Source organism: Hippoglossus hippoglossus, chromosome 10 (assembly GCF_009819705.1).
Source record: "Hippoglossus hippoglossus isolate fHipHip1 chromosome 10, fHipHip1.pri, whole genome shotgun sequence".
Classification (NCBI taxonomy): domain Eukaryota; kingdom Metazoa; phylum Chordata; class Actinopteri; order Pleuronectiformes; family Pleuronectidae; genus Hippoglossus; species Hippoglossus hippoglossus.
In genome coordinates, this window is record NC_047160.1 from 11,383,970 (window position 1) to 11,528,148 (window position 144,179).

The 144,179-nt window shown below is 41.6% G+C and overlaps 1 protein-coding gene across 7 annotated transcripts; it reads right to left on the reverse strand.

Moving 5' to 3' along the window:
- Nucleotides 1-14,820: 14,820 nt before the first annotated feature.
- On the reverse strand, nucleotides 14,821-100,033 carry gria3b (glutamate receptor, ionotropic, AMPA 3b). 7 transcript variants are annotated; one of them, XM_034597641.1, is made up of 16 exons: nucleotides 99,727-100,032; nucleotides 99,129-99,287; nucleotides 75,353-75,592; nucleotides 54,362-54,549; nucleotides 43,702-43,755; nucleotides 42,641-42,802; nucleotides 41,298-41,465; nucleotides 40,811-40,915; nucleotides 38,709-38,813; nucleotides 36,644-36,850; nucleotides 34,042-34,415; nucleotides 32,473-32,671; nucleotides 24,402-24,649; nucleotides 20,523-20,637; nucleotides 18,860-19,107; nucleotides 14,821-16,661 (listed from the first exon to the last, which is right to left on the reverse strand). In XM_034597641.1, the coding sequence occupies exons 1-15, from the start codon at nucleotides 99,803-99,805 to the stop codon at nucleotides 18,862-18,864; spliced, it is 2,649 nt and encodes an 882-aa protein (XP_034453532.1). In that variant the 5' UTR covers nucleotides 99,806-100,032; the 3' UTR covers nucleotides 14,821-16,661; nucleotides 18,860-18,861. The 7 variants fall into 7 exon arrangements, 5 of the variants coding, with proteins under 5 accessions (XP_034453532.1, XP_034453531.1, XP_034453533.1 ...); XM_034597640.1 differs by lacking the exon at nucleotides 20,523-20,637 and adding an exon at nucleotides 23,517-23,631; XR_004615147.1 differs by lacking the exon at nucleotides 14,821-16,661 and adding an exon at nucleotides 23,517-23,631 and having other exon boundaries at nucleotides 18,971-19,107; nucleotides 99,727-100,033.
- Nucleotides 100,034-144,179: the final 44,146 nt, after the last annotated feature.

The following is a 144,179-nucleotide window of genomic DNA, read 5'->3' on the forward strand; positions in this document are numbered from 1 at the left end:
TTTGTAACCTTTACCAAACTATAGACTTCACACACACACATGCTCCCTGTCTGTTTTCACATGTGAAGCTTTGTGCATCAAGTGCACAATAAAGAAGAAATGTATTTACTTCAAAGAATAGCTGTTTAAACAAAACCAGCAGTGGAGTGGGGTGACACTGTTTTAACAGAGGGCGCCATACTGCAGCGACTGATTCCTCAAACGTGTGCTGCAAAGTGCTTCACATTCATTTGATTAACCCCCGTTCATCCAGTGTAAAGGCTCGGCGTGGGGGCAATGTGCAACAATGCAAGTACAGATGTATTCAATTTGAGCTCGCTTGTGATACACATGTACGCCAAATGTATTTCTGCGCTGCCTGGTGACAGTGGCAGGTCCATGCAGACAGATCTTTTTTAGCAGGGACCTGATAGACTGCTACAATGCACAAAATGACCCTCGCATACCTCCATGCAGAGCCACTGGACTATTAATGAAGCGGTTTGCGTTAATAATTTCTGACCCTGCTGCCTCAGACTCATATTTTTTACGACTATCTGTATTACAGAGATCAATCAGTGTTTAAAATACAATCCTCTTCATCCTGTTAGTTCCAAAAAATGTCAGTCTAAAATTGAAACATCCCTTTTTTATGGGGTGGGTCGTCACATTTTTATGCCATAGTAATTTGGCATGTCTGTCCCATGCCTGAATAATCCCTGTCACCTTAAGGTTATCTTACCAAGTCGTACTAGGTTATATTTCCCTTACACTTCCAACACAATATAAACCTGAAGTGAGAGCGGTCCCCTTAACATCATTAAAGTTGTTGATCACAGTCCTAAATTTTTTTTAAGTTGTAACGTAGCATTTATATTGTCAGTGCACAGTGACATTAAGTTCTTCTCTGGTTCTCTGCTTCTCATCCAGTCATTTATTAATGTCTTTTGGAAATCCTAGGAAGTAGTTTAACTCAATAAAAAACAGTCAATTTGAAAAATGTCCTGAACAGCAATAAAATGTCCTCAGAAAGAACGCTCCATCAACTGCAGCTCTTTACACAACAGTCCTGTGTCTGAATGCAGCCACATAAGGAACATTTACGAGTCACTTGTGAGTAAATTACAAATGATTTAACAGAACAAATTTGGAAATATAGCAAAAATATTTTACTATACATATATCAGACCTAATATCTCTGCAGGTGTTACAGACATAAAAAACCAAAGTCCTAAGGCCCAAAGCGGAGTTACAAGGTTATCTATGTGTCTGACGATAGATTTTTTTTTACATGTGTCGGTGAATGAAATTACTAATATCAAATTGAATTATGTTCCTACCCACGGCACAAAATATCGCAATATCCATCTATCCATCAGGTATACTGCTTATCGTCTGAGGGTCGCGGTCTCAACAACTAATTTGTCCAGACATGTTGTGGAGGACACTTGAAGGTCTGAGCTCAAGGTGGAGACAAAAAGTCTTAAGCCAATCTCATTAAGTTGATAGTTGAAATTTCTTTTGAATCAATAAACACACCTATTTGAAGTTTGAATCACACACAATATTAAGTTGATATAATTACCAATATTATTGTATATGTTTTTCTCCTCAGAACAATCTTTGTAACTGAAAAGATTTATCTGAATAAAGATATTGTAAAAATTGCATTTAATTAAGTGGTGATAATAGGTCACTAGAGTTACTTAATGTAAGATAATGCAGTGTCATGCAAGGGCACATGGGAAATGCAGGTCACAATTTTAAGGTAACTAAAGCTAACTTAAATAAAACAGAGAGAGAAGAGAAATGAAAGGGAAGGATCCTTGTGAAATTAGCCTCCAGGTTTTCCAGCTACATTCAACTGTCATGTCTTTGTTTTTACATCTCTCAAAAGATCTCAGTCCATTTCCTGAGACCACAAAACACATCTGTAACAAGACCACTGACGAACCGAGCCAGGACCAGTGCAGGAGAGGACTGCAGACAGCCCCCACCCAGCACTAAGCCTTCCCTTAGGGGTGAACAGGTGCCTTAACTACATAACATTGCTTCTCTGCATGGACCTTGGGGGTCAAAATCATTGTGTATTCCCGGGCTGTTGGTTCTGTGTTGCTTGAGGGGGAGTTCGAAAGCAGCAGCAGCGTGTTAGCAAGCTGTTGGAGCAAGGCTGTAAATGATTCATATTTTGCAGGCAGGCATGTTCATGCTCGTGCTGATTTTAAAGCAGCAGCTGAATGATGTCCTCTAACTCAAGGTCTGGGGTCCCTGAGTGGATATTATGCCTCAGGTTAGTCCTATTAATGAGGAAGAAGTGATTTCTCATCTCTCTGTAATGTTGTTCACATATGTTTCAGGAGACTTTTGATGAAATGTGGCAATGGAGGGTCATTAGTCCAAGCATACCCGAGTCACTGCAAAGCTGATGGTAATCTGCTCGGGGACAGTCTATGCTGGCACCAGTCCCCCAATGGAAATGTGTCTACTCGCAGTGAAATGAACACCTCTCATACCCAACACTCCTCTCTTTCTGTCTTCTCTGGGGTCTCATTCTCTCTCCCACTAATCTCAATCTTCCTATCTCTCCCTTTCCTCCACCTCCTTTCCCTCCACAAGCTCGTATTGCACCTCAGTCAATCCCCAAGAAGATGAAGAGGCAGGATAAGGTCGCGGCATCAGTAAGGGCTCTCATTGGGGCTTAATGAATACCATTAATTCAATCAGGGGACTTGTTGGGATGGCCATGGCATTTGTCCAGTCATGATTAAGCGATGATATCAGTTATCAATCGTAATGAGCTTTTGTGGCAGTGGGAGACAGGTGCCGGCTGGTGGAATAATAACAACTTGGTCTGATGAAAGCAGGTATGAGGCCAGATACCCATCTCATTCAGACCTAATGATATCAAGGCATTTGTGTGGAGGGCAGAGTGCATATGTAAGTCATTGCTTGGTACTAGTCCAAAGGAAACATCAGATGGCCTTTATATTGAGATAGTGAATATTTACTCAGTTGAAATCATCTGTAAGTGAATTTCTTTAAAGGGGCAATACTCAATATTTTCATATGAACAATGGCTCAAATAACTATGAGTGGCTAATTTGACCAATCAAGCTTAACTGCTCTTGCTGAGAGCTAGTAGCAAAGTTTGATACCAGCTAATCAGCTGCAGTTAGCTGGCTTAGCACAAAGACTGGAAACATGGGGAAACAGCTGGCTCTGTTCAAATTCAGCAAATTTCTGTTGCATTTGGAGTAGTAGTATCTGTGTCATGCACATCCACATGGGAAATTCAATAACACAATTGTAAGGTAATTAAAGCTATCTCAAATATGACATGTAATCGTGATAACCCCTCCCTCTCTAGTTGCTTGTTGTTGGGACGTCCTCTCATACATGTCCATCTGGGCGGATATCTAAAAGGGGCATATTACACCCTCCTCCACCTTCTCCATTAATAAGAGGTTGTGTCGCTTTAAATGTTGCTGCCGTAATGAATTGTGTGGCATTTCTTCGTTTCCTTTCATAAAGGATGGTCTGATGTTTTCCTATGCTAAAGAAGATGAGTTAGAAAGCATTGAAGCTCCTTTCCTTATCCTTTCATAGAAGTTGAACAGCTCTTATTATGGCGGCTGCTGAAATACCTCCAGGTAATTTCAATCAGTCAGGAAGGCTCTTAAGCAAAATTGACTATTCGAACGCACCCTTCATTAACAGAGTGAAGAATGCCACAGGAGATTGTCCGGGTCAAACAGGTTCACAACAACAGAAAAATCTCTTCATCCAGGTGAGTGATGGCGTCTGGGTAGAGCATACAGGAGGCAGGACATAATGAATAAAATCATCCTCATTTAATCAATGAAATTACTACTCCATAAAAGTTAAGGCAAAGTGTTTTGATCCCACCTCCTCCATATCATTGGATGGGACATGAAGAAAACTAAAACGCCAAACATGGTTTCTGAGACTGACTTCACAAGATGGCTGTGATCGTAGCTGGGATATTTTGGTTTCATTTCTGGGTCGTGGGAGGAGGTGGAGACACATTTCCATACAGTCTATTGTTTAAACATAGTGTTAGTTATTTCAATGCTGCTTTAACACTAACCCCAATTTTTACAATACTAATTTTGACCAGTTTTAACCCGAATGTCCTAAATTTGTTTTAACCTTTACGTCACCAAATGTTGATCAGGTTTCTGCTCATCATTTCTGTAATTGCTGGTTCCTTGTCATGTCCACGGTGATGTTTATGGCCATACACGCTCATTGAGAATGCAGCAACTGTATGGTCTTGCCCTCCATGCAGATTTAAATAATTCAGCACAAAGCACAGTTTCCATTCCATTTTTATGGGCCCCCAGTGGCAGTTCAAGGCAGTTTCAGCCTGTTTATATCACTGTCTCCCTTATGTGCCCTCAAACCAGCCTTTCTTAATTTTTGCATTTGGTTGCAGCCTGTGAAGCCTAAAACTTTTATGTTCTCCTCTGGTTTTTAATGGCGTGCCCTACAAACTATTATAAGGATTCTGTAGCCTTTACAAAGAACTACTGTCTTTCTAAACATTCAATACCACAATGATTCAAAGCTTGGGTTATTTAAGTGCACACGAGACTTTTAAGATAAACCCAAGGGCAAATTCCTGGATAGCATATTGAGGCCTACCAACAGACATAAACAAACAACCCATCATGCGGAGCTACAGGAAGAGCCCGTTGTACAGCACTGCTGAGCAGAGCCGCGCCAGGCCTGGAGTGATGCACTACTCTCATCTCTCTCATAACGTTATTAAAAGTTTGAGCCCGCAGGCCATGAAGGTTTAGCAGAGGATTATTATTTCAAGCTCCCTGCAAAATAAATCAATCCTTTATCAAAGTCCGCAGTCCCCATGAACTGCGTAATCAAATTGAAGAGTGTTCTAGGCTAGTATCCCGTTACTGTTCTATTAAATTGAGCTATTGCTGAGGGAGATGGCTCAAATATAGCCTTGCACAAAAGACATGGGTGTTATGCGCAGACAATTGAAAAAATCCCATAAATTCATCCCTGTAAAACTGTTTTTCCTCAAGGATTCTTTCTTTGAAGTGTTTTTTCTTCTTTCCATTACAGTACAGAAATATTTTGTATTCAGGAAAAAAATCTGCAGTGTGTAAGGTTAGCTGTAGTGGTTGTATGTATTTTTAATATGAGGCATTTCACTCTATATACCAGCCAAATCCTCATCTCTTCAAAAAAAATAACATACTCTTAACTTTGCATGCGGTGACCAAGAATGCCTCTCTGACATTTAGAGAGAATATACCGGCCAGACCTATTCCTATTGTTGTATCACATATTCCTGTAATGCAATTTCAGAACAACAATCTCTCTCACGCGTTCAGTGGAAAGCCTGTACGCTTCCTGTGATTGGACGAGGCCGTTGCAGGCTCTGCGCTTCTATTCAGCTGCTCCCCTTTGAATAGCAGCCATCAAGTGGCAGAGCAGATGAAGTGTTTTTGCTGTTATGGTCAATGAAGGAAATGACAGTGAATGCGAAAATATGCTGATGACTCCACTTGAAAGAGCAATTTCCGTGAATAAGAAGGAGCAGTGTTTCCATCAGGGCCCCCACTGTTTCCTTCACAGGGTTTCCAATGATCTTGGCAGGGATTTCACCTTAGGAATGATGTGAAATGATATTGTCTAGGGCAATGGATACAATGTGCGTGTGAGAGACCACAGTGATTTTCAAGCAAGACTGAATTTCATTTTTTTTTTTCCCTGGCTTGTTCCAGTCAGTCCTCGAAACAGCATGTGAATACATAAACATTCAGATATAAGCATTTTATAGAACAACAACATAATGTTCTGGTTTCAGCAGCATGAACTGTAAGGATTGAAACAAGTCTGAGGCTGAGAGAAAACCAAGTCATGCATATTTCCTGACAACTGCTAACCCTGACCATGTGTTTGGTTCAGATATGAAGCTGCGAAGCTTAATTTTTTAGTTAAGAGCAATATAAAACAATTTGCTTATAATAAATTTTAACTAGAATAGCACCTCATTAATTTTCCATTGAAATCAAAGCTGTTTTAGCATTAGGCATCATCAAAATTCAAGCAGAGGCTAAAACATCTCATTAAAAGACATTGCCTCACAGCGGCAAAATATTTGTATAACAATGGATTCTTGAAACATATGTAGGAATTCTGTTCATGCGTGTGCTTGCAATGAGACTCATTAGTGACTGCTTCACATGCAGAAATACGCAGCACAAGTGGCGTTTGCACCGTACATCTTATCCACTCTCAACCCAGTGTTTGTCATTAACAGGGAGAGTTGAGAAGCAATTTAAAGTGAGGCTTTGATTGAACTTTTGATGGTTGCTCAAAGGTGTTTTTAGGTACTTCCTCACTACATACCTGGACGACAAGAAAGAGGCGCTCTGCCTTTGGAGCTCTAATTAGGTTCCAGAGGAGCGACTGTGACAGGGACATCACTTCCTGTTCAAAGAGCTGGACGATGTTGCTCATCTACTTCACACAAATGCTTTCTATCCAGCAATAATGAGCCGGGCACATCCTCTCCTTTTGTCTCACGAAGGTTTTTACATTTTCACACTCTGAGAGTGTAGTTCATCTATTTACTGAAGGGCTTGTCACATTTAAAAAGCACTAGTATACCCACATCGTACACCTCCGACTCTGACACACAAACTCACTCTGTTTTTGTGTTCTGGTGCTCCAGAGAATGAATAAAATTGCTTCTCTGACTCCGCTCATCCTTGTTATTCGCGAAATGTCTCAGCCTATATCCTCGAGTTGTGTAAGTCTGAGAGTGGTATTTTGAAACAATGATGGGACTTCATGCACTGTCAGCCACTGACAGAACATTTTGCTTTTGATACACTCAGCTTCTAATGGTCTGGTGCAACTCCCCTAATACTGGGGAGAAGAGTCAATATTAACGAGTGTGAACATGTGCTTTAATCTCCTGTTATGATAATGTGGATAGAGTACATACTAACTAATTATAATTCTGTATCAATATGATCTCCTGCAGCAAGTATAACAAAAATATTTGACACGTTTTTTTTTGCAACTCCTGCATTCCCGCCAGAAGAATACTGTAAATCATGCTAGCTAAAACAATTTATGGAATCTCATTTCAACATTAAACAAAGCAACAGAAAGCCTGTTGTTCCTGTTGGTCAGTCAGAAACAGATATGTCATCAGGATGTGAAACAGCATTTCAAAGTTGGATATGCAAAAGTGTGTCGTATCATTCAAAATGAACTAAATTCCAAATCTTGCAGGGTGAAAGAATTACGTTTTTTCTGGAGATGGGTGATATCTTGAACAAACTCTCTTTACATCTCTGTCTGTGTCTTCTGCATGTGGGTCACTGATTTTTCAACCGGAAATATTTTTTTTCTCTTTTTTGTTTTTGTGTCTGTCACGTGTTAGAAGCGGCATCAACACACAAGAAATGTAGCAGTTTTGAAAATATTCTTGTTTGGTTTGCTGCAGAGACTTAAATGAGAAAGGTTGAAACCATTGCAGACTAAATATGATGCTTGCTTAGCTTAATTAAGAATCAAAGCAACCTGCTTTGTCTGAAGTTTAAAAGCAGCCCCCTAGCAGCTCCCCTAACAAGCCCCCAGGCAACTGAGAAACAAAGTAAAAATCCCTGAGCCTCAGAGATGTGTTGTTGTTTTTGGACTTTGGAGGGAGCCAAACCAGCTGTTTTCAGTCTCCAAGCTTTAGGTAAGGCTAACCACCTCTTAGCCCCTGGACTTAAACTACTAATGGTGGCATTAAACTTCTCAAGACAAAACTACAGAAATTGCCACAGTGATACTTACAACCAAAATGCTAATTGAACACAGGTCTGTTTGTTATCTCAAAAAGATTTTGGAAGCTGAAGTGAAACCTGATGTCTTAAACATTTCAGAAGAGACACAGTTGCATGAGCTGGGCCTTTAGTGGCGAGTAGATGAGCCACTTGACAAAGAGAAGACCCTTGTTAGGGGGGGGGGGGGGCTTTATCCTCAGTCTGCTCTGTTGAATCTAGTCTACAGTCATAATATCCACTGAGGAACCAGCTGTTCAGGTGTTTAGTCATCTACAGGGTCGGATAGTGTAGGGATAGAGTGGGATTAAGTATAGGCTACGTATGTGCTAGTTCCAACACTTGCACACTTTTGGGAAATTCTAAGCAAAAAATATTTGTACTGCTAGCTACGTGTAAAGTGCTAATATTGACTCTATCACCAGCTGCTGCCAGATGTCAACAGCAATGTTATGTTGCCATGTGTAACATCACTAATTACAATTGGCTGAACCTGTCGTTTCAAAGGGAAATACAGGAAGACAAATTACGATTTATATAATGTGAATTATTCATCTGAAAGTTTGTTTAAAAGGGCCTTGACTGTCGGCATGAAAACATTTAAGTGTATCATCCAAAATGTCTAAATATTCCTTCAAGGCCGAGATAATCTCCCTGTGATTACAACTCTATGTGCAACAATCATCGAAGTTTCAATATGCTTTTGGAAACATGTCCTAGATCAGGCTCAGACATTATTCCGTATGACTCATGGATGAGTCAACAAATTATGAAGTGACCTTTCTATTGGGCTCATCTGCTTATTTATGAAATTGTGAGAATGTTATCATTCCCCACAGTTTAGTAAAATCCATTACATAGTGCCCCCTCAGGACAAACAGTGGGACTTTGAAAAGCTGCAGTTGAGCAACAACATGCAGTTGAACTTTCATCAAAAGCCAATCAGTGGTTTCTGGAGGGATCGACCGCAGCTGACTCATATTCCCTTTTGTTATTGTGGGGAGCAATTATAACATCATATAAAAACTGTTATGATGTTTGGATTACGCATTGGACTGTAAAATGCAAAGCTGAAGACCAGCGAGCGACACAACCTTAACACCTACCAAAGCAATTTCCTTTTGTGAGAAATAAAACAACTTGCTGCATGTGGCAGCTGATGACTGATGAGCGCTTCACTTCATAAATGCAGACTGAACTGTGCAATATATGTAGGTCAACATGAATTCAGGGGGGGGATTTCTGCAGTCAGCTGCACGCTGTATCTATTACTGTATAAAAGCCCACATATAGAGAAGTGCAGTGTCCAGATGTGAAATCACACTGAGATACTTGTCACTTCTAATGGGTCCTTTAATGAAGCTCTGCAGGACATCAGCCCTTGCTACTTATTGTTCATTCCAGAGAACTGTCCTCTGTTACTACATACATGAACAACCAAATCTGGTGCAAATCAGTGCAAAACACTGGATAGCTCCTAGTGGTACATGGTCCTTTTTATGAGTTTACCATTATAACGGCCGGATTCCCCAGCAGGGATTCAGCAAATGCTCCACAAGGATGTTGGTCTCTTACTTGCAGCCGTCATGCAGGACCTGCATCTTTCAACCATGTTGGGAGCATCTTGTTCCATTTCATTCCTGAGGTGCTGTAGTTTGGTTGTGTTCAGGGAACCTCTGAAGAGGATTGAAAAAAGAATCCAGCAAATCGTTTTTTAATGTCCTGGCGGATCAGTGTATTGTGTTATAACCAAAAGGAATAATTCAGCATTTTGTGATGTACAGTATATTTATTTTTCATAGCAGAGGCTGGTGAGAAGATTGACACCACTAAGTCCTTTAAAGTGGATTGAATTTTATGCTACCACCAGCAGCTGGTTAGTTTAGCTGAGCATACAGACTGGGAACAGGGGGAACAGTTATCCCAGTTCTATCCAGTGGTTATAAATTTCCCTACAAGCATCTTTAAAGCTCCCTAATTAACCTTTACTGTATCCAATTTATTTAATCCACAGTTATTATAATTAGCTAGCTGGCAGATGTTGTTACCTTCGGACAAAAAGAGGCTGCCTGTATTGTGTTTCCAGTCGAGTTTAGAGCTGCTTTCGGACCTGCACTGATCTCCGGACACATTTTCTGGAGGGAATGTGAGAATGGAAAAGTGTGAGTCAGTTACTCTGAATTTTTTTGTATCTTTTACAGGCAGCCCCCTGATGTCTGAAAAATGTGAGCCCAAGTGAGAACAGCAGGAAAATATCCAGAAAATTCACAGCAGGTGAGTGGATGTTGTTTCATTCTGTTCTGCTTCAACGCTATACAGAATGGACGATTAAAACACTTTCAGCTGCTTACGCTGTTTATTAGGTTTGTCACAACTTTACATACATGGTCTGATGAACATCCTTATCCAGCCACTTCTCAAATGTGTCACACTCTAAGTGGTCCGTGTGGAAACACACACCATATTGCAATACTATTGTGTGATCCCTTGTTCAACATTATAATTTCCTGAACTGTATACCTGTCACTTTCTTTGTATACTCTGTTAACAATTAGCCATATTACCAGCTAACGGGTTGTTACTTCAAACAATTCCTGGAACACATAAAAATTCACCATCCTGCTTCTGACATGTTCTAGGCGGCACCCCTCACCTGTATGTTCCGGACATTGTCCTGTTGTGAACATGTTTGACTCGGACAATCTCCTGCTGCATTCTGCATATGTGATAGGCAAAGTCCAGAACATTTCTGGACTTTGAACCTCTTGTTCATGGTGTTAAGATCACGGTCAAAGCCTCAGTTGTTCTGTTCGGGTTTTCGTTATAAGGTAGAAGGCGTGGTTTCATTTAAACTGGGTTGGATACATGATTGATGCAGACAAACAGGCTAGCTGTTTTCACTTGTTTCCAGTCTTTGTGCTAAGCTAACAAACTGCTGAATGTAGCTTTATATTTAATGGAATATGAGTGGTTTCAGTCTCCTTTGCGATCGTCAAACTCTCTGCCAGAGAACGAGGGAGACTTAAAAGGTATCACTCTAACTCCTCTTAGTCAGCATTAAAAGCACAAATCTTTTATTGACAAATCCATTAGTAAACACGTTTGCATCTATTTGCATTATGTTTACGTATTAAACAATACAGCATGATTGCTGTATATACTATTTAAATGATGAATAGTAAATACAGCATGGTTGCTGTATATACTATTTAAATGATGAATAGGAAGTGATTAAAGGTGGTAAAAAGTTAGAAGGGATTTTTCGGTGTTTTAAGCATAAGACATACATGTAGGGGATATGATCTCTCATTGCAGACACAGCTACAACAATGTTTATTGTGGTAAACAGGTAGTTTAAGGTTTAAGCATCAGGTCTTAATGTCCGTCCCACAGAGCCAGTCTTTTCATCCTCAACATTTACCACTTGCACTGAGAAATATCATCATTTTCGAGGAAGAGATACCAATTTCTCCACAGAGTCTCAACGATCAATAATGCAATGCAGCCGCAAGATATTTTGTGGGCTCTACATCTTCTATAAAACCTCCCTGAGCACGAGATGCACTTTTTTAAAGATGAAAATAGGAGAAGTAGGAAATCATGACCTGAGGTATCACTGAGGCAGGTTAAAGGAAAGTGACAAAAGTCTGGGAGTGAACTTTTTCTTCAAATCACTGGAGTGACTTCGTGCAGGCTTTGTGACATGGCTTCTTATTTTCTCACATAGGCAGAGGTCATGCAGAAGCTCATCTGGTATACCTCAGTTTTAGGGCGTTTTCAGAAAGTCGGATTCAAGGTTCCTGTCTTTGTTACATTGGATACATTTGATCCAGTTAGTTTTGCTGTCACATTGTAATTCAGGGAGTGGACTAAAGACTTTTGCATGACAAACGTATGTTCTGTCATCATCACCTGCGTGGGCTGCATCTACAGGCATGTGTCTGTAAATATGGCATGTAGTAGTCTCTCCATTTGAATGGAGAAAATGAAAGAACCAGTTCATTTCATCAATTTAGTTGCCACTGTAATATCATTGTGGAATCACTACCAGCATCACCAACATCAGCCACAGTACTCGACATGCACCAAATGAATGTCCTTGTCGGAGGCGAAGACCACAAGCAATCCTGTGAGCTGGTTCCACTTCTATTTCTTCTTGGCAACGAAATTAACAAAATTAACCAGTTCATACATTTTCCCCATTTAAATGGCAGGACAACTTTAATTCCAAAAAGGTAATAGCCAAATTGACAATACGTCAAAGTCAGACGTACGCCTGTCTACAAACCAATCAATGTTGAGTATAGGTAGACGGAGCCCAGGTAGGTGATGACGACAGGACTCTGGAAAAGCAAAACTAACCAGATCAAACGTAAACGATATAACAAAGACATGAACCTTGGTTCGGACTTTCAGATGTGAAAACGCCCTCAGCTGAAAACCACCAAAGAGACAGGTGTGAAAAAGCTCTTGGTTGGAGCCAACACATAAAGTACAAAGGTGTTTACCATCTTAATGTTTGATCCAGCCCTGAGCATGTTGCAGCAGAGGGCAGGATTTGTCGAACGTTCTGAGCTGTTATTTGCGCGGCCTGCCTTCTCACCTGACCCCTCTCTCTTTGAGGTTGTCTCGCTGTTGGAACTGCCTTTGACTGTGTGTTTTGTATATCACAGCATTCATTCCCTATTAGCTCTGGGAGAGCACACAGCTCCCACGAGGGCAGCTGTCTCTGCAGATGCTGGAGCTGGCACATCTATCGCCAGTGACTGCTCAAAGTCGTGAGTCGTGCCCGTTCACGTTTAGTCAAAGCGTAACAGGATCTCCTCTCGCCATCTGCGTGGTTTCTGTGAGTCACACACCTGCATAACTCACCATCTGCAGGAGTGAGGATTAGCATACATGGGAGACGAAACATGGCAAACGTAAATCTCATATTTAACTGTTATTATGATGAACCGTGTAAATCATGACCTCTTATTCAGTGGAGTCTGCAAATGATGTTTCTGTTTAGTTTTTTTACCAGATGAATGCTGAAGGCTTCACATATGAACTCCATGTGTAATTTATCTACGCCTTCACAGTCATTAAAATGTGCTTCAAAGAACCCAATCAACAGCTAAACAAACTTGGACTTGTTCTAAAAGAAAGACGATGGAAGAAAGCCAAACAGAAATATTGACAACTGCTCACTGTCAAACGTCTTGTCTATAAAAATGCTTTATTCATAATAAAGCCTTTGAACACTCTTCTTTTAAATAATATGGTATATGTTTTTAAACATGTGGAAGGCTGATCGATGTCAGCTGAATGTGAAAGTCAAGTGCAGGCGCACTTAAGATAGCTGAAGAGCTTAAGTGGAGAAAAGAGGGAAATGGAACAACTGAGTTGGAATGTGATTTATTCATCGTGTCCTCAGAGAGAGACACAGGGTGAAAGACTGCAGCACGCTGCAAAGTGAGGGAGCTAGTGAACCAGAAAGTTCTTTTTCCCTTTCTTTTCTGTGGCGGTAATCAAAGTACCCTCCCCATGACATGTCCTCTTCAGCCTTTTGAGTTTTCTTTCTCTCCCACACACACACACATTCTCGTCTTCTGTCTCTCCCACACACTGACACACATATAACCTTGTTCGCCTTAGTTACAGAGCTCATGTTAGATCTGATTGACTTTCACAGCCACAGGCCCAAAGAGGCAGCCAGCACCAGAAGCCTGTGGTCACTCGATTCAACATGCAAGAAGTGTGCGAGGACAAAGTGGGGATGATTAGTCGTCCTCTGTTGCAAGGAAGTGTGCTCTCCTGCTCCTGTGATTCGACAGATCCGTTCCCCGTGTGGCTCTCTGAATGAAATGGCCTCATCCCAATTGCTTGTTGCCTCTTGTTTTTGTGTTTCTACTCTTGCAGGACAAACACTGCTACCAGGTCGCCCTGTTTAATAGGTGAGTAAACTAATTCCAGACTATTGTCTCATGAACATCATGTGCTGCAGTGCTTCCCTGCGTACAAACTCCCCCACGATGTCTTGTTCCCGTTTGAAAGCAGTCCAGGCGTAACAAAGAAAAAAAAGGCACCAAAGGAGAGGCAGCGGAGCAAAGGAAGAACAAAAAAAAGCAATATCCTTTCATGCTTTGTCAGAAATGGGTTGTTTGGAACGTACAGTAGCATTTCATACAGACAGTCTGTTCCACAGGACTGGTGCAGTAAATAAATCCTGAATCATAGTGTCTGCATCCAAAAATGAAAGAAAAAAAACCCCACACAAACACACACTGGTCCTTTGCCATGTTTGTTGGATTCGTTATTTGAGCTGTGGCAGGCTGGATATCTGGGAGGAGGAATTCATTTTTACCACACAATGCAGACCCCGACACCAGTTAAATGACATATTGTCTGGGCAATCTATTGAGCATTGTGCTGATTTACTCTATATGTGAGAATTTACACTGTGGGAATGAGCAGGGGTTTTACATGATTCACTGCCCGTCCGCTGTGTTTACTTATGATACATGAAATACAATTTTCAGCTATATTTTTACTAATATAAAAAAGATAGGCCTAGCTAGACAGTACAAGCAAGTGCAGCATCCGTGTTGCAGTTTGCTTTGTAAGCAGTTGGGTGGGTATAATAATATATTATTGATTATGTCACAAAGCATCTTATAAAGAGAGAGTGGGAGAAAGATCACATGCCAGATGAAGCTGTCAATGGAGCCTTCAATCAGTGGCTGCACAGCAGGCGCGCCAGAGTGCAGCAGATGGTGCATCATATTGATCCAAAACATGCACATATACGTCCAATGACAAACGGTTCAATATCACACCATTACAGGGAATTCTCCTCCGTTTGTGTGTTTGTCTGCAGGGGGCGGCTACTGATCCTCCATCAGCACCATGCCGGAGTTAAAAAGTAATAAGTGTGTTTAACCTGAAGTGCTCCTGTAATCCCCGCAGGCCGTACAAAAAACCACACGCATAGGCAAAGGGTGAAATGACAAAAACACAGACACACTGACCCTTTCTGTACATTTTATTTACAAAATGTATTAAAATTGTCTGTACAGCGCCTCACTAATGAGGTTCAGCAAATTATGCATGCATCTCTTACTCTTTGTACCCACTACTATGCCTGGCGTCTTTTATTTTTGCAGAAGGTGAGGTGTACGGAAAAGAAAGCAATTAAATAAAGAAGAGGGTGAAACTCATTTACAAAAGAAAAACCAGGGCTGGATTTTCCAACGTCAACCTAAGGTCAGTTGGTGAGTAGCAGAGCTCGTCAAGCATCACTGATTTCACATGCAATTTCTTAGAAAACAAAAAAAACAACAAAAAAACAATCTTTCATCATGTAATATAAATAATTCTCATTTATCTAAATGTACACATTTTTAAACTTATTTTTATTTTTTTCTTCTCATGTCTTTTTCTTCTTTTTGTATAAAACTATCTGCCCATAGTTTCAGGTTGATTACATAAGTAACTTCCTAAACCTCATGGAATCACAGTCTTTTTGAGAGAGATGAAATTATTACAGCAATAGGGAAATGTGCTAAGCTTCAGGACTTTCCCTGGTACAACCTTGTATAAATCTATTTTCCCTTGGATTCATATATTTTTCATTTTACTAAGTGAAGTCACCAAACACTTGTAATGCTCATGAAAGGAAATCAAATTTAAAAGCAAAACCACAGCTTATCGTTAAAATGTGCGATTGTAAAAGAAAAGACGGTAAGGTAATCCAAAAATACTACAGTTTAAAAGCCATTACTGTTATCCTTTCATTGGATTGCAGTTGAATCTACAGTTGAATTACCCTTATTGTTTGGTTTTACTTTCATGTACAGAAGACTTTGAATGACTTCAGGGAAAGACTGTTCCGAGCAGCAAACCCTAGGTGAGTCAGTGCTCCGCTGATATTTTACAAACTGTGGATTAAACTAATTATTAGTATTTTTTTTCTCTATAACCAAGCATGAATACTTTTCTTTGTACACTTTTTCTTGTCATACAAAACACACTCTTGGCAGTATTGGAAGTGTGAATCATGACCTGGTTCTGTAGTGCATCAGAGCCGAACCAGATCATCTTCTCATCTTCCTGAGTCCCGTCAAAACGTTCAGAAGACAGTGGCAGCAGCACCAGAGTTTAGAGTACAAAACCCCCCCCCACTCATCGTTGTTTTGGGCTGAATGGCATTTTCACTCCAATAAGGATCAATCTGTCATTTTAAACACAGGTACGATGTCGTCGTCAGTGACTAATACAGCAGTATAAAAGCTATTGTCTGGTAACCAGTGGCTTACAGTGCACTGAGTAGATCTCAGAAACTTATCGGAACACATATGACCAGTGAAAATCTGGCGGCAGAACAATGAGGAGTAATCTGATCATATTGACTACAAGAAACCAATTAGACACTTGTCGTATAAGATTTGTCGTCTGTCTGGCACTTCGAAATGTGCTTAGGGTTGCAAATGATGGCTTTAGTTCTCTCATTCACTTTAAAATGTCAAATGTATTGTGAATATATATATATATAGAGATATATATATATATATATAGTCTTTATTTTTTCATCACCATTCTTCTTGTTTTGTATGAGTTTCAAGCAAAAAAGCAATATCATCGTGAATGAGTTGCATTGATTGGACTCGGAGTTCCATAAGGCACAGAGAGGAGGGGAACCGCATCGGCTCTTCACGTGACCAGTCCAGTCGTGTCGTCATTGCAGATTATCGTGCCGTTGTATGCGCAGGAGGATTTGGTTGGGAGCTCAAAACCCCTCCGCGATCCAGTTCTTAGTTACTGTAGGTGTTCAGTCACAGTTGTGTGGGACAATGCAAATGTTTCCTAAACCTGTTGTCGACAAATAGAACAGAAGCAAACATGGGGAGAGATGAGGTTTGTGGGATTGTCAGGGAAAGACTCACATCTTCACACTGTGTGACTCATGTCAGGGGAAAATATGTGGTTGTGGAGCTGGATGTTTTTCTTCAATTTTCTTTTTAAAGCCCCTGAAAACATGGTTTCAAATCTTGACTTCCTCTGATTAAAATTACATATTGTTGATTAAATCAACAACAATCAAAATTAATTTAAAGAAAAACATCCTTAGTTATAATTTATTAAGAATTTAACAATCAAAAACCGAAGCTAATCTACGTCATTAGGGCTTTGACTACAGTTTTGACGAGCTTGTTTATTGGTGCACTAATGGTTCTCGGTTATTGTTATAATTTGTATTTAAGGTTTTGCCTTTAGTATAATATAATTTTGTCACTGTGAAACTAATGTGGTGTGGGTCAGTAGAGAACCCATGACGGTTGGTGCAGATCAGGTGGTGGATGCAGGATTCTTTTTCCACTTTCTTTGACATTTTTGTTAATATTTCAGATAAAAATGTGGTGCAGATCCAAATAAAAATGGAGATCTAGTGAATTTAAAAACTTTTCACTTGCTCTTTGATTAGGTTCAAAACTATTTGGTTAAGTGTCCGTGATAAATCTACTTAATTGAAGCACCAAACCTAACAACTTGCTCAGGTTACTGTCAGTGGAAACAGAAATTTGTAACAACCGTCTGTACAACGAATCACGATGTTATCTTTTGCACGCTCTCGGCCTGAAACTCAGCCGCGGCCACATCTCTATTTGATGTATGTGACATGACGTTTTTTCCAACTGAGCCATGCCCACTTCAATACAGTGAGAAGAGCGCAGACAAAAACAATAATACATAAGTCACTCTTGTACAGTAAATAATACAAACTTCATCAGTGTGTCCGACGTTGATGCAGAAAATATGTTTTCAGGGCCTTTAATCTCTGTTGCTATGTTGTACAGCTGCACTTTCTCTAAACAGATGTCACACTTCGTGTTTAACAAGAGGAAACAGCACACGCACACACACACACACACAATCAATCCAATCAAACACAAGACTACCAGTTTATTTAATCATGTTCTTGTCAGGGTATATACTTGTTTCAAAATTGCAGTTTGTAGCTATGTTTTGAATTTTCCCCTGAGCTGAAGTGGTTTTAAGTGGTAAATATTTTTCAGTGGAACTACTTTAAACTTTCTGTATCGTTTGTCTTGTTACACTGTCCCCAAGTGCCCCATCTAAAGGGAGTGAAGCTTTAAAAGTAATTTTTTTTTAATGCTGTGTGTGTGTGTCACTGAATTCTGTTACACTCACTCTAATTCCCACTCCTCATCCTGAACGTCTGTTCTTGCTCTATGTAACTTTGGTGATTGGGTATAATCTCCTGTGAGAAATCTGTAACTGACTGATAGTCGCAGCTTCATTTGTCAGAATCAGGCCCAGCAAGTTCAAGAGTAACGCTGAACGGTTGAAAGAACTTAGTCATTAAAAAACAGCGTTTATCTGTGATATTCAGCGAGGAGACTTTTAAAATATCAAGAATTGTTAGCAGAGTTTGGTGTATTTGACACTGCAGCAGCTCCTCTGGTTAAGGAAGCAAAGGACCGTGGGTAATATCCACGGTTCAGTTGTGTTTCAGTTCAGAGAGTGGGACTACGCAGGAAGAGCTCCAGTCAGCAGATTGATAGTCTTTGTTTTTTCTCGACTTGAAAACCACTTTATCACTCGTACATGGAGCCCAACAGAATTAATCGCCCCAAGTGGCTGCAGAGGGCGCTGTTGCTCAGTAAAAGTTACATAGTGTGGCTTTAATACAAGGTCATAATTTCATATCACCTAAATGTTTACATTACTAAATGTTCGTGTACTGCAGTTTGTTGACACTGCAGAAAACAAGAGGTGCAGGATGATGTGTTCTCGCCCTCATATACTGTACATAGCCTGAGGCTCTCTCCATATATGTTACCAGGCAATAGCATGTCTTGTGTTTGAGAGACACGTGTGTTCTGTTGAGTTCAACATGACAACCATAAACAATTTCACAAGCAGCAGCAACACATACAGATGAATAATTCAGCCTAACTGATATGACTGTGAAGCTAAATGATTCATCTCACACAGATGTGCTCGGTGAAGTCTCTGGACAGTGAGGAGCGGCGGCGGCGGCGTACCTCTAGATCTTAACGCTCTCGGTTCCGTACACGTTGTAGCCTTCTCTGTATGTGGCAAAGTTCTGGGTGTTGGTCGGGGGAGCCGGCTTAAAATTCTGGGCATTCTTGGCCAATTTCAGCCGTTTGGTTTCTTGCCGTGATTTATAACAGAACTCTATCAGAGCCACCATCATGGCCAGCCCCAGCCCTCCGACCAGAATATAGAAGACACCAGCCACATTGCTTAGACTGAGAGCACTTGTCTTGTCCTGGGGGAAAGTGAATGACATAGTTCAGAGTTTTGCAGTGGAGCGAGGGCAGCAGAACAAAGATGCAGCCTGTATCCTTCACACTGAGCCTGACATAGACTTGACTTTCAACAGTAAAATTGCCTTGCTGAATCATGACACCCTATCTCACTGACGCTAGATTATGAAAAGGCTACTAACAGCTACAAGCAACATCAAATTTAAGATGCAATCAGGTGCTAAGGCTATAATTTAGAGTGAACTGATTTTCCTATGGTTGTCACAAAGTTACGAGGAACTTCAGACTGCCATAGTCAAACCATTCTCCACTAAGGAGAAAGAAGCCAACTCTCAATGCTCTGCCTATCTGCTGGTGAATGTAGAGCTCACGCTTCCCTGCGCTATTACTTTGTCAAATGGCTTCTGCTCTTGACCATGTTAGGAAGCTGGTCAGTATCGCACAGGTCGACAGCTCTGAAAATCCCTATCTTAGAGACATGTACGTATAACTCTCATGGCAACATTGTCATACAGTACAGTCAAATTCAAAATAGATGAATGATAGCTCCATTGAAGTTAAAAAAAATACTAAAGATCAAACCATTTTGCTGCTGCTTACCTACCAAACATATTCATTAAAAATTTGTTCATTAGAGTTTTACTATTTGCAGTTTAACCCTATGAGCGTGGAGGTGTCATAAAGCTATCTAGCGACCCTGCCCTGCGATCCGAGGCTTCGACTGTATCTCAGAGGGTTAAATAGTGGGTTTATTACATTCCTCCACTTCCTGTGATGTGCAAACAGAGCCTCTTACTGCAACTCCCAGCAGCCACAAGATTCGGAGGACACCCTATGGAGCTCCCGCCGCTTTAAAGAAGTTTAATCGGGTAACTCATCACAAAGAGAGGCTTCGCTTTCCCGTCGCACCACAGGAGACCAAAGAATCTAATAGACACATCTCAATGCAAACTAGTAACAACACATATAAATCAAATTTTCATTAACAGTTTGGTAAATAGAAACAGCAGCATAATGGTCAGAGTATCATGAATGTCAAGAGTGAAAATGAGCAAAAAATAGCATTTATCAACAACTATTAACTGCTGTGATTTCAGTTGAAATAGTGTATCTGCCAGGCACTTTAGAAAATTCCCCCTGAGCGTTATCATTACAGTTTTAACAAAAAAAGAGCTTCTATATTTTTATATTGCATCAAAAAGAAAAGAAATATATTTGGGGAAGCAGTGCCGAGTGTCAACGCCACGTATAAACCGAGTTACAGTTGGTGGCAGAAAATCTAAAAGAAAAAGAAAAGAAAAAATATGTGTAGCAAATTAAAATGTATTCTATAGATGTTATAGAAGTTTTGTCTTGCATATGAACAGTACGTCAAAATGCAATTTGGAATCAGTACAAAAGACCTGCAGCGACTGACCTTACTTCCAGAGTCCTTGGTTCCACATTCACCCTTATCGTACCACCATTTGTTTTTCAGCTTGTCTAAGATGCCTTGTTCACTGAGTTTCAATACTGCAAGGTTTACAGGAGTTCTTCACGTGGGAAATAACATAAATAACATTATATTATGTTATTTTATGTTATTCAACTTTAAACTACTACATACTTAACAAAGCGATAAAGCAGGATCCCTGGCTGTGTCAACATCACAGAGAGCAGGCATTCTACCTATTACCTCTATAACCCCTAGTCTAAAGCCAGGGCCTGCTCGTATCGCTTTGAGTAATCGGCAGACGCTGTTAGCAGGGGGCGACGAGCAGGTACTGAAAAGTACAATCTGCAGGTCTGTGAATATCCAAAAGCATCAGGTTACACTGGTTTGGGGACAGGTTCTGGATCACAGGTGCCTTCTGAGCAGCATTTAACAGATTCAGTCCAACAGGAGCTTTGACTTAACAAACAGAAAAAAAGATCTGAAAGACACTGCCTTTCTATCTACACTAAATCAGCATAATGCTGCGCTAGTTTATACTTTTGTTGCCACAAAGACTACAATACATTTTTTGGGGACATTACAACCAATTTCATGAATGCCCAAAAGTGAAAGACTACTCAATTCTTATGTGTCCTATTCCAACATATCGCTAAGAAAGTTTTATCTCCAAATTACACCAGATTAGTGTCAGATGAGTGTTTCTCAAGCAAACTGCACAGAGCTGCAGGACTAAGCTCAGAAGTATTTGTGGAATAATTCCTCTCATATTTGCCTGTAGCAGCATAATCTAACATCTGACGCAGCTGTTTCTTGCCGTTTGATTTCTTAAAAAGCTACATCATGACCTCCGAATACAGCATGTCAACATAAATTATCATAATATTCTACAGAATGAGAATTACTTCAGAAAGAAAACAATTGCAAAGCTTGATAAAGATCACACTTTGTAGTCATAATAAATCATCTTTTGTTGTGCGGGTCAATCTCAGTAAGAGTGGAAAGGAAAATTGAATGCAAAGAAAAATAGTGCATCGATAAGTGAGTGACCTGACTCCTCCCTGGAAACAATGTCCCCCAAGGGGATCCATGCAATGCATAATGCACTGAGAGAAGATTACACCACTGTATATCCCTCATAGGCAATCTGGAGAAACGGACTGTGAAGACCAGACCATTGTCTTGGCTCAGAGAGACATTGATTAACAATGCAATTACCCTGTAACATGCTCTGTGTCTGAAACTCAATCTAGGCTACACTCTGTTGTGCCTGGGGGCATGAGAGAGCTGTGTGTGTGTGAGTGTGTGTGTGTGTGATGCCGTGTGCTCGTCTATGTGCATCCCCTGTTGTCTGTTGGAACACGGAGCTGTGAGCGGGACGGGGCCAAGCAATGCACTGTTTGGAACAAAAGCGCTCCAGGCCGCTTTATTCCACCTAATCAGGCCTTTCCACTGAGTCCTGGAGAGCTACAACAAGCCAGGAAACAGAGACAGGACGGTACGTACCTGTGCACGACAAAGATCGATGACAGCACAAGAGACAGACACTTTCAAAAGGCTCCTGAGCATGCTCTCAGTAGCACAGGGAGGCCTCCTGAGCGCTACAGAACATAGCAATGTTAGCAATGAGAACATTGAAAAAAGATGACATTAAATAGTCCTTTTAAAATAGGAACCACTGGCATTTGTTTGACATTATTTGATCCGTGCCTCATGCAGCTTCTTGTAGTGACGCTATCTTTACAGTCACTGCAGCTTAACCGTTCACTGTGGCCCTGACAAATCCATGACAAATGACACTGAGGGTGCAATTATACAATGTTAGGTCTAAGGGATCTTGAAGCTTGTGTGTAATTTAGCCAATTATTTGACCTATATCATGATATGTGGGCTGACTGCGTCAATTGTCAATTGACCTGAATTGTAAAGAATATAATGTCACAGCCTTATATGTAATTTAGCGAAAAATAGTCCAGTGCTAAATGGCACATAACCTATGTATTTTTACACTAACATGTCATGGGTAAGTGTGGGTTTGACACTCAGCTACATTAAGTGCCCATAATGGAGAAATCATTCACAATCTAACCACAGAAGAAGAGGGAGAGATCTGATGGTTGGAAGGGTCACAGCGAGGTTATTAATGGGTTGGGGTAGGAGCAGCATGGAGCGGAGTCAAACCACAGGTGGTGTATCAGATAAACCAATAAAATTGAATTATAAGTCTTTTGTTTAATTAGACTTCTCACGTTTGCCTGCAATGCTTATTCCCCTCAAGACGCCGCTGTTCCCCTTGCTTCCCTGTCGGCCTCGGTTGAGCAGCCATTTGGAGGTTTTTTGCAGTCGAGGAGAATCTGTCATGTTGGCTCTAGCGCTCATGGGCTCTGGGTCAGTGTCACGGATGTGAAGCAGCTGAAGTACTGCAAAGCCCTTTCTTACAGGATTAGCAAACTTTTACCTTCGTGACAGAATGCTGGAGGTTACGGCCTTCTCAATACATTGCTTGGCAAACTATCTTGCGTTACTTGTGTGTGTGACTTTCCTAAGAAATATCTCAAAGTAACTAAGCTACCTTGACAATGTCCTAACAGCTGAGACGAGGTGATCTGCCCTACAGGTGTGGAAGGATGGATGAACAAGGCTCAACCTTTCCAAACTGTAGGGCAGCCATGTTCCCTTTACAATAGTCAAACGGTAAGAAAGCTCCTATATTGGGCCTTATTTGCAATTCATTTGTCTAGGAACATTGTATTCTAAATAACCACAAATAATATTTCCTGTTTGCTAAGCAAGGGCTCCTTAGTTCGATCTGAGCTGTTAAACCATCTGGTCAGACGATCAGTTAATTTGGTAATCTGCCTTTGGGCAGCAGCAGGTCGGTTGGGATGGACAGTTGGCTCGGTTATGGTTGGGTTGTCGTAACAGCCTTGCCGATTACTCTGCACTATGGTACCCGATTGTGGTGACATCGAGGCTGACCTTGGAGTCACCTCCCCCGCTGCCGCACTCTCCCTTGTCGTACCACCATTTGTTTTTCAATTTGTCCAAGAGGCCTTGCTCATTCAGTTTTAAAACTGCCAGGTTAACAGCATTTCTTGAAACGATAAAACATAACTTGTAAGAAAATGCACAGGTCCGTGAGAAATCTAATGCAGAGTATTAATTGTACGAAGCATAATAATCATAGGTAATGGTAGAGAGACTACCATTGCAGGGGCTTAATGCACAGAGTACTGTAAATCAGAATGGTCTGGGAAAGGACAAATTGTTTAAGAATTTCAGGAATATGGAGAGATAAGAGAGGCTCATATAAGGTAAAGACAGTGTTAAATCTTGGAAAAGGTGGCATGAAGGGTTACGTAGTTTAGAACTGAAGTGTGCGGGATGGGGACACTTGTCATTGAGAAGAAAGTAACAACAACAAACATCATGCAATTAACATTCGTCACAAGTGACAGCGCAGCTTTTAAAAGCTAAATTGAAAAACCATTGAACTGTTAAATTAAAAGTGACAACACAACAGTCAGGTAGGACAGCACACAGGACAGAAGGAGAGATCGAAGGAGAGAGAAAAGCAACAGTAAGAGAGACATAAATATGAAGTGACTGTTAGCTTTAGCCTTAACGTCTGGATTGGATTGCTCTAAAAAATAATAACTCTTAATCACATATATAAAAACATTGAAAAAACGTTATTCATCATTATATAACCTCTGTATCCAAGTGCATTTTAAAGGCATTCTATTGTTACCTCTGTGTCCACAAAAAAAAGAAGAGGAAGAGAAGAGAATGACAACAGGGGGACATCAGGGTAGGTGGAATACTATAACAACATTGATGATATTGTTATATTATCCCACCCACCTTAATGCTGAGCCTTTGGGGGTCGCCACACCGTAGCCTTTCGAGTCGAGGTTCCCGCCCACTTTCATGGTGTCACATGGCTTCCGCTGCTCGATGTACTCGTTCATGGTGGACTCGAGGAGAAAGGCGAACTTGCCCTTTGACTTTCGTACCCGGGCTACGCCATCGGGCGTGGTCTTAACAAACACTGAGGGTTCAGCGGATTTCATGTATGACCACATCTTCTCATACACTGCTATTTTGGATCGCTGTGCGGAGAAGAACAGGAGAAGAGAAGTAGTTTAGAAACATGAGCATTTTATTTGTCATAATGGAGTTTGCAGGATTTTTGTGCTTAATGATCACTTCTTTAAAAATGGCATCATGAAGTATTTATAGACATCACGGAAAGCAGTGGTGTGATATCTTTAAATACTTCCACAAAATACAGAAGGCGAACTTTTCCCAAGATCATGAAGTACAAGAATTTACAAAATCCATTTTTCTTCATCAGCATAAATGTACTGTTTGAATATTAGGGCCCTATGTTGCAGCTTGCAGCTCAAACTCACTGAGTGTGAATGAGGATCACACATCACCGCTACTGCAAGTAATGTCATGCAAATTGGGTTTTAGTAGAAATACTGACATTTGTGGGCTTGATTATGCAGAAAAATTCCAATAATTAAAATTGTGTGACTGTGAATTGCAGGTAATGATCATTTACATGGAGACTTGCAGAAGTTTGGATCAGTTTGATGAAATGTCAGTCTCAGTGAATTAGAGCCTTGGTTTATAGTCCTAATTTAGCTTTAGAAGCTATTACAGTCATTCAGCAATGCAGCCATTAATGTACAATCTCAACTGTGACTCAGAGGCGATGTGCAGAAGAAGCAATAGAAGTGTACAAGACAGCGGGTTTCACAGACAGGCAACCCATCACAAAGTGACACCGATGAGCATTTCCCCAGTGCCTGGGGTCAGGCTTAGCGAGCCTGTAACTTCTGGAGGACTCGAGCCCTATCTATAATAAGCATCAATTAAATTATTCAATGCCGCTGGACTTATTTTGGCATAGGCATTTCATACTTTGAACAGATCCTGGTCCAAACAGCAATGAGCCAGTTCCTGAGTGGCACTGTGGCTACTGAGAACTGGATCCTAAATAAAAAAATGACACTCTCTTTTAATAAAGGCCAGAGAAAGACGAAGCGGTTGGATGGGTTTCAAGAACTGGCTGAATCAAAAGATCGACTGCAGCCAAAGGGTTTGGAAATGGAATATGGACGAGCTGTTGATAGACCAACATCTGTCCGAGATGCTTCCCTGTAGTTTTATTTAAATGTCATGTGTAGCACATGTCATGTAGTACAAAAATTATTGTTTGATTCAGCTTTGATGTTCAAATCATTGTCTGAGCCATTTATCAAGCAACAAGACTGGCTAAGAGCCTACTTTAGTCGCGCTAGCAGCTCTGCACAGCAATGATTTGAGCTGTTTGCATGCTAAAATGCTCAAAATGACAATGCTTACATTTTGTTAAGCAGGTCTAATGTGCCATTAATCATCATCATCATATAATACCATTAGCTTGGTATGTATTTGTGCATAAAACAAGAAGCCTATTGGAAATCAAAATAAAAAAGCAAAAAAAATTATAATTTGACCTGCTTTTTAATCAGGCTGGTATTTTAGGCTGAAAGTAGCTGCTTTCAGCAACTTAGACGTTTTTAGATGCTTAGTTCTATCATTTCAGAATCACATCTAATTTTATGTCTTTGGATTTGGGATAAAAACTTCCAATGAGCAGCTGCCGCCTCTGGAAAATTGTAATGGGCAATTTCCACTGCATTCTATGAGTTTATAAGCTAAACACGCCTAAAATATTAATCAGATGGAAAATGAAAAAAACTGTTAGTTGTTGTGCTTGTTAACAGGTCATAGAGTCAATTAGGAAGTCTGGAAAAGAGTATCTGTATTAAAGCTTTACTTAAACTTGAAGATAAAGGATATTTGAGCACACACTGAACTCTGGTTCTTTGGAAATCCAAACACACTTATCAGTAAATTGACTCATCACAGTCCTGAATTGGTAAAAGCCTCCTTAATAAGAGCAGGCAAAAGCATATCTATCCTCTTATGCTTTTCTATTAATAAACAAAAGCATTAACCTTGACCCAACGAAAGTGCCTCACTGGCATGTAATCATATACAATTTGTTTGTAGGCATCTGTCATAGAGCATCAGGTCAAGGGTGAGGATGAGATGTGACAGCAACATAACACAAATTAAAAGGTCTGCATGATGAATGTTCCCCGCTCAGATGAAAAAGGCTTGAATCCGGGGTGATGGACGTTCTATTCTAATGCAAATACAGCAGACTGGGAGTGGGGGGGCCACGATTAGAGATAGATGTGATGTTTTTGTTTACAATCTTGTTCAATGTGTTCATTGTGGAAAGGACATTCGTTTTGGAGGACGATTCCCCCAAAGGCCTGAAGCTCGGCAGCGGGAACGCTGCAGACGCCTCCTCAAATGAAGAGAAAAGAATGGATCTGGGCATTGATTACTGGTGACTGAGTGTGCTGCCTCAGTGCTTTATGAAGTCAATTGATCAATATCAGAGCTGGGACAAAGTGCAACCAAAACCTAAATAGGCCCGAATCTGCCGCAACTAAAGTCACCAGCAAGATGCTTGAAGCAGATTCATACGGAGAGAGGAAGAAATATTTGATTATCGAGTGATGGCCCATAAGTGTGCATACATACACACACACACACACACACACACACACACACACGCACTTTGAGCAGCTATCCTTAATAGGACTTTGCATTGACTTCCATTCATTGTAACCAAAACCTTATCCCTTAATTTTATCCATAACCAATTCATACCTTATTATAGCCTTAACCTAAACACAATTCCAATCTTACCTCTAACCTTAACCAGAAGCTCAATAAAGAAGCTCAAAAGATTTGCCTCATTAGGACTGAGCTTTGGTCCCCATGAGGACAGCTGGTTGGTCCTGACAAGGTCAGTGTTTATGCTGGAAAAGGTCCCAAAGAGGTATAAAAACACACACACACACACACACACACACACACACACACACACACACGAACATGCCATGATGTATTGAAAGTCGACTCTCATCTCCTTTAAAATCGAATCATTCACGTTCCGGTCTACAGTGGTCATTTAAAATTCAATTAGGGAATAATGACTGTAGAAAGTCCATCATCAATGAAAAGACAACTTGCTGAGCAATTATATACTGCCCTAAATACAGCTCCATACATGTGGCTCTCCCTCACACCATATAATGGCCCTGTGAGGACGTACTGCTGTGGTCGAAATGACCTTCCAGACGATTAACAAGGATTTGATGGCTGCTGTATAATGTAAAAAGAAACACCAGTCTATGTTGCAAACTGCGTAACTCTCGTCCTCTAAGTGTCTCCACATTACACTAAAGCAATCATGATGTTGCTGTTTTCATAACAAAGTACCCATGTAGTTGATCTCAGCCAGCCCTCCTACTAAAGTGACACAGTTACATCATCTGTGTAGGTGTTCCTCCTACAAATCTGTCTGAAGCAGTTCCCTGCTGTCTTCTAACAGCCATAAAAACAAACTCAGGTCTCTTGTTCCAGCCTGGTGACCTAAGGTGAGGTATGAAGAGAACAGGACTTGCCTTCAGCAAGACAAGGTTAGGGGAAAGCCAGAGGAAAAGTGGTGGGTGCTCATTATTCTTGTAGGGAGAATGTTGAAAGTCGAATCAGCACAGCACCACATAGAGAATAGACATGCACTCCATGCAGACAGATACAGATGAAGGTTTACTTATAGCGAGGGTCAGGAGTTCATGTTTTTAATTCTTAAACCTGTGACAGCTGCAAACATAACATGGACATATTATCAAGCACACATGCAGCAGAGAGGACACAGCCATAGGTTCAAAAGTCTGATGAATATAAGTCTAATATTCACTTCCTTTTAGCTCTGTTTTAGACTCCACCTACCCCCAAGGGAAACATCTCCTCTTATCTGTAAAATGTTCCATTAGAATATTTACCAACAAGCAGCTAATTTTCTTCTGGCTACAGCAAATGGAAATGATGCTATGCTCGCAAAGTTGATTTTGAATTCACCTTTTTGGTAATATTATAATACAATATAATTATTATTTGTATTTATCTGTTAAGATTGTTTTGTATTCATATATTGTAGCTATCTACACTAAAATAAATTAATATTTTATATCATGTTTAAAGGAAACATTTAGCTGTGTCAGGGGGCTAAGTATTTTGTTGGATGGCTGAATTTGTTCCACAGTCCACTGTTAACTCTCTTCCCAGACAAGCTTTGGGATATATGCAGTCTCTAAGCAATCTAAAGATGAAATGCGTATATATTAAAAATTTAAATCTGCGTCGTATCGGGAGATGGACAAAACGGATTTGGTCTGTGTTTTAGTAAATCTCTCGTTTGGGGATTTTGTTGTTCCAGAAATAAACAGTGTCATTAAAATGTCTGAGAAGGGACAAGTGATTAAAGTCCAAAGTCAAAGAAATTGCCCTCTCCATTCTAAATAACCACTTAATCTGTATTGATTCCGAGTTACGCAGCATTTCCAGACCTCTGCCCACTGCCCTTCGAACCGCAGCCTGTTGTTTATTCTCACTGCGGCGTCTCGGGCTGCTTTCATTATGGCCTCTCGCACACACGCTCCACTGCTTGTATATCTAAATGCCATCTCCAAACACCCACCACTACATTTCCTTCAACCTTACTTCCCTTCCATTTTGTTTGTGGACATCACCACTTTCCCCCAATATCCTGTTTGCCAGGACTACCTGTATCTCAAGTATGCAGAAATGAAAGTTGAAGCTCTGTGGGTGTACTTTGTCATTGAAGTGCCACACGCCATGCCCTGAATACCAATTGCTCGTCTTTGATGCTTGTTGCTGGACTCCAATAGCTGCTGTTGCTGCTCATCTGAAGTTCGACGAGGCCCACTGAGGACAGCACTTTCCCTCAGAGGTTACACGTATCTCACACAAGTCTGTCATCACTTTTGTCAGCTTTCTCTTTTATGCAAACAGGCTCTAATCTTTATAGGAGCCTCCCCTTCACTCAGCACTGTACTGAAACATAAAATGACAAGAGCTCGGGGAGTTGTGCTACACTGTGCTGTATATGATTGCAGGCCGACCTACAAGGATTTCTTGAATAAATATCCTCGCTGGCTCCTCTTCATGCAGCCCTGGCTGAACGCAGGTCTGCTCTGCATAAAAAAGCTACTTATTAAACATTGTGTTGGACCATGCAGGAGCTATAGTGTCGGTGCCGCAATAGCTGAGACGTGAAATTGATTTTCACACATAGTGAAATGCATTGGTGACTGCAACCAAGCTGTTGTTCCCATCTCCACCACACCTGCAGATCAGTAAGATGCATGATGTTTGCTGCTCAGGCTCGGAGTAATGTAGAATCTCTTTGAAGGGAACAGAAAACAATGCCGCAGTCTCATTTCTCTGTGCAATTATCATTCTTTCATTGTTACGCTGTTAAATGAGGTGCATAAAGGGACAGCAGTGTGGTTGTCTTTGATGGTCTCACCCCAGTCTTTACACGTAATTAAACAGCGACATCAGCCCATTTTATCATCTCAGCCATTATTACCATCCGGCTTCTCCTTCAATGTACATTTCAAAACGCAACCGTGCCAAGCCTTTTGATGGAATAAAACCTCATCAAGAGGATAAACATGGCCTTGCTGGTACAACTCATCATTTTCTAATCATCCAAAACACAAATATACAACTGACGGCATAAAAAGATCCGTGACAGGTATTAAAGCGATGAAACAAATCGCAGTGGCGCATGGCAGCTGCTACGTCAGGGGAAGAGCAGCACAAAGCTTGAAGCTATCTCGCATTGTGTCAAGGTAAAGCAACAGACAGGCTGGGGACAGAGGAGGAGAGGGTGCCCAAAACAAGCAGGGTAGTCTGGAGAAGAGGAGCCAAGAGCAGGTAGAGCCGCGGTGCCAAGCGCCTACAGCCATTCAGGCTGCTGCTGGGCTTGTCGACAGGCTCCCAGGCCAGCTGTCCTAGTTGGTTGCGAGCAGCAGAATCTGGGATTTCTGGGCAATCAACACCACTCTCTTTGAAAATTCCTCTACAGCTTCTCCTCATTCCCATCCCAGAAATTAAGACACACGGTGATGTGAAAACAGTCACTGTCAGGTAATAAGCCATATGTCCAAACTGTCAGTTTCTAAGGAGCTATGAAAAACAGCCTCTGAGGGATAACGTCAAACACAGAGGACAATGAGACAATGAATCTGATTTGAAAACGGAAAAACTTGAGTTGAAGGTTTCTTAGCTCATTATAGTCCTTGTTCTTATATTCACATCACAGTATCTTCATGTTATTGCAAATTTTGCAACATATTCCTGAGCTCACTGCTCTCGTCAGGTCGCTTTGCAGAATCAACCAGGTGAGATCATCAAAAATTAAACACCAGCGGTGTCAGAGATGATGACATATGTCTTGTTTGAAACGTTGGACTTGATTTAAAATTTCCAGCTGGCTGATGCCGTATGTGTCTAATTAAGCCTGAATGTATTTCCTCAAAAACAGATCTGCGATAGAACTTGAACCCTTATTAATCAGTGTTTTTTTCCTTGTCAGCCCTCTCCAGCTTTAATTAAAAGTCCCTTGGAATAGCGGTTCACGCATGACATTTCCTATTTGAAGACTTGTAAAAGGGATGTAAGTAGGACACTCATTATAAAAAATACAGGAAATCTGACCACCACCTCTCAGATTGTTTGACCAGCAAACCTTTGCGTAGCTCCATTGTCCGGCTGAAAGCCTAATCTGTAATTGTCGTCCATCATGTCTGCAACACAAAGACATAGTGCAGCCCCTCTGATGAAAGGGAAAGTAATGACAGGGGTTTCTATGGAGAATCACGTGTTGCTGTCACACATGTCAAATGCCATGTTTCATTGGATATATGATCCTGTCAGAGAACCTTTCACAATCAATTCCTAGGAGACTACAGTCTTTAAACAAACGTTTATTTTTAATATAAAGCTTTGAACACGCTATCTTTTTCTTCTTTGTGTGAAAAAACGTGGATTTGATTTTGCATTTTGTTGCGCTGAGCGATTCAACCCAGGGGTAATACAAATGAATTGCTCTTTCTGCCAACAGGCTGCAGCTGTGAAACATATGAATTGTTTCTCTCCTGCTGATGAGTAATGAGGGAGTGTAAGATAAAAGACTGTCATATTGCCTTTTCGTCATCACAGGCAGAGAGCTGTTTCTATTAATTATTTTTCAACTTACTGTTCTGCAAATGAAAAAGGACTGGACTGATGGAGCAGCAGCGCCACAAGCTAAGACATCTATGGATTTCACAGCAGAAGGTTGATCAGTCTTAAAGATATGCAGCTGCTGAACTCCTGCATGTGGTTGCTTTTCAGAGACTAATGCACTTTCTTTTCAGATTTTACTTAATTTATGACTTAATTGTCGGCCTAGTCCCTCGTGCCGACGGACATATTGCTTATTCCATCTGAACCATCTTTCAGACTGCTCTGTTTGACCTGCAGGACTCTTCTTCATCAGGTCCAATTTGCCAGCTCTGGCTGGCTAGCTAATTATATTTCATGAGCTGACCCTTCTGAGTTTGAGTGCTTTGATTAGCCTCCTGTTTTTATCACCTCTGAGTCTTCTACGTTGTTATCACACTTTCTGCTGACAGGCCCAGTGCCTCAAGGTTGCACACTGCAGCACTGCTGCATCAATTTCATATTCATGTCGTAAGAGTTCAAGATCTGCTTCTCTGTCAACATGCCTCATTTGGAGCAATCTTGTGCAGGTCAGGAGTGCTTCACTGAAGGTACAAAATGGAAAAGCTGCAAGGAGGAGTTTATTGAGTATGTTACACAAAAGTAGCTCTTCTGACTGAGTGCAAAATGTTAAGGCCTTTGCATGATTTGGCATTTGAGCTGAAAGCATTTGATTAGTCAGCTGCTGTGTGTGTGTTAAACAGTATGTTTATGCACTACTTACCCTAAAAAACTCTTTTGTGGAGCCTGAGTCTAGAGTGCCATATGCTATCTCTGTCTGCTTGGCCAGATCCTCTGCACTTTCTATGGGAGAGACCATCCTCTCCACTGTCAAGAAAGCAGCCAGGTTGGCTGTGTAAGAAGAGATGATGATGAGGGTGAAGAACCACCACACACCACCAACGATACGGCCAGACAGAGACCTGCAAGAGAAAGGTTGATGACAGGGAAACACAGAATGTAATTACACAGTGACATGTGGTGCCTATAAAACTGCTAAGATCTACCAGTTGTGTTTAATGCACATGCAACGGTCATCAGAATTTCCTGGTAAATCGTTAAAATAACCCCGTACTGTGTCAGCACTCCAAAACAGTGCACTTTCAAGGAAATTAGCGGCAGTTGTTTAAATGTACTCTAATCCAAGTGTCTGTGAAACAATCTGGGTCAAAGATCACCTAATAGCCTGAAGAGAGTATTGATGAAACCATTTTGTTGACGACAATTTCAGCATTCAAAGTGCCAAACTCAATTACACTTACAGTATAATAGCTGCAATAAAACTGAAATAAGTCTAATTTCAAGTAATGAACACCTGAAGGAAGCAGGCAGTAAAATGAATATGCTTGACTAATTCATTCCATGTACTTATTAACAGCTCATCTCATCACTTGCAGGTGAAATGTCTTGTTACCTCCGCCAAGGAGGTTATGTTTTCACTTTATTTGTTTGTCTGTTAGTTTGCAGGATCACGCTAAAATTACTGGAAGGTTGACCAAGAAACTTGGTGGAGGGATGTGGTATGGGTCAGGGAAGAATCTGTTACAATTTTGATGCAGATTTTTAAAAAATGGGCGAATCCAGGGATTTTGTTTCCCTTTCTCTGCAGTGTCTACATCAGAATTGATTCAGTCTGTGGTGGTAGCGGGGGTGCATGTGCACGGGCACGACCGTGGCTCTCACACACAGCAGATTCAGAATGACAAGCACATAGACTAAAGAGTGAAAGTCAAATTATTGTGTGAGAGAGAGAACTGCATTACATGCCACGTGCAGCTGAGACTACTGTCTGCGTGGACAGTAAAAACTTTATGGACGATTGTGGGAGCTCACAATGGCACCCACAAGCATGTGGCAAATAGTGCTGTGAATAGTGCTTCATAGCTATACAATGTGGCAAAGGAGCAACAAACCACATCAGAGATAGATCTCTTATGTCATTATGAGAAAGGTAAAAAAAGTTTTGGATCATTACAAAACTCTGGCTGGGTAAATTAGAATAAGGTGGACCACCACAGTCTGGATAACTAATGGAAAACACTGTTTTGGGAAGACAGGGCATTAACCTTGGTTAAGGAATGCGCTCTCAGAGCGCCCATTTCATCTGCTTTGTATTTTTTTATTTGTTTGTTTGTTAATAGGATAATGCTAAAACTGCTCAACTGATTTCCATGAAATTTATTGGGGACTGTTGTGTCTCTGCGGAGGTTTGTGATCTCTGAGTGTCAAAATAATGCAGTATCACTGTTTCTTTTCTGCTGTCCACTGCTGGTGTCTATTGCAAGTGACCTACCTGGGTGAGATGTCACAGCCCTGCTGCATGAAGGCGCCCAGTGAGAACCAGAGGGAATTGAAGATGCCAAAGTCATTGGGAGGATCAGGGGGAGTCTGGGGGTCTTTGGTCTCGTCCTGTTCCTCCAGGTTCCACTCATAAGGACTGAACCGACTGACCAGGAACAGGACCACGCTCACCCCAATATAGGCAAACACTATACACATCCAGATCTCATAGGCCAGCGGGTCCAGGAAGGAGAAAACACCAGGCTTGGACTTTTGGGGCTTCTTTATCATAATGGAGATGCCCAAGCTCATAAAGGGCTTGGAAAAGTCTATCACCTCCTCTCGAACCAGAGTAATGGTGAGAGGTGCAACAGCTATATCTGCTCTCTGGAAACAGGGACATGCACAGTGAGCATTAGTTATGACCTGCATGAAGAAACAGGTCATTTTACATATGTGTGTGTGTGAATGACTGGAGCTGGAGAGGGAAGTTAAAACAATGTTTTATCACACATATTTTACACTGTGACGACTGAAGGCCAGCTGAAAGGAAAACACACACACAGGAGGAGAAGAGTGGCATTTGCACAGTGTTAGGACTTAGGATTGTTAATACATTTCAGATCCAGACTGTAAAATGAATTATTTTCACGGAAAATGTGTCCACATTGGGAGGTAAGATGGAAGAAAAGCTCCCAAGGGCCCTGCGAGACTTTGAGAGAGACAGCTTGGAAAAAATCCACAGAGGCAGATGGGAGTTTGAGTCATATTTGACCAACTGCTTCCTTAATCAGGACCCGAGGAGAAACAGTCTGGAGAAACTTTTCAGTGGTGCGGCTCCTAAAAACTCACACCACATCTTGTAATGAAACTCTGTATAATAGCTGTATCAATACTCGCGTTGATTACGGTAAAACTGCAAAGTAATACAAATCTGTAACAGCGATTCAATAAACGGCTGTCATTTAAGAAATAAACCGGCAGGCCCTGGCCGTGTGAACTCCATCACATGCCGTTCAGTTCAAGATTTCGCTCACACAGCTTATTCTGGCGTTTGCTTTATTTGTTTTATTTTTTCAAGCTGTTTCTCTTGATCTGCCTCCTTTGCTCTGCTGCTTCATCCGCATTATGCTATCGAAACACATGGACGGAGGTGGCGCTGCCTTTTTAGGACTCACAATGGGTTTCTTTGTAAAAGCGAAAAGAAAATAATTAATCACATAAGACAGTGTTACTGCAGCGCGTGTGTGTGTGTGTGATTAATTAAATAAGTGCTGCTCTTCAAAAGGAGCCGTTCTGTGAAGGGCAGTTCTTTGTATTGCGCTTTATTGTCTTTTTTTCATATTGAAATTGAGAAAACATTGGGCTGTGGCAGCGCGAGGCAGAAAACGTTTCTTACAAGGTCAAACTAGGAGCAACACAAATAGACCCAATAAACACGACTGTTTTCTTTGTGCTGTCAACACAACACTGCGCAGGGCTATAACCATTTAATCCTTGTGCAGGCGTAAGCAGCCCTCAATCAATGGTGAGGGAAACAAAGCAATAAAGAGCAGCCCCGGGCCTAACCTTTAAAAAGACAACTAAAATCAAATTAATTTACTGGTCAAAAGGTCAAAATGTACAAAACTATTAGTCTCGGCCCACCTGCTGTAAAAATTACAGGCACGGAAAGACTTGACAGTGACATGATTGGGACATTTTTTTCTCCTTCCATCAGCGGGGAGTGGACTTTTCCCATTTGAGAAATAATTTGGTGGCGATAGCACATCAAACCATGCAATCTCTCGGGCTGATAGTTGGAAAATTGAACAGATGAGGAAACCTGACCCTCATGCATTTTGCATTTGGCCCCTGTTCAACTATTGTTGCCTCGGAGAAAGGCGAGAGAAACGGGGGGGGGGGGGGGGGGGGGTGCTCGAGGTGTTGCAAGAGCCCGAGAGCTCTGTCAGATGTAAAACACGGCATGACCCTCCGCTAATGTGCGAGGTTCGACCTTTATGGAGCGCAACACATATGGATCTTGTTGTTTCAAACCGCAAGCCACCATTTAGCTGTTGATTCTAAAGCAGATTTTCTCAGCTGTGAATTTACAATGTGGCATATTCATCATACACATCAATCATTGAACATAATTACACAATCACTTCAAAGGCATACAATCTTTCATTCATCAAAGTGGTTTCAGTGTGTTCGCCATATGGACTCATTGTTTTCATGTACCTACCTCTGTTTTGACTGTGCCAGAGAGAGAGAGGGAGAGAGAGAGAGAGAGAGAGAGAGAGAGAGAGAGAGAGAGAGAGAGAGAGAGAGAGAGAGAGAGAGAGAGCTTTCTAGGCTAAGCAAGGAGGATTAATTGCAATGAACAGCACTGAGAAATGATTTCATTTTCTCCGTCTCAAGATGATCACCAACACCCCCCAATGCTTGAGGCTGCATTCAACAAATTCACTCACAGCTGAGCTTCCTGAGACAGCATCAGACTTTGAACTGGGCAAGAGCTGATGAGTTCGGGTTGGTGATAACCTTGAGACAGAAAAATGAGATCTCCTCTCATGTTGAAGTTCCTTGCAAACTGCCATGTAATCAGTGAAATCGAGGCTCCCAGTACTCACCCCATAGACCAGTTCACCCACCATCCCGTTCCACGTCTTGGTCTCGGGGTCTCGGGCTCCGTACTTCCCATCCATTACTATAGACAGTTTGTACTTAATTCCAACATGTTTGGCAATCTCAGATGCTAAATCGACGCAGTAGCCTTCATATCTGTCATTCCCCTCCAGATGATTATAATTTTTCTTGTACATCACATAAGGAGCTTCCTGTTGATTCAAACACACGCTGGTTTATTCACTCCCATGCCATGGCACACATTCAGTTATACAGAAATATGCATACATGCACCCAAATGTGCCCATGCACGCGCGCACACACACACACACACACACACGTTTCCAACATTATAAGCTGCTATAACCACATCCATGCAGGCATGCATACGAAGATGATGCCCTGCGAATGCACAAATATGCACTTATAACAGCAGCGTGAGCGCGTGGTCACCCTGCGGTCAATAAGCCGTGGCGGCCAGCAGACACCAAGCCCAATGCACCCAACCCGGTTTGAGCCCGAGGGCGCAACTCGGTGGCACAATAAAGGTTAGAGGAAGGGAGAGAGAAAGAAAGTTATTTTTCATCTTATGTGGGAGAACACAGGAGGCCAGAATGAGATTTAGCAGGGCTGGGAGTCATTGGTAGGCAAGGTGTGGGTCAGCTCAGAGGTGGGTGGGGATGGGAATGGGGATGGGTTTCATAAGTAAATGCCAGTGACAGGAGAGGGATCAGAGAGTGCCCATAGTATCTCAACATATTCAAGCACATTTGCACCAGTGCGAAGTTAAAGGCTGTTTCATTCCAGAAAGAAAAGTAAATTAAAAACAGAATGAGCCACTATTTGCTATCCAGAAAAAAGTGCAAACAAAATGAAAAATAAAAATAAAAACTTTCAGAAATAAAATAATTATGTCAGGAGAGCGGGAGCGTGCTAGCTTTCCTCTCCTTGTCAAAAACGCTGGTGCAGCTCGTCTTTTCTCTTTACCGAGCACATCATCATTATCAAACAATAGGACCGCTCAGGAGAGCAGGCATTGTCATTACAGCCACACACAATTAGAGTGCAAGTAGGAGCGCAATGGTTTGTTTGTTCTGTGCTGAACGTATCCCCTCACATTGGATCTGCTGAGCGTTTCCCTCGAGTTAACACGTCTTTACCTCCCGACTGTATTCCTCATCTAGAGATGTTAAACGTTTCCTCTCTGGCGATTGAGTGACACCCTCCTGTGCCTTGGAATACAAAGGGAATCTAAGTGTGGACAAACGCCAGAGATCCTTATTATTTCCCAGACATTTTTCTTTATCATCCACTTGCAGAGAGTGAGGTATTGCATCAGGTAATTATAACGCCATTATACAGTCAGTAAATACACTCGCAATGGAAGTGATCCAATAAGCTTGAAACGTTTAGTTGAGTGCAGACAGTTAAAAGCAAATAAATGTAAAATATTTCTCTCTTTATTGTATTTTGGTCTGGGGAAAATGCCCAGAAAATGATTCTCTCCTGAAGCGCTGACTGGAAGTTATACTTCAACACAGAACACATGGAGGAGCAATACAAAATAGATTGGAGAGGCGATAACAAGGGAAGAACACTACGCCGTCTTATCCCTGCTCCAATACTGTTTATTTTGCTTTGCCGGGCTTGAGAAACCATTGCAGTATCGTCCTCTAGTCATTCTTCGGCCAGTCTATCCCAAGTGTCATTGAACATTTACTTGATGAGGACAGACAGGTCTACTTACGTATGCGTTTGTATGCGTTTTTTTTTTTGTAATTGATGGAGTCAACCACTATCATATACAGTATACCATTATTGTGATGTCACTGCTACGACAGGCCACTGAAGTATGGAAAATCAAAATGCTTTGACACCCACACTGATACAGTTGAAACACTCCCCCCGGCTTCGGATCGACTGTTTCAACGTGTAGTGAGTGGATGGAAAGCAACACAAAAAAGATGTGGTTCTACCCGCCCAGGACAGAATGTATCACTCGTTGGAATCAACACCATGACCTTGAGTGGCAGAATATGTGAAACATTTAAAACTGCGTGGAAAGTGTACCATAATAGTAGTGACCACAATGGTTCGGTTTTCCACTGAGGAGTCGTTGGAGACCTGCGGGTCCATAATATTTACAAATCGCGTGAACTCGTTCCAGTACCCGATCTGCAAAGAGAAAACGGTGGTTAGTGGTGCATTCCGAACCACTGACGTCACTGATGTAAAAGCACACATAGCAGGGACATATTTAAATATTACTGGGACCTGGTATGATGCAGGTTTTATTAAGACAACACTGTATTTTCCAAGAGGTCAACCAAAGCATCAGCAAATGAGCAGAATACCAAAATGGCAGACAAGGCCCAGTAATCTAAGCACAAAATAAATAGAGTTGATTCTATATTACGACATTTATCATGTTATTAGTGCCACATTCAGAGATATTATGAAAATACACTATGTTTTTTATTATCTGCACCGGCTCAAATAGCCAAATATGCTGCAATTGCACTGCATGAGCATACGCCAGACGACTTCAATCCCTCCCACCTCCAGCTTCCCAGGTTTTATGGTAAATAATTAATATTCAGGCCTATGTACTGCATACATGTTAAATAATTTAGTATAATATCCCAGTGGCTCTACAGTTTCTCCTGCACAGTCCTGCCATTGCAGTTACTCTGTTCTCTGCTATACAGATGCTTGAGTCAAACCAATGTCAAGTGTTTGTTTGCCCGTCTGAAATAATGGCTGTTCTGGCTCTCGATGAAACATGTTGCATCTGCGGCTGCCAATAGTTTAACTGTTGCTGGCTACGATTTCCCCCTTCACATCTGGTCCGCATTTTTATTTCTTTTGCCTCAGATCTTTAAATGTTTGAGGCCAGACAGGTGTACAGCAGAAACACCGAGTGGAGGCGCTAGAAAGCAGCGAACTTCTCAAACTGGAGCTCCACACTGTGGTTACAGTTGTGGATGTTGATTAGAGCACTTTCTCTCCAGACCCAGAGACAGATGTTTATTCCTGCCTCTTGACCGACAGTGATATTTGAGGAGCGCTGCTCGTGGGAGCAACACTGTGGGAAGCTGTGTCATGGAGCGCTGCTCCAGAGGCAGAGTCCTGATCTCACTCTGAGCAGCTGGGACAGAGATCAGCCCATACATCACTGGTGACAGCCACAGCTAAGATCCCTCATCCTCTAACTGTCACTGAGGTGACTGGGGGCTCCAGGTCCTGACAAACTGCTGCCTGGCTTGTCTCATGTTCCATCCCTTCCTCACTCTCTCCCCCCTGACCTCCTTTCTCCCACTTGCTCCATGCCTCTCCCTGCTCCCTCCCCCTCTGCTTTTTAGTGCGGGGACGGCTGTAAAGGCTGCGTGATGCTAATTGAAGTGTAGGCTTTAGAGGCCTGGGAGGCAGGCGGCATAATCACATGTCATATCAGGCTGAGCCCACACTTACCCAGCTAACGAGAAATTCACAGCTGTCTCTTCGAACCCGGTGAGGTTATGGAATAAAACCAGAGATAGTCATTTGGTACTGGTTAAAACGTGAATGTACCGCTGGGAATTACCGTTTTGAAGCGGAGCCAGAGGAATTCTTGGATCCCCTTTGCAGTAATTGGTTATTTGAATGGTAATTACTGTCAGGAGAGGACCAAATATCATATCTGCACTGTCCCAAGGCACGGAAAAAGCCTTATATCATTCTTTTGATAGGACAGTTTTACAGATCAGATCGCGGGCTGTGTGTGATTTGTGGGGCTTTTAATTCTTGGCATGGCTCGTCTACCGAACAGAGGTGGAGAGATGCAGTTGGCATTATTCTGCAGTGTCCTCTCAGCCCTGCCGGTCCACGTGACTGAAAAAGCCCTTTGATAAACGGAGGTAGAGTCTTGTTGGGAAATTAATTATACTTGAACACAATCGCTGAGCTCACACCATGGGTTTGTCATACCTAAACATGTGGCCACCATCCCTTAGAGTTTTATTTTCAAGTACAGATGATCAATCAATCATTTGAAATTACAATTTGGTCATGAAGTCATGAACCGAAACCTCGAGGTGTGCCAGGTGTTAGCTGTGTTCTGACAAAGACCAGGATTTTTTTCTTATTTGGCACTTGATAAATGGAACCCGACAGGGGTCACCGCTCTGTCTTACCTTCCTCGGCCCACCTGTTTTCATCTCATAAACATCTATAGTGTAGTTGGTCCTGCGGCCGTAGTTGTCGAACTGGATGTTCCCGGTCATACCATGCACTTGGACCTGGCATGAGGGGCAGAGAGACACAGGGAGATGTGTAGCAGTCATCACATTGCACATATTGCTGTTATTAAGGTGCTTGTGTCCATGCAGCTACTGGAGTGGTGCACAGAGTCTGTTAATCAAATGATGAACTGGATACGCTTTAATAAAAGATGTAGTTTTATGGTAATGAGGGCCTGGATTTGAGTGAGCTCCGTGCAGAGATATCTGGAGGCAGAGGGAGGAGAACAGCTCTGCGCTCTCTTTCCTTCTCTCTGTCAATTTCCATCTTTATCACACTCTAACTCGCTATCTCTGCTTCACTTCTTCTGGCCTTTTCTTTGGTTATCAGCTTCCCCCTCTCTCTCTTTCTGCCTCCCTTTCCCCCTCCTGCCCCCCCTACCGTTTTGAGAGCTCTCTCGATGTCGATGCCTTGGCTCCAAGGTACAGCGGGATTGGCAAGACAGTCTCCAGCGCTGCCCCGGCGAGAGACATCCACACGTTGGCGCCGCAGGTACCTGAATGCCTCAGCTATCACCAGGATGGCATCATGGGTCAGTGCTGAAGTGTACTGTACAAAAAAAAAAGCCCAGTGAGACAAGATCACGTGGCAGCAGATAAGATGAAGTCTTAACAGGTTTATATAAAACACTGTGTAGTGACTATAAGACATTTTTTAAGACTAAAAATAAATAGTTTACAGCACAGGGATTATTTAGTTTCAATTGGTAATAACATATCTGAACAGACAAAAATAGCATGTGAGGTTCCTCAGGGCTCCATTTTGGGGCCTCTTCTGTTCAACATCTACATGCTCCCACTCACTCAGATAATGGAAAACAACAAAATATCTCACCACAGTTATGCAAATGACACAAAATTACATAACACCAGGGGACTATATACATTGAATAAAAAAACGATGGGATGTGTCAAAATTGGATTCAGTTCAACAAAGATAAAAACTGAAGTACATGTTTTTGGAGACCGGGAACAACCAATAAAAGTCCGTGCTGATCTTGAATCTGTAAAGTTAAAACCAAGGCAGAAATCTTGGTGAAGTCACAGACTCAGACCATAACTTTAAACTGCTGTGTATTGAGCTTTCATATAAATATGTCATATTTTCAAATAAATCTGTTTGCAGTTACTTTTTGCAGTAAAAGTGTCTGTGTTGCTTCTTGCCGATGCACGTCGCTGCCACCAGGTCAGATCAGCGTGGGCGGATTGATAATTGGGTTGCTCTGACTCTGCCCCTATGATAAAATTAGATTGATTGGACAGATCTGATTTGAAAAGCCAGGGCATGTCTGATGGTCAGGACCTCTTCCAAAACTTTTAGCGCAGAGTTTTGAGAGAGACTTGAGCATTAATGTGTGATTTTATCTCCCACGCACTTCTCCTCCAACTTCGTCTGACCTTTTCACCAGCGAGGGCTGAGCCACTTGTTTGTTGACCACCGCACCATGACAAAATCTAATTAAATGCCATTCAAAATCCATTTCTTTCTCAATCATTGTTTAATTAGATGTAAATTGAAGCTGCGATATAACCTTGCCTCGCACCGCCTATCAATATATCGATCGCCGGGAAAGATGCAAAGCAAAGAGGAGGAAGCAAGGGGTGGGAGGAATGACAGGATGACAAAGGCAAACGGAGGAGGAGAGGAGCCTATAGAGAGCACTTCAGAGAGGGATGATCGTTGTATTCTGCATGTGTAATGAAAGGACCCCGCGAGCACAGTACCTTCAGAGGAGTGTTTCTGGCTTCTGGGAATTCTCTTTCATCGAGCCGCTCCCAGCGCTGCATGAACTGCTGCACGATCGGGTTCTCAGGGTTGACAATCTGAAACCCTGAAATGTTGGCTCCACCAGCAAAGACTTTGTCCAAGCTCACATTAGTAAACCCCTGAGATGAGACAGAAGGAAAAGGAGAAGAGAAAACTCATAGTTCCCGTTTTTTTCTTTGAGGTTTTTCTTTCTTTTAATGTTACTTGGGGCTGAGCACCACAAAATATTAGCAGCTTTTCTGGGAGGGTGCATTTTATTATGAACTGCATTGTGTGAGAAAGAAACATGTGTTTGTCATTACACTGAGGCAAACGTTCCTCTCGACACTTTGTGGTGCAACCTGAGTTCATTTGCAGATAAACAACCTGAAGTTAGATTGAGAGTTTGTTCCAGATCAAGTAGGGGCCAAACTATTTTACTTGAACCAGAGAAAGCTTTAGAAAGCTTTGCCATAGAAAAAAAAAAAACCCTAATGCATTTCCCTAACCTTTGCTACTTGGGCTGCCTTTAAATTTTCCTTCTTCACCCTGCAGCCATGACACAGACTTATTTATTTTTTTATGGTCAAATTGCAGTTTTTAAAAAATGCAGGACGGTGTAATGGTGTGCAAGGACGTGTGTTTGACTGATGCATTAACATTTCTTGTGACATTGCGCAAAAAAGCAGCAGGGGATCAGCCAGTGAGAGCAAGGCAGTCCTCCACTCTCAAACTTCCATGTTAATATCAAGGCTAAATGAACGGTTCCTGTCCCCAGTGTCTGTGTGTGCATGTGCGTGGGGCTCAACTTAAATTTTTACTTTCATATTAATTTACACAAAAATACAATGTCGTCTGGTTGCTACAAACATATATGTGCAAAAAAACATACAGGCATTTTTGGTTAATACAAATTCCAATAAACCTTATATATATATGTGCATGCACATTTGTGACCATGGCTGAGACTAAGGCACATCAAATGCAGGAAAAAGCGGGTTCCGCTCGCTCCCAGGAGAGCGGCAGGGTTATTACTCACAAGATTGGCCAGAATGTAGTGGTAACCACGGCTGTTCTTCCCCAGGGTCACAACCTACGGGAGAAAAACATCAATACAGTAAACCACCCATGAGATGAGAGCTAGGAGCCGTGGCTCGTATAAGCAGGCCACAACAATCTCTGTGAACATGGGGACGTCCGGTAGTCTGGCCCGAAAACAAAGAAAGAGTAACCTGAAGAACAACAAGAGAGAGGGAGAGGTTTGAGGACTTGTTCGTTAAGGAGGGGCGGATAACGGCAGAGAAACGGGAACGAGGAACATCCTTGAATATTCCGCAGACTTTGAAGTCATTCACGGTGCCGAGGATGTGAGTCCTTAGCAAGTGCTGGACAGAAGGTAGAGATACGGGGGAAAATATATTTCAAAGGAGATTACAGCGAGACAGTAAGATGTAGATCTCGCTCTGCTTTGAAAATATCACACCTTTGGAGCATAACAACATGTTTCAACCCACGCAGCCTGAAAATAGTAAGTGGTGTTGTATGTCATCCCGTCACTGTGGTATGAACCATATGTTGCCTTTTATTCTACATTTACTTCCTTTTGTTCTGGGCCTGCAGATACATTCAATAGTTAAACTCTAAATTGTTTTTCTCATTCTCCTTTTTTTTGTGCTTTACTCCTGCTGGACGTGGATTCTCGACCGGGCCTCGTGACGTTTGTTATGGTTATATTTTGGACTTCTGAGCTGCTGCCATGCGGACACTCGTCAACCGTGTTTCGGTTTTCATCTGCGTTCTAACAAACACAGCCACACATGAGTTTACAGCAAAATCAGCATGTTTGCACATGTCCTGGCTCTGGCTCTGTCACAAAAACAAACTGTCAGTTTATCATCTGTTTGTGTGTGCATGTTAGTGCCGGGGACGTGGGATATTTCTTACTGTGGATCGTTTACGACATTCCCGCTGAGCAGGAGAGAGTGATGAAAAACAAACTTGTATCTTCACATCTCCGGCTGCAAAAATAAATACAAAAATCTGGGAAGCACGTTTTCGGTTTCACCCGTTTAGACTTCAATGACAGTATTTCATTTAGCTGGGCTGAACTTTAACTGACCTGAGCGCACAGTAGCACACAGCAATAAAACTATCCCCCTTGCTTGGACTGCATACAAATTAAATAAACCGCTCATCTACACCTCCCATCACCAGCTTCTCTCCCCTTCGTGGACATCTGAAGGTTGTATACGGACGCTGGTGCTGCTTTTCAAAAAGAGCACTCAGGGGAGCACAAGCACACAAAGCCTCCCCGCTCACGCTATCAAGCTGCTTGGGTGGGTCAGCGTTCTCTGACAGCTTCCCCATCATTAAGGCTTTAAACTCCCAACACTGCAGGGCGTCAGGCAGAGAGAACAAACCACGAAAGTGAAATAAAAAACACAGAGGGGAAATGAGCTGATTAGGATGCAGAAATAGCAGGAGCTGGCTTTTAGAATCCATCAATCTGCGTCTAATGAGCAAGTGACAGAAAGTTCCAGGAAAAGAAATCTCTGCAGCATTTCTAATGATAACAATAAATACGCTTTATTTATACGGCACTTATCAAAACCAGAGATTACAAAATGCTTCACGAGGACAAAACAACACAACAAACACAGGCCGACAAATTGTAGACACGAGCCAGACACATCACGGCTACTTCCTCTGTAGCTGCTCACGAGGCGGACTTTCAGCCCTCCAGGCCTGCTGCGTGTTCCTGGACAACCCCCGCCCCTGTTCCCCGTTCCACGTTCCTTCACCGCGCGCTAACCTTGACTCTGACTTCGAGCCGTCCTCCTCACACCTGCCCTGGAGCTGGGGCAGGAAGAGAGCCCCCCCCCCAAAACCACCCTCGTCCCATGGCCCGCAGCTCACAGCCAGCCTGGCACTGGCTACAAGCGGCAACCTTGGGATGGAGCACAGCGAGTCGGTGATGACACGGACATGAACCTCCGGCCAGAACACAACAACCTCTCCCCTCAACCTCTTTAATTAGGCAGACGGCAAGACCCGACTCCAGCTGAGATGGACAGATTTCATTGTTGCGAGTTGTGATGCACCGCTGACCGCCCTGCCTGTAAAATCCTCAGATACTGCTGACACTGATAACTATCTTTTAATGGTGTTAATGAGATTTGATTCTCTTGTATTTCATTCGAAATCCAATATTATTTGAGCAATGACACACTAATATCAGAAAGCATTAATACCCTGATTACATTAAGCAGCAGTTAAAAGTGTGCTCACATTACAGAAATACACTCATTTGCTGTTCTCATGATTAAAATGAAAATCACTTGGTTCTCTCCATAGTCCAAATTGAATTGACTGGAATTACAGCTGTCTATATTAGGTCCCAAAGTTCTCACTGCATGTCACCGCAAAAGTCATGTAATTCAGCTCCCATGACAGAATTGTGGTGAAGCATAGAGGACAAAGGTACAAACTCTTTTTGATATCGTTGAGTGTTTCCTGGAGCACGTGGCCTCAACAAGAGTGCACTTGGAAGTTGGAATAAATGAAAGACAGTTTGCAGTCACCAGGACTCCTCCTAAATTTGGCTCTGAGGCCAAACTGACCAACAACCCAATGGTCATCATATCAGAGCTTCATATCAATCAGGCCTTGTTCAAGAGTGGTGGTTTGACTCTTTGATTTGATGAGACAAAAATCTACCATTTGAACATCACCAGATCTTGCTCATCACCTGACTTTAGCTGTTTTCATGTCCTGCGGAGGATCTCTGGAGAATCGGGTCTGGACTTTCTCTAACGTTTGCCTTTCATATACATGCACAGAGGGGGGTTCTCTGCTCAGACGCGGATTCAGGTGAGGGGTGGTGCCGCAGACAGAGCCAGGATGTAACGTTTCAATTGCGCTGCAGAGATCATGTGTTTTAATCCCCACAAATGCTCTTGACGTCTTGGTCTGTCTTCTAGGTGTGTGACATTGCTTTTTCTCTCAAATATAATTGTTTTATTTTGTTAACCCCAAAACAAGGGAATTAAACGCTACCAAGGGGTCGTCTCAGTAAGACTCAATTAAAGATCTGAATAATTTTGCAAATAGGAGATTTTAGATTTTCACTTTTTAATAAATGTATACAATTTCTTGAAAATATAATGGGGGGAATGCTGAGACCATAATCCAATCTGCAACAAAGTGTTCAAGTGATGTGCTGTACATACAATCAATTGTTCGTTTTCCCGGTGTCGGAATGTGTAGAGCATGTTTACCCCTTCAATAATGTGATTCCTCTTTAAAGCCAACAGTTTCCCCTATTGCACATCGATCCCCTCGCCGGCTCCACCACCTTTTGTTCTGCTGCTACAGGAGAGCCTGTGTTTTTCTTTAAACAACCGATGGGAACAGACAACCAGGATGACCTTGACTTCCCCCTCATCCTGCCTCCGCCGGCCTCGCCCTCACCAGTCAGAGAGCCTTAAAGGTAAAACTGCAGCTACACATATTCAATAAATGCCAGACTGTTTTCCTCCAAGTTTGACCTTTCCACTGTGGAGTTTGCCACAGCACAGGAAGAGGCAGACTTAAAATGACAGGTTCCCCAGAGTTTGTAAATATCATACCATTTACAGAGGCATATAAAAGAGCAAATGATGCAATTATTTTTATCCTCCTCCTGAACCATGGAAACTCTGTCTAAAGCCCGGAGACCACGAACTAAACTGGTGAGGTGTAGTGCTGGCATCAGGGCTGCATGGAACAAACCATTTTGTTTGCTATAATTGCTTTTAATTTATTAACTTTTGGGTTTATAACATATGAAAAGATCTACTTAAAAAGTGAGGTTTAAATTACTTATTTTGTCCAATTTATAATCCATAATCCATAATCCATATAAATTCAGTTTAGTCGAGTGGTGAACGACAGTATTCCTCAGTCACTTAAGTTCTTCTATAAATACTGCATCCAAGCAGGATAAACAAAACTGTAAAAACTGCACAATTACATACTGTTAAATTGATATGATGATATGAGAATGTTAAATTCCAAATACATTAATCAGAATGGCATTTCAGTAAATTTATATATGATTGTAAAATTTAATGTAAATCAATAATCACCAGGCAAATCTATCCATCATTATTAAAGGTAAAATAATCTCAGAAGAAAATAAAAATCCATTTGTTTCTAGAAAATTTACTAAAATATAGGGTTACTTCAAAAAATGACAGAAACATTGTTTTACTCTCCATGTTGAGAAGCATCCTCGGTTTTAGTGACAGTTGTATCACTAGTAAATAAGTCAGATTAGAACTGGGCAGCAGTGAATCAGGATAAGAACTTATATCTGTCCATATCGATAATTATCATGATAAATGTCACATTATTAGTTCTGTTAAATTCAAAGCATGATTTTTGCTCCTGAGTGAAGGTTGTGATTTTAAACTCTTTTTAATGAGCAGAGAGTGAAACATGATAAACACCAGAAAAATATGTTAAGCATTATATACATATAATGCCTAAAGTATATCTATATATTGGACTTTTTCTTTGTTGCTATTGATGAAAATTATATTGCAATGATTATTATTGATTTATTGCCACATACGATTAAAGCTGCAAACCTCAGTTCTCAGTTTCTCTATCAGCTGCTGAACTAACATCAGCTCACATTATAAATCCAAAGACTGGGAAGCTGCTGCTGATTTGCTTTAAAATAGAAACTATAACTGAGGGAGTCTGTGTATTATCTATCAATCATCAATTTATCTTGGCTGTAACTCCACTGCCAAAACAAGACAGTCAATACAACACATCTCTCTCTGTTTATCTCCTCGTACAGAAACAATAAGACACATTAACTAGGTGACAGCCAATCTTTCATTTTGTAGTTTATGTCAAATGTAAAAAAAAAGTGTAGAGAAGACTTCTTTCATCAAAGATCCTACTCTTTATTTTATGGGAGATAAATTGGCACAGAGCAATTTATGTTTGAAGGGGGGGGTCATTGTCATAATGGGGCTCAAAGCCTTTGAGCCAAACATATAAATCATCTTTTCATTATTAACCAGCATGTTAATAACAAGCTACATTAACAGCCACATGTAATTTAATGATGAGAAGGGTTATCATGAGTCGATCAGTCGCAGTGAAGACCTCTCAGGAGGGGACATAAGGGTGAATTTGACCTCTATATGCTTTGATACAGAAGGACTTTCCCCCTTCTTCCGTCTCCAGCTCTGCTCTTGGTAGAAGTGCTCTCGCTCTAGCACTCTCTAATTAACAGCCAGTGGAGGCTGTGGCTGAGATGATTTTCTTGGCAGCGGCCATATCTGAACCCTGAAGAGAGCGCTGGCCTCCCCCCAAAACGCAGAAACATTTCAGAAACACCTGACTCACATTCAGGCGATTATGATATTGCTCGGAGATACCAGAGCAGTTTTGAGACTCGGTACCTCGGGAGGAAGGAATGGCTGTCGCCGCAGCGGAGACGTCCTCCTGCTTGTGCCAGCACTTTGAAACGCTTCGATGTCTTTACTTTGGTTTCACCGAAGACGATCAGGGTCATTTCACTTGATTTGAAGTTCATCGGATTTACCGACTGTTCTCGATACGCGCGTCTCAGCCTCTCATTCAGTCACTGAGTCCACAGGTCACACTCTCGTCAATGATAACACTTTAATCCCATTTAATTCTATAATCACAGTTTTTAAAAAAAGGCCTTAAACAGTCCAGGTTGGATCCGGGGCTTTGAACATCTTAACATCGAGCCGGAACCGGTCCTCTCCACAGCCTTAGATCAACATCACCTTTCATATCAGTAAACTGTAAGAACAGCCTGTCCGGACTTTCCTCCTCTACCTTTTCTGAGACATGTTTCTCCAAGAAGCTTTAAATGACTGGGAGGGCTTAATATGGGAAACTAAATCCTCTTTTTAACTGGTTGAAAAACCAACGAACACCCGCTGACATCTGGCTTTTGTGCTGAATGGGAATGAAAACAATCGTCATTCACTAGCGGGTGAAATTACCCTGCAGCAGACACAGGTTTTTAATTGGCTCTGGCTCCGATCATTAGTGATGGAAACGATATGAATGTGCTCATTTGGCAAGACAGTGCATGAGGTGAGAGAGGGCCTCAGTTTTTAGTGCGTTCGTGACGTCGAACATGATGAGCCGGGGAAGAAAATACAGGCAAACTCCTCTGCATGAATGAAAATCCCTTTTTTTCATTGTGTCATCCACATCACTGACTGAGGACCTTCTTTTCATTGCTGACATTTTTCCAACAGCTTCTAGAAATCTGTCGACCGCTCCCACGACCCCTCATCTCCCATGATCATCTTTCTTCCCCTTTCATGAAATGGATACAACACAAATATCCCATTCAATACAACACCCAACTATGGATTTTCTCCATTCACGATCAGAAAGAGGGAACATGGAGGATCTCCAGTTCTCCGTGGTGAAGCGGTATGGCCACCCTTCACGCCTCTACAGGAGGCAGAATGTTGTCCTAACAAATCCCCAGATGCATCTCTCTTTTTCTCCCTCTTTCTGTGAATCAGTTTTCACTTTTTATTGTTTTTTTTTTCTTCTCCAGCGTTGCGGCTGGCGGAGTGCTCATTGCCTGCCCGTCTTTGAACAGCTTGCGTGCCCTGGGCCTGTCCCAGACGTTCTGCTTTTCCTTTTTTATTTTTTGCCTGCACTCTCTTTACACTAGTGATGAGCAGGTTGTTGCCTCTGAGCAGACTCCAGCACTGGATTCCCAGGAGGGAAGAGGGCCAGGAAGAAGCACAGAGGCACATATAGAGGGATCAGATTAGACATGGGTATATATATCGGTATATATATATATATATACCGATATATAACTCATGCATTTATTCTCTGAAAATAGCATCATTATGACATATGGTCCAATGCAAACACGATTAACTTATATTCAATCATAGTTTTTGTTTAAAGTGTCTTTTCCTTAATGTTGCCCACATCTCTCCCAGCACATACCATCATAAACCTGGATGGTCCAGTGAAACACATTTGTTGGATATGATTCAGAGAGCAGAGCTGGCAGAGGCTCTCCCATTTTTTGTCATAAGGGAAGGATTGCCATTGGTTTAATTTATCTGCAGTGCAGTGTATTGATGGAAAAGTCCTATGGGTGATAAATCCTGAGTGGTTGTTACAGCATAAAATGATAATGGCCCGGGTGTAGTATTCTCCTCAGCATCCCAAAACAAATTTGTTGGGAGAGTCACTCTGCTCTTAGGAGCAAACAAACCGCGCCTGATGCAGCAGTATGCAAATACTTGTCTTATGGTTCCTCTACATCATACAAGTGATAAATGAAGCTAATAAAAGTGACATTCAGCTGAGTGTGTTTATGACTGACGAAGAGGCACATTCAGTGTTTCGTGGCATGTGTGAGGAGACTTTGATCCACTGTTAGGACGAGGATTAGGGCTAAAACAATGGATTAGTGGATCATCTGAAAATGTTTCAGCAGCGACCGTAACAATCATTTAACTTTCCCTACTATTTAAAAAGAATAACAAATAATATTTGCTGGTTTAATCTTGCATTGCTCTGTTTGAGTTTCTATTTCTTTTTTTACATTGTCTGCACTGCACAGTGATGAGTTGCCTTGATTTTAAAAGGTGCTACATGAAACAAGGCATCTGAAAACAAGACTCTAAACACTTTATGGATTTTGAATTTTCACAAGTGACTTATCGAGTGATTGAATATATAATCAATATATTTTATTTAATCATTTTTCAGTACATCTCCAGTGCTGCTCTCTACTGCTCTAACATACTGTATAATATAATGTGTTATTGTTGTTTTTGCTATTATTATTGATGCATTAACATGGAAGTGTTGTCACTGGGCAAAGTGGAGCCAATTTGACCTGTTTCATATATCAAGCGTTGTTTTAAACGTTAATATGTTAGAAAGAAAAAATAATAAATTATTTCTGTAAATGTTGGTGATTGAAAAAAACCTTCACTCTGAAATCCAGTGATATGAAGTGTAAAGTAAGGAAATTGTTGTAAATTGTACATAAATACAGTACTTGGGGAAATACATTACCGCTGGATATACTTTTCCAATTTAGGAAGATTAATCAGAGACTGAAAATGTTCGTTCAGTGAACGAGTAGAGACATAAAGGCCCAAAGAAAAGCAGCATCAACAGGGACCAGATCAGAAGAGCAGTACAGAGCTGTTTTCTTTTTTTTCCATGCAACAAATTGATGAAGCTCAACTGTTTCGTTTTCAAGATAGCTCCCCTTCATCGCCTGGTACACAGACGTTCATTCCGGGGCGGGATTACCTCGACTGGAATCACAAAAGTAAACCACTGAGCTGATTCCCCCCCCCCCCAATCAGCGATCAGCTACCTGGATCTGTCCTGCATCACGACTCCTCTCTCTCGACGGGCAGTGACCTTGACGGATTTAAGCGACACGTCGACATTGCATGACGCGGACGCCGGCCTCAGCACACACAGTGTATTTTGATAGTCTCCCTCTTGTCCTCCAGAGATGACATCCAACATGTATCTGTGTACAATCATTGGTTATTAGAACATCAGCAGCAGGTAGAAGCAGCGGGTTTCCATACAGCTGCCACTAGGCGCTGTGTTTGGTGTGATAGCCCTTATGGGGGACAGTCCATCCCTGTGTCAGTGTATAATGGTACGGCCCGGTAGGGGGCGGCTGCGGAGTGACGTCCAGCAGTTTCCCTGAATGCCTGTGACTCATCTTTATTGGCAGGGCCAGCCAGATTATTTAAATTTACTCCGACAACAAAAAAACTCCCAGACTGGGGTTGTCATTAAAACAAGGAGCTAAACTGAGCACGCTGCTGCTTTGAAGGTTAGCTATTGTGAAGGCTTTATTCCCCTTCTGCACTAAAACAAAGTTTAAACAGAAGAATATATGAGAGGGATAGTTGGAGGTTGAGAAGGGGACAGAGCTCCCTCTAGAAGATGAATCATTGAAGGGGACAGAGACAGAAAGAGGGGGACATCACACAGATTACCGCCCTGCATCCTTGTTGTTTACGGGGGGAAAAACGCACACTTAAATACACAACCATGAATATGCCGCTCATGTGATTTGTAATAAATATTCTAACTTTCTCTTAAAAGCTGATGCATCTCCTTAACACGAGGAATACGTGTCCCTGAATTGTAAAGGGAGCACATTTTCAGCACAAGAATCAAATTAGACGCAGCAAATTAATCCTAAAAGCAATTGTGCTTTAAACTAGGACTCTGGGATCAAATTAGATTCATAAAAAACCACCAAAAAAAAAACAAGTGAAACTAACAGTCGTTGAGGGGATATTGTGAGGCAGAGACAAGCCAATACCTAAATGAATGTTAACGAGCAGAATCCAATTCGGGAGCTGATTGCCTTATAAGCAGGCGGCGGCGAGCGCTGAGGTGCAGGGTGGTGCGGGGCAAGCCAACAGAGGAGATGCACGGCATAATAGCCACTCATCTATTCATGGTAATTGTGTTTCCCACAACTACAAGGACTGGTGGACCTTTCATTTCCTCTTCAGGCAGTGGACGTGATTGAGGAACAGAGGGGGGGTTTTGGAGGGGTTGTTAGAGGAGGATTAAAAAGGATGCATCATCAGTGGCTTCTCCAAATGGCTGCACGCGCTCAGACCTCTCAACCACAGGCTCTCGGGGCAGCGCTGGTTTCAAAATAAGACGGCCTTAGCAACCAGATGACGCCACACTGAGCCCCCCTTCTTATTAGTTACAACTCAATTACCAGAGAGGAATACAACACCAACACACATTGTTGGGCCAACTAACAGTGTCCTACTTTTCAGCATTGTTGTTTCTCATTTGTAGAATTTTCTGTAACTAAGCAACAAACTACTGAGTAGACCATCAGCTTCCTGTTTAGCACACACATGCCCAGTGTATGTTGTTCACGTGAGATGCGTTTTCAGGTGTGTTAGTATGGACTGGTCTTAGGACTGATGCAGAGCTCAAACACTTGTGTAAACGAAGATTGTTTGAAAATGTGATTTTAAGACAAATAAATATTATTATGGGGCCTGGGATCCATTTAAATGTGGTCATTCTAATACCAGGTGTGAACTGACAAATTTAGAGCTAAGCACCTGTGATCAGATCACATGAGACAGATGTTAACTTCAGGTCTCCACAGGTCCATTGTCACCTTCAAAAGTAAAATGATTTACATATAATAACCATTAGTAGTTAATTAATTATTACATTTTTTTTCAGTCAACAAATATTGAAGAATCTGTAAAAGGGAATTGTCAATATTGATGCTACAGAGGCTGAGATATCCCGACCGTAACTTACTATTATGGATCAAACTAAAATGTGTCTCTTCTGATCTTTTTAATAGACCTGTAAATAACTGAAGTGATGTGATTGGATTCATTTTTTTGAACTTGTCAAAAGCTCCTCTAGAGCCACAGCCGATTAAATGTATTCACAGTCTGACTACTGTTCAACGTGACGACCAAATTGACTTTGGCCTGTAAAATTAGCTGGAGTGGCCCTTTAATACATGTTATTTTGCTAATTGTCCTTAGCAATTATGTGACGAGAGCAGGAAGTGAACGGAGAACAGGTGTTTGGTTACATCATCCTACAGGTGTTGCCACATGCACACCGGGTCCGAGGCTCACCTGTTCTAATATGGTGTTGATCCTGGACACCTCGCAGTCGATCACAAAGCGCTTCTCCTGTCTCCTGTCCATCTCCTCAATGATGCGCTTGAACTCGGCCGCGTCCGTTGTGATGCTGACGGAGCGAGCCGTCACCTGCCAGTTGTTGGCCACCGCTGCCTCCATGATGGCCTGCAGTATGGAGAAACCTAAAGAGAGGGAGAGACGCAGAGAAGGGGCCGGGAGGATTAGAAACCAAGGAGAGCGGCGCACGTTTTTGTACAAGAACTGAGTGGCTGCTAATTTACATTATTCTGTGGAGATATTTTGCTTGAATCCAAAGGTTAAAGGGCATCTCATTACAATCTTAAATAAGAGTCCAAAGTCCGCAGGTCAAGGGAATATGTTGTCTAGAGTCTGCACTTAATGTGCCGGTGTGCGTGTATATACATTTACATACTGAGAAGGTAAAATCTTAATGAAGTGAAAGGACATGGAATTGTATCTCCATATTATTAAAAGACGAGTGGGTGACGTTATTGTGCTGGGTATCGATTAAATCAGGGCATTTAGCTCAGCCACATGTTCACTTTGACGGGTCGGTGAGACACACCGCGGCCCCGTGTCCCCTCGGAGGATTGTGCCGACTCATTTAAAGATAAAGACAATGAAAGATTCATCCAGGCCAGTGGTGGGAAGAGACGATTATGCGACCAGAAGAATGAGAACGAGCCCTTCTAATGATTAATTCACACGTGAAATATTTTCATTTAACAAAAGCACTCGGAAACACATACGGTCAAATCACACGCCACGGGATGAATAATGTAGTCCTATATCTGGAGGGATAGATTGCATGTAGCATACGCTGAAATAAAATTTGCTCAACTCTGCTCTAATTTACAGCGGGTGAAAGGGAACACGAAGGTTATTAATGAAAACCAAGCACATATGCTGGTATTTCATTAAGCCTCGGACAATGCAATTGCAAACTCTATGTACAATAAGCTTCTTTTCAATATCTCCATTCATTTTTCATCGTCCGTGGTGTGTTTAACTGATACAGAACAAAAAAAAAGAAACGCCCAGCGACAGCAATTTCAGGCACACATACAGATTTTATATGACGATTAAAATAGTTGCAAGTGATTGGGTATTATGTAAATTGTCTGACACAGTCTGAGCAGCAGCGGGCAAAATAAACATTTGTCATATATTTTTTTACTGTGAGCCATTTTCCTCTACAGCCTTATCTCCATAAACCGGCTGCAGACAACCAACAAAGCCGGCGCAGAGAGCAAAGAAACAAGAACAGCTATAACAAGAAAACCACTTTCTGTTCATTTCTCTGGTTTTGCATTTTCCTTCTTTTCCATTCCATCTGAATGGTCAAGCAGCCTTGTGGGTTTTTTTTGTTTTGTTTTTTCCTTGACTTGTGAATGCTCTGAGACGGCAGCTCCGTGTACGTCTGCACCCCTGCTGTGACGCCACCACTGCAGCTCACAGCCGCATCTTCAACGGATGACCTTTTGGCGAGCCGCACAGCGAGCAGTGGAGGCTGACGCACGGTGTGTCATCTGTCCGGAGGAGCAATGGCGTACCGCCTGGAGACATCAACATGCCAGACCTCAAGGTTATCTGGCAACCCCATTATCAGGTCACATCTCTTAAGGAGTCGAGTCTGTAGTTTACTATAGTTTGTGAATGTAACTTGTAGCATGAAGCAGAGTTCACAAGATGTGTTGAGGGCATGTAGAGGCACACGTCCCTCTGTGGATTCTGGGTCACAGACCGAGTGAAAACTATGGCAACACCTGCTACATCTGAAGTGAAATGAGACTGGACAATAAGAATAATAAGGCAGCAGTAAGGGTTTTTCTAAATTGGGGGCCATGAAGGGGCCACATCCATTCAAAAAAAGCTTAGAAAATCTGAATTCTTAAAGGGTTGTCATATTCATGGTGAGTATTCTTGCTAAGTGACTAGTTTATAAAAAAAAAGACAGGGGCACTTCAGGAGCCAGACAGATTTCCGCTGGGGCCAGTGCCCTCCTGGTCTCGCCCCTGGATCTGCCCCTGGAAGGCAGTGAAGTCTGAAGGCACTACGCTGTCAAATGTAGCTGAATTTTGTACCTGGACAAAAGCCACAGTTTTACTCTGGAGAGAAAAAGAAAAAAACCTGAGGTGAAAACATGAGCAGTATCATCATTTTTAAATGAGCACCGTCTCTCGTGCACTTTATCTTCCCCTTTACCTAAAGGAAAAGTTACAGAATGAAGGTTTGAATAACGCGGATGCATTATTCATTTTCCAGAAGCATATGCTCAGAACCTCGCCGACCACAAGCCAGCTGGATAACATGGCAGTGTTCCCGGCAATAAAAGCTCCTCACTTTGAGAGATGTCATGTCGATTAACTGGGTCGAAAACGCTCTCTGTTGGTTTTGCAGTGTCACAGATTACGGCTGGTGAAGGTAAAAATGCCAATGAGCCTTTTAACTGAGGGACATGCCAGGCTTATGGGTTAAAATGATAGGGTGGATATTTGGTTCAGGGCTGCAGCTATCTTGTTGTTAACCACTTCTTTTCCTGTGCTGCATAAAACACACGTGTTAGATGATTTTTAAATAGCAAAAGAAAATACAAATGCTCACAGGGGAAAGCCCCAGGGACTTGGGCCTCATATGTCAGTATCTACAGTACATGTGCATTTCCTATTTCCATTTCTGAAGTGGAAAAGGAGAAAAAAACATGAATAATGCCAACTCTTATGTGAAAGAGGGAAACAAAGTCCTGTCAATCAGATTAGAATCACAGAGGGCTTTTATTTTGAAATTGCTGATTTGTGCAGTGTTCGTCTCCCTGTGCCTCGGGCGTCCCCTGAACTGTGTGGGAACAATTGGATTCATTTAAGATTCACACAAGATTCCATGGCTGCCTAGTTTTACATTTGTATGGAAATTAAGAGATGGAATCGGGTGGTGGTAAATAGTCTGTCCAGAAATGGATTACTTCTGCTCCTGTTTTTTCTTCTTTTTTTATAATGTCAGCAGAAAAGTTTGTGTTCCCTGATTTAGACTTCAAAATCAAAACGGACTAAATCCTTTGAGCAGAATTGAATCTGACAGCAGCGGCAAAACTGATAGTTTTTTCTTCTTCATCTCCTCCAGCAAGTCAAAACAAAAATATCATTTTGTTATTCCATGCTTCTCTGCATGCTTTGGGGTCTGCCAGTTCACTTCCTCGGACCGGACTCCACTCCGGCTTCAGCCAATCAATGGACTCAACCACCTCAACAGACCCTCATAAATGCTTTAGCAAGTGATCTTTATTTCCAACACCGAGAGAAGCAATAAATCCTGTTCACCTCCTCGCCTCCATGAGCCCCACAGCTGCATCGCATCTAAAATTGTAATACAGTCAACTACATAAATTATGGAAGACAACAACACGATTTCCTTATCATCCCCTATAAATCCCGTTGGTATGAACCAAGTGACACCGTGTAGCAGTTTCTGCTGATCATGCTCCTCAGTGCTAATCATGCCATCGACACAACGTAGAGATGCTCTTATACTCTGCAGCCAGGTACATGAAGACATACATCCATATGTGTAGCAGGGTACAGTGTATGTATTTGTACACATGTGGTATATATAGTGTCCAAGGCATTTATGTGTTGATATTTATATATATTGATGATATATATATATATATACATTGATATTGATATATATTTCTATTTTATACTAAAGCTAAACTTTACCTTGTTTTTAGTACAGCGTATTGTTATATTGTTATACTGTCCATTTATTTAGATAAAATATCCTGGACATGATCGTTGTCATGTAGCACATTTGTAGCTGCACAGTAGCTACAATGGGATAAAACCACGGTGACGTAGTATTATCGAAACACCTGCGAGTTAGTCTCAGCTCTCAATCGTGAAGTTTCAAACCGTTTTCATATCTAATTCAAATTTAATATCTAATTTACCGGAAAAAAAATTACACTTGAACAGACATCAGAGTAATGAGAACAAATTTCAATGACAGATACCATCTTTGAGAAAAAAAATTATTTGATGTGTACTTTGACTTTTTAGTCTGGTCCATGTCCCATCCGCTAACATAGAGGGACGCGGGATCCTCGACATATAATGCAGCCAGCCACCAGGGGGCAATCAAGCTGAATGCTGCAGTTTTTATAGCGCTGGATAGATCAGTCGGATGATATTAGCCTTTCTCAGAAATATCAGTATCGTCAATGTGTTTGCAGATAAAATAACTTTTATTTTGCAGAACAATGCTAAATAAAATGTTTTTTTGTTTAACTATGAAATATAAAAGGTTATTTTCTTCCCTAACCCTAACCCTAACCCAGTTCTATAAATTTGGTTGTATTTGTGTTTTCTTTTTATCGACAGTTATTTATGGTAAAATGTATAGTTAAACATTAGACATAAGATGACGACATCTTAGGAATCATTGCCAATTCTAAAATAATTTCACAATTAATACAATTCTCATATATATGTTGGCCAATAAAGAACGTTTTTTACTCCCTAATATCAGTCATATCAATGGCTCCCAAAATCCATATCAGTCCGGCTCTAGCTTTCCGTCACCTGGTGTAATATTGTACATGAAAATAACATTTGCGGCAGTTGAGTTTTATATGGTTGAGATGCACATAGAGACAAATACAGATTGTTCAGAGATGCCCGTGGTTGTTTGCTTTATACCTTTATGCATATAAATTGTAATAATTAGAATTATTCCTTTTTTCATCTGGAGCCTGTGTGACCTATGGTTACCCATAAATCCCTCCTCTGCGTTGAGCCCCAGGAGACGTGTTTGTCTATCTTCAGAGAAGCATACATTCAGCCTCGGTTTCACAGGCTCCATCTGAAGAGTTAGTATTCGCAGAACACAGTACTCTGGACAAAGGGTGTGAGAGAGCTGTGGAGAGAGTGGGAGCACCAGAGGTAGAAGGAGAACTGAGAGGAGGACAGGTCTGAATCTAGTTTAAAACATGGGGAAACTGTTCCAGCTAAAATGGGAAATCCAGAACACACACTTGAAACAACTGTGTGGTTTGTGAAGCGCTCTATAAACAGCTGAGATGGGTGAACACTCAATTATTTGAGTATTTTCCTTCACATCTATATCATTAAATTGCAGAGTCTGCTATCAAATCCCAGCGGAGCCTGATGACATCCGCGCGCTTATAAATCATTTGCTGTTGCGAATAAGATGTTGTGGCAGCGTAGCGTACAGCGGCTCAGTGAGAGCTGCAGTCTTCTTCCTCGTCTGTGAACCGGATCTTAACAGGATGAGTTTTGAAGCATCACCCGTGGCGGCTCAGCAGTAATTGAATTGAGTTGCATCTAATCTCATTGCCCGGCTCCTTTGGTTCCCTGCCTCTCATTAGGGTTCGGTGCAGAGTGTCACAGGGCTTCATCTCCGCCTCTCACTCACAACCGCTCGCTCATATCTCACGACACATCCAGGCTAACTAGACCAATCACAGGAACCATATTTCTCCAGGAATACAACTCAGCGTTAGTCTCAACTCACTGTCACTCTTAGAGAACCAGCGACACCATTAGCTCATATCACACTGTGTCATTACACTGTGTCCTCACTGGCATTACACTAATCCACATCAATCCAAAATCTAATCTAGCAATCTGATCAAATAATGACACATTAGAAAATAAGTCACCGTTACCCACACTGCAGTGCACGACAAATAAGGGGAACTGCACGACAGGAATGATGGGTATACAACAACAATACCATCTGAACTCATCAGTGAGGGATCAAAATCGAAGGCACGCACACGAGGCAGCGCTTGTTGAGCCGACAGTAAATGTGGCTGCTCTCCTCCCTAACTCGCCAATCCTCTGGTAAATGAGGGTCTTTGGCAGGCCGCAACGCCCTGCTGAGCACTGCCCAGGGTCTCAGAGGGCATCAGAAACAACTGAGCTGAAACCACAAAGATAATGGCCTCCACTCATAATTGTGGGGCTGGCTTGATAAGAAGAGAAAGATGGAAAGTGAACTTTGCAGAGGCAACACTGACAATTTCTCCATGGAGAGTCAGTTCATTCAAATTACAGAGGAGAAAAGAAATTTGCTGTACATTTACTTAATATTGTACTAAATACCGCATATTTTTTACCTCTATTGGTATCAAGCAATACAAATATTTTTGGTTTCATTTGTCCATGTGTTTAGATGTTTGTCTGTAATGGAGGCAGAACTCTGACAGGAGGACATCTCAAAAAGAGGTCAAAAACTATTTGCATGACTATGTCATGGACTGTATCTAAAGATGGAGAACGTAACAGCTCCCAAAAAGTGAAGCCAAAGCCTCTGGATCGCCCCCTGGTGGCTGGCTGATCCTCCATGTTAGCAGATGGGACATGGACCAAAATAAAAATCATCAAAGTACATGCCAAATACATTTTTCTCAAGGATAGTTACTGTCATTTTATGTAGTTGTTATCATAATGATCTGACTTCAAATGTTTTCTTTTCTGGTAAGTTTGGTTTATAGTACAGGACGAAAAGACATTGACACTGACTCGTCATTGGTCAAGAGCGTGTAGCGGTGGGACCTCGATATCAAAGCTCCATCCCCTGATCTCTACTGCACTGACTTTGACTGCAAATGCGCAAGATGGCAGCGTTCTTATCTGATATATTTTAGCTTCATTTCTGGAAATCTGTATATAAGTGTATGGGCTACAGAGATACCGCTAGCGGAAGGGGAAAAGTATTATAAATGGTTTTTTTTGGAATGTGGGTACTTCAACTCTGCATCATGATGCCACTTAATATCTTGAACATAAACAACACTTGCATTTCTGAGGTTTGTTTGCACTTTTATGACAGTTGGCCCAGACATGGCAGCCTCACTGGCACTCAAGAGTTCAAAGTGGGGACATTGAGTTTGTTTATGGACTCAAGGATTCATCTTCCCTCTCTCCCACAATTAAACCATCACGCTGATATGGAACCGAGACGAAACCAGTCCACCCCCAGGAAAGACTGGATTTGGGCACGTAAGAGAGATTTACGACAGAAGCCTGGTGGATCAAAACAGGACCAATTGGACACAAGGCAAATGGGAACAAACAAACAAAATCTCTACAGAATGAAAATGAGTTCAGTGAGACCTCATCTCTGATTAATATTGACTGTTTTGTTTCTCCAGGGAGGAAAACATCAAAAGAACTGTTCTCATCAGCAGAGACACACACACACACTCTCACACACACACACACACACACACACACACACACACACACACACACACACACACACACACACACACAAACTCAGTCTTTCTCCTTTCCTCTTTAGATAACACTCATAAATCACGACTCACATTGCTGAAGCCGTGTAAGAGGAGAGTTCTCCTTTTTAAACACTTGTCTGAATTAAACTGAAATATCTGATCCACCAGGAATAACATCAATACTACTGAGCAAATGTTTTACATTACACCTACATTTACCCTTTTAAATGGCAGAATGAATACAAATTAAAGGTTTAAGGCAACTTCTACCTTGTGACCACCTACTGCCACCATCCTCCAAACAAATAGACAACTGTGTTTTTATTGTATTGTTATTTTAAGAACTGTTGAGTAATATTTGATTGGTCAAATGAATCATTCGTATGATGTTGACAGTTTTAAATGACGCAGATCAATCCACGCTATTTTCATTTCCCATCATCATTAGGGCTGTTGCTTTTATAGTTTGTGTTTATCTAATGTTAATGGCTCGTGGTTGGATGTGGGGCTTCAGCAAATAAACCGTATATTAAGTATAAATAAACTCTTCCTGTCTCTAGTTTAAACATAGAGAGAAGACTGGCAGCATCTTCTGGGGAAACAAAACCACAGGGATCGTTGTGTGCCTCTTTTTAATTTTTTTACTATTTTAACATTGTGCATTTCTTTTTATTTCTATGCTGCTCTTCTGTCATTTTTGCCCATGGCTGTTTTGTTCTTTCTTTGCCATGTTTTCCAAATAATTTCCCCTATATGTGTAATTCATTTAATCAATTCTGCAAACCCAGTTAACAACAAATTCAGTCAGAGGAGCCTTAGAATAATTATGTATTGCCACGGTGTAGCTTTGATGGTTTCTGAAGGTTTTTGTGTTTGTCCAACACCAATGCCTTCTAAGGTGATAAGTACAGTGATTAATCATCAACCCACCAGCTATACAGCGGCTGCACGCCTACTCAGGACCAATGCATCAACTCAACAGTGCTGAAGGAGGGGGGTCTGCTGATTAGACTTCCAAAAGCTGAAACAGATGAGAGACTCTGGCTGAACCAGTTTCTTAAAGAATCCGTGACTGATCCACCGAGAGTCCGCTGGGAGAGCCTGCTTTAGAGTTCTCCTAAATTCAGACAAACCGACTAAGTAAAATGTCTTTTGATTATGAGCGGGTTGATTGATCATTAGTCCAAATTTTCATTCAATGACATCTTAGTGTTCTTTAGTAGTATAGCCTTCCAAGATAAACATTGTCGAATTTATCACATTGCTCGATTTTCCAGCCGCTGATTGTAACTTAACTTGATTATCAGCCATCACATTTATCCTGTGTAAGAGGATAAAACTCAATAAATTGTCCTTGATTAGGACCCAGTTGTTGCCCGCGGGTTGATCCTGGACATCCATTGAATTGGGAAGTCACAGCATCTGGTTTTAGACTGATTGGATACCTGGTACGACATAAATCTTTCCTTGCACATCAGGTGGCGCCACCTAAACAAGCGCTAATTGGAAAAGCATCACATTTACCACAGAGCAGAGTTTAGATGAAGGTTGTAGCCAGTTACACCAGTTTTTGTTTATCCACTGTTGTATGCTCTGATAGCACAGGAAGATAGAAAATGACTTCTGAAGTAAGAAAAGATTAAAGCTAAAGTTATGTTTAAATTTGGTATTATTTCGAAGCATGCTGGGGGTCTGGCCCCACGATAACATCACAGAAATGTTGACCCCTTAAGTGCCTGTTCGCAGCCTCAGCTTCTCAGGTGTTGCAAAGTCGAGGCTGAAAAGTAAAGGTGACCGTGCTTTTGTCATCAGGGCCCCTGAGCTTTGGAATGACCTATACCTGAGGAGATAAGGCTTGCAGAGTCAGTGACTTCTTTTAAATCACTTCTTAAACCCCATTTTTATAGACCTTCTTTCATGTGATGTCGTCTTTTTACCGTTTACTATCACATTTTATTTATTAAATGATTTTTTATCCTCTTTTTACTGCTTTTATGTGATCACGTTTTCAAGTGACATAGTCTTACATTTTTTTATTGAGTCGAGTACTACTTTGTTTTCGACAACATCAATGTTGTTGCCGGACTTTCTTGTCACCTGCAGATTGTTATTTCCCTTTTCTCTGCTTTTTTGCTTTGTTGACAGAGCTCGGTTTTTAAAGGTGCTATATAAACATTATTATTATTATTATTATTATAATGATAATATTATTATTATTATTAATAATAATAACGGCTGAGTGTAATGTGTAACATCGGGATCAGATTCACCTCTTCCGATGTCGTCACTTATAAGTACAATGGATTGATTCACAAAATACTGATACATTTAAGTAAATCCTTGCAGACGACGTGGCCTTGGAGACATCACGTAACAAGAGCTGCCTTCAACATGAGGATTCTGCAAATGCCTATTTATATTCCTCCAGCCGTCAAAGCCTCACTCTTCATTAACTACATCTCTATATGTGTAAAAAACCATAAATATCCTGAGAGATGCTTTGTATCAATGTTACAGTTGAGAAAGACAAACTAAGTACTCACAGTATTAAGGCCTGGCGTGTGTTAGTAGGCTCACCGGGCTCTGAGGATCCCAACAGTGTTGGTGCAGTGGAGATCAAAATACAAAGCTTTATATTTCCTTTCATTAGTCATCTGGCAAAGGCTCACAATTTGTTTTAAAATAAGCTGCGGTTTGCTGGACTTGTGTGACCGAAACTCAAGACTCCTCCTGCCAACGAGATACAGTATCAGCAAACAGGAGTCAAATCAGGCAGCTCTGAGGTCGACCAACCTGATGCTTCTAAATGTCCCACGTCTAGGATCAAATAAAGGTGACCAGGATTTTGCAGAGGCTGCACCTAATCTCCGGGAACAGATTAACTTTTCACATCAGAATCGCTCAGACCCTGGAAACGTTTAGATAAAGACCCACTTCTTCTCACCGGCTTTAAATTCAATGGAGTTTTAAACCTAGAATTAAACTACCATTTTGAGCAATATATTAAATAATTTACGATTTCAATATTTCAATTCTCAAATAATTAGGATGCTTAGTTAACGTTCAGTTACCTCTGCCAAGGAGGTTGTGTTTTCAGCCCTGTCTGTTTGTTGGTTGGTTTGCATGTTCGTACGTAAGCAAGATTACGACAAACATACTGGACGGATTACCACAAAATTTGGTGGAAGATCATAGATTAGATCCAAATAAACATTTGTTTAGTGAATTTAAGTGTGGTTTCAAAAGGTAAAAGATATGTACCCTTACTAACATTATAGTTTGTATGTTTGCCTGTTAGTTTGCAGGATTACACAAAAACTAGTGGACGGAATATCACTAAACTTGGAGGAAGGATGTGGTATAGTTCAGGGAAGAAACCATTACATTTTGATGCGGCTCTGGATCAGGGGGTGGATTTAAGAACATGCTTTCAGTTTCTTTAGCATTGTGAGATAGGATGCTGTTTGAGATTGTTATTGATTTATCAGGAAATAATTCATCGATCTTGATCAAAATATTCAGGTATATTTATGGAACTGCTATCTGTGTTTGAAATTTGGTGCAGCTTGAATGAAATTGAGTGGGCTATTTAGCTTCAGCAGAGGAATGCACTCGTTTTTTCCATTTGTTATTATTATTATTTAATATATATCTTTACACTATTTTATTTTCATATTTTAACCCTGTTCAGCACTTTGGTCAACTGTGGTTGTTCTAAACATGCTATATACATAAACTTTTACTTGAAATTAGAAATAATATATAATTAGAAACCGGGGTATGTGAGAGGAAATAAATGTTGTAGCCGATGTAAAATCAGCTAGAGACACAGTGTGGGCTCCTCCACTTCTCCACGGTAGAAATGCAGCGTTCACCATAAAGCGGATGCCAAAGTAGCCCGAAAAGTGCGGAGCCAATACTTTGAAGTGGGGTTTACAGTACGCCTGTAACCGAAACAGTTTCGCTGCCAAGTGTTGTCCTAATCAAAAATATAGTGCATGACAAATCAAACAGAAGCAGCATGCTGTCTTTATATCTTCAAAAGTGCATACATGCAGGAGGGAGGAGAGTGGCGCTTTTCCACTTTGAAAATCCACCCACAGACTTTTCAGAGCTGCTCCATCTCCCTCGGTCTGTCTTTGTTCTGTTGTCTCTCACTCCCATATATACTGTAACATACACTGATGGACGTGTGTGTGTGTGTGTGTGTGTGTGTGTGTGTGTGTGTGTGTGTGTGTGTGTGTGTGTGTGTGTGTGTCAGAAGGGATTGATCAAGTGCTGCACAAAAATCACTGGGCAGCTTTGGCTAATGAGCTCAAACTGGGAAAGAGAGAGTGTTACCTCTCATGACAAAAGGGCCAGATATAATTCTGCTCATGTTGACACTACAGGACGACATATATAGTTTTTATTTGTTATTTCAAACCAACAAATTGGCCCTGAAAGATCAAAGCATCCAACCTCTACTCTCACTGCTCTAACCAAAGGCCAGGACATTTTGTGGTAATGAAAAAAAAAGAAGAAGCTCCCAGCAGCAATTTCATGGCTGCTGAAGCTACCAGTGGGTAGGTGGTAAAATGGCTTTTTTTCCATGTTGAGTTAAAAGAGGACGCTGAGAGAGCACAGAGGTTTATTGTGTGCTTATTGTGACAGACGATGGCTCTCATCACTGGTTTTTCTCCTTTTTTTTAAAAGGCACAGGTGCTTGACTTTTAGTTTTTCAAGGGGTTTCTGAGTTACAGAGGTTGCCGCTGCAGGTTGGACTATCTGTATATCGGGACGTCACTTTGGCACTGTTACCAGTTTATGTGTGCAAAATAAAAAAGGGAGAGAAAAGGCCAGTGGTGCATGGCTCCATCCACATTGCTTTAATATTATTTTTCGGGTGCGTTTTTTACGGCTTCTCTGATGTGCCCTTTCTTGTCAGCGTGTCCAAGCTGATTTACTCTCCTGATGCATGCATAATTTAGTCGCTATGAAGCCGGTGTGAAGGAGAGGGCCCACTAAAGCACAAGAGGCATGTGTGTGTGTATAAAGTCTCAGCTGGGTGCAGCTGATGTGCCATTATAGCGGCTGTGATGAGACCACAAAGCCAAGGAAACAAGCTGCGGTGTATGATATAGACATGGTTGCAGTCGGGAGCTGGTTTTCACACTTATTATCTCACAAAGCGAGCAGAGAGGATAAATCAACAATTATGGGCGACCATATTGCACTTGACTGGACCCTATTCGTGATGAATGTGGGAGAATGGCATGAATATGGCTCATATAACAAATTGAAAGGAGAACGGCAGCTGATGGTTTGTTGTAAATATAGTTTTTTGGTTTACCACGGTGATTAAAGGGCAAACCGCAGAGCTGCTGCAAACTAAATTAGTGATGCTGGGTAATCATTCCACTTTACTTTATGTGTTTTAGTTACATCCGCCAAGGAGGTTATGTGTTCGCCTGCGTTTGTTTGTTTTAGCAGATCACCAGGAAACTTGGTGGAAGGATGGGGAATCGGTCGGGAAAAGAACCAGTTGCATTTTGGTACATTTTGGCCGATCAGAGTGAAAGAAAATGGATGCAGCTTGAATGGAATTAAATAGTGAAGTATGTGCTCAGCCATTCAAGTTTACATGTGTATTTATGACTTTATTATTTTGTATTTAGTGGTTTTCTTTCTATTGTTTTATTTGCTTGTTTTTAATTGGGTGTGGTGTTTTAATCATGGGTTTGCTGTACAAATGGATGATATGAATAACACTGTTCTGGGAACAAATACATTGTCCATACATATTTATAATAACATATGATAGGTCTTTTTATTTTAGGTTGCCTTTCAAAAACTGGCTTGGGACAACAAGTGAAAATTAGCCTATACACATAATTCATTCACAGTATTTTATTTGTTGATCAGTCAGCACTGTCCCTATCAAATAAAAGTGCACATGAAAACATGTCACTATGCTTTGTTAACAGGTTATACTGAAGCAAAATGAAACAGTCATTTCATGTCTGTCTCTGTGTGTGTAATTACTGGAGTTTGGACAAAAAGCAATGCGTCTGCTGCTGTATCACACGGCTTGATTTGTTTTGTTGTTGTCCACAGTGACGCCAAACCACTAACAATCAAATTAAAGGAGGGACTTGATTTGGTTTGCCATCAAAGACATCGAGTCGAGCAGCGGGAGGCATTTATTGTTTCACTCTTTTAGGGGGGAACAAAGGCAACTGTCTCCCGATGGCCAATTAGAGGGATTGCTGGAAGAATAGGGAGCAAGGTTCGCTGTAGCTGTAGTGTATCTGACTCTGCCTGATTGCCCCCCCCCCACCCTTCATATCTGTCCTTCTATCTACAGTCACTTGGCAGGATTTAGAAGAGATGCGGCTACGTGGGGGTCATCAAATCCTCCCATTCACAAGCCTGGTGGCCATGTTGGCACGTCGCTCTACCAATTGTGCCAGGCTGCTGTTAACGGCTGATCTAACTGTCTGCGGTGAGTTACGAGGGTTTAAAACAAAGCCAAGTAGGCTTTGATTGATGCAGCCATCAGTCTGATACGTTATTTTCTTTTTAATGTTTTGACGTGCGCGCAGATCGTTTTACTACCCAACATTAGCAGCTGTAATCTAATGCTGAGGATTCTCACCTACTTCCTCATTCATATCAAGTGCATGTGCACAAACACAGGATATATGTCCTGTATACATCTGTATTTAATAGAGACTTCAATCCAGTCTGCATTGTTTATTAAATAGAAGTGAACAAGTGTGAGTGTAGAACAAGTGTTAGTACTTTACAACTCTGCCTGGACACATACAAGCAGCTTTAATGGCTGGGATATTATGGTTTAGCCAATAGATTGAAAATGAAAAAACAAACTCTGGAGAGCCCTTCAATCACTCATCGATCACTTATTAGCTGAAAATGAAATACAACAAAATCCTGAATATGAAGACGCTTTATTTCTAATGCCTTGAATGAAGAGAAAATGTTGGGTGGGGATTCACGGTAGCTGCACATTAGCCTGTTAAAAATCATTATGGATTTCACTATCGCTGTCCTTTGTTTCAAATCTGCTGAAAGGCTCAAACCAATTGTGCTGTTTGAGACATTGGTTACCCTGATTCTACACGTGCCTCAAGTTTTACACGTCACACAAACGGCACGTCAGCAAAGCGGGCCTGTCCCCTGTCAACGTCGCACTGGTCCCACTCAGTCATTTGTGCCACACACAGTTAGGATCTTCTAAGCATCACCTAAATACATACAAAAGAAATAAAAAGTGTTCTTCTTTTAAGTTATTGTGGTTTTGTTGAAACTGCATTCTGTAGATTACAGCAAATAAATGAAGTGAAAGGGTGTAAAATCATTTGTGCCTAAAAGGTTATGTCTTTTTAAAATAAGTGTATTGAAATGGCTTGAATGTGCACTAAGTTACAAATAAATAACAAAAAAATAAATTTATATTTGAATAGACTCGTGCGTTTTCATGAGGGACATGTTTTTTAAAATCTTTTTTTGTGTGTTTGCCTACAACAGAATAGCATCATTACTTTCATCATTGGAAACAAAAATTGGCCTGTTTGATTTAGGAAAGTGCAAGAAACTGTTATTGGAAAATTAAAATGTTTCTCTGTGTTAACACGACAGCACTATAAGGGGCTGTATGTGAGATTTTATACATATCTTCGGTAGTTAAGTACATCTGAATTAAATATTGACATTGTTAGACCTTTAACAATATATGTGACAGACAGTTAAACACTGTTTGAAAGCCTGCGAACACATCACAAGTCATAAAGTTTAATACATTTCCCACATTTCTGTGTGTTTAGCAAAGAGCTGTTCCCATCGTGGTGAGAAAAACAACGTCCAGTGATCAATACTGAACATGGACTTTATTGCTCCAGAGATGTTTGCTGAATTGATTCAGCTGCCCTCATTGACAGGCTGAATGAAAGAAGTGCCCCGGAGGTTCTGTTGGACTGACTGCCAGACTACACCTGGCACATCTCTGTTCAAAGTACATTTGACTTCCTGGTGCCATAATGACGGTTTTAATATCGAACCCTATTTCAACTGTTCTTTCAACTGTCTGCAGTTAAATGATAAAAAGCAAATAGCTCAGTGCTTTCCGAGCAGCAGCCGCGCATCGGATCGTTTCCCCCCCTAACTGTATCACATTCAGAATATTGATCTGCAGAGGAGATGATGGAAGGAGACGACAGGAGGCCCAGCATTGTTCTTCATGTGTCATCGACGCCTCGGTGTGACGATGGATACTTTGAGTCCGGGTTGAAATCCTGTGTCTCACAACAACACTGCAGATTTACAGAGGAGGCAGCTCCAGGTCTTACCACAAGATATCACTGATATTTGCTCTCAGCAGGCTGATGTTCACTTAATGTCAATGTGAAATGTAACCCAGTTATACAGGAAATAACATTAACCCCAGTAACTGGATTATATGTGACAGGTTTGTGTTTATCTGTGTCCTATTTTGAAATAGTCCATTTGAAAACCATCAGTGTTGTGATAAAAACAATATTTTGGATCTAATATTACTTTCCATGGATTCATGGCTGAGGAAATAAAAACATAATTTGTCAAAACTGAAAAAATCTGAGTGATGCAGAGAGGTGTGGGGGGGGGGACACGTAAACACTGTTGGAGCAGTGAGGGTGGAATACACATACAACTGACCCTTTGTCAAACCCCTCCCCCTGAACAGTGACGGTTCCATTATAACCTAGCAACTGTGAGGCACAGCAAGAACTGCCAAGCTTTGACTTTAGGGCTACACTCTGCATTTCAAGTGTTTGGATAGTGGAGTCATTTATTCCAGAACCAGAAACAAAAGCAAACTAACAAATGGTAGAGTTGCTGTGTCATACAGGAAGCTCAGGGTGACCAAAGTCTATGTAACCTTTTGAGATCATGGATGCCATACACTCAGCGTTTTCTTTCTGGGCATCCTACGAAGGAATGAGCCTCCTGGAGCTGCTTGTAAAGATAATTTACGTGGGCATGACTGAAGCTGCTTTCAAGACATGCACTGAACTCACTGTACTGACATTTAACAGAGCATTTCCAGAGGGGCTCTAAGTGAGAACGGAGATGTCCGTCTCTGTTGCTCCAGACTTTTTCCAAAACTTTTCCGGCCAGCCACCTAGTAAAATGTCAGGAGAATGTCCGATTCATTTGACTTTATATATTTATATTTGGAGTGAGTGAGTGGGCGCCTTGACAACGTGTCTAACATGGGATTGGCGCAAAACTGAAAGCACAAAGAATACAAATATCTCAGGAAGAAAAAGAGGTGCCACACATAAAGAAGATGGTGACAAAGATGTCCCCTTGGAAAGACAAGTACTGCCTCCTGCATGCTCTAGACAGGCGCCACCCGTCTCATACATGCTCTGTACATTTTCCTGTTGTTGTGAACGCGTCTGACCCACACAATCTCATGCCGTGTCCAATTTTCCAAACATTTACATTCATGTATGAACACAGTACAGCTATATAGTCGCATATTACATCGTATCAAATTTTTAAATCCTTTTCTGTATTACTTGTTCCTCCTAACAAATATATGGATGTATATTTTTAATCAAATCCTAATTTCTGCTCTAGGTTTATTTTTCTAAAGTAAGTTGAGCTAATTCAATGTTTTTACATTTAACCCTCTGCAACTGCAGAGGCTGCAGTTCGTTGGGTACAAGTACCTCAGCGATTTATTTAATTCTCTGTTTGCACTCTGGGATGCATATTTGCTCTTACTGAGGATCAGTGAAACATCAAGGTGTATAGATAAAATAATAAAAGATACCATATATAACAATAGTGCCCTGCATACATGTCGCAGATTTTAGATATTCCACTAGAAAAACATAATATATACCAATGAATATTGACCTTATGCTCATGCAACGCAAAGCACAACATTAAACATCAACGCACTATTTTCCTTAACTCCTATTTGCCTTTTTAATGCATGTTTGATAAAAGCATTGATCATCCACAACACTAGGGGCAACTTCGCAATTATTCTCCAAACTCTCCTATTAGCGATGGAAAACACTGCGCTACTAAAAAACAAGCATTCAGCCGAGCTCCACCATGAGGCTTTATTCAGTCAATTGAAAAGATTAATTGCAGCCTCACTATTCATTTGGCTCCGTTATTGGGGCTGGCTTAAAATGCTTTTAGGCCAGAGTGCAGTGCTTTCAGTCCGAGAGCGACGGTCCATATGCTTCAGGCTCCGATGTATTGGAGGGAAATGGAGGGAAATTTGTGCCCTAAATACCGATATCAGACAGCTGTTTGAAAGCAGACGTTATGATGGAGGAACTGCACTGGAAGCAAATGGAGCCTCCGCGCGCTCTGTGTTATCAGCATAATGAGTGGCCACTCTTCTTTTATCTCAGGTATTATATTGACGGGCTACTTCGCGTGGGTGTGTGAGTGCGAGTGTTAATACACGTGTGGGTTGAGAGAGAGATGAAAGATCCAAGCATATTACTGCTCTTTCTTTTTGATTCATCCCCGAACATCAGAAAACCAGGAAAAAAGCTGACAATCCCTGCATCACTCCTTCAACCTTATACTCTGTTCCCCCCCAAGTCTTATGTCTCCAATAGTGAATATTCTTCTTTCTTTCCTTTCAGTTTGAGTCAGCAGACAAATTTCCCCCTAAAAAAGTGTGTGTGTGTGTGTGTGTGTGTGTGTGTGTGTGGGGGGGGGGGGGGGGGGGGGGGGGGGGGGGGGGGTGCAGGCAGGAGGTAGATGGATCTTGCCCTTTCTGTTCTGGCGGTCAGGTATGGGCAGATAATTGCCAGGTCTGTGCAGCAGAGACAGATGATTACAGGATTTATTGTCTCTCCCAGGCACAATCAACCCTGATTCAGCAATTTCACCTCAACCTGATTTATGAGTTGCTCTCTTTCACTCTCTCTCTCCATACCTTTTCCTTATATGCTTTTAGGTTTCGAGTATTCTTCTCCCTGAGAGTCTGAGTTCACGGTTGTAGTTCAGTCGTCACAACCAACTAGTTTTTCCTTAAATGGAGACAATCTTGGTCCCAAGTTAGTCCCAAAAATGAATTGGGGAAACATATCTCAAAAATGCTTCGTCATTTGTTTTAGAACTGAAAACTAATTTGAATATTCAGTCTGTATTCGAACAGTCGACCTGACAATTTGCTAAGCCTGCCCCCCCCCTGACAGACCTGCTAACGTTAACCTAAACTCTTTTAGCTTCCAGTTCTCAAAGCGTTCTCAAAGATATGCCCTCTGTTAAAATGGGTTAATCTAACCCCAATTTTTTAAACTCCATGTTCGTTGGGACATAAACCAAAGAAAAAAGTAAAAGTACACCACAAATAAATGTTTTCTTAAAAATGTTTTTGGTTGTTTTAGGTAGTTCTTATCACACTGATGTTTTTTCAAGCATATGAATCAGCAAGACCTCGCTAATGCGGCTCGTCCGCTACTGCACAGACTCTGGCTCTGAATGCTCAAGATGGCAGCGTTTGTATCCAGGATATTTTGGCTGCGATTCTGGATCGTGGGAGGATTATACAATCTTGGTGTAGACCAACATACGTGCTAATGCTCAGTTAACCCTGTGGGTAGTAAGCTGGTTAACCAGATATGCTAATGAGAAAGTGCGACGAAGTTAGCACACAATCAAAGAAGTCAAAATCAAGACTAATGAAATATAGTCTGAAGTAACACATAGGCAGTTAAAATCATAAATAACGGTTTTTAAATAGTAATGGTTAAAATGGTTAATTATGAGCAATTTGTAAACACTTGAAATAAACGGGTAAAATAGTCAGATAATGGAGTGAAACAGTTAGATTGACGATCAAATTGTACATGTTGGAGATACAGTATTTGGGCCATGACGGGTGCTATTGATGGGTTGTGGGGGGAATGACAGACAAAAACAAAGCTCAACATAATACAGACAAAAGCGAGTTGTCTTTCCTTTTGCTTCAGAGCCACAGGGTAAAAAACCTGCACCCTTGAAGACTGTTTTCCCTTGTCACTCCTCCTGGTTTAGCCAGCAGTCAGTGTCCATATTGCCAGGGGAGCTGCACTACCTGATAAGCAGAGGTAGAGGCTCCCTGACACATCTGTCTGCTTGATGAGCCAAGTGTCAAAGCCCCCCAAAGTGCTGGATGGAGTGCATCAATAAACGACTTTAATCCCCTCCTGGGGCCAATGTCCTCCTACTAATAAGGGATCGTCTTACACCCCTGGCAGTGGGGAGAGAGGTAGAAGAGGCTTGGCATGGGCCTCGGCACGGGGATGTACAGCACACGGGGAATTGTCTGAATGCAGGTACCGGGCTGTAAATCACACACACACACCTGCCGTTGCTTTAATTGCTGGACTGAATTGGTTTTATTCCCTCCTCCTCCTTCTCCTTTGCCTTCTGTCCTTGTTTTTACTCTTTTAAAGTGTACGTGTACTGGTTGTCATCACTCTCCTCTTGTCTTTTAGAATAACTGGCTCTTACCCCCCACTCCGCCCCAAACCGTCTCACTCTCCAGACATGAGAGGAAAAGCTGAGAGATGGGTGGGTAGTCAGGCGGTACTGGTTGTGCTGTGGGTTGTGAGCATCTGCAGGGAAGATCCAATGAGTGTTCGAGTCAGTGTGACCCTAATTAACCGCATATTATCTGTGGGCTGTGTGGAGGATTAAGGCCCTCAGCTCTGGACCCTACAGGCGCAGAGACCCAAAGAACGAGGACCGCGCACTAAAACACACTTCACATTCGGCCTCAGAGCGAGACAGAGAGAGCCGGGGAGGCGCGAGGCTGGACCATAAAAAGAACCAAACACGGAGCGGCGAGAGCAAACTGCAGAGAAGACAGGCTGCTCGAAGACTATCTGCAGGTCAGGACCTCTCTATAATGAGCAAATAAACACAGCAAATCGGAGCTTCTCTGTCCGTTGCGGTAGGAATATGTAACAACACCGTTTGGCACCTCAACAAAGAAGAAGACGTATCGTTCTATTTGTCTGTAACATGTTGAACATATCTTTCCCTTCAGTCCAGGTGTTGTTTCAGCAAATTGGAGTTTCTGAAGGAGGAGGGGACCATCATTCTATTCAGAGATAATGAGCTCATTTTCTCATTTGACATTAGAAATTCCAGAAATGAGCAATTTGCCGCGTTGACAGGTCGTCATGCACGCGGCGAACGGCTACATTAAACCAGCGTTTATTGTCAACTAGGCAATGCAATCTGAGAAACCTAACAAAACAAAAAACGAAATCCCGCAATAATCAGCCCCCCCAGGCAGAGGGAGACTGTGATTTCTGTAGAAAATGTTTCAGTAGCAGCTGTGACATACCTCATTTCAGATGAAAGATGGGCCAATATCAACAACATGATTTAACACAAGATTAACTGACACCAACCAGCCCACTGTTAGAATAAGATATTCTGTTTCTTAAAGTGTAATGTCTTATTACAAGTATTACGAGCTGCTAGAGAGTGTATTTTACATTTACACCAAACTACTGTATTAAATAGTGCAGCGTTTACAGTTGGAGCATTTACAGGGCTTTCATAAATCATTACAGGGTAAATCTGTCCTTCGCTAACCCCGGTGTGCGGCTGCTATTTTGAGGCGCTGAGACATTTCCTGTGGTTGCATGCTGTAATCTAAGCGCTGACTCGAGGCCCACGCTGTCACCTACCTCGGTCAGTGTCGTAGAGGTAGACAAACTTCTGCCACTTGTAGTGAGAGAGCAGGCTGAGGACGGCGCCCCGGAGGGCGGGGCGCATCTGGATGACAAACTGCACCTCATTATCGGTGGGGTAACTGGGCGTGACGAAGGAGGTGTGCAGGGCGCCGCAGAAGGAGGTCAAGGTGTTCATGGACTTCTTGTCGTAGAATCCGAAGATGGCGTACACCCCGCGGGAGAACTGGGAGCAAACTGCAGGGACAGCAGAGGGCAAGAGGACAGTGTTAAGATTAGTCAGCAGATTATGTGTATGCACATTCACAAATGTGTGCTTCATCACTTTGGGCAGCGATGGATCGATTGGGTCTTTTGACCCAACACTAACAAGCAATTAAGGGTTTATGTGACTCTAAGTATCCACAGTTCAGTTGATGAAGCACTGACAGCATCCTGCAAATAAAACAATAAATATACATGATAATATAAAACTAATGATGTGATCTGCAGAGACAGACTGATATGGATTTTTTGGGGGCCGATACGATATAAGGGAGTAAAGAACTTCCGATATACATGTATACAAAATTGAATTGGCAGTGACTTCTTAGATTTCCTTATGACGAAATAAATGTTATTAATTTTTTACAGATTAACCATAACATTTATTAGAAATAACTATAAATATAAAGAAAACACAAAAACAACCAAATATATAGAAGAGAATATTGAATGAGGAAAATAAACAAATCTTGTAAAAAATATCAACATTTGACGACATTGTTTATTCTGCAATATAAATGTTTTCATATCAAACATAAACACTGATACCAATATGTCTGTGAAAGACTCATATCTGTTGATTTTATCAGCCAGATCATAAATCAGTCGTGGTCTAGTATTCTGTACAATCAGATTGGTAGTTTTTGATTGATTAGTGTTTGACCAGAAAGTGTGATTCTTAATTGAAATGGAAAACAAAGACCAAGCAGCAATTTTACATTTTAGAATGTTTTTTATGAATACATGTTCATAGTCGAGAGTGTAAGGCACAAAGAAAAAACGTTTTCATATCTGTACCAACATTTTAAACTTTTGCATTTTGCAATATCCGACCATTTTCGGTGACACCACATTTAAAATTGACAAGTCAACGGAAGAATCTTCCGCAACAGCTTGTCATCATTTACATCACATTAAAGCAAAAAAACTAAATGCAGAAGAAATAGCAAAACAAGCTTCTTTATTGGAAGGAATTGCTGGTTTTCCTTGTTTTCTGTGACAGAAAACTGTCAGGCTGTCCTGAGGCTGAGAGTCAAACAAGCCCAACCTGGGCTTTACAAAATTGTGATGGGCATTTTTTTTTGTTCGTTAAAGGGACATTCCACATTTTAAACATTAACTTAAGCTGAATTGTAAAAAGAGAGATTTCCAAACCAATAACCCTGATGATGTCATCAGCATTGTTTCAGCTAGAACCCCCTTCAGTACGCCTTGGATTGACTGATCAATTATGAAAATAAATGCTTGTTGCTCTCGTACAGCCTGATCCTGTCCCTACTGAAAAAAACATCTTCATGCACTGCGTCAGAAAGTCAAATAAATATGGTAATACTGCGACAAGATGTCAGGGAGAATCCTGCAGGTTTAAATACAAGTGGGTACAGTGTGTTTGCTTCAGTGGGAAAGTGGCAGCCAAAGCATAGAAACGTCACGTTGTTCACTGAGAGTCTGCAGCTCCAACCAGTTATTGCTCAGTTCCCTCATCCACGGCGAACGACTCACTGCGGCGTTCACCGCAGCTGCTTCGGTTGCTTCCCACGAAAGAGCTGACAAAGACAAGTCTTTCTGCCTTGAAGGAAACGTGAACACAGACTCACTGTCAGTGACCTCATGCGTACAGTAGCCACAGTCTTTGTTGACGCCACAATGGCAGACAACTCATGTGTTGTATCTTTGGAGGAAAAAATTGTGTTAAGGTGTGAAGACATGAGGAAGACACAGAATGTCGACCCCTTTTAAAAGCTGCACAAAAATGAGTCTGACTGAGATGACCAAAGGTGACGGAGAATAAACAGCTACACAATCATTTGAATGTTTTTTACTGTAACAAATCAATAACAACTAGGGGGAATAAACACCTCAGCAATACAAGCTGTTTCTTTTTCTTATCCACTCTTATTTCGTGTGCACTTTGACATTTCTTACGAGGTGTTTCCATTTGTTCGTGTATTCACTGTACGCTCCGGTGCGACAGGGTAAATTGTCAGGTAGGAGCCACTTCAATTCCGTCCGAGGCCATTAATGTGTAAACTAATATTCACGACTACAGGTGTGTTTTGCTTTTATTACCCTATCATGAGTGGCTGTTCACTTATTCTGATTGACTCTCAAGTGTTCCCGCTGGGTAATCAAGCATTGCTAACTTCCCCCAACACTGAGAGCATTCCGGTACAATGGCTCGGCGGCTGACACGGGGGGGGGAGGCGCGATCCAGTCTCATGCAACAAATATTAGTTTCGGACTGGCTGACGGATACATATTCAAGTGTGTATGGTTGCATGAACCCGACATGCTGTAGATCGAGCACGCAGAATTTTTCAAAGCTGAAAAATAAAATTTTCATCCAAATCAAGTCAAGCATAAAATGAAATCACACACGCATATGCACATGCAATAACCATGTTTTTTTTTTTTCTCTTTCTCCCTGTGTGAACGGTGTTACGGCACAAAAACCTCTCTGATGCTCAGAGGACGCGTACATGGCTTTTAGGCACAATTGCTGTGTGAATGAGAGATCTAGTCACTGCTGGGATTCACCTCCTCCTTTTTTTAGTTCTTTCCCCACCCTATCTGTCCTGGCACAGACACCTCTCCAGTCCTCGGCAACACACACACACACACACACACACACACACGCAGGAATAGACACACACACGCAGGTACACAGAGCGCTTTGAAAGGTGAATCAACAGCTGGACAGCAGTATTGTGGGTAAGCGCTGCAGGTTGAATGGTGCAATGTCCTCCTCTGAATGGGAGACAGCAGGAGTTCCAGACCTCGTCGAGGCCCAGTTTTCTCTGCACTCCCTCTTAATTTGGGCTAGCACTGACACAGAACCACTCCTCGGGGACCAGATCTGGCAGCATGTTTCTCTCTGCTCAGCTGCCCTCTGCTTATTAGCTTGAGCCCATTCTACAATAACAGATATGTCCACTATACCACCTCCTTCTTCCCCTCCAAATATCATCTCTTTCCCCCATTAGTGATAACAGTGTCCTTGTGCTGCCACCTTATTGTACTGGAAAAGTTTCCATGTTGCATGGATCCCATGAGCGATGCCACCGAGAGCGATTCGAGGTGTGGGCTCTCCCATGGGCGGCGAGGTTTATAAGGATGTTCTAGACCAGGAGTGACCGGTTTTGTTTGGAGGGCACGCACCAGCCACTCTCACTGCACCAGATCTGCCAGCATCGTGCAACTCTGCCCCCTCAGACACGACTCATCCTGAACTCATCCTGCCTCAAGAAGTGCACACTCCTTTCCCTGCAACTCACCACCCTCTGCAGAGTCTGCACCCATGAGCATCATTTCTGACAGGAGATATGTTTATACTTACAGTGTACCGCCAAATACATGCATGCAGTGCCATAAACAAACACAAGTCGTCTCTATGCATGTGGATGTGAATGCCAGTATATACACTACAGGTAGAATAACACAACATACAATTAATGGAAGCAGTGTTATTGATTTTCAGCAGAGTGCCATGAGCTGTGCTGTGCATAAAGCTCTGGCTCATTTCCATGGTCAGGAGATAACAAGCCACACCACAGGTAGAGGCTTATGGTTTTCAAGGTGTTTACATACTCCAGCCTGGAGTTGAGAGTAAATCTGAGCTGCAGTAGCAGGCGGCTGCAATTACCATTTACACAAACAGCAGAAAACCACTTGCTGTTTGACCCAGTGTTAGTGGAGAAAAACCATAAACTGTGTGTAAAGATGGACGACGTGACAGCTCGGCAAAAGCGAAGCTAAATCATCTAGATCGCCACCTGGTGACTGGCTGCAGTATAGGTAATAAACCCCACCTCCTCAGTGTTAGTGGGCGGGTGATGGTCCAGATTTACAACTTACAAAACATTTAATTTTTTTAAGGTAGGTGATTGAAGGTAGTTCTTCTCGCACTGATGTTTGTTAAAATGTTTTTAATTAGTGAATTGATGGTGATAAAAAGGGTGAGACGGATATTGTGGCTGCATTTTTGGCTGGCTCTTATAACCAACCATAGGGACAAGCAGTGAGAAATGAGAAGGAAAAAAATTGCTTGGAGTGTTTTTCAAAAGTCGAACTCAGAGCCGACACTCATCTGAAAAGTTCCACATATGGAAAGTTGTGGATTAAGAGTCCTACTGTGTGTATGTATGTATTCCCTCACTCACTCTCTGCCTCTCCATGCAGGACTGATCCCCTCCTCCTCCTCTGTCCTCACCACTCTATTTGACCTCTCCTTTTGTTGCCTGTCTTTCGCCTCAGCCATCTGGTCAGCCCCCAAAGCATACATCCTCTTCAAGCGTGGCAGTATCTCTCTCCACCTGAGTGCCCCTCACTCTTACTCTTTCTCCTCTCAGATTGTTTCCCCTGTAATATTGCCCTGCTCCATCAGTGGACCAGAGATTGGTGCTGGACTCGAGTAAAGGAAAAAAAAGAAAAAGAGGTACTGTAGAGTCAGGGGAGCGGGAGCTGCTGTGAAGGAATAGCCCGAGCCTGACTTCATCCCTCTTGGTAATCAAATCAAAATGAAGTCAATGTGCTGTAGGTGGAAATGAGGTGGTCGAAAGCTGCCTCTGAATCTTAAGAAATAACACGTCGGTTAATATAATTCAATGAGTCTGCGAGTGTCACCTTGAATTCCAGCAATGTGAATTTACTCACAAGTCGTCAAACAGCCACATGCACGTGCGCAGTCGTTTGAGGAACTTGGATGAAGAGTGGTAAACCACACAGAGATAATTCTCTCTCATCAGCTCTTTCTCTTTTTGATTCTTCTCTAATCTCATTTTCCTTTATCTTTCTTCCTCCTCTGCAGCTAACCGTGCCTCCTCCTCCTCCTCCTCCTCCTCCTCCTCCCCCATCCTGCTGCAGGGAACCATGCATCCTATCTCCAGTTCACTGGTCAAACACACACAGTGTGCCGCCCTCATTCCCTTCTATAATCAGGACACTCGGCAGTGCTACGGGGATGTTACATTTCCGATGCATCACTTGAGATGGCTGGCCTGGAATGCTAGTTCAGAGGGATGTGTGGTATCCTGCAGACAAGCCGGGATAATTCATGAAAAAAAAAGATCCTTTTACTCAAAGTATTTGGATTTCCATGCTCTTTTGCAGCCCACGAGCCAGAGCCTTGCACAGCCTTGGGTAGGGGGCCTTGAACAGTAAATGTCAACGATGATTGTATCTCTTTAGCTGTTTTTCTCATCTTTTTTTTTTTTTCTTCACAAAACCCACATTCTCGTTTTCTCTCTTTGGCGCCGTTGTTTCTCCCCTCGGCCACACGACCTCCATTTCCTGCCTGTCTCTCTCGGACTCCTTCTCCCTCTGGTCTTCATAGATCCTCCTGCTGGTCCCCACCTCCCTCCCTCACCCCCCTCAGTTTTCACCAGCCTTCATCAGGCCCGGCCTGTCCTGCTCTGAAGAAGGGATGCTGTCACGGGGAGATAGCTCGCTAGCGCCCCGGGGGGGGATTGCGTCAGCTCTTGTCATATAGAAATGTGAAGTGCTTCAAACTGCTAACTCAAATGGCAGAACCAGATTCAAGATCACCTCAATGGCGACGGTGCCATGGCTGAACGTTAGAAAAGGAGGCTGTTAGTCGTCCTCATGCATCAACATTTATCGTCTATTTGAGTTTCATTTTATCTGCTAGGTTAAACGGCACCAGTGACTACACATGAAGAAAAACACACAATTACTGCATACAATAATTTTGAAGCAGAACTATAATTCAATATGAGTGTGTTCTCGTTTTCAGTGGAATCACATCATGACATAATGGTCATGTTATCATTTTATGAAACGTTGTTTAATTTAATGCAAACTGTGATTAAAAGACTAACAAAATGATATATTCAATACGAAGGCTTCTTTCTGATGATATATGTAACAGTGGACATCAGTTCAGTCCACAATGCAATAAGTTTTGTATTAGGTTTTTGCCTGCATCTGTTATTCAATTATACATTATAGTGTTTATTAATAATGAAAAAACAGTTGTCTTACTGTTAAAATAATAATGATAATAATGACACGTTTGTGTATATACCAGCTTTCCAAAGAAAAGACAGAAAACATTTAAATCAGAAACACATCCAAGCCCCCTAATGTGAGCTGTCCCTGTCACAAGCTATACCACAAAACATTATTTAGAATTTAATACAAAGAATTTAATGATAAGCAGAGCAGCGGTTTTAAAAGATGATAAAAAAAATTGTTTTTCACAGAGCAGCTCTGTGTGAGTGACCCCCGAGTTTCTCTTCTGCCTTGTGCTCCCCCTGCCGGGTTGGAAATCCCCGGCGAGTAGTCCCTTATCTGTTGTTTGGGTTTGAACAAAAAAGAACAAACAAAGTACAGGCAACCCACTGGTGAGTTCAGGGGTGAATCTGCCTGTGTGTCTCTATGCATTGTACATGTGTGTTTGACTGCTGCAGTGCATGATGGATGATAGTGGGTCTGGGGATGCTCTGTCACTGAGGCCTGTTTGCCTGCTGCTCACCCAGCAGCACATCAGTGGCAGGTTTCTAACTTCCTCCTGAGGTGGTTGACTGGATAACCCCTCACCTCAATACAAACTTTATATTGTGCATTAACAGAAAATCAACCTGTAAGTTATTTAGAATCTAAGTCGTTTAACTGTGAACACACAATACATTCCCTTATCTGCTTGACAGTTTAGTAAATGTCACATCTAAAAAGGGTCCAGTAACTGTAATGGCTCGAATGACACATCTTTTACACCGAAGTTAACAGGTATACACAGAGTAGACCTGCAAAGAAAGGTGATCGACTCCTTTCCCATTGACAGGCGAGGAAATGATTTTCTGCTCTTTTTTTTACCCCAGTGAAACCACCACGTACATCTGGAAACCACCATGTGCTGGAAACCACCACGTCAGAAAAATCGATGTCTTTCTAGTGTTGCATCTTGCACGATATGAAAAAAATATATATCGCTGTTGTATTTTGTTCCCAAGACGTAAAAATCAAGTACACAAGTGCTCATGTCTATTTGCGTGCCAACGCCAAGGTGCAGCGTCAGCGTCTAGACTGCCAAAATTAAGAAGATGAAGAAGGAATAAGCTAACCCGGGTGCTATGTTTCCATCATTGCCGATCAGAGCCGGAGCCGATGGAGCCGTATGTCAGAGTCATTTGACCCGATAGTGAATGCCGACTGTATCCATTCACATTACAGACAAAAGTCAAATGTAAGTGGGTATTTTCACCAGTGGAATAGGCTCATTAGTGTCTCTATCAAAGACGACACTTGAATTGCTGCCTGTAATGCTACTGGTCCTAGACAAAGAAAATCATATAATACAGCCAACATGTCAAATATTACAAGAAATCTAAAAGTAGTCCAACATGGTAATCTCATGTGCGTGTTTTTGTCAAGTTTCTTATTCACACGTACTTTTGATCCAAATCTAAAGTGAGAAATAACAGGAGGCTTATTTCTGTAAAATGATATGGACATGTTTTGTTAAATTGACGAGTGTAAAGTGCATTTTTGACACCCCTGCTGCTCACATTTTGAGTGTAGCAGATCAAGCCCACCACATGGCACAGCACTTTAAAATATGACAGGAGTCATTTGTGAGAGGGAGCAAACTAAAACATTATGTTGAATATAGACTGTACAGCATTCATACGCTTACTGTATGGCACAGGGTTTAGGTTTGAATTAAAACCCAGTAAGACAATTTACTTTGCTTTGTGTTGAATTTATGTCACTCAGTGTTTTACTTTAAAAATTTAAATAAATTCAAAGATCCCCCAAGTCACAGATCAGATTGATTCAAAAAAGAATACATTATTATTATATGTATGGAATGTGTGTGGAAGTATACGATTTAAACTCTGCTATTCAAGAATTAGACGTAGGCCATACTGCACCTGAGCATTCAGGTGGAAGGCTCATGCAAATGTTCCGTCTTGTTAAAATGTTACTGGACTTCTGCTGATTTATGTGATATTAATCCATTTGTCAAATCAGTTCTAAAGTAAGCAGAGGGGAGGATTCCTTATGCAAATAAAGTTGTCTGCTTTCAACTAATAATTCATATTCAAAAGTTTAATTGAAAACAATATTGAGATGTGAGTCAAATATAATTATTGGCAAGAAATTATATAATTTCCTGTATTTTAAATATAATGAATAAACCTAGGACTCTCTAGAACTGTAGAGAAATGATTAAATGTTCGAAGAAGAGATAGTATGTACTGTCTAAAATGGGTTTTTTAACAGTAGATCAAATGTTATCATACCATAAGGCTTTAATCAGGGGTTCATTTTTGGGAACAGGGATGCAACTAAAACATGAGAATTCACAGGATTTAGTCGCATCCTATAGCATTCAAACTCTCTTAATAAGTAGGTTTGACTGTTGAAATGTATATGGTGCAGTGAAGATGTAAAGAAAAAGACCTGAGGACCAGAGCGAGGTCAGAAGAGACACACATGCACATGCTTCCCCATCACTGGGCTTCATTAACTATTCTCTCTCCTCTCTAGTTTCCTCTGCAGCGTTTCAACCACAGCTTCCTTCTCCTCTTCACCTGCCATCTTGATGGCATAGCCCTGTGCTCGTGAGAGTGGCTGGTAAGCAATCCTCAAGGGAGTCAATGACTCTCAGCTCCATCTCCCTGTGACCGATATTTTCACCTTCAGGGTTCAAGCCATCATGCTTCTCGTTTGACCACAGTGCAGCAGATGTGGCTGAAAGCTCTCCAGGGGTCAAGCAGACCCCTGTGTCGCAGAGGGCTCGTACATGCCGCGGTGTCTTCATCATCATGGTAATGCCCTCTGTTTGACAAACAAAAATCATTATGCAGAGCAAAAGAGCAGGGGGTTTGAACAAGAATGCTGTTCAAATCTTCAACACGCTGGCCATTTCAGAAGTTCAGATAACAGTGTTGTGATGGCAGCTGTGAGAACAGACCGTTGGTTGAATAATTCAGGGACAATCGGTTTGACAGGACTCAACCGATACATGCAGAAATCTTGCTTTGCATGCCCCCCGTCTGCTGAATACCCTTTCCTTGACATCTGCAATTAAGGACTATCTATGCAAGCAGATAGCAGACCTAAACCCTTGGCCCTTGCTTCACTTCGAGAGCCGTGCTCCGAGATCCCAGCCCATCACGCTGAACAAATAACAATCCCCTTCTTCGGGCAGACTCATGCAGTCCACCATTTGCTGCAATGCAGAGGTGAGAGGAGTGCTACAGGACCTGACTTATCCTTTCAAACATCCCCTACCTCCGGGAATATGCCAATACAGTACAAAGCAAGGACAGCAGCTAAACACTGACCCTTTGAGTATGGCTGTGTGCATTTTAAGGAGGATTCAGCGGAGTATGAAACATGTAAGGCTTATGATATTCTGTAATTGGATTTCCCAGAAAGCTGGTGACAAAGTCCCTCACACACCACTAATCCTCCCAATCAGCACTGCAGGCCTAAAGCGTGCTCTTCTCTGCAGATGAATATGGAGGAAGCGAGGAGAACGAGGCAGAGAGGAGAACGCAGGGATCGTGAGATGGGTGTGGATCGCGCCGCGGCTGCATCCGAATGAGCGGCCGCAGAGGGCGGTGCCGCATGTCCCGACGCGCACGGCCCTAATCAACATCTCTGGGCTGGGAGTGTGATGAGGTCGAGGAGGCAGGGCAGGGGGGGAGACATGGGGGAGTTCAACGTGTCCGACCACATCGGCAAACATTCGTACTGTTGCTGTCAGAAGTGGTCATGGGCCTCGGCTTCACAACAAACCGAGCAGATTAGCTTCGCTGAATCGCAAGAAAACAGTTCACTTTCGGACTCCATGACAGATGCTGTTAAGAGAAGAAGACGCGAGGAGAAACCGCTCAGCTCCATCACGGAGATTACACTTGGTCTAAGACAATGCCTCTAAATTATTCGACTTGACTTCAGGAGAGCTGGGTGAAAGATTTGCGGTGATATTTCTGGTATAGCGTTTGGCACCTGACTGACTTGTTTTGAATCCAATTCTACACAGCAGGGGGAATAACCTGGCAGCTGCAAACTTCCCCTGTTCCAGTTCTTATTTGGATGATTGAAAAGAAAAAAAGAAACAGAATAAACTTTTTGCGGGTGTCTGGCAGGACACATATATTTTTCCATCAATGTCAAAAACACCGGATTGTTTTGCCTGCCCTCCTCGATTCTGTGCATCGGTTCTCTCTGTTCTTGTGCGTTGCTTTCTAAAGCAGTTGGTGTTTGTCATTTTCTCTTCCTCTCATCTGCATGACAGGACAGCAAGAAGTCTTGAAATTTCCATATTCCAGTTAGAGTGCAAAACCATCTGAGTTTAATGCTTCCTGACTGGTCGTTTCTGTCCTTCAGGGGGATTTTCAGAACTCTCGGTCTTGTGTGCGGCTTATACACACATGCAAAGCCACGAGTGTGCCACACAGGGGCCACCGAAAGGAGATGACTATCAGTCAGTCTCACGAGGTCCACTTCCTGCACGTGTAAACTAAGCCTTTGCCCCCAGTGTCGCTAATCAAATTACACGTCACAATTGGTATCCTATGGCGATGAAACATACCAAGTCGAGCTATTGAGGGATTTGCATTGTGAAGCCTGATTACTGAGCTGAATTTTAAAACAGCGCTTCTCCAGGAGCAGCTCTTCGCTCTCTCTGTGAAGAATAATGGAATAAGTCAATGAGGACGGGAGATGGGACTAGTTGTTTAACCTTGAAGAGATCACTTAAAGAATTCCCCCTCCTTCTCCGCCTCAATCCAGGCCTGGTTAAGTATGTACAGTCCGGCACCGGTTTTCATCTTATTAGTGCCCTTGCTGAGACGGTGCTCTGTCCCTGAATGATAATGCTCGAGGTAGCAGGAGACAGAGTGAGATGGAAAACAGAGGGCTATGACAGTAAGTCAGCTGTAATCCTATATATTCCACAGCCTGTGATGCGGCCCCTTAAAATATGCCATAGTCACCTTATATATCTAAAGCAAATTTCCCCACATAAAACAATAAAGATTTACCTCACACAACTCCATGTCGTCACTTCGAGAAAAGAGAGAAAAGAGAGAAAAGAGAGAAAAGAGAGAAAAGAGAGAACAAAGTTTGCTGCATTAGATGAAAGATGTGCTCCATTTTATTCTCCGTCGACCTTTTTATTGTCTGGACATATGCTGGTAATGCCAATGAGAAACATTCTGTGTAAAGTGACGGCAGTGTGATACACTGTCTGTCACCAGAGGTTTTAAAATACAAGGATAAACTGACAAAGAGAGTTTATAGTGTCACTGTCAGTTCATCCAAATTCTAAAAATAGCTTTTTTCACTTTCCTCGATTGGTCTCTCGGCCCTGAAGATGGTTCGGTTTTTTATTTGCCAATCTTTTCCAAATGTTGCCCCCTTACACACTCAATAAAAACCAAGATGGATGAATTTTCATATGTGGTCTTCACCGCACTAAATACATCCACACATTTACATCTTTCCTAAAACAATTGATTAAACACTGTAAATTGTTACCGTTGGAAATTTGTTCCACCAAAGAAATAGCCCCTGTAAACGTGGCTGAAGGGAAATAAGATTTATTACAATCACGTTGGCTGTTCCAATGTCACTACTGACACCCAGAACACACCATTATACACCATCTGTAAATGGCTCCACTACGGAAACACACACAGAAGTTACACACTTGTACAGCCCTTGTAATGCTGGAAAATATTTCTGTTCTCTTTTCTGATTAAATTTGATCCAGATTCAGTTGCATTTTCAAACCTCTCTAGTTGACCGACCACTTGTGCTTTTTTTTTTCTCGATTAACTAGGAGAGCTCAGTTCTCAATTTCACGAGTACAATGCTATTACAACAAAATGTTCCAACTGATATTGTAATAAAACACGTTTTTCCTCTAATGACATTCATTCTGTGACGTTCCATTAATCTCCATTAAACTGGTGTGGAGGCAGAAATTACAAAGGACACTTCAATATCTGGGTAAATTAAATCAGTCTGCATTGCTACATTAGACACCACGAGTGGTTAGCGATGGGGCAAGTTGACGCCACAAGCTCTGGATTGTCTAACATTTTGATCCAATCACAGACTTTGATGGATTGTGAAAAAAACATGGCTGCTACATAACGGCCACAGGAAAGTGGTCATGCAACAAAGGTCTTGATTAGTCCCTAATATTTCATTCAGCTTCAGGGTGTCCAAGGACTAAAAAGCTTTACTCTCGAGACGAAACCCCAGAAATTGGGAGTGAAATGTTCACTGACTTTTCACAAACTTCGGCCACTTGAGAGCAATTTCCAAACTTAAGCTTCTTTATGCGTAGAATACCCAAAGTCTATCCCTTTACGGCTTAGGGAGAAGACTTGTACAGGGGTAGCGGTAGCAGTGGCGGCGGTGGTGGCACTACAATTGGCAGGAGAAAAATACAGAGCACAAAGTCTCGGGGAAGAAAGCAAGAGAACATAAAGCAAATCTACTGTGACTTCTCTGTGCCCTTGACATATTAAAGAAAGGTATGTTATTCAGACTAAATGTCCAGATACACCAGAATGATCAAGGTGCCATTTCACCTCACCCACACTTATTGTAAGTTTCTTTATTTTAAGTGTGGTAAGTTAATAATGTCAAAGTGGACATTAGGCTACTTTTGGCTACTTTACATTTCACAGCCGTTGGTCAGGCTATTGAATGAGTCCAGCTCATCACCCGAAGTGAATCAATCCTGACACATCGACCAACAGCGTTTAGCTGGCTTCAGTTCAATTTAGCGAACAGGAGAGATGACGGTAAAGCATCTTTACAATCAGGTTCACACACACGGGCGTACAAAACCACAGCGGTTAGTCACTTCATGTCTCTGTCCTCATACTGTGCCTCTCTCCCCCACCAGTCCCTCCTATCATAAACATAGCTAAGCCACTGAACTCTTCCAAGTCCTTTTTCATCATATCCGAGCAGTTCCAGGGCTGCAAAGGGCACCAGCATCTGAGAGGAGCTTTCTATTGAGGCCTTTGGAATGGAATCACTCCAAACGGCCTTTTCATTCCGCAGCTGCGATGGATTAGCTCTGTCATGGGTCCAGATGAGGTTTGCCTTCCTGATCTGCGCGCCACGCTGCGGAAAATAAAGCCACAACACCGAGATAAAGAAGGCAGGAAAAATAAAATTAAGGGACAGCTATCGCGCCGGCGGCTACCCGATGGTCGATGATAGAACACTTCAATATTTCATCACACAGTCATGCATGGACACACAAACATTAACAGCGGCATGGAAGCAACCGCCCACAGGTTTTACGTAGCCATGTGTGAAATGGCAAGAGCCACACAACAGCACTCTCCGAATTAACCATTGGAGGGAGAAACAGAGGAGGGTCATGGTTGAGTGAGCACATCGTGTTCACTTAATTCTCACTCATGGGGATAGTGAGCACTAAGGACAGGAGAACAGCAGCAAGAAGCATGTAAACTAAGGCCACACCGCTGTGTCACATGTAAATGTTTTTCTCTTTAACGGCCATAAATGCATCTCAATCTACGGATGTATGGACAGCAGTGGCCCCCCGCCTCCTAAATGGCAAAGGAGCAGATGAGTCACAGCCTGTTGGAGGTTTAGAGTCACCTACCACCATCGTCCTCATAGGGAGGTGTCACTGCAGTGCCCCCAGGCAGTTATTTAAGGCTGACAAAACCAGGCGCCTATCTAAAAAGAATGGAAAGAGAGCCAAGACAGTAAACCAGGAGTGAACCCTGAAAATCGCTGATTCAAGTCATCAGAGACTCTACTGAGATTCTTCAGGTCAAGAAGACTTTTTTTTACTGTGAGTGTACGGAGTATTTTTGTTCAAGTCCTCTCTAAGGACTCGCTGTGGTCAAATCATTCCACTACCTGAAGTCATCATGTCCACTTTTTGAAGTTGTCTGCGACAGGTACAGGCACAGACCTGGACATTGGGTTAATCTGAGTCAGTCGGGGTCAAGAGAAACTTTATTTTCTGCCTTGAGCAGAACTTTATTGCTCACTACTATTTCATATATTGTTAGTATAGCTAACATGCATTAGCTCAGAGGGCTAACTTGGCTTTTTTGTTTTATCACATGAATGTCCTGTTACCCTGAGCATTCTACTAAATGTCTTTAAAAAATTTGTCAGCTCAATACAATTTTGCTTGAAATGAAAAAAGAGAGAAATCCTTGAATATTTGTATTTTACCATCAAATCAGATTCAATTGACAAAATGAGTAGTTGTAAACATGGACTTACGACTGAAGTTGACACCTGAACCTCAACTATGCACTTGCATCAGTGCAGCAATATGACTGGCTGGATATGTTTCCCAGTTCAGCTGTTATAAAACAGACAATCGGCCTATTGGGGACAGGGGGTGGAATATGTGTCATACATCTGCCACCTCTGGTGTTACAGACTGTTCTATTCAGCATTCTGTGTGATCTGTCTCCTACCTCGTAAAGTCTCTGCTACAACCGACCAAATAACTCCCAGCATGTTATTTATCATTTTAATCCACGCAGGTTTGATTAAACTTGTGCATTCAATGGGAATAAGTGAATATTCAGAAATACATTGGCGCACATTATGATGACAACGCCACTAAAGTGATTTGAGAGGCTCGGGTTCTGTTCCTCAGGCGTGCCGGAAGAGATTTCCGTGTCAGTTTCATCAGCAGTTCCAGCGCATCAACAGACCCTGCTCTGACATCGCTGGGCTCTTCAATCTTCCCCTGCAATCACAGTTGTAGTAATTGTCTATAAATTCACCCCCCGTCCCCAGAGGTGTTGGTCTGCATTATGTCTTTCATTAGATAAGATGTGTTTAATATTAACCACAGAGGCTATTCATGGCACGACATGTCTTATTTGCATCTCTGTATCACTGCAAGGAATATGCTAATACCTTTTCTCCTCCCCTCCTCTCCTTCAGCCTGTATGCTAGACTGCCCATACACTAGTTTCACAAGGTTATGATGCTTCAGTGGCCCGGCGACTGTGAACTGTCACAAGCAATCAGTTATGATGGAGCCCTTGTTTCTGCACAGACATGCAGCTTTGGCAGGGCTGTGCTAGCGACTGTCTCCTCCGAAACGGGCCAGAAACGTGCGGATCAATCTGCTCAGACGGCAGACGGAGAGATGGAAGCTGGAAGCCCCTTTGCACTGTGATCCAATATTTACTAGTTTGGGCGAGTACATCGCGCCACTGCCTGTTGGTGTTTTGTATTCATAACAACACCGCCCTGATGTCCTCTTCATTTCTGACTGTCTTCAGTGCAAAAAGTACACACCACCGCACACACACACACACACACATAGACGAACAACAACAGCTGATCGTGCAGCCCAAGTGGACTGCCAAGATTAGACAGCATGTAGGTGCCAATTAATGCTCTTCTCTGGGTTCTCGAAGAATAATAAAAAGGCTCAGAAGTGTATTCTTTCCTAAGCCGAGTGACCTTGGCTAGGACAATGCAGTCGGAAGCTCCTTGTGAGGGGGGCTGCCGGAGTTTCTCTTTCTTCTGAACCCAGCGAAAGCAGACCAATGCAGCAACTTCGATGAGGCACGATGTGCTATTCCAGCTCAAGAAGAGGATTACTGATTCAGTGATTACGGGTATTGTAGGGGAGCAAAGTGAATGGCCAATAGCCAGCTGAGTGTGACTGCGATGGCTGCGGGAACATAGCTGTAATGGGCTTTGTGGGAGAGATTAAATATATATAAAGAGAGAGAAAGAGAAATGTGAAAGACAGAAAGGGGGGGGGGGGGGGTGGAGGTAAAGAAATAAAAATGCTGACTGCAATGTCAGAGATCTTTAATTGTGACAAGTTTTGAAAAATGCTCTTCCTCTCTTCTTCTTCTTTACCTACTCCATCCCTGCCGTTTCACAACTACTGCATGAGGATAAATGACATTTTGAAATGAAAAATAATCCCTGCCACAAACGACATAGCCCACTCTCCTTGAGAGATTTTGCTCACTGACAAAACAAAATGGAAAGCAGCCATTACATGAAGCTGGGCTGCTGGCAGACATATCCCTGATGCACCTGAGATGAATAGTTCACAATATAGCAGCCGCTCCTTTTTAGTTAACATGCTCCACATGTATGGGGGTTTTCTTATCATAATCAGTTTCCCTTGCATGCAGCACAACAGCAAATATGTTCAGTGCACCGGTAAGATCCTGTGTGATCCCTCACAGTGTTTACCACTGCTTTATATACGGTCAGCCGGCTCCTCTTGCTCATCACGGCGCAGCACTGATATCATCTTCAATAAGGGAACACAGACTTAGCCTGTCATTGTTGACTTATAGTTCAGAGACCACCCTATTATTTGAACAGTGCTGAACAGATGTGCGGAGCATAGATGGGCTGTCATATTGCATCATGTCTGCTCAAAAAGAGGGCTTGAGCTACTCCTCGCATTCATGGCTTTGCCATAAAGCTCACATATGGGTCAGTGTCCCACAAATTATTCATCCATTTATTCTAGTTAATGGTTACTGGAAACATCAGGGTTTTTACTGCTCAGCTGTGTTTTTACAGATGTGGACATTTTACTGTCAACAAAATCCATCAAAATGTTAAAGCTTTATGAGCAATCCCATATGTCCACGGACACATTCAAAGCACTTCTCACGGTCCAGAATCACTGTGGTATGAATTATTTTAAGAGCATCAGTTGTCATGTTATCACAAGTAACTGTGGGTTGTGGGGTGATGATATCGTCAAGTTGCCATGACAGTCCATCCATACTCATTTCACCGTAATCCCCCCCGCTCGCTAATAATTTATCACATTTGCCACAGAAAATTGGGCTGATAGATAAAGGAAATCAATAGGAAATCCAAAGATCCCAACATGCCCCCACAGTGGGTCACAACAGACTGTCAGGGCTGAGGAGCTCTTTAAAAGTAGCCTGTAAATCCACTGTGTGATTTACTGGTCTTCCGAATGAAAAATCTGTCCCTACACTTTGTGCTTGTTTATATTCCATCGCTGTTGAAATGGCCAAATGCCCAGTGTTTGTGAGAGAGATATGGAGATTTGAAGGAACCACGGCGGCGAGGGAGGAAAGCTGTTGTTTTATCAAACCACATCTGCCAGCATCATTGATTCCAAGACAAATAGCACTCCGACAGCAACACTTCTCCTCAGGTTGGGTTTAAGAGGATCTTTTGAAATTCTGATTAAAAATTCATTGTGTTGAATCTGCCTCGGAGTCTGTTCTGTGTTTTCTATTCTGAATCTCATTACAGCTTCAGCGATATGCCTGACTTAATAAAAAAATAAAATATACATATAAAAATACAGAGGAGGGCATCTCATGGCCAGAAAATTAGGTCAAAACAACATTCCCTTCGGAGGTTTGGCCTTTGGGATCTCGCCAGCTTTTTCTGTATTTGCTGTATGAGAAAGCTTTAACCTTATTCGACCACAACAAACCGTACCCGTCATTGTATTCATGCCAGTGAAACTTCAAGAAAATTGTATAAAGGAAACTATTTCATCAGAACTCAGTAGTCTCAGCATGCTGGGTGTTGCCCTACTATAAGAACTCTGTGGCGTCGAGCCCATTGACGCTGGCTCAGATTGTTTTTTTTAAACATTTGATAAATATCATAGGAGTCAAGTGTATTATTTGAATCACGAAATAAATCACACACTAAAATCAAACACCCTGTCTGACCCTTGCCCTAGGGTAATATTTTCATGTATTTAGTTTGTTTGGTTTGTCTGTTAGCAGGATTACACAAACCATGCTTGACGAATTACCATGAAATTTGGTGAGAGGATGTGGAATTGATCAAGAAAGAACCCATTCCCTTTTGGTGCAGATCTGAACAAATGGGCGGATCGAGGAATTTGGTTTCACTTTCTCTGCAGCATTTCTCCCAGAAGTCGTTCAATCTACGGCGGCAGCTTGGAAGCACATACACGCGCGCAAATGACACTCTCACGTGCAACAGATGGACTTCATGGACGATAGCACGAGCTCACAAGAGAGCATGCAGCGAAAAGGGAAACAAATAACGCATAGCTTTACAATGCAGCAACAGAGCAAAACACCAAGTTAAGGATCTTGTGTTATTATGAGAAGTGAAAACACATTATTTTTCATTACGAAACTGTGGCGGGACAAATTAGAATATGACGGGCCGGCCCAGCTGGATGGTTTTCATGTGGGGAAGAACATGTCAGGAACCCACAGCGCCACGCAATTCCCTCATGCAAATCTGTGGTCAGCTGTGGAACTGCAGCGAGCCGTAATACAAAGTCCTTGGAGCTGCAAAACTGTAAATCTGCCCTTATGCAGTAACATCACATTATTTTTTATTCAGCATTTTATTTTGGCTTGCATGAATCCTTTTAAAGCCCTTATAGTAATAATTAATATTTAGTCTTGGGGTTGCTAAGAATATAATGCCAAAAAGTGCCAGTCAGATCCTAAAATGTGAGAATAGCTGCACCCTTCCTCTGCCCCATCCTCTGCTATCTGAACCGTGCTGTCACTCACCCCCCTCTGCTGTTGGCCCCGCTCCCCTCTCAGGGACCTGCAGTTCCCACAGCATGTAACCTCATCCAGAGCCGTTACTGTCCCACTCATCTGCCTGAGACCCACATGCAGCCACCTCAGCAGGCCTCTGAGACCGCCTGGCCTGCTGGCCTCAAAAAAACACTGTGTTATGTTACCATACATGTTTCTCTCAGAGACTTCTGCACAATCATGGTTCTTAATAACAAGTTCATACACTTTTTTTTTCTTAATCTGCATATCTTTACAGAAAGGACATTTTTAAAGCGTGTTGGCTTTTTTCCACACAGAGAGGGTCAAGGAATATTCTAAACGTGAACTTTACTTTAGGAGCAATGAAGCGTGTCGCGGGAGCGTCAGTACATAGCAGTGAGATTTGCTCAGTAACAAACTTGAAGAGGGAGACAGAACGTGCCCGTCTGTGCATATGTGACCGCACACACGCCTACTGTCTGTGACTGTGTGTGCGGGCTCCGTGCATATGTGCACACACATGCGTACATATGAGCATGTGCATCCATACACAAACCTCCATCTGTGCCTCCAACACAGCTGGAATGTGATGGCATGTCCCAGTACAACCCCCCATAGCCTGGAGAAGTCTCTCGCTCTCTTCCCCTCCCTCTCTCCTTCTCTCTCTCTCTCACACACACACACACACACACACACACACACACACACACACACACACACACACACTCAAACATTCACACATCCTCTCTGAGATAAGCAACCTCTAAAACATTTTCTAATCAAATCCTTTCTCCTCTTGCTTTCTCTTACTGCAGTCTCTATCTCTATCCTCCCACCACTCAGTCGTCAGCCCCTTCTCTCCTTTCCCAGCTTCCCCTGCCATGTTTGCCTGGTCACACCCTTCAAGTTGAGTTACAGGCTGCAAGGACAAGAAGTGTGGTGCTTACTACAATCACCTGAGGAGCTTCTCTCGACCATAGCCTGTCTCTGTCAGGCCATGAGCTGCGGCAACACGTCTCCCTGTCGCTCTGTCCATTCACACACCAACCAACACCAACAACAGCCCCTAAAGCTACATGCAACAATACATGCAAGGATTGGGTAAGGTCTGTTTTTTTCTCATCCGTCCGTGCTTCACAACATATGCCATTTGCCACAAGTGTTCAGTCAAAGTGGAGGCTGCCAGTGGAAAGAGACTGCTGGTGTTTTTTGGCAACATGTGCAGAGCTAGATCTGGGTGGGCGTAAAGGTCGGTGAAGAAGAGGCTTCGAAGAATGTGTTGTGTCTAGACAAATATTTGACTTGAGTGCAGCGCTGGTGAGTGTTTATGATGATCCTCATCATTATGTGCAATGCAACATCCAGTGCAAGAGTGCTGCACATAAATAATGTGTGATGTCATTCATTTTTCTGCACATCTCCTCACACTGACATTGCCAATATTGCACCATTGACCAGTGGAAAAAACTGGCTTAGGCTCAATAAATAACACATTCTACAAGTGTTTGTTTCATCTGTGCAAAATCCTTAATCACAAAACCAAGAATTTGCTCTTGTTCCAACTTTTTATTGTACAGACACGAGAGTGGCAGCCGATCAATCTTCTGATCCGAGCCTTGGCACGAAAGCAAGAAAGCCCATTTCTGCAAAATGTCAGACTATTCCTTCATTATCCCTCCTTTTTCAATAAGACATATTGCCTCTCACGTGCCCTCTGTTTTTCTCTCTTGTCCCTCTCCCGTCTTTTCTTTTGCCTTCTGGAGAGACAAATGTAATTCCATCCTCTTGGTAGCGAGGCGGTTCTGACTACAGTAGCTATAGGCGGTCGGAGAAGGTGGCTGAACGGTTCAGCCAAAGAAGCATCTGCCTGCCAGGGTTTAAGAACCCGAAGGATTTAATAAAACAGGGGTAGGCACATGTAAAAAGGCTGGCAGAGGGGACACAGACCATTAGCTTAATGACAGAATGAGGAATGAGGAACAGAGAGATGAAATTCAAAAGCCAAGCATTGCAAAATTTCCCTTTAACAGGAATCAAGGCCAGTAATCTAATAAATAGCGCAGCACAGAGAGACGGAGGGGCGCTTGGTGCCTTTCTTTTTCTCTGCCTCAGGTAAAGAAGGAAGAAGATGAAGGGTAAACAGGAGAAAAAGGGATGGCAGCGTCATTAAGTTGGCTAGCCGTGACCATCAGGAACATTAATGCTGCCTGCTCTGCTTTCTTCAGTCCGCTACCCTTTGCTTTGAACTACGCCTCTGTGAGCATACCTGACTCCGAGCTTCCACTGCTATTATGGACCCTCCACTGGTAATTACACATTTCACTATTTCTGATGTCACTTCAAAGCAACAACAGTCTTGCCACCAAAGCACACACCATCCCTCTGCAGTACAAAGTCGAGCCTTAAGGATTACTGAAGCCACACATTGTTTTGCTGCCGGTCACTAATTCAATTAATAGCATAAGGCTTAAAACTGACTTGAAAGAAATGGTTCTGACACCAGGACTGCGCCTTAATTATACCTAAGGATTTCCATATTTTGTTTCTAGAAAGCAAAATAAACTCCGGCAAGTTTAATTTGGATTTCCTGTGCTCGCATCCTCTTGCTCCTCTCCCTCTATTATATGACTTTTAAAGGATGTAGAGCAAATGAGGGGGAGTGATCTACATGATGAGTCAGAGTACAGGGCTTTGGCACTCTCTGTCCCAGGGTAAAGAGAGAATACACACTAAAGCACAACCACATCAGCTGCGAGATAAAAAGGTCCGGGCAAAAACAAAATAAAATAAAGGCTGTCATCTCAACGACCCTTCAAGGCCTAAGGCAGCCACATCTCATCTTGATCAAAGCAATGAAGCTCTCCTCGAAATAGATTTACTCCCCAAACCCGCGTAAATGCCACTATTGTAAAACCTTGTTTCACATTGTCCCAATCATAAAGTAGATGTGTGCTATCGCTCACAAAAGGTCTGAGTCATCCACGCGGGCCTATTGATGACAAAGGGAATTCGAAACGTCCACTAAATAATTGTGACAGCTTGCAGAACAAACAACAGCGCTGACAAATGTAAAACACAGAACACGGGAGGTCCTCGCTCGCTCGGGGCGAAGCCTCAAAGGCCTGGAAGTCAGCAGATAAGTGATATTTAATAACCGTCATCTCTATTTTGTTCACGACATCGGTCCAGACAATCTGAGGTGCTTGTGGACTGTTGTGAGCTCAGCATGAGCTGTCTGTCGTTTGCGAGCCGAGCTTGACAAGACTCTGAGGGCACTACCTTGAAAAAACTCTGATATTAAAAGAATGCTACATCTCAGACTGCTTTTAAAACAGTCTTTGCTCACAGGTTTTTGAATTATTTACCTGAATATTTTATAATCAAGCAGATGACCTTTAATGTGTTCAGTAAAAACTTCTTTTTGGTATAATGTAGCAGGCTAAACACACGGGCAGATTTTTAATAAGCAAATCAAAGCTCTCTGCTCGCAGCAAACAGTATAATGACATTTGACAATCACCCTCTTATTTTTGCATCATTAAATGATGCATTTCTTCCATGCATTGCTTATTTTGCGTCATTAAAGGTTCATAGTTTTCTTGTATGTGAAGTTCAAGGCAGTCCTGAGACAGTGCTCTTGATGGAGAGAGATGCTGAGACGTGGCAGCAAGAAACACGAAACGGGGCCACGGCTCCCACAGGAGCCCCTTCCTCTGACTAAAGCTCTGTCTGCCCCTGAATTTAATTAGATTCTGATATCAAGCCTTTTTCCTCCTATGCTTCCCTTCCTCTTCAACATGCGTGAAATTGCAAAGGACTATCTATTATTTATTCCCTCTCATTTGCTTATTGTTTCTTATGGATGCATTCGTTAGGGCACCGGCAGCTCTGCTTCTTGTGATACGACGCTCTGCTTCATCTCCCTCACTGCTCAGACCCACCTCTTCTGCAGGTCTGAGCCTAACTCATTTGCTGGTGTTGGTTAGGGAGCTATGGATTTTTTTTTTTTTTTCATTCACCCAATGACAGCACGGTGAGGTGCTATGAGGGCTGGGTGCTAATGAGCTGACTCTGCAATGCTGGGGGAGATGCTCTGTAACACAGGGGGGGGAGTCAGAGGATGGAGCAGGCAGAGATGCTCTGGCACGTAGGAAGTCAGAGGGGCCATTATGACCGAGCCACACAGGGGTTAGACAGACTGGACATCTCACACCGAGCTGTGTGTCTCCCTGGAGTCGGCCATTCAGCCAAACTGAACCCATCATTTAAAATGACATCACAAAATGGCAATCTCGGGCTCTATCTCTTCCCCCTTTTCATCCACTCTGTTTCTGCTGATTTCGAGAAACGGCTGCCAAGGGGGTGTAGAGAAATGATGTTAGATCAGCTACAAATCAAAAAGGGCTATGTGCACCAGTTGCACCATGAGGTGTCCACATAAAAGCACCCATAAAAAAGCACGGACAAATCAAGATAGTGCACCGTATTCATTTATATCCTTTCTTCTTGAAGAGTGAATTGTGTGTGTGAAGAAAGTTAAAGATATTTGCAGCACATGCTCTAACATCCAATTGTGTTCCACATAAACTCTCCCAGCAGTGTGAGTCCTTGACACAGGGTTTTGTGTAATTGGCTGCATTCTCTCCTCAAGGCTGGCAATGTAAACAGCAACTTATTTTTCATTGTGGGATGTGAGGGTTGGTGAAATATCACCTCTGCTCAACTCCAGACGGACAAAATACTAGACATTTTGTGATAAACCCAAAAAAATGCAGCAAGAACAGTGTGTACGCTATCAAAATTCTGTTTGTGGATGTGTGTGTTATTCCCACTGAGCCTCCAGGAGCCAGAGCGGAGTGGGATGAACTTGACTTGGCGTCCCCCCTATGAGCTCCATATGAGTGTTGACATAAATAATTCTGCTCGGGACAGCTGTGGCGGGGATCTGGACAGGAACCGAATAAAAGCACACTTACACGCGTGGGTGACCGAGAAGCTGTTGGAGGACTCGAGGTTGTCCACATTGTAGTTGAGGTGGAAAGGCTTCTCAGTGGTGTTTTGGTTGGTGTTGTAGAGTTGGACAGCGAACCTGAACGCGCTGTGCTCCTGCACCGTGGAGCGCATGAACAGTCCCCCTTGAAGAGATGGAAAAAACATGAAGATGAGACAAAGCTTCCACATCACACCCGTGCATTTCAATGTGGAGTCAGAGGAGACTAGATTTTATTCAGTGAGGGGAGACTCTATACGTCCCATGGTGATTTTAAATCTGTGCGCATGTTACTATCATGCGTTTTTGGCCATCGCGCCCGTCAGTAACTCTTCAGGTCGAGCTGACCGTCTCCCTCCTTCCTCGTTCCTACTCATCACTTCTCTCCACACAACACAGACGTCGCTTTAATCTAGTTTTCAACAATCAGCGGCTTTGAGCTTGCAGCATAATCAAGTTAGTCTCCGCCACATCACTGCGCACAGCTCCGCGCTCCGTACGGCACAAAACATTAAAAAGCATGCAACGTTGCGTTTGATTCCCCCACACAAACCCGCGGTCCTTATCCATAAAACAGCACTTACCGATATTAATCTGATTGGGGAAGCCTGAGAGCGTTCTGTCACAGAGCCACAGCAGAAACAAAACCACGCGCTGTGCCATCTTTCTTTTTCCTCCGACCTATGATCTGTTCAACTCCTTAAAAGCGTCTGTCTGGGCACATTCACATAGGAGGCTGTGTTCTGGATGGGGAGCCGGGCGCGATGAGGAAAATCCAGTGGATGTGGTGATGATGGTCGCTCACAGCGCACCAATTAGGTTCATTGAGGTGCAGCCCGAGCAGCTGCAGAGCATTGCTTTTTTCCCCTTGCAACTAAGAGATAGAGAGAGAGGGGGGGGGGGGGGGGGGCGAGTGAGAGAGGGAGAGAGGGAGAGAGAGGGAGATGAGGGGAGGGGAGGAAGGAGCTGATCTGAACTCCGATTGGACCAGTGGCGGTGCTGGCCGGTGTTGGTCAAACTTGATCTGACGCTAGAATTAAATAATATAAAAGCCCGATTACGACTGTTTGGCTTAAGTGCGGCACTTGTCAATATTAGCACAGGGCTGCTGGAATCAATATAAAACACCGCAGTCTCATGTGGCCAGCGACGGTGAACGAGCCCGGACACATCCAGCTGCCGCAGCTGCTGCAAGAGCTCGACGCGTCGCCGTGCGCAGCCGCTGCGTTTGCACCATTTAAGCCGAGAGCTGCGGTTATTTCCCCCAAAGTTTGTGTCCACTGTGCATTGGTCTTTCTCTCTCTCTCTCTCTCTCTCCACTCCACTCACTCTGCAGTCGAGTACACTGTCCGTGTTTTTCAGCTCGGCTCAAGAAACAGTGACATTTTTTTTTTTAAGGTTGGAGAGAGGCTCAACAACAGCAGCAGCTGAAGTGATGGAAAGTTGAAAACACGTCATGCCTGGACACACACACACACACACACACACACGCCTACACATGTTGTACTGTGGCAGAGGGAAACACAGGCAGCAGAACTGTCTATGGTCCTGAAAAGAAGTGAACGGCAGTGGAGCACTGTTTTCTCACCCTCTCTGCAACGATTATGATGCACATGCACTTGGACACACTATTATGTTACTGTATGTGATTGTCCTGTCCACATATTGTCTACTGACGTGTCACCGCTGTCTACGTCAATGTCTTTTTTTATTTTCCATGCTGTGATGAAAAGGAATTCCACCAACTCGGTTGTGTGGTCATTCATAAACGACTCTGATTCTCTGATTCTCTGATTCTGCAACCATGAACATATGCAAAAAACATTTAACCTTATTTGAATGTGTAGCAATAATAATAGCAATAATAATAACAACAATACTTCTCATATTTATAATAGTAGTAGTTAGAATTAGGGTGTTAAATCTACCTCTTTTTATTTACTTTAAGTTTGACTCTGTCTCTAATGAAACATCTATCATTCATATGATTCTGCCTAAGAGAGAACAATTAAGGGATTACTGGCCCATTTATCACCCTCAGCAAAGCCTTTGAAAATTGAGTTTTTAATTGCACTGCAAATGGCTGAGGCTCCAGCTATTGATACTGCGATGCACTGAGTTGCTTTTAAACACAGGGAAATACTGTGTGTCCTGTTTAGCATGAGAAGTGCAGTGCAGTGACACTTTGGAAGCTGATTTCAGAGAATTATGAATGAATAGCATCTAATGAGGCTTTGCTACTATGCTGCTGATGAAGCATCACTAAAAACAACGCAAATACATGAATGCAGAGCTGTATCATCCAGTGTTTATGTCTAAGTGAACAGAAAGATGAGGACTTGTCACTCAACATCGACCTGCTGCGTTCAGGTTTATGATGATGATATGGCTCATTTTTCACGTTTATATTCCTTCCTTGAATAATATCAGAGTAACTGGGATCATGTGTTTGAAGGTGTGCTGTGAATCAATTGTGTCAATAAAGTAATGACGTGGCGTGACCTTGTCATCAGGGGGAGAGATTTCCTTTCCAAACAGGGTCAAAGTTGATCTCCGTTCCCACAACTCATCAGAGACTGCTGGGATGAATCCGCGATGACATCACATTGATTCTCTAGACTCCGCAGCGTCCGTGTCAAAGTCACAGGACGTCAGCTGCGTGACCTCAATGGCTAAAGTCATAATGAGCGGAGTCAAACTGCTGACCCGCTGACTGCTCTGGTCCGCCGTCGCCACAGACCCTGCCTCACATCGCCACTGAATCCGAGATGTTGCTGCTTGTTTCGGTGGAAGAGAGAGGCCACCTGTGATGCTGCGTTGCTAAGATGCCGTACAAAATAATTAACTGAAGAATACCAAAGGAGCCATTTAATTGGTCATTTACAGTGCATGCTGGTTCTCAGTGTGAACTGAGCTAATCACGCATTATTTCAAATAATCCCCATAAAGAAAAAAATATTATTCGCTACAAGGGGAGCCAAATATTTGAGATAAGGCCTTGATATAATTGATATTAAATGATGATGATTGTGCTGCATTATTTGCAATTAAGACATTTTGGCCATGCCGCATTATCCTCTGGGCTCAGTCTCTGCTGGAATTCAATTTTTGTCACCAGTGTAAAAATTCACAGATACCATCGGTATGAAAACAAATAATTATCCGATACGCCTTTTTGGATTTGAAAACACTCACAGGAGTGTTACTGGAGCCGGCGAAATGAAAGGACTGAAAAATAGATGAAAAGATGTTCTCTTTTATCTTGTGATGATGATGATGATTCACAGGCTATAGCTCAGAGCAGTGTGAGCCTCACCAGCAAGAATTATTCATTTGCTCTCTGTGTTCTCCTGCAAACACAACAGGAAAAGATCGTCATCTCTGCCTCTTTGAGGATACGTGAGCGTATAAGTTGGAGACGACAACATTTATTTTATAAAATGACATTTTCCGTCTCTCTCTGTATTTCTCTCTCTGTCTCTATCTCGGGACCATGAATTTAGTTTTACATTTGATTTGCTCATGATGACTGGATTCTGTTCTCCAGACATTTCAAGGAATTTTCTCACGATCAAACTCAACGACAAAGTGCCTCGTTACAATCATAAGATAAAAACCTGTAGTGTGCAAAAGTATCTATTTTCAGCTGGTGTAATCCGTTTGTTTCAGTCAGTGTCTGTGTTTGGTTTGTGACTTTAGTGACTGACACTGACGCTGGATTTTTGAAGCCGACACTGATTCCGATACACTTTCACTCATTCAATTATTACGCATAAACATTTTAAATAAAGGTCCATTTGGTTATGAAAGAATTACGACCATATGTTGGACACGTTCCTCTTAAAATATAATCTTGTTGGTGCAAAGGGGCCACATTATACCTATGTACCTAAATAATTAACTTGAATCATGGCCTATTCATTAGCTCCAGTTGTGATCCTTTAAAGTGAAAAATATCACATTGTGACCTAAAAACAAATATGGGAGTTGAACAATGTTGTTTGCACTATAACAATTAGACTGGGGCCGAGTGTTTACTAACAGCTGACAAACAACTCTGAACGTGATGAAGAGAAAATTTGGGCTCAAAGAATTCTCTAAACATATTAAAATGTTCGTTGAGTGATGCAAGTCCTTAGGAAGCAAAAAGCCCTTGTTATCAGGACAGTTAAACTAGTCGTCCAAGCACAGTATGGACTGTGTTCCGGTTTAATTCATCAATATCTCAAGCTCTATAAAATTCATCAGGCAGTGTTACTTGTAGCTGCATTAGTGACTCCGACTGGCTGGTCAGGCAACACTGTCTATTAAGGAAACATGCTTAATTATACTGTATAACTAGAATTACTACAGTGCGGTTGTATGCGCCAACCAGTGCAGTTTCTGTGTATATATTTCTACATACTTTTGTTCCAGATTCATATAAAGGTCAATGTAACCTTTACCTTTGACAACTGAAACGTAATCACTTTATCTGTGAGCGCAGGTCGCAACTCATCAAAAGTTGAAGAAGTTCCCTCAAGCACTTTTGAGATTTCACATTCAAAAGGCCAAAAACACCTTTTCGAATCAATTTATCAGTGAGTCCAAGTGAACTGTGGCAGATGTAATGAAATTCCCTATGGACAGTCCCAATATGTCACATTCATAGTAACATGAATGTTCTGGGTTTGTACCCTCATGGTTGAATGCACTTATTGTAAGTCGCTTTGGATAAAAGCGTCAGCTAAATGAAATGAAATGTAATGTAATGTAATGTAATGTAATGTAACATTAGGTGACTGTGACCTTGACCTCGACCCTCCAGGCACCAAAATCCAATCAGTCCCATTAAAAATTTGTACCAAATTTGGAGACACTGCTTCAAGCTGAGCTTAAGATATCACGTTCAAGAAAAACATAAACATACTTTGTGAGGCCACCGACCTATGACCTTTGGCTACCAAAATCAAGTAAGTTAATCTTGACTCTAAGTGAATTTTTGTGCTAATTGTGAAAGGATTTCTTGATGGCATTCCAGAAATATCACCTTAAAAATGCAAAAAAATTGCTTTGTGAGATCACCGTGACCTTTGACCTTAGACCACCAAAACCTAATCAGTTCATCCTTGTCTCCAAGTGAATATTTGTATCAAATTTTAGGAAATTCCCTCGAGGGACTATCCCCTTAATGGCAGCGGAGAGGCCAGAGACACAAAGCACATGACTGTCAGACCACAGGCTCTCATGTGTGGTTGGGTTCAGGCAACAACACCACTCTGATTAGGGAGAGATTGCCGGGGTTAACACACATAAATCATCAACATATCCTGATTATGCCTGTTTAAAGTGCCAATTTCATATAAAGCAAAGATTAAGTCATTTTTAATAGACAGGGTTAGGTCAGGGCGAGATTCTTTGAACCAGTGCGTACGCGACACCCTCCTGGTGGAGTTCCTCGCTGTCAGGTGAGAAGAAGCAGCTGGTGACTCTGTGTGCATTGGAGGAAGCACATGGCTGTCTACACCCTCCCCAGGTGATCAGTGGGGGTTAGCTCAGTGGGTTCTGTGGTACATGTGGTTTTGGCCTTTATGAATGGGAGTAGAAAGAGCAAATGCCAAAACAATAGCATGTTTACATGGACACCGATATTCTGATATTAACATGATTAGGTCAACAGTCTGAATAAGATGCTGCCATGAAAACAGCATTGTCTCATTACCTTAACCTGAATAAGGTCATACTCAAAAGAAGAAATAATTGGAGTATTTTGACCTTAGTCGCATCATGTAGACAAGTTTAGGTCTCAATCGCATTATAACATCCGGGAGTTAACAAAACATTTTGCGACATACGACAGTTACCATTAGCTTGACGTCACATGCCCAAGAGGGAAAAATAAAAAGGGCTTTTTAAAAATTAGAAAAAAACCACCCAAAATGGCATCGTACATTAAACCATTTCAGGTTTGGGATTTAAAACTGGCAACAACAACAACAACCAAGCCAAAGTCTCCAGGAGTTCACAGTTTGTTCATCTACTAAATTAAACCGGGCTGTTGAATTTAACATATTTCAGATTAATTACACCTGTCATCATTGTTGTGTTTAATTGCAGCGTCATCCCTTCACAGCTTCCTCACTGGAACTCATCACCTGCATGTGTGCTGCTGCGCAGGGATAACAAAGTTTGGTGGCGCTAGTCTGTGCGTGGCATGTGTAAAAATAATAATTAAATAATAATAATTATTATTACTATTGTTATTATTATTATTATTATACCACGGCTAGGTTGAATTTCCTATTGTGACGCATTCTTAAAAACTTGGAAAAACTCTCAACACTAAGGCCATTGTGTGAAAAGGTGCCCACCCCAAATTTCTTATTGCCCCCCCCCAATCTGAGCGGTCTAGATCTGGGCCTGGCTGCAACTGACCAAAATATTCATTATAATTCTTGAAAACAAAATCCTGCTCGTGTCGCACTGTTGTGACCACACATCTGTATAAAACTGTCATCCTGTGACTTCATACAGAACCAGGTGCTTGGTTTAATTCTTAAATCTGGTGCAGATTACCTCAGAGCTTTCATTTAATGAGTTCCAATGCATCAAGGCCATACGTTTGGAATCAGTGATAATTACTCTGATTAAGAAACTCATTCTCTGCAAAAAGTCTGTGCATTTCAAGAGAAAAGCAGCTTTTTATGCCAAAATATTTAAACACTTAACAGCTTGAAAATTCAATATTTCCCTTTCCTGTAATGTGTGAACGGGACGGTCACATCGTATTTTATTTCCTTTGCTCGCAAATGACTTGACTCACCTTTCAATCTCTCTTTTTCCAACGATTTAATGCAGTGCCACACATCAATCCTACCCTGCTGAGGAACTAAATGACTAATCATAGAAATGGCTTCCTCTGGTGAAAGATACATAATGAGAGGGGGTGAATTAGTATTGTAGGAAGGATGCAGTTAAACAAGCATTATGCAGCTCAAACTCAATGATATTTGAAGAGCTATTCCAAGGAGCTATCAGTCTTGGCCAGATGTTGGAGGCTGATAAGAGACTCTGCTCTCAAGGAGCTCTTCTTTATTCTGTCAGGGCCTCTCACCATGAAAGAGACTGTGGGACGCAATGGCCTAAGGAGATAGAGAAGCACTTGCCATTGTGGTAGGGAGTCACACAGATGTGAAGAAACAACAACTCTACTTGAATAAAACATTTTGTACAAACACTGTACAACTCGAAAATCACATTTGGTTAACAAAGTGAAAAAAAAAAACTCCAGTGGGATAAAACTCGGCATATGTCAAGCGGCAGCAGAACACTGTAATGGAAAAGATGTTCGGGAGGAGTCGTCATGACGGCTCCATGAGGAAAAGGAAAACGCATCATGTGGCATAAGACCTGACACAGTTCAAGGGATGAGGAGAAAGTGCCTACCCCACTCTCACTATTTGAATGCCACTGCGTGCTGCGTCACAAACCCATCATGCGCTTTGGCTCCCCCAGAAAACACTCTTTGGCCCGAGTGTGACAGAGGCGGCGTTATCAGCTGCACAGGCTGACACACTTCACTCTCTCGCCTCGGGCTTTGCACAGTCACAGCCGTGCGACCGCAGCAGTCGGCACAGCGTGGCGGGAAGACATCTTCACCATATGACGTTTGAGCTACATGGTGGAGGCCGTCTGCGTGCGGGAGTGAACCCCCTCCCCGCTAACACACAAACATGTAGCGGACAAACACATTTATGCATGTATACATGTGGGCACAAGGTACATCATACAGCAGTGCATACACGTGGTCTGGTGCTGAAACGACTAGCTGCTTACACAGTAAGTGGCTCAACAGAAAAAGTACTGACACTAATCAGTAAACCCTGAAGAACAAACACCAAAAATGCCATCAATCCTAATTTTAGCTTCTGAAAATTACCTCTTTATTATAAATTAATAGCCTGTAAGGTTTGAATTATTTGTTAAGTGAAAAGTCAATGTTTGGAATGTCTGATTATTGATTAAGTGGCTAATTAAAAAAATGATCAGCTAATTACAAAAACAACAAATACATTTGTACATATATAACAGATAGATATGTATGCATATAAATACATACATACATAATACATACATATATGTATATACTGTACATACACACACATGATTATGTGTGCTTTTATTAGTTTTCTCTGTTCTTTAACACACACATATATATATACACACACATATACATGTTCCAATTCACCCAATATGTGAATGTCCTTGTCCGTTTTCCAAACAGAGCCTCCTGTAAAAGCAGTGGTTACAGGAAAGGAACAGATCCCACTTGTCTATTATTGGCTTGTTTTTTGTTTTTTTATTGTATTTTTTTCTCCTATTACTACATAATGTCCTGCGCTCTGACTCAGCTCAGGTTTCAGTGACCCAGTCATTTCAGACCACCAAACGGGAGTGACAGAGGTTTAATGGTGGCGGCGAGTTATGGTGGGAAAGGATAAAGAAATGAAATGCAGCCAAGAAAATGCTCAAAACAATCCCTCAGCAGCGGCAGTGGGAACAACAACAGCAGCCTATTATTTTCCCTCCCCCCCCCCCCCATGGCCTCTGTTGCCATATCCCAGTAACGGGAGATGGGTGTTGCTCACCGCCTGCGTGCCTAATTGAGAGGAAAACAAACTGGTTGCTACAGATAATGGGAAAGGTGAGGAGAAATACCATTAATAGCTAGTGATCCTTTTTAAATAATTACCAGTGTCCACTGTGGCACGTTACCAGTGTTCCCATGATTGATGTCCTGGCTATTATGGGTGTTAAGATAAACCGGCTAATATAAAGAGGAATCAATCTTACTTATTATGGTATATGATACATTTTCTTTGAACAAATACTACAGTTTGAGACGCTTTAACAACAGCCTTACACAAGGTTTTATGTCGGCTGAACAGCAAACATGATGAGTCGCACTAAATGTGCATAAATTGCGGGGAGTAATGATAACGAGCATATTAGGAGCACAAGTAAAATATTTATCTTTGTACAGCAGACATGCAGGTCTTCAGGCACATTTAGTACATGATATTAACCTAATGGAACCCTCTTACGCTTTGATTTCCTACATACCGGGACGCAGGAAAGCAGCATTCAAGGTCACGGGAAGCATTTCCTAGGAGGAGAAACACCGAGATAACAGCACATGATGAATGATAAACATACTGTAGATAGTCTGGGCCATACTTTTTAATAAGGCACTCCACATCTCTGCAGTTATAATGAAACATTCAGGAGCTGAGAGTATGAATATTGCATGTCATTAATGGATCAAAGAATCAAGAGGTCAGGAGCCCATGTATGCTTCTTATTAATATTTTTCAAATGCACATATACGTCAGTGTGTGTCCATGCTGGTGCGTTTGTGTGTCTGCCTGTGTGTGTGTGTGTGTGTGTGTGTGTGTGTGTGTGTGTGTGTGTGTGTGTGTGTGTGTGTGTTTTGTCAGAGGGGGATGCTCCTGCTGTTTGTTAGTCCCTCGAAGTCGGTAATGCTTCAGTTATCCCGTTGTTCGCCAGTTCTACTGTACCTGCAATTAAATTTCCAAAGTCAGAGGAGCTTAACTAATTACACCCAGCAAATGGCCCCTCTTACCGAGGCAAATAACACCGCAATATGCTCTAATAGTGCAGGAAGCCATAACGGGGGCCGGGTGAATCTCGCGCTGTCAATCAATACGAAATTGGATTTGCAACATAACGTTTTGTCAGCTATTTCTATGCATTCGTTTGACAGATAAAACTGTAATCAAGCTAATGCAACGCTCTCAGTAGAATAGTTTAGCGGCGCGAGTTGAAATGAAGCCAGTTTTTCATTTTTGCTCGACTGAACAGAACCCAACAAGTCTCCACTGCAGCATTTCTCGTGTGCGATAGTGACGAGTGCTTGACAAGGCCGAGACCGGGAGGCTCGTCTGCACGCGAATGAGAATGAAGCTTCTTCTTTTTTTTTTAAAAATACAAATCACCCTGGAAATATCACCTTGGAATAGTATTAAGTCCAATGTAAATTCTCTACATTTTGATGTAATATTTGCATATTCTCATGGGGTGTGCTGTCAGTGGCATCAGCGGGTGGTGCATGGCGGAGCGCAGACAGGCCTCAGTGTTTGCTCAGTTTGGCAGACAACTATTGCTATAATTATATTAGGACATCTGCAAGGCCACTACCGGGCCTATAAACACCACCTGCGGAATACGAGGCCTTCAAGACCCTCTCAGCACGCTGGTGTGACTCTATAAATTACTGAGGAGCAGGGTTAGAGCCGCCTCAACAAGGCTTCCATCGATAACGATTCATACGAGAGGAAATCAATGCGATGCGGAAGAAGAAGTTAGATGGTGACGACCAAAACAAATACAGTGAGTAGCAGAAATTCAGCGTTAAAATTCATAATGTGCACCCACGATAGCATTATAAGTAATTTGTATTCAGATGTTATGTAAAGATTGATCAGAGATGGGTAAAAGAGGTTTGTTTATAATGGCTTTATTGACAAAAACAGACTTGCCACAGACATACAATGGTGGGTCTATGCAGCGTCTCCATCTCCGCTGTGTACCGCACCGGGGCTGCCTCCCTGCATACGTTGTGTGAATTAAATATTAAGTCGGGCTGCAGATGCACAGGAGTGCATTATTTACTGATGGCAGCAGAGGAAACACAGATGCTCGACTGTATGTCTAGGACATACAGTGTACACCTTGCAGATGGAGGGGCTATTCTATAAGCACTTCAAGTGTTCATGAAGATTAAGAATAATGATGGCTCTTTAAACGATACAGAGTACTGATACACAGCGCTAATGATGGAGATTGTTTTTTTTTTATGAGATTATATGTTTGAGATACAGTATTTACCTGAAATCATATTATGATCACTGGCCTAAAACACGACACAATTTTTATTTTTTCCACTCTGTGCCTGTGACATCTCTTCGACATGCTGCAGTTTATCACATCTCTCACATCACTTTTCCTGAACACCATATTCCTCTTAGAGTCATTAAAATTTCACATATTTTACTTTTGACTTTCCGGAGGTAAAGTGCACTCGGCGTGTCATCCGTGTGATCCGATCCCCCCCGACAGGAGCCTTTATTGCATGGCCACGTTTACTCTCCATGTTCTCTTTGTGTGTCCTTGCAAAATAACACTCTTTTTTTCCATTTCCATTTATTTTGACCAGTGGTGGAGCTGCGGCGGTTCGGAGCAATAAAACAGCTCATTTATTTGACATGAGAGCTGATGATTGCTTAAGACAGCTTGAGTGGTGACAACAAAGGCAGAGGAAATCCAGAGAAGATAGAGTTGGATTGATCCGCCGCAGAACAAACTAATAGCCCTGTCACAAAGGAAAATGGTTATATGTATCACGTATTGCCCGTCAAGTAATCCCAGACTTTTGTTTAACGCAACGTATGAATTCAAGGACTTATTGAGCACAACCCTGGTTGAAATGGTTATTATTCAGGCCCGCAGGCAGGTTAGTCCGGCTCAGAGGGAGTTAAGCTTTAAAAGGGGGTTTTCAGGAACATATCCGAACTGAAACAAATTGCTCTGAGCTGTAAGATTCATCACTGTCAGACCTTCCTTTTTGCCACACTTGTATAGGTCATGACGAGCCCCCTAAAAGAGGAATTTTCAGAAAATATGGCACACTTATTTTAAACCCACCTGACATTTCGAAAGGTTAAGCTCCCCAGAAAGGGCAAGCTAATTAAATAATTTCTTCTCAAAGAGAAAAGATATCAGCTAATCACTGAGGAGACGTATCTCACAAATATTAGATCATCATTTAGAGGCACTTTAGTGGAAGCAGTGGCAGCATGTCAGACTGATGTGTTGGGAGTAAAGGGAGGAAATACTGTGGGCCGAACATTAGTATGTATTTTGCAGCAGGCCATTTTCATTTCAAGCTTTGGATTTCTATGAAGCCGGGTATGGAGAGTATATTGCCCCATGTACATAACTGTTACTAACAAAAACCCTACTAACCACTGTAAATAGAGTAATACCAACTCCCTAGTTTGGATGGTGGTTTATTCACTCTCCAAAACCAAAAATGCATGAGCAAAATTGTGAGGTTATTTTTTGTGCTCTTACATAAGGTGCAAATGTCATAAGTTAAATGAAGCATCGCGTTAGTTCATGCAGGACACGGAGTCATGTGCTCAGCTGTCACAAGCTGTCAGCTTCTGGTTTATGGGTGCTCGTCAGTCACCCACCAATCACAGCCCATTCTCTCCACAAAGAGGTCCATTCAAATACAACTTGCCTCCACCACCCCAGCCTCCACCTTTTAGTGCTGAGTCCAAACATGGTTGTGGTAAATTGCATTCATCTTGAACAAATGTACCTTGCCTGCTACTCCCACTGGAGGGGTTTTGCATGTGTTCCCTGTTTCATCTTAGCATGCTGCGTGGCTAATCCAGGCAACATCAAAAGAATGGAGCCGTCAGTGCCGAGCATAACTGTCCCCTTTGTGCAATTAAAGGTTAAATCACGACAAAGTGTTCCTGACTGAACCGGCGTTAGTTCCACAGCCAAGACCAACTCATACCTCAATATTTTCTTTGGGTCTCTGTTTTGTTTGGACACTGTTTTAAAAACATGAAGAGTAATACATAAATCTAACCTAAACTCTTATTGGGTGAATTATGGGTGATTGGTGCATGGGGTCAAATGGGACAGGATAACTACACAGGGTTTGTTTACTTGGTTGATGAGTGATGATCAAAACATGAATGTAGCGTTCTACTGCAAGAAAATCTGTAAAGAAATGATTAAACTTTTTCATTTAGTTTGTTTTTACTTTGTCCCTTTAACCCCAAACACTGTTAAGGGGGAGGTGACAGCATGATTGTGGGTGATTGGTACGAAAATGCAAGAAGGCAGAAAATGATCAATCTTGCCAATGTTGTAATGTTGTAAACTCTGGATTAGTGGTTAAGGGCCTTAATTCATGCAGACCCAAAATAGACCACAAACAGGTTCATGGTCTAACATGGGGTATAGCCAGATATTGTGTAGATTCTGATTTGTGGGGATGGGGGCCGGATCTTAATGAACCTGAGACCTTCTTTTTTTACTTCAGTTAGATGTATTTAATTATTTTTACTTTTTGTTATATATTTGTTTATTTGATACATATTTATTTAATAATATTATTATCAATGTATTATTATTATTATTATTATTATTATTATTATCATTATTATTATTATTATTATTATCTGTTGTCCCCAATTTTTGAAAATAGAAATTAAAAACAAGTTCAAGTTATATGTTAAAAGTTGTTCAAAGTGTTCAAACATCCAGAGTCCCTGTCCCCAAGACAGGTTTAGACTTAGATTACATTAAAGCCTCTGCAGCTGCTGGGAATATGATATAACCCTCTTTCCCCCCTTAAATGAACTGGTCACATCTTAAGTATTGTAGATTTTTTTTTCACAAGGCTTAAATGAAAAAAAGCTTTCCCAATCACCTTAATTCACCCTAATTACAAAACTAACCCTGCCATTCAAAAACACTGTTCATTGTGTTTCACACAGATCTTCAACTGGTAACAATGCTTTGAATGCAAAATGCAATTTAAACACCCCATGTAATTTTAGTTTGAAAACAAGTCAGCCAAAACGATTTAGCAGTTGACCAGATAAAGCATTTTCAAACAAAGAATGGAGCTTAAATAGTAGCTACAGCTGATATAGTCTGCTAATGACGGTTTAATTTAAAATGCTAAAAATGTGAGCCCTGCTTTTTCTACTTCTGTCAATTAAAGGACCTGATGTTTGAAACATTGTTACGAATTATCCCTGCAGACTGCATCGCGCGAGCATGAACAGGCAATTTGAAAGTTGTACTTTTCTACAGTCTGGAGAAAAACATCAACACAAGATTTCTTGTTGTCGAGATTGTGCATATCATCCCTACAGCTCCGGAGGACCTACTAAATGCAGCGGTAGGATCTTACATAATAATCCCATCACTGATAGCACACCCCCACAATGCACTGCAGTGACAGGCTCAAGAGGTGGTTTCAGCTGATTGTCTGGATATTAGACATTAGTTCAAAATGAAAAACGCATCACATGTAAACTATGTGTCCTTGTGCCCTCTACACTGACACCCACACAGACAAAGCCCACTAATAATGGCCTCCGAGACGCAGCCCACAATAAAACCTTCCCTCTAACTCTCAAACATGCAGCATTATTACAGTAAACTGGTATATTTTTATATTGTTTCTTTCTTGGTCAATCGGGGGGGGGGGAGCCAGACTCATTCACCCCTCGCTCCGACTGAGATAAATAGTGATTTCCAGAGATAGCGTTCGTGTTGCTGCTGTCTGGACAAGAGCAACCAGCGACCAGCGGCAGATACAGTGATTTAGCAGGATCCCCATCTATGTACACCATCTTGATATTTTCACACAGACATTATGTCCGAGCCTTTGCATAAAAGAAAGCATTAGCGTGATTAGGATCAGAGCGGGCTCGATAATGCTCTGTGCGGCCTCTGCGATTTCAGATTTGACACAGCAGGTTATGATACAAGACTGTATCCTATCAGACAGGATGGAATGGATGGACGAGAGCAGTAGACTAATGCAGAGTGACACTCGCTCTCTCAGCGACTCCACTAATGGCCTTCAGATAGACGCACAAAGCTGGGTGGCGTGAAGGGCACTGGGTTACAGGTTTATTCAACCACTTCTCTATCTCGTCAAATGTATTCTATTTTTCCAGTGCTCCCATTTTGATACCAAGGACAGGGAAGCTACCACTGTTATTTAAAAATAAAATCCATTCTTCATGTGGCTACGGGCAAGTTTTTTTTTTCTATCATATTTTTCTTTTTCTTTGAGGAAGAAGAATCTGAATGCTCCAGGTCTGAAACAGACCCTATTACCAGTCAAAACATTTCAAATGACTGCAATCTCCCTGGTTTCCACCAAGAATATATATATTTTTTAAATAAAGCTGTAACTTGAGAAGAAATAAAACTTCCATTAAAAGGACTGAAGAACGACAATGGCCTGGGGCCTGATACCAACACTGCAAAAAAAAAGATCTTAATATATAGTCTTCCTCACCTGCATAGAGTGTTTATCTGTTCACTGGAGGAAGAAGAACTCACACAAACAGTGTTCGAGGCAGACAGGAGTCATTCCAAATCTGCATTTTTAGGTGTCTCTTCGATGTATAATATCATAAAGACCTGATCGTTGCAGATATGTGTTTGCACATGTCAAGTGGAATTTATCTTTCTGTGAGCTCCACAAATTCAAATCCAATACAAGCTTGTACACACTCACCAATGCTATTCGCACTAGAGATAGAACCACATTTCAAGAATATATAACCAAACATTTTATTACTTGTCATGACATAGATACAGCATAAAACAGAATTTATATATATGTGAACGATTCTTTATTTTCTGGAGAAGAAATTTCAGAGAAAATTGCTGTTTTTGATATTTTCTTCTAGAAGCCATATTAAATGGAGTAAAGAGTGAGCTCATGACACTCAGAATGCATGATGCAGATATGTTACACACCCTTTCCATCCAAAGTGAGCCTGAACTAATTTACCTCTATAGTAATACGGGTTATTCGAAAAATACCCAGACTTATTTAGAGAAAATGTCCCTCCTTTAATTTCCAAGTTATATGTAAAAACACAGGCCTCTTTCCCTTATTGGCAGAGCGAACACAAATAGAACAATATGTTTTCCTTGATTGCTCTACCTGTTCTGAAATCTCACAATCTGTTCAGCAAAAGTCGTGTTTAATTAAACATCATGACTCAAGTTATCTGGAATAACAACCCTCACACACTAAAAAATAAAGATCTGCTTATGCGTACTCGAGACAGAGGGAGGGTTTGTCTTTTTTAATCATCAACTGACTCTCATTAATGGCTACTAAAAGATTGCTTCCCGTGCAGCCCTGTTATCTCCTGCCAGATCTCCCACATGTAAACACCAGCAATTCAGACATTACAAGATGTTTATATTAGGACCATTTCTTTTTCATCATCTTAACAACTCGCTGACAAATATTGATCCATCTTATTAAAAACATTCAGATTAGAGATGAAGTTCATACTCGAGTATAAGACTAAAACTGAACCTACACTTATATCCGTAGTCCAACCTTTTGTCATATAATTCTCACCTGGTATCCATACTTGAAGAAATGATGAACGTGAAAAGCTGGACACAAAATGTAACATTCAGATTCCAGAGGAACAATGGAATCCTAGTTTAACACTGAATAATAATTTCTCTTTAAATGTCACACGGTCTAATGTAAATGTCTGGTAAATAAATCCCTTCTCTGTGTGTTTTAGTGCCAATGTAATGAGGTCAGCCAAGTTCTGCTTTGTACAGTGTAGGAATACAGGTAAGATTCAGAAACAGATGTACTGGTGCAACGTTTTCCATATGATTTTTTAAAAATAACTTCACATTGGCTCGTAAACAATCGTGGATATAGGAGACTCCACTCTGAATAAAAATGTGGGAAAAAAAGAAAACTCTCAGAGAGTTAGTTTGAGCATTCCACACACACACACACACACACACACACACACACACACATACACATACACATACACACACACACACACACACACACACACACAGACAGAACTACAGTACATACCTGTAATAAAAGGTAGGGGTTTAGCCAAGTGACAGTATTCATTTGTCACCTAGCAGACTGCTGGTGGTTGACTATTCGCAGCACAGGAGTGGAGGAGATCTGTGGTTGTTTGTGTGCACGTGTGTGTGCTTGTGTGCTTGTGTGTGTGTGTGTGTGTGTGTGTGTGTGTGTGTGTGTGTGTGTGTGTGTGAGCACGATACCCTGTTCTGCAGTATGAAATAAAGAATAAACTGCTTTTACCAGTGGCCCCAGACATTTGCCATTAGATAGGAGAAAATACAATTTAGTTTGTGTAGTTTTCTGTACAATTCATTAAATTCAAAAGTCACATAACATTACTGTGTGAGCTGTAGACATTATTCTTGTTTAGATATTTTGTTCTCAGTTGTTTGTCTATCTTTATTAGTTATCATATTGCACCTACACCGAGAAACAGACACCATCACTGAGAGAATACATCTGCCTCGCCCTCGCTGTACAGGACATTATATAATCTGTCCATGCAGTCGCCCTGAGTATCAATGAGGCCTGTGGTGCAAATTCAATGTGGGCACATGCCTGCTGCAGAAAATGTCCTGGACTTGAGAGCAGACACTTTTTTGCTCGGCTCAGCCTTCGGATGTCGTCGAGAGACACCGAGAAGGTTGCAGGTTGCTTCGAGCTTATAGTGACATTAATGTGTTTCTTTTCTCCAAGAATAAAAGATGATTCGAAATTTTAAACTTGAATAAGTAGTTTTAAAGATAAAAAAAACTAGGTGTCGCTGGCACAAGGTAATTCATATTATTTTTGAATGTTAATTGGGTCAAACTACTTCATATAAATTCATATTAACAGTGCAGTGGCGTTGTTAACAATATCCAATGTGAACCTTGTGCTCTCACTTCCACACCAGATCGTAATTTTAAATGTTATAATCTATATTATAATGACATTTTCCTTCTCTTGAATCAGGTAACCCCTTAACATGGGATTGGCTCAGCAGACAAATGTTCCGTACAGTGTATAATTTATTCTTTTATACAAGCCTGTAAAGTTTTTAAACGTGAGGATATTTTCATCTGTGCTGTTGCTTTTTTGAGGGATGACTAAGGTTATTTTTCTCCCTTTGCTATAAATACACAGCCTCGCCACAGCAAATCTGTCTATCTAGATGAAATCTGAAACAGGTAGAGCAGAATATACAGGCAATTACCTCTCAGTCACAAGCATTTCTCACAGATGGACCACAGTGCGTTGGCTGTATTTATGTGAAACACGGCGAAGATACGTCTACAAGGCATGAAGGACCTTTATATAATCAGTGTTGAAGGTTTTCCTGCCTTTGAGTTCATTTTTCTAGACTCAGACACACAATAGAACCTAACTGTCCTATTACATCCATCACTGGATGCTATACAATGAATATAGTAAACTTAAAAATACAGAGTGGCATTCAAGTGCAGGCAAAAACTGGATCATCTTTGTGTTTGAAATCAAAAAGTACATAATTAGTTTTGAAACTGTGAACCGCGACAACAGGATAATAAGGACAAAGAGAGAACAACGTGAGTTCTTATTTACCTCTTTATACAAAAAGGCTGATCAGGGCGGTCGATGTGTTCCTGCTTCAGATTCCTGCGGTTTTACAGCAGCCCCTGCCAACACAGCACCTCTATACACATGCTCACAAACAGTGTTGCTATGAGCTCAAACATTTGGCCGTCATTTACATGCACCAACAAAGCTAATAAGTCATGTAAATTGTATCAGTAGTCGGCTGTGCCTCTGGTCGCTGCACAGTGTTTCGTCCTAAAAAATGAACCTGCGTTAAAACAAAAGCTTTAATCTCTTGTGGTGACTTGTCAGGCCGCTACAATAATTGGTAATGGGATTTTCACTGAGCTCTGAAGGCAGAGTCACAACATCAATGTACTATAAAATGATTTATTTCTACACGGGCCCCAAATGCAACGCCTTTGTTATTCCACAGAATTACTTAGCTCAAAACGGCATGACACAAAGTCACCTACAGCTGTGCACTGATATAATATAGGAGTCTAAATGACCAGATTTAGGGCCATTAAATCAGTCGGTGCAGTTGGGTTAGGTGAGTTACATTTCCCGTTAACGAGAGGTGCAAGGACAAATTCTTTCTGAAATGAGTTCCTGCGTCATGTCACTATGGAGCTTTGTCCTTATTTAAAATGTGAAAAAAATACAGAAATATAATGTAATCCTTTCTAAAGAGTATAACACACGCATAGTGTGAGGAGATGAACTGAGAAATTCCCTGAGAGAAGTGCAATAAATAATCTCAAAGATGAAGTATTGTTGCTTTTCACTTTAATAAGGATTGCTGATGCAATGTGAGAAAAACTAACGTGGTGGAAACTATTTCCATTAAGCTGAGAGCATCCTCCATATCTAATAATTAAATTACTTTTCATGGTTGCAATAATAAACACATAGTTAAGAGGAGTGTCATATTTATTGCAATTATTCTTTGCTTATGAGTGAAATCCTAACCTGACAAATCAAGAATCTTTATAATTGATATTGAGTTGTGAAAAAAAAAACAGATAGTTCGAAAATGATGTTCATTAGCATTCCTTGTTTTTGTGCTTTGAGATGCACCTGACTTATAAAATCATATCTCATCTCATCATCAAAATCATATCTCATATCATCACCACTCTTGTGTGTGTGTACACTAGAGTTACTGGTTAGCTTAGCATAAAGATTAGAAAAATAAGTGAAAACAACCTAGATCTCATTAATTAATTCTATATATTTCTCCTTCATTAGAATTATGATAGAACCGTGCAGTGAGTGGGACATTTTACAGCTGAAGAAAAACTAGTCAGTGTTCTCTGGTGATACTATTTTTAAGTCATATATATATATATATATATATATATATATATATATATATATATATATATATATATATATGTAGTCAGCAGAGTCAGGTGGGGCTGAATGAATGAATTCAACACTCATTTAACAAGAGCATCAATCATTATGTGAAGATCAATATTGTGGAGAAAGAGAGTAAATGTGAGCAAGCGGAGTCAAGATGGACCAAAACAAGGAATTCATATATATGTTATAATGCCAGTTATAGGTTCATTGTTTATAGAGTAGCCAGAACATTTTATTAGCTTAATAAAATCACATATTGCCCAAAGAATCCCCACAAAAAACAACCAGCCAATCACTGATGGACAATATATTTGTCCAATTGCAGAACCCTATTAGCTCCAAAGCAACTATTGATGTGATCTTTAATTAGTTGTGTAAAGCAAATCGTTTACTGGGAAAATGGGTTAAAATGTGGTGGTTTTCAGAATTAAAAGGGCAAATCCTAGTCTGTGCTCTGTCAATTAAATCAGTAAAACATCCATGCATATGAATTTAACATAACCCTTGTGTGGAGGTGAGGGGGCTGGGAGAGCACCCTCACCTGCTATAGAGGATCAATCAGCACAGGTGAGAGCTGTTAGCTGATTGGTCCTCATGCTTAAAAGGCAGCGTCGGCGCTGCCTCAGGACTCAGACCTCAGGAAGAAGCTCAGAAAGACTGAGGCTCCAGAGACTCCCAGACACTGAGTGGAGGACTGGGCTGCAAAGCCAGTCCGCTTAAAGTTTGTAGTGTGAATTTATGTTTATTTGAATAAAGAATGTTAAAGAGCAACAATTCCGTCTCTGGCTGTGTGTGGGAGAGCCCCGTGGCAAGGTGGATTGCCACACCTTGAAATGACGATTGGCAGAGCAGCACTCTGACCATCAGGCCTGGCTCCCCCCCCGAGGTTTCACACGGTTGAAAGCGTGTCCACTGGGATCTCGGTGTCTTTAGGAGATCACAGCTCATTGACATGAGCTTGTCTGAACTGAACATCTTTCACTCCCTGGCCACTGATCCCTCTCCCTGCAACACTCCTCAGCTTGTTATGCTCTGTTTGGGTTTCTCACCCAAAGCTGCCGTGAACATGGTGAATGAGTAAAGACAAGGCAATCGCACAGAAACACTGCAACCTGGAATACAGATTACACCAGGCTTTGAGTCAAGGAAGTGTTGAAATCACATTTATTTCTGTGCAATAAAGAAACTCTTACTATTCCTTCCGCTGTCGCTATTAAAGGTAGTGTGATTTAGAGAGAAATTGATTTGAAGTTTGTTTAAAGCAGATCTTTTTTTCTCACTGATTTGTAATGTTTGAAGGACATGAGGGCAAACTTTTACATTATCATTAGCCAAGAAATGTGTCTTCATATTGTCTTCTCTCTCTGGCAGCTTTGTCCTTTGTGCGCCTGGATTTTTGCCATTGTGATTTTCTTCTCTACAGCCTCCTTCCTGATTAGGCAGAAGTACTCATTTGGTATTGTGAGGAAACTGGTGCCTGTTATTGTGGAACTTGACAATTGTTCGGGTTTATCTGGGTGAAACATTTGTTTCTGCAAAGTTTCTGGTCATGTGGCAGAAAACTTTACACTCAGTCGAACCATTCTCAAAGTACTGAGGTTCCGCTATTCTGCAGAATTTTAGAGACCTTGCAGACTTTATGCTGCATGAGGAGAGATAAGATAAACTCTTGTCAGATGTATTATATCAGTTTTTGGGTTGTTTTCTTAGGCCCGTACACTTTCATGCTGCAATCAACCAAATAGAGGGACCACATAACCTGTGCTGTATAAACTATTTGCATATTACTTGACAGTGATAAATTGTCCCCCCAGCATTTTCATAGGAAAGTTTATAATGTTTAAGACGCTCAGCACAACTATGACACCATCAACAATACTTAGCAATTTTAGGAATTGACATCACAAAATATGATTCGTTATGAGGTAAACTCATAACGAATCATATTTTGGAAAGTAGTAAAGATAAAAGTAGTTTTAACTTCACGAGCTGCAATGTACAGCATTAGAATGTGTGTAATATATATTTATATACTACATTATTAATTTATCAACTGCATACCTTTATGTCTGTCTTATGAGTGAAATTCCACATGTCCACGATTATACAGTGTAATGTATAGTAATCATTATAGAATTTGAACCTCGGCCTTAAGAAAACTTTCATATTATCTCGTTAAAACTATTTTCCTTTGAAAATGTGCAACTTTACAACAAAAATATATAGAATCAAGGCTCAACTCCTTCAAGTGAGTTTTATTTTCAATTATAGTCCGATTCAGTGCAATTTCATTTTACTTACACTGCATGTTCATACTGTAGCAGAATACGGAAAACTCTCCTTCATAAGGTTGTGTGTTTCTTCAGTATGTTTTTTGAACCTGGCAAAATATGAAAGGAAACAGGTTTGCAGCATATATTTGACAAAGAGCATGACATAAGCCTCGCATATCCCCTTTCAGAGCTAATAACTGTTTAACTGAGCTTTGAATTTGATAGAATATACGAATAACCTCTGCCATTAGCACGACTGCACACTGAGAAAATGCATTTAGGAAAACACCAGACACATTTTGATCAGTTATGGACGCAGCATCATAAAATGATGGCTCTTCCTTTGACAGAGCTGTCTTGAGCACTTCTGTTTACAACAGGAGCAGCAGCAGATTAGGGTGTTTCTGTGTCAAAATCCACCCATTAAACAGACAGTTACTTTTTATCCCTGTCCACAGCTTTTAAATCACTACTGTAGGAATTCAGACGGCTGTGTTAAAAGGCTCCCCTCTCTAATTCCAGTTTGAAATGGAAAGCAGAAACCCTATGAGCGTAAATGTGTGGAGCAAATTTGCGTTTCCTGAATGTAAATCATGAAAAAACAAAACAATCAGCGCTCAGCAGCAAACTGTGTCTTCCTGCTGGTTATTTCTAGCATTTCAGTTAAGAATTGCGTGATACGTTGTGTCTACCTGCACGGAATATTTTAGGATTCAAGACACTGAAAAGCTAAAAGTAGAGAACAGATATGTTGAATGGTGATTAAGACAAAGAGAGTCCATCTCTCATTCTGCCACTACTTGTTGTAGCACTAGTGGGACTAACAGCAGGGCTGAATGTCTTTTGTCAGTAAATGAGAGTTTAATATGTTGCACCATGGAGATGGGACGTAGAGTGTGTGGCCCCTGCTGTTTCCTTCATCAATGCCTTGCCTTGTCACAGACCGCACCACATGAGCCCACTCTCATCTTCAGCTACAGGAGTCTGAAAGATCACAAACCTGAGACCTTTTTATCGGCTTTCCTGCATGGCTTTCTGACGTACATTCATCAAGCCTACCGGACTCAAAGTTAACTAAAGGTAGAAATCTCCATTAAAGAAGAGAAAGGTCGTTTGTCTTTTTTCTATAAAAGGAAACTAACTGTCTTTCAAAAATTCATGACTTTCCATTATTTCCAGCTGTTTTGGTGTGATGAAAGCATAGATACAACGGGTTGTTTGTGTTTTAGAAGATTTGGAGAAAATGCTATTTGGTTGTGGCTAATTTTAGGGTTTACTTGTAGAGTCCGTGGTGTACCCTTATAATAGAGGGAAGTAGGCTACTTTCCCTCTATTGTAAGCCTGTAGTGTGATGATAAATCATTGAGACAATTATCTTCTCAAGCCTTCTATAGATTCCAGCCTTCATCCCAGTTGGCAGGCCACCTTGAGACCTTGAGCAGTTCCTTTTCCTGGTGACTCACCTTGTCATTTCCAGGAAGTCCCAGGAGGAAAGCTTGGGTCCCAAATGGGTGTCCCCTCAGATCCACACCTGCCCACAGCCTAAGTTCACCATGTTGTGACCATATATACCTCAAACTAGACCCTGAGTTGGCCATCCCAGCCAATACTTCCTCAGTTCTCAATGCTGACCTTAAGCAGAAGAGTCCATGTGGCTACTATTCCTGAGTCTGGGGTCCCTGCCAATTTCTTTCATGTTCCTGAGATGGCTGTTCCAGGCATCATCCTGTCTTTTTCTAAGTCTGACATCCTGGCCAACATCCCACCTGTTTCAAATGCTGTTCTTAGGTCAGTCACCCTGATGTCAAGGCAGTTCCCAGGTCTGTTCCTGACCTGAGTCTATTAACATCAAGCCTGTTCCTGGTCCCCAGTTGGTGCCTTGGCCAACATCTTCTCCTGACCATTCAGCGGCCCCTGCTGACCAACATCCAGACCTCTCACATCATCAGTTGGCCATCATTGCTAACACTCAGACCGTCCATCAGCTGCTCACCTGCTTCCTGTCTTGTACCTTTCCCCAACCATCAGCCATTTCTACTGAAGTCGTCCTTCTCTCCTGACAAGCCAACCGCCCCAACATCCTCACTTCTTCTGCTTGTTCCACACTAAAGAGAGACTTTGTTCAAGCTCCTGCTTTATCACACGTTTAAAAATGTTTTGTTCTATGTACTTGTTTTATCATTGACCAATTCATTTTTTGTTTACCACATCATACTTGGGAAATGGTCATGGCCTATGACAATGTCTACAATGCCAAATAGAAAGGTATCTGGTCCATGACCAAAGCCTGACCTCTACTGATCCAGTCTTTGGGGTTTGGTTGCTGTGCTTGAGTCAGACTCGGGTTTGACTACATCTGTTTTTCTTTTTACCCTGCAACAGAGTACATCATGTAGTTTAAGTGGAACATGGCAATGCCTGTTGGGGAACAAAAGGAGTGACAGCGGTCACCATTGTTGGCTTGGCTGGTTAGACTGTTGTATTTTTGCCTAGGATTTTTTTTTAAACCACACAGGCCATGGTATTATTGTACCTAGCTATTTCTAATGACCGGTTACCATTTGACTATCAGTTCCTGCCCAAATAAAATGATCACACATATTCACCAGTATAATAAATCCATTCAACCATTTTTGTTGCCCCTGGCAGCTTTTTGTATGTGCTACACTGTTCTGGTTAAAAACGACTTTTTTCAGGGTGCAGAGTGTGAACTGTATTTGTCTAAAACAGCACAATAGTGTTGAACAGGGCCTGCGATGAGAAGAGAGCCTTAAGTGAGAAGCAGTGTCATTAACACTCAAGTGAGTTTTGCATAGCTTTAAAGCCTCTTACAAACGGAGTCATCTGATAAAGTGGAAGACATATCAAGTGGGGCTGACGTGGTTTCTTTGAACTTAATGATGAAAGGTCTTAGAAGAGTCACATTTTCTTTGATGGATTATATAAAGATAATTATGGATGGCAGAGTTGATCATGAACATCCATAGTTTATTATCACAGCTTAAACACTTTGTGCATTTCAATGTCTGCTGATACCAGGGGGCAAACACAGTATCCTGAATCTTGTGTCAGGAAATTAGTCTTTTATCCCTGTAAAACCATGCACCATGTTGCATATGGGTGTAGAGTTTAAATTTAAATAAAGCCTTAACAAAACACTGTTTAATGTCGATTACATTATTTTTTTATTTAAATCTGATGCCAACCTACATAGGCAACTCAATGGGGATGGGTGTTGTGTATCAAGTCTGATCTGCAGTAACATACACAGATCAGCCTCACATGCACAACATATGGTGATGGATGACACTGCCAGGGTTATTTTTATATAACAACCTAATTAGCCAGTGTACATATGTACTTTCACACTGTGTTTTCACTATAAGACTCGGGTTTGTTAAATAGAAGGTTCTGTGCTCACCCATTATATCTCTATCATCACCATGTGTTCAATAGACAAAGTGAACTGCCTTTATGTTGGACTCAAATTGCCATGTAAGATCATCGAAGTGAAACTCACCTAAAATAAGGACACACTCTGCGGAGCTGAGTGAGTGACATCGTTTTTGAATTCGAACCAAGTCAGAGCTGGTCCAACTTCTGAAATGTATTCTTGCCATTTCCTTAGGGATGTGGAACACAAAAGGCCCCCGTGAAGAAAATTAACATTTTTCACAGTTCGTTGAGCTCATTTAAATGAATCAAAAGATGCAACTGACTCACTTTTTATGTGGCAAAGCTGATGCCAAGCACTGCTCAGCATTGGGCCCTACTTTACATTGTTGTGAAAGATTTGGATTCAATGTTTGTTTGTTTTTTAACAAAAGTTAAACATTTGGCTTCAAATTCAGGTTGGGGTCGCTTTACATTCACCCATTCACACACACATGCATACAGTGCATCTGTGGGCAGCACATTTTCTATGAGGTGCAATTCAGGGTTCAGTATCTTGCCCAAGGACACTTCGTCATGCAGGTGACGAAGACTGATGTGACCAGATGTGACATGAAGTCTATTTTAAGCTTGAGTACAATTCCAAAAAACAAGAGTATTATCTATTCTGTCTGCACACATCTCTGCACACAAAGTACAGAATAGGAGTGTAATTTACGTGTAGCAGTCTATGCTCATTTTGGTAACTTCAGTTTATTTAGGATATTATCTCCAGTAATCTCAAGTTCTCTGCAAACTCTGGAAGAGAAGCAGCTTGTTTAATTCTCTTCGAGGTTTCTGTCGGCGTCTGATTTACAGCGTATTTTGGGTATTTTGAATAGTCTCGGAATATTGCCAACAAACCAATCCCATGAAAAGTTATTTCCCTTGGACGACCATTTATTTAGTCAAGGCCGGAGTAGTTTCGCGGGATGGCTTTCATTTCACGGTTCATACTCTCAATGTGATTAATAAGTAAAATGCTGTTGAAGAGAGAGAAAAGCTGTCATTCAATCCTATCTGCCTGGACTGGTAGGACGACAGAATATCCCAGGGCGTTAGGAGCTGTTGTCAATCACTGCAACAAAATCAGGCATATTTGGATCTAGTCTGACAAGTCCTCATCTGTTTGGACCATGTCCACAACTCGCTCGAATAAGATAAATTATAAGGGATGGTAGTTCCTAGAGATGAGTTTACATCAGTGCAGCACTGTGCACCAGGGCTGCAATCACTGCAACCCTACTGGATTATCTGCAGGGATTTTCTCCTTAGTTTGCTTTGCATTTCAAATTTGACTTGAGTTAACTTGATGTATGACGTGTGTTAATTGATTTGGTTTAAACCAGTGGTTCCTATGAGAACTAATTAAGTTTGCATATTCTTTCATTTTCTGTTTAACCTCATTAATTGTGTAGTACCATGTCTGATCCATATGGCGAATAAAGATGTATTTGTGCAGTATCTTTTTGTACATACATTAATCATTAATCTCATCGCAATTTGTGGGCAGCAAATGCACTGATGAATTTCCATAAAAATAATGGGGACGAAAATGACGAGAAAACATTTAAAAACAACCAGTAAATGTTAACTCGGTTATTTTTTATTCGTAGGATCAGGCTGAAGCTGAAGGTCAGACGGTTCAAACTCTGTCCACCAAAGTCATTAGAGTCAACACAAACAGAACAGCTAATAGCTGGATTAACAAAGATAGTGCCATGCAGCACACACGACTAAATTATTTCAGATTTGTTTTTACTGGAAACTACTGGAGGGATAAACACTCTTTGTCTAAAATAATTTTCTCCTCCTCTGATTCACATCATGTTCACCATCTCATTAGAGCGCCGAGTGACCTCTTGTGACCGGTATACAAGCATCTGTTGTTCCTCCACTAATTTATGAAGGATTCTCCTTTAATTCCCCTCGTGTCCACTCACTGTATTCTATACATTACATCAAATTGTATGCCCTACCATGTATACACTCATCTTTCACAGGCTGGGTACACACAAACACACACACACAAACACAGTCAAACTCACACACACACACAAACAAACAAACAAACACAAATTTAGACCAAGCTTGAGTCCCCATGAGGTCTACTGGTCCTCACAAGGTCCTGAATAGATACCAAAAGTAAGTACAAACACACACACACACACACACACACACACACACACACACACACACAGTTAACTATGCACCTGGATGAAAAAATAATATGAATATTTCACGAATATTTCCCTCCCTATCACCTCATACATTAGACTAACTGTCTACCTACATTGTTGGGCTTTATTTACAATAGCAATATTGGTAATATAAAGTACTTATATTTAATCTTATATAAAATATGATAATATCATATGCAGTATTTCAGAAATTGGTGATATATTTTATATAATAGCATTTCAGTTGGTGACTGTCTGCTGTTTTGAAACCAGACATTTCTTTTATCACTGCCTCCCTCAGCTCTTTCTCTTGGCGACCCTATAGAAAACCCCTCACAGTAAACAACACACAACACTGGAGACGAAGCTTCATTTGCAAAACTACATGAGCCTCTGATAACCACAGTCAACAATTAGCTCAACGCAGATTAAAAGCAGTTACGAGCTTCACGACGTTACATTCATTGTTATTCATTCAATTTGCTGAGTATAGACACACAAAACCAACATTATTCAATCATTAAATATTAAAACACATAAAGCTCCATGTGAACAGTTGAAACACGCTGGCCACATTATAAGACAGCTTCAGTATTGTGTGCATCATGCTTACACCCTGATGAATGAGAACCAGGACTGAACACTGCCAAGGCTGCAGACATGGACGTCACCACTCATTGACGGGCAGCATGGCCTTCTCACAATAGAAAATAATATATCAGAGACAGCAACAATTTTCACCCAAAAAATATTCTTTCAACGAAATTCATTCATTTTCATTTTGTGTGATAACATGATTCCAGTTATTATTTATACAATCCGTCCAATTATACAAGAGTACAGGATACTTACAGGTATTTGCTAATGCAGGCTCGATGATGCTTCGGCAGCTGCACAGCTTGTAGGGTTATTCAGACTTTCCTATATGTTGCACTTCTGGCCGTGCAAAATGCTTATCATCAGGAAGATAGGGAGTTCAACTGAAAGCTCCACAAACTCCCTATGGGAATGTATGCATGATTAATAGTGCCTGTGTGTATACAGTACATTCACTATGTAACCAGTGTCTACCATGACTCACAGAGCCCTTGGCGAATGGGAGAATATCCATATAATTTCTGAGGAGAGTGTTGGTGCCATCCTCCGCTTTGTCGTTTTAAACGGTGCGCGATCACCTGTCAGTTTGATTAAGTAAGCTCTTGAATCTTCTCTGCTGTTATTAACTTCAATTTCTATTTTTTTCCCCCCATAGATACTCGAACGCTGAGGCTAGATGGAGAAGAGTGAAAAACACTGTGACCCGTTTTGAAGTCTGGTCTCTAATGACTTGTCTCTGTCTGGATGCTCGGCAATGTTTTAAAAATCGCAGCAACATCACACACTTTCAGGCTGAATGAGGGAAGTGTTGACTGAACATTAGCAACAATGGAATGCAGTAATACTATATGTGTATGTTAAGTGTGAGTGTGCATATTTGTCTGCACGAGAGAGAGAGAGGGAGAGAGACACTGTGTCTCACTTTGTGCAAATGTCAGCAGGCCTCCCAGCACCTCCGAAGCAGTCTAACTGGAAATGGCACAGAGACGCTGCTGACCATATGGCTCTTGTAATTAATCGTGCCGATTAATTTTTGGCTCGTCCTCAACATGTGCACAGTCACTTGTGTAATACAAGAGCCCTATGAGCAGGCACATCCCCTAGCCTTTCACACTGAGTGCTAAAATACAAATGGAAGGTCATGTGGCGCTAAGGTTAACACCACAGCTGAAATCTCATTCAGAAAAAAACTTTAATTTAGATCAGTCTAATTATTTTGCACTGGGTACTGTAATGGGTGGGAGCCATGTGAAGTGCCACTGACTGGATTAGAGGTTTTTAGGGTAATTATTCTTGGACAAGGGAGCTTGCAAAAATATTTGGCAAAGTGATTAAATTAGGCAAGTTATCTCGTGGTGTTACTCAAATTAAAAATGACACTAAAATCAAAATATTTTTAAAAGGGGCTTTGTGTAAATCAAAGCTGACAATGTACAGTGTATATTTACCACCAGGAAACCATGTCACCACTAACCTGACCAGAGCACTGAGGTCTGTCTCTGCCCAGTTGAGATGGTTTCTTCCCTGTGGCAATGGAAAGAACCCCCAAAAAATTAATCCAGCTCATTACTTAAGTTAATGTGGTTCTTTAAGTACCATACACAATATCTTGGCTCAATTTTACATCGCTCAAAGTGACATAGACATTTCTGGGAAACTAGTGTTTCCTCATATATGCACATGTATACAGTAAGGTGCTCTGGGTTCTTATCAGAACGTCTACCTATGGTGTAGGTAAGAAGTTTATACTATCTATCATTCTTGTGAACAGGTGCCAGCGTTAAGATGTCTTGTGTACCATGTATCATGGTGGGGGGACATAAGAGTTGTATTAAGCCTTTTTTGGCCCCAGGGGGAGCTGTGTCAAATCTGATAAAGTGACTCAGCTGATGTCACATGAGTCACTTTCTTCCAGGGCTGAAGGCTACAAGTTTGGAAAAAAGAGAACAGGCTGGTGTGAGGTAAGGAGAAAGTGATCGTAACAGACCTCTGTGGCCTGCTCCTACTTGAGACTCCACTCCGCTACATTCGCCCTTACTAGCATTACACACCTGAATCTCCGCTCAAACTATCAGCAGCCGAGTTGCATTGTGGGTAAAGAAGGCCCTTGGTTTTAGCAAGAAGAAGAGTTGTTAAAAAAATAAAAAATTGTTTCTTCTTTCTATGAGTTCCTCAATGGTATTGTAGTGAGATGCTAAATCAGTGGACTATTCTTTTAACTATAAAAGCAAATGCTGCTATTCCATCTCTAAAAACACAACGACCTAACTGAGTCTTCAAGGACCAATATGAGGATAATGGGAGATGTATAACAAATAGAGGTAGTTAGAAGCACTGACGGGATAACGTTTGGGTTTGCTAACCAATAATTTGTATGACAAAAAGATTGTAACGTACATAGCAAAGCCTTAGTAACTTGGATAGTAGTTTGTATGTAAACATGATTCTTTCCTGTGGTAGCCATAGACTGCATGTATGAAACTCCTGCACTTCCGATGAATACAAACGCCACAATATCAATATGTAGTGTGGAACATTCAGTTCTCTGTAAAATCTATTGTGGAACTGCTTATGGCAAATCAACCCCAGAAAAAAAAAATCTCCAACAAATCAAGATAAACCTGATGCAAAAAATCATGTCCACAATGGCCTAATTAAACTGGCCCAGATTATAGAGATAGCTGATGCTAAAAATCTGATGGTAGATGAATTTATATCATCTCGGCCGAGCTACAGCATCACATCACCAGTGTTTTAAGAAAGAAAGAGGCAATGAAGTGGCACAAATACTTGCTTGGCTTTTTTCACTGTCATCCTACAGACTGCAGCCGGTGACATACAACTGCAAATACACATGGCCTTGATATAGTCAAAAACACTTCAGAGTACAAGAGTTATCTATTATGTATTGTTTACCGCTCATCTGAAGCAATGTATCCACGAGAAAGGTGAAGAATAGCCCGGAGGCATTTACCAGATGTTCATTTATAAAACAAAATGAATTCACTTTAAACGCCTCAACTGCATTCAGCACACCTCTACAAAATTTTTCAACAGCTCATCGTGACTGGGAACAATATATGAGGCTGTCTTGTATTATGGGGTCTGAGACAACCAGGACAATGCTATCTTTGAGATAACCAAGAGAGTCATACTGAAGATGCTGATGCGTGTTTCATTCACAGTTGATTACTGTCTTTCTGTAACTTGTATAATGTTTCTCTTTCTTTGCCTGCTATTTTTCACAGTTTTTAATTACTTTCTTTTTAAGCCCAGATAGGACCTGTAATTGACAGTTTGTCTACCTTGCACAGCAAAAGCCCTAATTTGCATGCACTGAACCGTCAAAGAGTCTGTGTCACCTGCTGTGTCGTAGGGCAATGTATTAATCGTCTTTGGATGACTAAAGAGCTCGGATTATGACACTGTTTTTCCTCCTTTTTCCCCCCGCCTCATAGGAATGCAAAGGTTGGACCTTCAGAATATTAGTACGACTATCTGCGTGTGGGGAGTCAGAAGGTGTCGCTGGGGGGAACCTGAGGCGCCGTGCTAGTCGTTCTTGGAGTCTCATCCCTCTGCTGCTCTCTCACCTTAACTCAGGAATTGATAAGACTTCTGCTCCTGCAGCTGTGCTGCTTTGAAGCATTGCACAGTGATAACAGACCAGCGAGACGTCAAGCTGTTATCTCCTTGATGCTGACATTCACCTCGGATACTTGGTAACATGTGCCCAAAAGGTACAGTGTGCTCGCTGAGAAAGCTGCAGGGAACTGAAGAGGCAAAAACAGGGAAGGAAGATGGCCCATATACTGACAATTACCCATGAAATGCAGTTGCAAACAGAGTAAATTACATCCACCTTAGTACAGATATCTGTTTTTGACAATCCTCGATATAACAGCACCACTACCTCTTAGGCTACTTAATATTGTTGACTGCTGGTGTGCAAGAAAACGGTTAGCCCGTCTAAAGGCTTATTTATGGTCAATGTTAGATACATATACGGAAATGGACTGAGGGCTCAGACCGTTCTCTGCGTTCATTCTATCCGTATTTCCTCTGTCCTACTTCTGAAAGCTTACGGACAAAACAGACATTATGGAGCACTACCACCAGAAATCATGTAGGGGCAGCATAGCCATTATGTCAATAAAGACGGTCATAGGACACAAGGGCGAAATGCGGAACTTTGTGAGTTGGTAAGAGCGATCTACGTATAGGATGTTACGGGGACAAAAAGCCACTTTTGCCACTTTCTAAAGAGGAACATTATCGTTGTCGGAAACTCTCGACTCTGTGCTGCCCTCTAGTGGAGGTATTGCTTAACAACCATGCCAACATAAAGGATGCATGGAGGTATGTGAGCGGTAACAGTTACACTGTTGAAACACATGTATCTCTTTTCATACGTACAGTTATCGTGTAGAGAGGTGGCCTTAACTCAGGTCTCACAGGATACTCTAGGCTGGTTCAGGCCATGGGACTTGGCTTTTAGATTATCTAGACTGAGAAAGACATTGTTGTATATTTTACATTAAATCTGATAACAGATACACTTTATTTAAATGTATTAGAACCAAGCGCTGCCAAGGAAATTCCTCAGAAGCTGTCCATGTCACCTTCAGACAGAAAAAAGAGGGAAGAGAGAAAACACACTTCAAAGCCATTGGTCCTTTATGTTTGAAACATGACACACGTTGGACAGAAGCTGTTGAGACAATGTGTTTTGACACACTTTATTCTTCAAGAATTAAATTAAGTTTTACATAAAATGAGGTTTGTACTTCATAAGCGCCGGCAATAAAAGGGAAGGATGTACCTTATCTCTGCCTGTGCTCTCGCTTGCTTTTATTACAGGAGGTAATTTGCATTTTAATTTGGAGCTTGAACCTGTGCTTAATAGAATTAAACTGAGAGACACATTGACATGGTTTTCTGACCCCTGCAAGACCTGCACGTACAGGCGGGGCAGACTCACTCAAGTTATAGCGAGGCACGGGGTTGACCCCTTGTTGAGATAAGCCTGAAAGGTAAACACTGGCTCCTTAAATGGCAATTATTGCCATAATTTTCAACAAACTCCCCGCAGGAGCAGTACATTAACCTGAACAAATGTGTGTTATTGAGAAATCACAATTCACCCAGATTTTTTGACATAGCTTCTCCCCATAAAATGATTCCCTCTTTCATGGAGAGGAACGGGAGACCCCGCACTGAAAGCAAAACAGTGTTGTCCCTTTTCTTTTTAATGCACAGCAAGATTGCGGTTTGTTTTTGCCCTAATAACTCCCCGCCCTGGATCTGTGAAATTGGAAGTTGGCTTGTCAGACTTTTGAATGTTTACAGCAGCTTTGAATTTCCTATTCAAGTCAATATTAGGTTAGGCTATGGGGGGAAACAGCTTGAGAGGGGGAAGTGCTATGAAGCATGAACAAGCCAAGCCGTCGACCAAGGAGAACCAGACAGAATGAAGTTTGGCATTTTATAATTAGAAATGAAGAGCTGGGGCTGCAAACAAAGCAACTCAACTGGCACACGTCAGTGTTTTTATACTTTAAGTACAATAGCAGGCATGAGATGCAGCACAAGATGCCTGCCTCATATAATAACAGCACATTATTCATTTTATTATACTATCAGTTTCACTGTTTTCAACACTTAAGACTTGACTAAAAGAGGCCTCATCGCCTCCAAGACTGATCTATAGGCCCCCTGCTCCTCTATCTGCAGCAGTGAGTCATCTCATCACAGACAAGTATAAACACGCTGTTCTTTCAGTAGCTGTCAGCGTTGACCTTTAAGGTGGTTTTAATAACGCTATAATTGACACTGAAAAGAGAGAAATGCAAAAAGCTAGAAAAGGTCTAAATGAAACATAATTTGCCCCAAAGCCAAATTAGTGGGATCTGAATTGATCACACTGAGCTGAACTGTCAATTTCTACATTTTATACAGCTTTACGCAACTGGCAGCAGACTTTGACTGTCTCGCATTCCACTGAAACAGCTACAATAGGTGCTCAAATAAGAGATGGAGAATAGAATTCATAGAAATACACAGGAATTATTCAATATTGCATGAGTGTAAAAATGTGATAGGCCTTGATTCACACACATTAATACACAATAAACATTGATAAACACCGTCTTCTCTCTTTGAACATATAAGGAGAGTGTTTGTCGTACTCTGTGGAGAAGAATCCACAACCAGACTGGGCATCATGAAGATTTGGCTCATTTCAGTTAATATATCCCAACTTGCAGAACAAGGGTCACAGAGGAGCAGTATTCATGTTATCTGGTCAGTCGATTGCTTCATTATTGGCTGCTGTCAGTAGCAGTATTAGTTATCAGCAGAATCAGCTTTATCGCAGCCTCGTTTCCCTCAACATCTCTCCTCTCCTCGGCATCATTGCTGTATTTGTCTTTTCCTTTATTTGCTTTGTTTTTTAAACATACGATATGTTAGCGATATGTATATATACTTTGGCGGCTAGGTGTCTCCCAATCGAAACGATAACAAGGGAACTAGTTTGATGATGTCTCCGAGCAGCGTGGAATCATGGGAGTAAAAATCTACCTGAGGCGCAACTCCTGTTTACGGATGAGGTATGCAAACGTTTTATTCGCGTTACGCGGCAAAACACAATGAATAACTTCCATCCATTATGAGTGACCGAAACAAACAGTAGAAAGAAAATACAGCTAACTTGCTAGCAGTGTGTTCTTCCATCGTAATACATCGTTTGGGAGTTATAGCAGAGACGCCTAAAGTCAGAGGTAAAGAGGATATGACGCAATAAAAAAGGCGACCCTAAACAAAACGTTATTTTGAATAAAATTGGGGATTTGTCTGGGTTTGAACATTACTTAAACATTTTGGATAATGTAAGTACACAACTTACCAAAATATATAACATAGGTTTAGACATTTTAATGAATTACATATTACCTTTTTATCAACCGTACAACAGAGCCAACCCGTGGCAGCAACACTACAATAGTGGGGATATTGAGTATACAATGAAATAAGCTGCTGTATTTCTCTAAAGAAAAGAAAAAACACTCACCATTTACGTGCTTTGTTATCTGTCTTTTCTGAATATAAATTTATATAAAGGGCATTCATCCTCCTCTGACTGATTGACACTTTCATTAGGATAGACGGAGGTTTCCAGGCTGGCCACGGCTATTTCAAGCCTCCCCCGCTGCTTTCTGCACTATTGATAATTTTAGCATTAATGCCCTTTTTCCAGCTCACTTTTACTGTGTAACGCTGAAATTGTGCTTCAGAAAAAATAATGAAAACGTGTTTGTTTACCAGCACAATGTAAAAGAGCCCGATCTCCTCAGAAGCACTCAAAAGAAATAAGTAAAAATCATCATAAGAAACTTTATAGAATGCTTTGGTTATTTTTTTTTTGCTTTGCCAGATAAAAACAAGCATCTTTGCTTCTTGCACATCGTACAGTATGCACTGCGTGGTCTTATCTTTCCATTTTCCATAGTGCTGCCATGGATTGCTGATGCTTGCTTAAAGCTTTAAAGGCTGTTGCCACAAGAAAAGAGTGATTAGTCATAGCAGAGGTGTTGCAGCGGCATTGCGCTGCTGGCATCACGAGGGAGATCCAGAGTGTAATGCCTATTAATTCAGAGAGACAAACTGTGCAGTTCATTTGATCTTCTCCCCAGCCCATGAAAGAAAGTGTCGTATTTAGTAATACTGTTTGCTTGACACTTCATCAAACAGACCAAAACCCTCAAGTGACAAATTCATGCAGCCTCACTTAGTAATCCGTGTTGCTCCGAGGCAAATTTATTAAGATATAGGCAAATAATTTACCCTGGATCAATATTTACATGTGGTGCAGAACTCCCCCTCTACCACCACCGTATTCTTTTTCAATTTTGAAAATCTGTAAATCGTTTGACAAGCAAAACTGCATAATATTTGCTGATCCAGCCTCTAAGATTTCCTATTTCTTTCTGATCTCTGAAGCTTGGATCAGCTCTTGGACGACACCACAAAACAGGCACTCGTGCTCTTGCCACTCTTTGACAAGCTTTTTCCTCCGTCAGTACAGAAGCTTGTTTTGTGGTTGCCATTTCAAAAGCGCGACTCATCTCCCTTCCGATCGGAAAGCACTGTCGTAATCTTTTAGATCCCTGTCGTAATCTAAAATCTAACATTTTAGTTTGATAATGATTTTAAACATCAGCCACCTCAGGATGCTGGTGACTTCTGAAGGTCATTTCATTTTGTAGACATAAGCAGCAGAAGAATAAAAACTACGGATTCATCCACATTAGAAATAATATTGTGTTGCAGCTCTATTTGGCACATGCATTCATTTATGAGTCTGTGTTTCTGTCAGTTATGTAAATAGACCCACACAGATAATCATATTTGGTGTCCACTCCGATCAGTGGGAGGTGACATTGATCTGCAATGTTTTCCAAACTGATTGTTCAGAGGGAGAGGGATGCAAAAAAAAAACTTGTTCATCACACCAGAGTGCTCTCACACTATGTTTCAAATTAACTTAGCTCCCGCTGCACCAACACAGCATTGATCGGTAACAAGGATGACCACTGGATTTCGTGCGGGAAAGATTTGAGTCCGGAAACTATCTAAATTATTTAAAGGAAACGGATCTGCAGACAGGCGTTGTCCGAGAATAGATCTTTCAGGCAAAACATCTATATTTGCCCCAAATTTAAAGCATTATAAGCATGTTATCGACATCAAAGCCTACAACACCCCGCTCTTAAAATAATCAGTTTTACAGCCCTGAATTCACATGTCTGAGTAAACAGATGGTAGTTTCACAGAGTTATTCACTTTGAAGCTGCATCTTCACAGTGGGCCTCTTCCTCCCTATGCCAGAGAGCGCAGGGTAAAAACTATCTCCCAACGAGAACATACTGACATGGTTTCAAAAGGTCCTCTCTCGCTCTCTCTGGCTGCTGCCGTCCTGACCGCGAGCAGTTTGGAATGCGAAAGTGTTTCTGTGTTTGTTTTGTTGAGGCGGAAAATGCATGCACTCCCGAGTATGATCTGAAGGAAAGTAGATTGAGACGGGCACGGCCCAGATCTATAATTGGAATCTGTTCTTGGATGTGGAGGGGTTTTCGAACGCCTATCCTCCAAAAAACCCCTTTCTCTTTCTAATGGGAGAGGAGTGTATGGACGCATCTTTTCAGATTTCAGCTTCTGTCTGGCACTCTCAAAAGAAGACGGTGCTGTTTTTCAAAAGTGCGAATGCCGCAATGCAGAATTGCTCTTATTTTCATGGGTGCAGACATGGATCTCACTACAGTAGTCTGTGTGCTTAAGTGTCATTTACATATTTGCAGGGTGAAAACATAGAGCCCACTTATTGTCTCAGAGCCTTGGATGGAGATCATTAATGCCCACAATTCCTTGTTTTTGTGCTCTCTAGCCCTGTGTTCCCATTGATTGGCCCATTATTGGAGACACCAGCATAGAGCAGCCTGTGGCGCTAATGGTACGCTCCCTCATTCAAGCAGACACTGAGCAATGGTAGACCATTACAACATGCAGCTCCTCAGCACCGCCTGCCACTGCAGCCACTGATTCGGCATCCATCCTCGCCGGTAGACCTGTAATTGTAGTCGGGGGGGAATGATAGGGCTTGTTAACATTTTTTGGGGAGGATTGCCTGGGTTGGGTGTGATCTGTTTGGAAAAGCAATAGCGGTTGCGATAAATGTCTCGAATATGGTCTCAGTGATGACTGAACCACAGTGGATGAACGAGTCTGATGGAATGCCCCATCATTGTCAAGGCAAAAACCAAGCCTGACATGTATCACCTCAACAAGAAGTAAAAGTTGGGATCCCTCAAGTCGAAGTTCTTACGCTCTAATCTGTTTGGATTCGACGGCTTTGACTGACTTCACTCAACACGTCTGCAGAAGTGAGTCGGAGGCAAACGCAGGGGAGTGAAACAAGTACGGAGAGATAAAGGAAGGAGGAGACAAATAAATGATATGATGATGGATGATAAGGGGGAGATCATTATTAGAGTGAGGCAGGAAGGGTTAGATGGAGGGAGGAGAGATAAAGAAAGAGAGAACAAGCGATTTGAATTTCTCATCCTCGCAGCTGTATCCGTCTGAATCCCCCTTCTCCCCTCATCTGGAATCAAACGCTGCATTTCATGGTGCACAGATATGCAGATGCACGTTGACGTTTTATTCCATCTCATCACTTTGTCATTCATCGTTCGACAGTTCCCCGCAACCCAATTCCGTGTTTGGCTTATATTTACTTGGAACTTTGGCTTTCACTGTAGAGAATGATGTATGTGCACGTCAGACACCTAGAAGGTTGTTTTAAAATTCAGAAGGAGAAGTCTCTCTGCGCTCATCTTAAATCTCAGGTTAATGTGGTTACGTTTGTCTAGGATTATGTGACACCACAAGTACAACATACAGGTGAGTGATGTGGAAATTTGACACACACACACACACACACACACACACACACACACACACACACACACACACACACAAACAATAATTTTAGTGAATATTCATAGGTTATTGATTTTTTCAACGAGGGAGGAGGGGTAGATGTCATTTAAAACGATTTTTGTGCTAAATCTTCAACTCTGTATAAAACTACTGGAGCTTTTTTTGCCTTTCCAACACATCATTTTTGATCTGCTGGTTATTACTGAGCTGTGACCGAGAGATGTGCTGTGTGGGATGTTTCAAACATAAACTTGTCAGTGCGCTCTGGTGGACGAATTCTGAAATTTATGATAATAAGAACACTGATTATCACTGCACCCCATGTGAACTTACAGCCAGCATATGCCTGTGTACCTGTACAGTATCTATGATAAGGCCTCATATTGTATGTTAAAGTATGTTCAATACATTTTCTTGCTCCACATACATTTAATTGTAGTAAGTATTATAATTATATATATCATATGAATATATTTTTGTTACCAAAACTATTTCTTTTTACACCCTTTTACATTCATCCTGATGGATGTTACAAAATAAACGATATACATGTAGTGCAAAATTATCTCTTCATAATCCCACTGATACACACATATAAATACAAATGTGCATAATTTTACAGTTGCATGGCATGTTGAAAAATACAGCATTACATTCATAATTATGATACAGCAAATAACCAGTAGCATATGAGTGATGCAACCAATTTTAACATTTAAATAATAATAAACAATATAGAGCTGGCATGCTACATATCATTCCAGCTCTCTGACAATACTCCTTGCATTTTACCCCCTGCTCAAAAAAATGTGTGCATTATTTTTATACACTATATTTGAAGAAAAAAACCTGTTTATATTATCTCGTATGTGTGTGACAGTAATCTGTTGATATTTGTGAGAAACACTAACAGATGGACCTGCCTCATGGATGAATAGTGAGGCACAAGCACTTCCTTGTCCATACGCCCTTTCACTGACGGAATGTATAAAGCCAGTGAGTGGCCAGTGACAGCGATGGAAGGGCTGTCAGAAGATAAAAGCACAAACCCTCTCCCGCAACACTATTTATAGCTGCGCGCGTGCAAATGTCAATAATTTATGCTGACACGTGTATATACTGCTGTCACATTAATAATTGTGTTGCTAAAATAGTCGCGGAAAAGGCACGCAGGGCGAAATGTAGGGGGCGGCGAACATGGAACACTTTTCATGAGGGCAATGATCAATAGAAGAATGGGGGCCCACGGAAAACAGACTCCCAAACAATTTCAGATGAATACAAATTTAACTGGAGACTTTGGTGAATTATTATAATTGCACTTAATGAATCTGATGAAAACCGGTGGGATGCAAGCTGTGCGTCAATGACAAATTCTTATAAAGACATTTAGATGCCAGAGCAGATACCCGGACCATCTCCCCTGAATCTGCTTGGTGCTCTACGTGTCCCGCTTTACAATGGGCACATGAAGAAAAGCATGGCAATCAATATTTCCTGCACTAATTGAAGTGCTTTTTATCTTGCTGGACCTGCAGTGTGGTGTGTTTGTGTGTGTGTCCATGTGTGTGTTTGTGTATTTGTGGGGCTGTTGTATATTCATCCCAAGAGCTGTCCACTTCTCTTTGTCTGGCCTGTCCTGTCTTTGAACTCTGTCAGCCTGTGGAACACGCCTGCCGCTTTTATCAATATTTATGCCAGACAGAAATCTGGACCCAGGTCACGAGGCTCTGCACTACTTACAGTCAACCGCCTGTGAATGCAACTCATGGATCACCTCGCAAATGTGTCCTCAGTTATAGTTTAAAGTATTTTTCCTTTCGGTAGAAAATATTAGTATTGAATATTTTCAACCAATCTTTCTCTTTTACTCGTCTTCTTTTGATTTCCCCCGGGAGTGATGTGTGTACTGTGCAGAGATAACAATGTGTGAAACAGTCAGAAGTTGGTAAATGCATCCCAGATGACTCAGAGACAGTTTGATTTTCACAGTAAGAGGCGCAATCTGTCGCAGAGTCTCAAAACAAAACAAAAAATTCAATATGGGGAGACATTGCAAATGACGGGCTAATTCCTTTATCACGGCAAAGAACAATTAATTTAACGAACAAGGCCCTCCAGAGATTTGAAATCTCAAGAGACTTGAATGAGTATCTATGGTGAAGAAAAGGATGAGTACGTAAATGAGGGTAGACCTGTTTCACTTTTATGTCATTATCTGCTGATGTGTTCACAGTTTAATGACAAAACAAGGAAGGAGCATCCAAGATTGCCAACTTCAGCTAGTTTCTCTATTTCAAGCTCCTTGTAAGGCATGTAAATGTTCACTATAAATTCAAATAAGCCCGCAGAGCTGTGTGTGTGTGTGTGTGTGTGTGTGTGTGTGTGTGTGTGGGTGCGGGTGCGGGTGTGCGTGAGCAGAGTTTCACACAAACGTCTCAGTAGATGTTCTGTTCAACAATCACAACTTCCTCTGCTAAATCTTCAAGACCTTCAAGGCAATTGCATAGCACATATTAAGTTTGCCAAGCGGGAAATTTTGTCCGAGGCTATGCTTATGTGTGGTAATCTTCCAGACTTTCAAGTGCAATCACTCTCCTCTGGAAAGTCCTGCTCTTCATTTGACACGGGATGTTACACTGGACCAGCGGCTAATTATGTTGGCCCGATGATTAACATTTGAAGGAAATACTATCTTCAGCAGCCAGGGCAACAGTTGCATCACAGCAGAGCATAAAGGGTAGAAGATAGTTTTTTTCTGTTTATGGGTTTCTATATTTGTGATGTTAAACTGTGTTTGTGTAAGTGGGTAAATATCTTTGTTTTAAAAGCCACTAATGTTTAGATATCTGGTGCAAAGATAAAGCAGTTCTATATATATATATATATTAAAAAAGATGGATGACATGACTGCTAGCCAAAAGTGAAGCCTAAGTGTCCCAATTACCCCCTGGTGTCTGGCTGTAGTACAGGTCATATACCCTGCCTCCTCCATGTTAGGAAATGGGATATGGACCTAACTAAAAAGTAACTAAACATATGGTTTCTGTCATTTTAGGTATTTCTTATCACAATGATGTTTGTTCAAATTTCCCAGTAAGTTTGGTTTTAATAAGTTATTTAAAAATGGGATGGAACGTCAAGATTGACAGATGAGACTGACTGAAGAAAGCTTATCATCACAGCTGTAGATTTTAATTCATTATAGCCTGGTTGAAAACAAGTATAACAGAGGCAAAAATAGATGTGATGTACAATTCCTCATATAGTGTCCATTTTACTTTGAAAGGTTATAAGCAAAGTTGAGAGGAGGCTTCATAACATTAACAGTTATCCACAAGTAGCAGCACTAATATATAGATGAATATTAACTGATGAATTCTTTATATTGTGTTAAATTATTGCTAAATCATAAAAGCCAAATCTTCAATGATTAAACTAGATATTATGTATAGAGGACTAATGTTAAGGTTTGAATTTTTTAAAATACATAATGCGATTCTAATTTCTGAATTTTAAGCCCCAAAGTGAGAGAAGTATATGTGTTTATTTGACCTTTGGATATGTTATGATCTCACACTAGTTTATTTTTTACAATCATATATAAAGGATGTAGTGACGATAGCACACAATCACGACACATCCCATCTGTCTTTAATAAGGATGGAGCTAATGATTGTTGTCAAGATAAAGAACACAGTGACAATCATGATTAACATGATGAGCACAGGTCACAGAGTAAATAATTGTATATTGACAATTTGCAACAGGCATGATTATTCTGTGCAATATAAATATCCCAGTGTTTTGGCAGTGCCAGAAGATTAGCATCACATTCCACGATGGCTCTTATAGAGTAATCGGTACTGGACAAGACAGCATACAATTACAAGCGCAAATTGTAGGTCTCTACATAGTTTTATGTGTAGCTGCTGTGCTCGAACCATTGTTCCTGGAAGTCCATTGTTGTCTTGAGTTATAATGGTAATCACAGTTTAAATAAAGGATGTGTGAAAAGATCATTCCCGACATCTTTGTCCCTGCATCGTGCAGCAAATGATAACTTCAGTCTCCTTTGCTTTCCTTTGAGCTCATTTTCCCTTTGTGATACTAAACACAATAAATAGCAAGACTCGCCGTTTTTGTTTTTCAACAGGTACAAGGTGCATGAACGTTACATGGCGACTGAATATCCCAATATTCTGTAAAACACAGCTCAGCAGGAGCCTAAAAAAAATCAAGAAGTGGCTGCATTAGTTTCAAGGCAGCTCAGTGATGCATGAAATAATGTCCTGTGGCATGTTGCTAAGACCCATCCCCGATGGGAACAAGCACTGAAATAGCCACCGAGCTCCAGCGTTCAACCCCCCCCCCCCCCCCCCCCCCATCAGCTCCAAGACAGAGTCGCAACTCACATCACTGTGCTTCTCCATCTCATCCCATCATACAGCGTCTCTTTCATGCAACCCTTTTCATGTTGGTTATGCAACACATCTGTACAATGCTTTACACTTTACGCCGGCTTCTGTCGATCCTCCTCTCCTGCTCCTCTGAACCCACATGCTGTCTATTTTTAATTGCTGATGTTGCAGCAGGTCGGGGGGTTACACTCACGACTAGATTCTGGTTTATTAAGTGAGCCACCACATTGTCTGGGGATGGGAGAGTTTTAGTCTGAAGCGGGTACCAACATGGTGTATTAATGCCAACTTTCAATTGTTATTATCATGCTCTTTCGTATTAGGCTATTTATAGACAGCTGAACGTGGTCTGCAGTTTCAAACATGGCCTTATTGTGAAAAAACTATGCACACAAGGTTCATATCAAACATGACGAAAACACTCCACTTGTCACTGCGCTGCCTGATCGCTGCAAGACAAAGAATAGCTTACACATTACTGCCCGAACCTCCGGCACTGTATTCTGCAGCATACGCTCAGGTTCTCATCGTCTCTGAGACAGTTTTTTTTTTATGTCACCATAATTGAAAGGAACTTGCTCAGCCACTGACAAGGAAGTCTAACCACACACTAAACTCACATCGAGTATACCCTTACAATCATTTATGGCAGCTGTGTACGTGCGATGGACTTAACTGCAAATTAGTATGGTGCCTTTCGGGAAAACCGCTGTAATCGAATTGTACTCAAATTTTTCACTGCCACATAGTTTATAACGAGCCAACAGACAAATCCATAAGAATAATGGATTACTGCTGTCTTTCACATGTGGCCCCCAATGTGGGAATTTAGTACATCACAGCAAACCTCACCTCATTCCATTTGCTGAAGTCCAATGGCAAAGACCATTGTAAGCCACTAAAAGCAACTTAGATAAATTACCTCACAGTCCAATTTATGTTTGTGATACATGAGCTGTTGGAATCTTTGGTATAAGTTTGACAGGTTAGACTGTTGAAAAATAATTGTTCCTGTTCTACTGAGTCCTGATCCACTTTGTTATCTCTTAGCTTGAGAAGATGAGCCCTGGGCAGCAATTAAATTGAAAACTTAGCTTAGCCTGGGAGGAATGAAGCTGGGCACGCGGTTTGAACTCCCCACCAACAATTGGCATTTGAGAGATGAGTACGTTTAAACAAATTTAAACCGGAGTGACAGCATTTCAAAACATCCCCGCCCGCGCCGCACTTCACCACCCTGGGATCGCGCACGCTAGCTGCGGGATGGGGGTCCGTGTTTGAATTCCTCTCTTCAGCCCAGCGAGACGGGGAGGCACACCGACGAGGGGGTCTGTCTGCTGCAAGAGAAAAGGGCTCAAATACATATTAAACACAGCCCTGAAGAGCACTATGTTAATGTCAGGTGTTCCCCACGGTGCAGCAATGTCAGCAGCATCTGGCTCATTTCAGGGAAGAGGGGCAACATTGTTTTGAACATGTGGTGAAACACAACGGCGCAAATTAAAAAGGGGAACATCTGCATTTTTACATCATGTATGGGACGGAGAGGGAGCGGCACTTGTTCTTTGGCACCAGTACGAAACATGGATCCTGCTGGTTAGTAAAAACATGCTTTACAAAAAGAGCAAAAAAATGTATTTAATCAGGTTATTGCCATGTAGCCAAATTTTCACTGTGCTTAAATCAAATGAATACCACCAGTGTACAGCTGCGACAGTGAACGGTGTATTTTTATACATCACAGAGTGGATTTAGGCAACGGGGGGCAACCTCAGGGTGCTGAATATCTCAGATAGACTCTAGGGCTGCAACCAGGGGATGTTTTCATTATCAATTAACCAACATTACTCTCTTTAATAATTGATCAGAAACAAAGCAGTGGTTTAGGGCAACAAGGACGATCACCATAGGGGACTGTGCAAGAGAATGTTTTGATAAACCATCATCGTCATTATAATTTACCTATTGATTTAAGAGACAGTAGTAATTATCTAATCTTTAAATACTAACTTCAAACATGACTTTAGCAAACTT

What these genes read in the sequence shown, in the direction of transcription:
- gria3b (XM_034597641.1), bottom strand. Translation starts at nt 99,805, where the DNA reads ATGGCACAGCGCGTGGTTTTGTTTCTGCTGTGGCTCTGTGACAGAACG. An exon ending in CTTCTCGGTCACCCACGCGT is followed by an intron (nt 75,593 to 99,128) that starts GTAAGTGTGCTT and finishes CTGTCCCTGCAG; the next exon opens with TTTGCTCCCAGTTCTCCCGC. An exon ending in TTGTGGTCACTACTATTATG is followed by an intron (nt 36,851 to 38,708) that starts GTACACTTTCCA and finishes TTGAATCAACAG; the next exon opens with GAAGCTCCTTATGTGATGTA.